The sequence below is a fragment of the Amblyomma maculatum genome, chromosome 6 (assembly GCF_055883805.1).
Source record: "Amblyomma maculatum isolate TAMU_Amacu chromosome 6, ASM5588380v1, whole genome shotgun sequence".
Lineage (NCBI taxonomy): Eukaryota > Metazoa > Arthropoda > Arachnida > Ixodida > Ixodidae > Amblyomma > Amblyomma maculatum.
Genome location: NC_139349.1, coordinates 70,413,335 through 70,557,513, shown reverse-complemented (window position 1 = coordinate 70,557,513; position 144,179 = coordinate 70,413,335). Strand labels below are relative to the sequence as shown.

Genomic DNA, 144,179 nt, shown 5'->3' with positions numbered 1-144,179 from the left:
GTGGTTAATGGTAGTCACTGGATGGTCAATGCGTGGACTTCTGTGTCCAGACTTTAGTATGTTATGCACGTTAGCATGTCATGTATGATATCCTATTTTCTTATGTAATAGAAGGCTGGTGATTCTAACTTCCAAGGCCTGTTCGCGCTAGTCTTCTAGCTGGAATGGGAGCCAAACACTCCCCCATACGCTTGCTTGCATACTGTGTGTTTGAGCTAATAGTTAAAAATTCCGGCCAACAGAGAACTCAAAATAAAAAACAATATGTATACATAATTTTCTCGTAATATGCTGTGGCTGAATTTGCCCAGAGAGGCGGTTGAATTTGTCCATGACTATCTTTGGACACATCGCCAAAGGGTACTGAGCCATCTCTTCGCCTCAGATATCACGGGCGCTCCAGCCCCTTATGATGGGAGGGGCATTGTTTCTTGACCTTAACTTGTTATCCGTTGCAGATTTTTAAAAACTGCCACAGGGCTTAATCCGGTGCAGGTATAGTATTAACATGACCTTCTAGGTTGCGGGCCGTGACGCACCGTTTCCCCCCCTTCTTTACCGATAATTCGCACAAGTCATCCATGGCGTGCAGAGATAACGAAGAATTGCTTGCTTCATTTCCGTAAACACACATAAAAAAATTGCGTCCGTCGAGCCGGATTCGAACCAGCGACCTATGGATGCCAGCGTTGCCCTCTACAGTCCACCGCTCTACCAACTGAGCTATCGACGGCACGAGGTATACCGTCTTGCAAGACTCCTTTCATAAGCAGGGCAGGCACCGGCTCGAAAGAGGCGCGACCTAGTTTTTGCTGACGTGTCCAGTTCCCGACCGCCACGCCTTGCGGCGTACGCTAGCATTGGCTTTCCTTCCGCAGCGTTCGCAACTCGCTATCGCAGCAGTAGCAGTCGTTGCATCGCAGCAGCAGCATTCGTTGTGCGCGTCTGGCTTACTAGTTCTCTTGAGTATGTCTTGCCGCTAAGGGGAATCTTGAAATCAAGGAAGATAACCGCTGGCTTATTCTTTCTTTTTACCACTGGAAAGAAAAAAGTCCTAAAAACTTGGTCAGGAGAGGCGAGAAAAACCAATGGCGAAGCAAAATACTCAATGCCAAACAGGGAGCTCTCAATTCGGGGAAAGACATGCGGGAACCTGCATGATCAAAGGTAAAGTTACGCAAATGCACTTTTTGTAGGAAACGTATGCCGTATACGTAGTTTACCTGCTTGCTTTTTTAGCGATAGCTTATACAGCTCGTTTTATCGAAAAGCCGTTGGCTCTGTCGGCAGCGCGTGTCGGAAATAATCCGGGGCTGCGTAAAAAAGCCGTATTATGGTACTTTGTGGTTATAGTGACTGATGATTAATTGGTGTGTGTGATAGGCAATGACGAGTTAAAGAATTAATTGCAATAATTGATGACTAAAGAAATTATGAAGTTTGAAAACATAGGATTCAAAGGTGTCAAAATGTTCAGAACGAAAAGATAGTGCGCAACGATGATGCGTAGGAAGATTTATTATGCGTATTAATTAAATAATTGAAGTAAACAAAAAATGAAAAAAAAAACAAAAAGTGGGGTTCAAAAATGTCAAACTGCGAAGAACGGAAAGCAATGTTTGCTGACGCTAAGCATCGGTGTGAAAAATGCAAAGTTTTAAAACAAAGAAATCAAATTGCAAAAATTAAAAAAACATCGTCCGTGTGTGTGAATGCTATCGCATCATACCTTTAGCAGGGAAGCTTAAGCACCCCTCAAATGTTTTTATACATGTTTCTAACCTACAGGCAGCAGCACTTGCGTTGCAGTGGCGATCCTTTTGTGGCGCATCATGCACGACGAAAGCCTGCACAAAAAATTAGAGGGTCTCAGATGTCTCTTAAGAGGAGAAGGGCGAAAACCTACCCATCCTTTCCTATTACTTGCCTCTCATCGTTTTCCTATTATCGGCGTTCGTTGCAGTGCTACATATAATTATAATTGGTTTACAGTAAAGGAAAGGCTTAGTATCTATCACACTTTCTCTGTCAAATGTGTTTGGACGGTACACCATCGCGCCTGTCGCGTGCCTTGTGCGCGTTCAAGTGTGGGATTGCAAATAGAAGGAAGATAGGCAAGGACACATCTTGCAGAATCTCGCGGAATATGACACATCTGGGCCCCGCCGGGGTGGTGCAGTGGTAAGACGCCCTGTGCCGGAGTACCCGGGTTCGAACCCGACCGCGGCGGCTGCGTTTCGATGGAGGCGAAACGAAGAGGCGTCCGTGTGCTGTGCGATGTCAGCGCATATTAAAGATCCCCAGGTGGTCGAAATGACTCAGAAGCCCTCCACTACTGCTCCTCTTTCTTCTATCCACCTTCACTCCCACTTCCTTTCCTTACGGCGCGGTTCAGGTGTCCACAGAAACAAGTGTGACAGATACTGCGCCTTTCCCTTCCCTTCCTGTGAACCATGGATGGATGGATGGATGGATGGATGGATGGATGGATGGATGGATGGATGGATGGATGGATGGATGGATGGATGGATGGATGGATGGATGGATGGATGGACGGACGGACGGACGGACGGACGGACGGACGGACGGACGGACGGACGGACGGACGGACGGACGGACGGACGGACGGACGGACGGACGGACGGACGGACGGACGGACGGACGGACGGACGGACGGACGGACGGATGGATGGATGGATGGATGGATGGATGGACGGACGGACGGACGGACGGACGGAAAAACTTTATTTTCGTCAGAGAGCATGTGTGGACGATTCCGTGTTAGATGGCCATCAACCCATGGCTGACGGCGACCTGGGTGGCCCACTCCACGGCCCTGGTCTGGACGACCGGGTCTTAGCTGGACAACACGGCCTCCCACTGCTCGAGGGAAGGATCACGCATAATATCCGCCGGTGGCGTTGCTATGCTACAGCTCCATAATATGTGGTCATAGGTTGCCAATTCCTGACACCATTTGCACTCCGGCTGAATGTCCGGGTAGATTTTGCTCAACACGTATGGGTTGAAGAAACATCTAGCCTGCAATCGTCGCCAGACGCATTCCTGCGCCTTCACCAATTGCTTGTCCGGGGGTGGGTAAATCCTCCGCTCAAGTTTGAAATGATTAGTAATGTCATGAAAGGATACCAGCCCATCTCTCGTGGACCTTCCCGGAACGTCCGGCTCACCTACTCGGCTGACGAAACCTCGAGCATTCATGTGAGCCGTCTCGTTCCCAGGATTCCCAGAGTGTGCTGGTACCCATACCATTTCCGCCTCCGTAGTCCCTCGCCCCGTGACCCGTTTAGCAATCGCGCCGCTGTGACAGATATTCTGCCCCTCGCCATATTTCGGATGACTGTTTTGGAATCGCTGAAGATCAAGTCAGCATTACTACTAGTAATAGCTAGTGCTATCGCCGCTTCCTCTGCAGTTTCTGGGGAGCGGGTTTTGACTGATCCGGGGGCGATCAAGCGCCCCCGCCCGTCCACCACCGCAATTGCAAATGCGTTCTTGTCCTTATACTCGGCGACATCTACATAGACTGCCTCGTTGTACTTCCCGTACTTAGCATGCAAAGCTTTGGCTCTTGCCTTCCTGCGGTCCTCGTGATGTATTGGATGCATGTTCTTGGGCAAAGGTTTTATATAGAAGCCCTTGTGAATTTCCCGCCTAATCTGAATTTGTGTCACCAGCTGGAGCGTCAACTCCAATGCCGATCCTTTCCAATATGTTCCTTCCTGCTTTTGTTTTTGAAAGCCTACCGAGCTGCATCACCAAGTGCGCCTCCCGTAGTTCTTCTAGGGTGTTGTGCACCCCTAATCCCAGCAGCCTTTCGGTAGACGCATTGTGAGGCAACCCAAGGGCCGCTTTATACGCCTGCCTAATCATAGCCTCCACCTTGCCTTTTTCCGTTGCGTCCAACTTCAAATAAGGCGTCGCATACACTATTCTACTGAGCACAAACGCCTGCACCAGCTTACACAAGTCCTTTTCCTCAACACCTCTCTTACGATTGGCGATTCTCCTGATTAGCCTCACGGTAGCATTGACCGTATTTTTAAGCCTTTTCAAGGACTCGCTATTCTTCCTGTTAGTCTGCAGATACATACCCAGGATCCTGATCGTTTGGACCTCAGCGACCGGTACGCCCCCCACTTTGACCTCTAAAGGCGGTGGCGGCACATAGTGCCTCTCCTGTATCCCTCTTGGTTTGTCCCTCAGCACAAAAAGCTCGGACTTGGGCTGAGATCACGAGAGTCCTGCTTCCTCTGCTAGCTCCTCAACAATATCCACCGCGTGCTGTAGAGTTTCTTCCAAATGTGCGTCACTGCCTCTTGTTACCCAAAGAGTAATGTCATCCGCATAAAATCTATGTTTAAGTCCCGATATCCGTTGCAGCCTGGGCGGTATCTTGATCAAGGCGAGATTAAATAGGAATAACGATAATACCGACCCTTGCTGTGTCCCCCTGCCCCCCAATGGGAAGGGATCTGATTTCATTTCTCTGACTATAATCTCCGCAGTCCTACCCTCCAGAAACGATCCGATGTACCGGAAGGTTCTACCCCCCGGTCTTATGTCCTATAGGTTCCTCAATATTGCCTCATGGGTAACATTGTCAAAGGCCTTAGTTAGGTCGAGCCGCAAGATATTATGGACACATCTCGCGTACAGATCTTTCCACTTTCACTCCCACCTTCCCTTCTCCTTCAGTGACGCGGTTCAGGTGTCCACAGAACAAATGTGACAGATACTGCGCCTTAGAGTTCCTGTGGACCAATTATTTTGTAACGAGAGCTACATTGGCCGCAAAGTCGCAGTTCCGCTGTGAAAGGGTGGCTTATCCTGTTCCTGATGGGGCTGGGACAGGTAGGTCAACGCCACTTGCGGCGGGGGCTAGCCTGCCACCGAATTTTATCTGTTGTAGGCCGTCATTGCACCCGCCACCGCTTCGGTGGTGGACGACGGCTGTTGTTGCGGCGCGCGTCTTTCTCTCTCCTCTTTTTTTTCTTTCTTCCCTATTTTCTCTTCTGTCCGCACGAGACAGCGGAGATGGCTCAGCTACAGAGCCAGTAGCAGGCCCGTGCATTTTCTTTTCCTTCTTTCTACAGCCACAACAACATTTCCGCTGTGGCGGTGGCCGCGCCGTGGTCGCACCGCTCCTTGCACCGTTGCCTAACAACCGCTGTTTTCTGTTTAGGTATCCACAGGTGTCCATGGTATGCCCATGTTTGGAATGCGTGCGAAAGTGTGACACCTGCGAACGACAGTATGAGCCATTAAAGGCTTTCGCCTTGGTATGCAATCGACTTACCGTTGTCTGGTGCACTGCTGACGATGTGTTCTGCACCGCAAATTTGTGCCTGCGACGTCATTTCAATTCCCCCTCTTGCTGAATTCCAGTCGGTGATCCGGAGCAAGTTTTCGGGCTTCACGAGGTTGAAGCGTGGTTTCAACAGGCGATGTGCATTTTGATCCTTAGTTCTGATTGGATCGCGGCGATATGGTTCATAAACACCATGCTCTCCCGAGGACTCGTAAAGCCACACGAAGTCGCCGATTAGAATTTGTTATAATAGGACAAGGCACGAGAATTTTTCTTTGTCACGTCGTTCGTTAATTTCTTTTTTAGCTTGAACAGGAGGAGAGGAGAGTAAACATTTATTATTTTATGAAGTCAGGCTGGCAGGAGCGTCCGCGCTATAGATGGCCAGGAGCCCTTTAGCTCTGGCGCCTTGGGTTGCACGCTCGATGGCCCGCAATGGGATTACCGGGTCCGAGCTTAGCATAGCGGCCTCCCACTGCTCGCAGGTGGAGAGCTGCAGATCTCGCGGAGGGGGGTCTCGTGGGCATTCCCATAGTATATGTGGTGTAAGTTGGCCCTCTGGTGGCATAAGTTACAGTACGGTGTGTATAATGCAGGGTATGCATGGGCTTGACTGGATTTGGGAAAGAATGCGTCTGTAAATTTCGCCAGGTGAGCTCCTGTGCCTTTGTAAGAGATTTGTGTCCCAGAGGGTACGTGTTTGACGGAAGTGTAATTTCTTGATAGGAAACCATACAGTCCCTCGCCGACCTCATGAGGAGTTGCCCCGTTGCCCGGCTGACGAGTCCTCGGGCGAAATTGGGGGCAGCCTCATTACCAGGAAGGGAGGAATGTGCTGGTGTCCAGATTAGCTATATTGAATGGTGAGTTGTTTGAGAGGCAAGCAGCAATTTGAGTGCTATAGGGGATATCCTGCCTTTGCTGTAATTTCTTATTGCGATTTTCGAGTGGTTAATTATACGAAGGGCTGAGGTTGAGCTTGTCGCGAGGGCGATCGCAGCCTCCTCCGTTTCCTCCGGGTCGTTGGTAATGTCCGAACCAGCCGTTAGTTGTTGACTCTGATAATTTAGTCACAATTGTGAATGCATTATGGTCCGCGTGTTCGGCTGCATCGACATAGAACGTCTTGATTTAACTGGTATTGCTTGTGTAGGGCTTTGGCTCTTTCTACTCGCCTGTCTGAATGAAATTCGGGGTGCATATTCTTCGGGAGAGGTAGGGTTTTCAAGCGAGTTCGCAGGCTTATTGGAAGTTACAGTTTGTCCTGTCTTGTTGCGGGGTAACCGATTGAGAGAGCGTCAAGGATAAAGCGTCCGGTCGGTGTGTGGGTTATCCGTTCGTATTGAGAGGTGAGGTGGGCCTCTACCAGCTTGCTAAGTGTGTTGTGGACTCCGAGGGCACTGAAGCGCTCCGTGGAGGTGTTTATGGAGAGACCAAGGGCGGACTTGAACGCCCGTCTGATCAGGCAATCAACACGTGTTTCTGCAACGTTAAGCTTGAACAGATCCTGTACTGGCTTTCTTTCAAACAATGGTGAGAAATGCACATAAACTTCATGAGAAAATTCCAATGTTGTGTATTTTGATAAATTGTAGACCTACTGCTCCTCGTATATTCCGCCACACAGTTGCAAAATATTTGCTCCTGTGGTGAGAGAGAATAACGCTTTATTTTAGTTATTTATGCTTTGTGTAAAGAATCTGTATGGCCACATCGGTCTGAGCAAACGCATAGGCCTGTAGACACCGCCGCGGTGGCTCAGTGGCGAGGGGGTTCGACTGTTGAACCCAACAATGTGGGATCAAATCACGGCCTCGGCGGCAGCGTTTCGGTGGAGGCTAAAGCAAGGCGCGCGCCGTGCGCTGTACGCTGTACGACCTCAGTGCACGTAAAGATCCCCAGATGGTCAAAAAATGTCCGGAGACCTGGCCTACGGCCTCTGTTATAGCCCGAGTCGCTTTAGGGCGTTAAACCTCATAAACCATACCAAACTATATACCTGCAGCGTTTTGAAATGAAAATATTTTCTCTAGAGAGATCGAACGTTTTTGGAATTGCGCTTACTACGATTGGCGTCTACGGTTTAGAACTGGTCAGCCGACTGCTTAACACCGGTCGAGAGCTCCGCTCCCTGTTGTGAACAGTTGCCAAGCCCGCCGTCAATGCACGCTGCAGAAAGTTGTCACAGAGGTGTCCCCGGGCCGGTGCTAATGAATTCCTTGCTCTTCTCGGCTTGTTTAAGACGCACTGTACTGGAAGCCATTTTGTCAGTAGGCTGCCTGTCCATAAGCACAGTAAAGGAGATGGAAACTCTGGATAAAAATAAAAGGAAGAAAAATTTAACCGTATGTTAAGAAGTGGGACGCGACTTCCGGCTTCTGTTGTTAGGGGCGCTGATAATGTGTAAGGGGTGGGGGTCTTGTTGTCGTGTTGCTGTCATGGCTTGCGCACAACGTTTAATGTGTGAAGCGGTTCATGACGCACTGCCAAATTGTGGGTCATGCGACTGATTGGTCATATGTCCTACAGCGCTGAGTAGTGTCTCCTTGCGATGGTCTTCTTCTCCCGTTTCTTTAGTCAGGAGCAAACGAGTGGTTTAAAAACATGACGATATTGCTTTCGACCAACCAGCTCAAACTGAATAATAATAAAACCACATATATGATATTTTCTGTGGTTAACACAGTTGGCTTCGTCATGCGGATAAATGATTGGTAAATATCCGATGCCTTATATAGCAAGCCTGAAATATTTTGTCTATTATAATAGTAAATCATCCTTCTTCTTCACCGTCACGGACAAAGAACGAGTATGTGTTTTATGAAACATATGTGAACATTGATTTGATGAAGACGCGAAACGCAAGACGCGTCCACGTATCCTGCGACATCAGTGCACGTTAAAGAGCCCCAGGTGGTCAACCTTTCCGGAGCCTGCAATACGTCGTCCCTCATGGCCGTTGTCACATTGCTACATGAAACTCCTATAAACCAAATCATTGACTTATAACGTTTACAGCGCTAGAATTGTGCTGAGGGGTTACGCAGATGGTCGCATTCATGAGCTGCTTCTTCTGATTAAGAAATGTGTATCTATCACATCCTTGATTCCTAAACCTTAATTCATGAGATTACGTGGGACTTGTGTTGCACGCTTCATCTGCGGCTGCGCCGTTGAAGCACCTCGCATATAACCTTTTGCCTAACTTCTTCGGCAAAACTGTGCATCCGCCTGAAACCCTAATAACCAGAACTCTCCTAACTGGTGCCGTCATTTCATGTAGGTGGTGACCATATGACCTCGGACGGGTGTGGACGTAACATCTGGCGCATTAAAAGCAGTGTCACTATCTTCTGCTTCTCGAAACGTGTTTCACATATATTTGCCATAAGAAGCGCCATAAGATAAAAATACACACTGCACCTAATTCGTTTGCGTTAACACAGTGTTCTCATGGAGCGTATTGCTGACGCCGTCTACCTTCTGGGCTTAAGCCCTACCGGCAGGTGGAAAGCGCTCGACGGGTTTAATTGCGCGGGGAGTTTGGCAGCGGACTATACTTTTACGACTTCCTACAGATTGCTGTAGCTGCGTCCATTATACCCTATAGCATTTGCGTGTGAACCCAACACTCAAAGCGTGACACGGCGGCGCTCATCAAGAGCAATAAAACCCCTTCCGTTCTACCTACCTTGGTGCATACTCCCGCCCCTGTGATCAGTGGGGTGTGTGGGTGGGAAAATGTCTTAATTTTCGAAACACGAGAAGCCACACGCAACCGCGGCCATGTTCGCATGCACGGACGCGCATAAGTGTAACGGCGAAAGGAAACACTGCATCAGTAAAAAAAGTGCAGCGTTCTCGGTGGTACACATGGCAGGAAATTGTCGGGGCCGGTCCGTACAAAGCCTTTGACGTCTTCGGACGGTTTGTAATTGGCCGGCGCCTTGTTGTGCATATTATTGTTATGCGTTGCAGCGGGGCGCGCGATGATGCTCACATGCATGGGGCGTTAGATTTGCATTCGTAATGTCACTTCTTGGTCTCGTTTTGGCTCGTGGTGAGAAAAGGATTGTTCCTTCAAGTACTTCCAGAGGAGGCCAATGTGCTTTAGAGATATCACAAGCAGTAGGGCTACCATGCTACAGGGCGATCTTCTTACAGCAGTAGCAGAATGTGTGCATTCTGTGGTATTAACGGCTTGACCATTCAAATAAAGTCCTCATACTCAGCATCCATCTTCTCCACTTGGTGTCCAGTGTGATGGTCATCCGTGTGCGTTTAGGTCTGGAGGGCAATGCATATAGCTGATGAACGAGTGTTTTCGATAGCCACGTATCGACGGGAGTGTCCAAACACCTCACTGCCTCTATTCCGATGCATCCAAAAATTAGCTTGGGCCGCTGCCGAAAAATTATCCTGGCTCAATGTCTGCTTTATAAAAGTGATTTTAATGTGAACGTGTGTGTTATACAACCATTCGAAAATGCACTCTTTGTTTGTAACGGTTTTGTTCACCCGATCAAGAAGCAGTTTTCTGCATTCGGGGCGCCATTGTGACGTCATATTGAAGAACTGCACACAGCACTGGAAGATGCGCATCGAGACTCTGTAATGCCCGGACAGCATTATGTTTTGACGTAACCACGGTAACGATGTCACAGGTGGTCGCTTTCTTTGCCATCAGTATACAAATTCGTAATTTGTTGTCAATGGCGCCAAAGTCGGCGTATTCTTTTTAACCTTGTTGTATACAGCTGCCTTAGAAGTTGCTCGATCAGTCTGCGTTGTTACAAATTGTGCTTTCTAGTATTCATTGCTTATCGCAAATCAGCTTGATTTGGTATACTATACAGTATGGATGTGAAGTTGAAAGGACATTGAGGACATCGATATCCAGTTATATATGTATCATAAAAATTGATCCTCTGGACCTTCCTGGCATGGTTGACGTTTTTATGAAAGAAAAACGCGCATTTATGGCGAATAATTTCAAAATGCGGCGATGATTTCGAGACTCGTATTTTGTTTCTCAGCGTTTTATCTAGCTCATAAGAATTCGGCTTTCGGCGATAGTATAGCACATTTTATATTATAGTGGTGTATCCTGTAGATAAAGGCCAACTTCTGGTTGTCCTCGATGTGCCTTCGAGTGAGGTTCTTCTAATAATTTTGAACATGCAAATGGAAAATCCGACGGCTGAAGAAGATTCGGCTCGCCAATCAAGTGCACGAGTGCGCGGCAGCACTGGAACGTTACAAGGAGCATCGCATAGCTGCTTCTCAGCCCTCAACGTCAGCGGCGTCATCTTCTACACACGTTTCTTGCGCTAGCTTGATTCTATTGCATTCTATCAAGGGAAGTAATTTTCTGGGCGTGAAAAGTATCAAGGAAACTGAGTCAATGTGATTTTGTTTTTGGTTTGCTATTCTGGGTGATATTTCTTATTCCGTGATTCTCACATAGCAAGACAGGTAAAGATAAGATAAGATAAGTAAAGGCTGATTCTTTCGTGTCCTGTTTTTTGCTCGTGCGTCCTGCTTAATTAGCCCTCTTTGATTTATCCTCAAAGTACACATGCACGTTTCTCCGCACCAGAACCCCTAACTGCTACACCAAAACAGCAGTCGCTGGTAACCGCCTATGGGCATATACTTCGCAGAAATGTTCGGCTTTTCCTGCCTCAACCAGCACTTCACTTGTGCGCGTGCTTCGTATCTCCAAGCGGACATATCTTTATGCTTTGTTAACTTTCCATCCTTATATTAGAGTGTAGCTCTACTCTTCCCACTGCAACTCTCAAGTTCATTCACTTGCGTGTTTGACCTTGAGTTGCCGGAGCGGGCTTAGCGCGAGCGCTCCTTCACAAGCCACTGCCCGCTCTTTGTCTTTCTCGTACGAAGTACTACCTCAGGCCATCGAGCGTTCGACCCGATCGCAGAAACGGAGGCTCTACGCTGTGATACGACTTGACCAGGCGGGAGATTTAACTAACTTCTTCGCTGGCTATTGGTTGCTCAGTCTTGCTATGGATGAAGAGCATGCCGGTCTGAGTATATCAACGCTTCAGCGTATAGGGTGCCAGGCTGCGTCTAATCATATGTTGTATAGCCCATCGAGAAGCAGTTGCGAAGAGCGATTGGTTGTTCTGTCTCACCATGGATGAGGTGCATGCCGGATCGAGCGCATCAATGCTTCAGCGCCGGCGTCAAGCTGAGTCACGGACGAGGAGCGAGAAACTCGCATAGAGGAGAAACGCCAGTATGACCGTGTAGCCATGCTTAATCAAGATTACGCTTTGATAACTAGGTTTAACCGAGATAAACCTCCATAGTGTTTTCTCATTTTTTCTCCTTTCCCATTTGTGTGTCCAGGGTAGCTACTGAGAAACTTTAACACACCTTTCTTCATCTAACGCTTCAAATCTTCGTCATTCTCACCCAGTTACCGGCGAACGACGTTGGTCTCGTAAGGGTGTCGCCCACTGACCTCGTAATAAGGCCGTGATGCTAACATTTACTTGCTAGTGACATCGAGACGATACAGGTTCAGTATCTAGGCGTAAGAGTGCATACCAATGTGGAAGCAAGTATAACTGCACTTGGGAACTCAGGACAGGCGAAGTTCGATATTTTTAATTGATGATAGCGGTACGTGCAAGAGGAGCAGCGTTAATTGATATCACATGGTCCATTGCCTAGGGTCTAGGCTTTATCGGTGGAAAGCGCTAACAAATGTAAACTCACACGAGAAGGCAAGTCAATTTTCCACAAGTGCAAGATGATGCCTGATGATGAGAATAATAATACTCCCAATTTCTGCGAGTTGTTTCCTCACATAGTCATTACTGAGCAATTACGGATGATACCAAAATGTTTGCCAAAGTCGTTATAGAACATAGCCGCATGGTTATCACCGTGGCCGGTGATTCTGTTGTGATTTATTCCCCAACCCTACCCCCTCTCCAGAAGCCCCGCCATTTTGCACCGTACAAGTCCGCGAAATGTCTTTCTTACCGTGTACGAAAACCTTTTTGTTTTTATAAACCTCACGCTGAGGTTTTGCCTGCTGGAGCTTCGCTCCTGAAACAGGACATTTTTCTGGTGTCTGCAAATTATCGTGTTGTGTTTTTTTTTTTTTTTTTATAAAACGGGCGATCTTTGCTTTATCAGCTCAAAAGATCGGATAATATTTTGAAATATGTCCCACGTGACGTTGAAGCTGCGCATCATTTTTAATTGCTTCACAGTGTCCTACCTGCCGCTCCACACTCCGCTGACGCACCGCTCGATTCTAAGCTGTCTTGGAGTCCACAGCCTTTTCTAACCCCGTCACCAACCGCCAATGTTAGTTCACTACATTTTGCCTAGTAAATATTTATTCACAGTGGAAACCAGAAAAGCCGCCTGTTTGCCACATGGTTGCTTTCTATATTTTCGCTGGAATAAGAGCAAGACTCAAAAATAAATATAGCCGTTGTCCAAGTGATCGAAGGCGTCTGTCAAACTGCTGCTCGTGGCCGCTAGCTGCTAATTAATGGGCTCCTAACGTCCGGGGCGTCTCGGTTTTGTTTGCTAGGATGTTCCAGGTAGAGTTGGAAGAACAGGAAGGTGATAAACTATATGTTCGGCAGGTTTAAGCATTTTTAAACCAATGGTCTACAAAGCGATACGACTTTGTCGTTGAACGGCGCGTTTAACACGCTTTCGATTACGGTGAGCAAGTGACGCGCAAGAGAAGAATGACCGCTTCAGCGGCTCGACAACGGTTGGCGTCAAAGTTGCTATGCAACGGCTCCGCTAGTGAGCGCCCATCGCACATGGCATGGCCTTAAGGAGAAGCGTAGATGGATAAGTTCTTTCGCACTAAAAGAAGTAGTATATACAGAGGGAAGTGTTCCATCCAGTGTTTTGCATATGTATAATCTTTTCCCGTGTTTTGCAAGTACTCAAAGTAGGCACGTATCTCGCGTACGTGTACGCACATCTCCGCTTCTAACTTGCGCACGCGCTCATGGTTTGCATCATTAGGAAAAAGCGCGTGATCAGGTATGCAATCTGGTGGTACACACCACAGGTCCTTGGCTTCTTTGTAAATCGCTGTTTTGAAATGCATGGTGTCTTTCTACAATAAATGAAAACGATCGTCGAAATTGAACAAAGCAAGCCAATGCGCAGTGCCATGATGTGTTTGTGGATGCTTGTTTTGTAGCACTCCTCGTAATCTTTCGGGAGCGGGTGACAGCGAGGACAAGACAATTTTAAAATATGAAAAATATCCACCTTCGCATGGACGCCGACTAGGGACTACTGTCAGTTCTAAGGCAAGAAATTAGCTCAAAACTGGTCTACCTTTCTGCGTTGTTCTCTACTATACTGTGAATGACAACGCAGAGAGCGATAGAACGGAAAATTGTAGGTGTACGTTGCGAGGTAGGATAGATGGATGGATGGATGGATGGATGGATGGATGGATGGATGGATGGATGGATGGATGGATGGATGGATGGATGGATGGATGGATGGATGGATGGATGGATGGATGGATGGATGGATGGATGGATGGATGGATGGATGGATGGATGGATGGATGGATGGATGGATGGATGGATGGATGGATGGATGGATGGATGGATGGATGGATGGATGGATGGATGGATGGATGGATGGATGGATGGATGGATGGATGGATGGATGGATGGATGGATGGATGGATGGATGGATGGATGGATGGATGGATGGATGGATGGATGGATGGATGGATGGATGGATGGATGGATGGATGGATGGATGGATGGATGGATGGATGGATGGATGGATGGATGGATGGATGGATGGATGGATGGATGGATGGATGGATGGATGGATGGATGGATGGATGGATGGATGGATGGATGGATGGATTTATTGAAAGGAAAAGGCAGAGAGGTTGGCCGGAATAATTCAAATCTGGCCTGCTACTCTGCACTGGGGAAGGGGAAGGAGAGAAGAAAGAAGATCGTGATGGGTGACGATGTGGGAGGAGACATATGAAATACATATCTGCAGGTACAGTGGCTTGCTTTACAAGCGTGAATCAAGTCCGCTGGCGCAAAAAAAAAAAAACGGCAAAGAGCACGCACTGCCTGGACAACCTTCCCCTTGTCCTGCCAAGCGCCCAACAGCAGTTCTTCCGACAGAGGCCTCTTGTCCAAACGCTTCAAGGAAGCGGCTAGCACACTTCTTTTGCACGCATATGCTGGGTACACCACTAATATATGGTCCACAGTCTGTGGGATGCCACAAGTTGAGTATTCCGGCGAGTCCACCTGTCCAATTAAATGTAAGTACTTGCGCGTGAAAGCGTGCGAGGTAGGAAACATGCAGAGTGGGTCACAGATACAACTTGAGTTACTGACATTCTAGTCGAAATCAAGGAGAAGAAATAGGCATGGGCAGGACATATAGTGCAAAGAGAGGATAACCGTTGGTCCCTAAAGGTAACAAATTGGATTACAAGGGGAAAAAAAGCGTATCACCGGGCGGCAGACAATTAAGGGGGAGGATAAGGTTGAGATGTTTGCAGGAGTCAAAATAAATGCAGCTAGCACATAACCAGGTTAACTGGAGGAATATTGGAGGAGCCCTCGCCCTGTGGCGAGTATAGTCCGGTTGATAATGATGATGATGGTGGTGGTGATGGTGGTGGTCGACCACTTTTCCTGGACGTATTCGTTTTTTGAAGACGATCTCTTTGAAGACGATCTGCAACGGCTAACAAACGTCTGCCGCTGCCGGTTTCTGTCTGCTTCATTTCGTAGTCGAAGCGGATCAGCCACCGTTAACTACATTGGCAAAATTCCTGACGAAGACAAAGCACCCGTGTCGGCTGTCACCACAATTGGTGACCGCACCACGAAAAAGAAATGGGGGATGTAATTATCTGCGTGCTGAGCCATCCGCTGTCCTCACAGCAAATTTCGGGTTCTGTTCTTTATCATTTGTTCCACTGTTTACTCTTATGTTCATGTTCTGTGTGCTCATTTACGCAGTTGACACTTACAGAGACACGGTTATTCATTTATATGGGTCGCCACAGTTTTCTGTGTGAGCGTGACAACATTGACCGCAGCTGCCGTAAACCGCGCATTCTGACGCCCAAGGAATTCCCACAAGAACAGGCCAGGGACCTCTCTTGAATGCTTCTGCTTCTCATTGGCGCGAATTTTACTTGACCGGGCGATGCTGCGCTGGAAGTGGTCACGATCAACGTAGCGTACGAGTGGCAGTTTTATTCCGTGTTATTTTTGCTTTCCATCATTAGCGTAGGTGCACAAGCACGTACGCGGCTGCAGGAAGTAAGGCGGAGCGGCATCCGAAAGCCAAGCATTTTGACAGCATTGCCTGTCTGGGTTTGACAACTATAAGTATTTTAAAGAACCCCCCCCTCCTCGCCGCCTCCTCCCTCCTGTACATATAATAGCGTACAGTGTCAATCACACTTAGCGGGAACATGGCTCTGCGTGGCTGCGCATGTAATGAGCATCGATCATTGCGCCCAAGCTAATAGCAAACTCACGAAAAATGGCGGATTGCATGAAGCACTAGCCCCGCAGCGGTGGTGCAGTGGTAAGAAGCCCGACTACTGTGCCGGAGTACCCGGGTTTGATCCCGACCGCGGCGGCTGCGTTTCGATGGAGGCGAAACGAAGAGGCGTCCGTGTGCTGTGCGATGTCAGCGCACGTTAAAGATCCCCAGGTGGTCGAAATTACTCCGTAGCCCTCCACTACGGCTCCCCTATCTCACTTTCCGCTTTCACTCCCATCTTCCTCCTTTCCCTTACGGCGCGGTTCAGGTGTCCACAGAATCAAATGTGACAGATACTGCGCCTTCCTTTTCCTGTTAACCAATTGTTGTTGTTATTATTATTATTATTATTATTATAATTATTATTATTATTATAATTATTATTATTATTATTATTATTATTATTATTATTATTATTATTATTATTATTATTATTATTATTATTATTATTATTATTATTATTATTATTATTATTATTATTTATTATTATGAAGCACTACTTCAAGGTCTTCTTAATCGTGTGCCACTCTTTATTGATTCGTAACCGGGATATGTGTAATCGTGCAAATTATTTGCGTGGCCACGCGATGCCGTGATTGATCCTGTACGTGCTTCTCGGTTGTCCGCGTGGGCAGCCACGCCATTTCATAAGCGTCCCGCTTTGAAGACGCTACGCATTTGGCTGCAGACAGGTGGGCACTTCGAGCTTGCAATGACCGAAAAGTACTGTGTTTCATGTCGTGACAGGTGTTAGTGCGTGCTGCGACTAATTAGGATCAGTTTGTCTTCGGAGCGCTTTGGGTGGCGCGCCTGAGCTCAGCCAAGGCACAGCTCACGAAGCGGCTGCTAGCGAGACAATTTATTTGCCTGAAACGTCTTGCTCGTTTAGATAAGGCACAAATAATTATCCGGCCCCGTGAAAGAAGCGTGGAGAGTAAAACGTGAGGAAGCGGGCAGCGGGTGCGTATCCGTGTGTGCGAGGTAATCCTTAATGCTGGCAGCGGGGAGACACGCGTATTCGATTTAAGTATAATAGCAATTCTTTCTTACCCCACCCGACCTTCAGAACCCGCAGCACTGGATATTCAACAAGCTTCTGTAGCAGGGCCTATTAGTTTCAGACGGCTTCGAAATCATTAAACAAGCTTTAAATAATCAACAAATGTAATTTTTTTAGGTGTCATTGCGCAAGATAAGAGCAAGCAGTAGTAGTAATAGTAGCAGTACATTAAAAATGATTCCATGATGGGCGAACCTCGTGTAGCGTCCTTATTTATTGTATAATTGGCCGCGGGAAAAGTGTGCGTGCGTGCGTGTGTGTGTGTGTGTGTGTGTGTGTGTGTGTGCGTGTGTGCGTGTGCGCGTGCGCGTGTGCGTGTGCGCGTGCGCGTGCGCGTGTGCGCGTGCGCGTGCGCGTGTGCGTGTGCGTGCGCGTGTGCGTGTGCGCGTGTGCGCGTGTGCGCGTGCGCGTGTGTGTGCGTGTGCGTGTGCGTGTGCGTGTGCGTGTGCGTGTGCGTGTGTGTGTGTGTGTGTGTGTGTGTGTGTGTGTGTGTGTGTGTGTGTGTGTGTGTGTGTGTGTGTGTGTGTGTGTGTGTGTGTGTGTGTGTGTGTGTGTGTGTGTGTGTGTGTGTGTGTGTGTGTGTGTGTGTGTGTGTGTGTGTGTGTGTGTGTGTGTGTGTGTGTGTGTGTGTGTGTGTGTGTGTGTGTGCGTGCGTGCGTGCGTGCGTGAGTGCTCGTAGGCTTTAGGCTTTTTTAGCAACTAAGAAGAAGCGCCACAGTAAGACGAAACCTTGTGCGTGGCGGCGTTGGTATGATGTCGAGCGATGGAAGCTGCTGCCCTCACATAGAATAAGCGCAGCCGTTACTGATGCCAATAATCGATTCCGGGCGTAGTAAGGATCTTACAGCATTACATGCATTCCTTGAGGAATCTACGACATTCAGCGCGCACAGCGCCACGAATTGTGCGCGGCACCATAACGAGCCCGTTGAGGCGTTTTGCGGCCAGTGGGTGACACTTCACAACTAGCAGCGGAATTCATACACTCACCAGTGTGAAGAGATTCGCCTCTGTGGCTGCTGTTTTAGAGCACTGCTCAACTGTGGTTGTTGCTGTTGTTGTTTTTTTTTTTTGTCTTTGTTGTCATTATTCAACTGCTGCAGCAAAATACACCGCGTGTTAAACAGCTAGTATTTCGCACTGTGATCTGGCATTATTAGAGAGTGGCTGTCCAATTTTTTCTTACCTCGTCGAAGCGTTTTCTTCTAAAAAGTGTTCTACGTTTCGAATCTGTGTTTATTGCAAGAAAACTTTTTATACCTCATAATATCTAAGACATTCTTGCAACGTTCCGATAGCCTCGACGATAGTAACTATAGCTATTAAGGGAGACGGTGTGGCGGTTATCTCAGACTACTCTCAACAAGCACGCGGGGCTGTTGCTGTTGTTAAGAAGGCGAGAGGTTCCCAGGCGTTCAAAAGGCAATTCTGTCTTAGGCGGGCGGAGACCAGACGCCAAATTTATGGGCTCAGATTTGATTCAAGCTGCGGAACTTCTCGCTCCTGGGCGTGGTAGCCAACCAGCCGTGCGGTTATCACACATCGGTCCGAACGCACTCTTTGTTCTCTTTTCTCTGACGCGCCATAGTTCCGGGAACGGAGATCATGCCCGAGAATCTGAGACATGAGGGCAGTGAACCTTCCGCCGGTGACTAGCGCTATAGGATCGCGTTGGAAAAATTGTTGCAATTAAAATTAGCCTCGTCACAACATTAAAGTTGACAATGAGCCAGAAAGGGCTTGAGGTTTCTTATGGTGCAAGACTGTGCTATCAAAACATGTCTGATTAGTGCATGCGCATTTGAAGATAAATTATTTCGTTGCTTTCTTTCCGTTTACTCTATAGAGCTAGTATTTTACAGCCTAACTGCACCACTTGACGCGCTGGCTTCGATCTGTAGTACCTATAGCACAATAGCAAAATAAACAAGCTTTTTCTACCGAGTTGTAGTCAGTTCCGCATAGTTTTGTTCATAGCAAGCTACCTACAGTGTCTTGCCAGGGAGTAATTAGTTTTATTTTATTTCTTCACTATACTTATTTTCCAAATTCTTCAGAGGGTATTAGCTTTCCAATTCGGTAATGAATTAGTATCTCTGGCGTCAGTTGGCCGATGGCGCTCTCAAATTCACCAAATATGTAGCTCTGAATGAGAAAGCTATGCAGATGAGTCCCCGATTTACACAGACAGGCACGCAAAACTGCGTGCTTCCAAGCGATCGCAGCTGCTGGCGTCACTAGAATAATGCACGCAGCGTTTCAGCGCACGCTCTGCATGCAGTTCGAAACTGCACAGATTTCTACATTCCGTCGTGCCTGCTTAAAAGTCTGCCGCTGCAGTAGCGATAATTGCCATCACAAAAACTGACTCAAAGGAGCATCTAGCCGGTCGTGGAACTGTCATATATAATCCTTAAGCGCGTTTTGTTCCTAAAAGGCAAATAAACAGAGTTATGAAGTAACCCAAGATAGGTAAATAGTTTTTCAGACTCATCAAGTATGGTACTTGTTTTTATTCAGCACTTGCACCATCCCAGAAGGCACTACAGCAGTAGGAGGAGGAGGAGGAGAGGTGGATGCTCCATACGTTAAGTATGGCTTTACGTATTAAATCAGTGCATGGTAGAAAACATTATTTGATGGAACATACGCAGTGCATCATGGCGTAATGTTCTCAGACAGTAACAACATCCACACACACACACACACAAAAAAGAAAAGTGTCACCCCTGCAAGAAAGTTTCCTGACCATCAAGTAGTGCACATGGTCCAGGCGTTTCGATATATAGTTTGGTACGAGGCTGTACTTTTGCGGTTTATGCCAGTTGTGTAATAATAAATGTTCTGAAAAAAAAGAAAGAAAACTTAACATACCATTTCATCTGCGGTCCTTCAGCTCATGCCATTTAACTTCATATTTATGTCCTATCATACTAAGTTTCTGTGTGCAATTTCCTTGAATGAATATAACTCCACTGTTCTGTATTTCTTCCAATTTTCGTATATATGTTCAACTCTGTGAAAATCCAAGTAAACACATCCATATTGAAATATTCTTCTAACATGAATAAATATACCTGGGTTTATAATTTGCTTGGTAGATGACTTTTTCTCCTCAAGAAACACAAAACTGATGCTGCCTTACTGCACATGTAATAAACGTGCTTTTTAATCCTAAATCGGATATAACAAGCCGGCCTGGATATCTAAATACCTTGGTAATGCTTAAGGTAATGCGATTTATTCTACACCTAAAAGGATAGGTACTGCGTTTTCTTGCCAGGCCAGGAAACCGGTTGTGCGAATTATTCTCCAAAACCGGTTCCTTGGATGGGTAAATGTAACCCCCCCCCCCCCCTCGTTATTTATTGGTTTACTTCAAGACTCGTGAAATAAATTTCTATTCTACATTACTTTCCTTTTTCCTTCTGTTTGGCTTTGTTCGAAACACAAGTTTGTTTTCTTTTTTCTTCATATTTCCTGGTATAATAAAGCTGGTGGCATTTCAATAACTGACACTTTGTCTGATGGATTTGAAGAGTTCGCGGCACTACGTTCTACACAGAATGTTAACGCATTGGTAAACTATTTCGAATCCTTATTTAAAAATAAAAGATTTGTTTTAGCCCTCTCTGTATAAAGAATAAAATATAAAAATATTCTGGATGATAGGAGATATATTTTACCTTACACGGCGCGTACGTGTTTCATGAAAGCAAAAAATCAGCTCCAATTGAAAATTAATTCCGCTAAGAAATTTTTTTCTTCCAAGTGCAGCTACAGGGTCTAGTAATGACTAAGCTGCGGAATATTTTTTTCTGCTATTTTACCACGTGATGCGATAGCTAGTTTAGGTGGTGATTTACAGCGAATCTACCAATTATCCACTTATTATAATGCATTGAAAGAGCACTTCCAAACATATTGTCTTGTGACAACATCATTATACAGCCAATCACTATTTATTGCAGTGCCGAGCCACTCAAGGATGTTATTATTAAGGAGGGGCTTTAAACGTAATGGTAAAACTAACTAAGAAGCCTGCTGGGCCTGATGGTATCCCGAACTCGTTTTTGGTGCGCCTTTCGTTATGGACCTGTCGCTATCTGACTGTCATATTTCGTATGTCTCTTTCTTACTTTATATATAGTTCCCTCATTCTGGGAAAATGGCCTCCAAGTTTTCTCCTGAATCAAAACCGGTGACAAGAAAAATATATACAATTACAGACCAATTTCTTTAAGCCCATAATTCGTGTTAAATTTTAGAACACATTGTTTACAAACACTTTACGGAATGCCTTGAGTCACATAATTTACTAGCAAATGTTCAGCACAGCCACTCCGTGGTGGCTCAGTCGTTAGGGCGTTCGACTAATGAACCCAATTAAGGACGAGGGTTCGAATCCCGGCCGCGGCGATCGCTTTTCGATGGTGGCGAAAAGCGAGGCGCCCGTGTGCTGTGCGATGTCAATGCACGTTAAAAGCCCCAGGTGGTCGCGGCGATCGCTTTTCGATGGAGGCGAAAAGCAAGGCCCCCGTGTGCTGTGCGATGTCAATGCACGTTAAAAGCCCCAGGTGTTCGCGGCGATCGCTTTTCGATGGAGGCGAAAAGCGAGGCGCCCGTGTGCTGTGCGATGTCAATGCACGTTAAAAGCCCCAGGTGGTCAAAATTTCCGGAGCCCTCTACTACGGCGTCCTTCATAGCCTTAGTCGCTTCGGGACGTTGAACCCCTGAAACCAAAATAAAATGTTCAACATGGTTTCAGACGTGGTTTCAGCACCTCGACACATCTTAATGAATTCAGTCATGACATTTGCTATAACCTCGACGCGGGCGATCAGATAGATGCAATATTCATTGATTTTTTGGGGGCATTAGATACCATTCGCAATAACCTCGACGCGGGCGATCAAATCGATGCAATATTCATTGATTTTTGGGGGGCATTAGATACCATTCGCTCAAAGCTGATGTATAAACTCGACGCCATCCTCAACAGTCCCCGTCTTCGTAAATTCATTTGTAGTGTTCTCACTAATCGTGCTCAAGGTCTACCTTTAAACAGAGCCAATCATGGCGTACCAGAAGTGCTCTTAGGAGTCCCACGGGGCTGAGTGTTGGGTTCGTTGTTTTCCTCGATTTTTGGAAGTTACTTGCCTTGAATTATCACCTCTACGATACGTTTGTATGCTAACGCCTGCGTCCTATATAACAAAATTTCCTGCTTTGAAGACCATTCACCGCTTCAAAAGTGATTCTCTAGATTTAGCTTCTGGCGCGTCACATGGCAAGTGACACTAACGTCGGCAAAACCGTTGTTATGACCATCGCTAATAGAACGGCATCTTACGTGTTTAATTAAGAAATTATCAGTATCACATCTAGGGCATCAGTGCGTACAAATAGCATTACCTAGTTTTCACACCCAGCATGCCATTGTGCGAACGCATAGATTTAATAATCTCAAGGGTACTTGAAAAGTTAGGATACCTGCGTCGCAACCATGCCGGCAGCTCCTAGGATTAGTGCACATATCATTGATCCCTCCACTACTTGATTACGCTTGTCCTTTTGAAACCCACGTAAACGACATGAAATCAACAAAATCGAGGCAGTCAAGCAGAATGTCATTCGTTTCATATGCCACAGGTTCGGCGGTGATTTTTCGCCTTCCATAACGCTCTCATCACTGAACATTGCATTGTTGACTTACCTTTCCGGACCTCTTGAAATGGTTACCTAATACCTGCGATAACATCTAAAACGAGCAATTAGCACAGTCTAAACATAACGCTTTTTTATTTTGCCCGCAGAGACCGTTTCCTTCCGCGCATAATCGAACGCTGGAATTATTTGCTTGGTCATACTCGTTCTCTCCCTTCAAGCTTGTGTTTTGCGCTTATTGAATAGTTCTGCCTTTTTTACTTGTGTTTCGTTCTTTTTACTGATATTCTCTCTGCTATGTGCTATTGTTCTGTTCGTTGTGCTTTTGCTTACTTACGTTTCGTTCATTGTGCTGATATTGTCTCTGCTATTTGCGATTATTCTGTTTCTTAAATTTCTAGCTGTGCTTTTCACATTCACTCCCGCAATAGCTCAGTAGCACTGCAGCATGTACAAATACATAAATAAATAATTGACGTCAGGCTTGACGACACAGTTCTAGCAGCCATGAAATACCAATTTATTCATCTGGTCGCGTATTTCTCGGTAAGGAAAACAAACAAACATAGGTGCATGTCATTCAAGAGTAATTTCAACGCTTTGGACGCACATCCACGCACGAACACGCGCGCAAATGATTATAATAAGAGCGTTTTCGCAAGACTAGTATAGGCGCATGATAGAAACCCTATGCCCAGTCTCCCGGCCTCCCTCGGTACTAGTCTGAAAGTGTCACCTTGTGACCATAAAGTCCGGGTTCACTAGAAGAAAGCGATAACTATCTTCCTCTTTTCTGATGTACGGACATCACTTTATAGCACTTCGCTCGAATCAGCGGCCTTAAAAGGAAAAATGAGCTGATTACAAATGGGAGAAACACCTTGGGACCATTTTACCGGTTAACCTCCCTGCCTTTCCTCCTCATCTTCCTCCTCCTCCTTGGGACCATTCGTTCGGCCTCACGAGGAACTCTGAGTCGGACACCTTATATGAAAAATGCTTTGGCTATTTGTTTAACAAATAGGTGAATTGGTTGGCTTTATGGTTGAATATTGCGCTGATTGGTGCTTGAGATAGATTTTAAGGCTACCATGCATGTTTCGTCATTAATGATTAAATGAGATCCCCTTTTAAGGCTGAAGTTTGCTTAGTGTTTCAAGCATATAGTGGTGTATTTAAGATGCTCAGGTCTGTTGAGAAATTGGAAACCAGATAGTGTTTTCCATGTGTCCTCCGTTCAATAGGCGTGTGTTAACCGTGGCATATGCTATGCGCCTATTGCTAAAGGTCTTACGAAGCGGTCTACAACGTAGGAAATTACAGCGCGAGGTCGTTTGCCTTTCTGTGCTGGCGCGTGCATTCGCCTTCACACATTAGTGTGTGTGCTTTGGGAGCCAACAGGCAACCTAGAAGACGAGCTATTAATAATTAATTACTTGAGGCTAGAAGCGAGACCTCGTGTGCTGCAGTGTGCAAGAAAACTGTTCTATCAGTCTCCTCTTCAAGCGAATTACGACTTTCTCGGGGCAGTCGAATGCCGCTGCGACATGCGATCTATTGAGTGTTCTTGAGGGCAGCTGGGCACTTGTTAACGTGAACCATCTGTTAATACTTACGTGCCAATCGGTATGTACGATAAAGAATAGCAGTATCACTCTACAGCACTTACGCTCCTTTTAAGAGTGTTGTTGATGCCTACGATCTGCACGAGACATCTGGAGCGCACATCTAGGTCTCAACGGCTTCGGGAATGGCACCGAAAAAAACAAGTCAATGAAGCTTCCAATATGGTTCCCAGCGCACCGGATTCAGGTGTGGCCTGTGCATATTTGAAGACGGCTGCAATGGTAATCGCGCAAGCATTAACAACTGACCAACATATGCAGTAGTCAAGGTCGCTGTGCTATTTGCGCCCGGTACAGGTGTTTCACTCGTTTCTCGCTGATAAAGAAGAGATAAAGAAATGAAGACACTCGAGCCTCGCCATCTGCGTGGACTGGAGTGGAAGCAAGCCAATTCGGCACTCCCGCACGCAATTCTTGGTCGCTGCTTCGAGACAAGCAGCTGATTTGACTACGCCGACCACGTTTGGCGAAGCAAACACAGCCGCTTGCAGATCATGATTTAATCAAAGCGTGCGTGGAAACGAACTAAATGCAAATTTACAATACAAAAATACAAATGCAAGGCTGTAGTGGCAAGGTGGTCTTTCTTTTTTATTCCACACTACAAAATAATACAAATCTCCTTCAACTAAAGCGGCCGTTATCGCCATTGTTATGCGAACTATGTTTCTGCACATGCATTCTAGTAACGGAGCTAGTAACGATGTCAAATCACGCACATATATGACCTGAAAATTCGTCTTTTTATTTATAAAGGCAACTATCATACTTAGTTTTGAGGCTACCGTCCAACTCTGCAGCCATTCTTCCAGTCATCACCCAATATGTCAAATGCTTTTTGTTGACTGACAGTGACGTTAGATGGCTGGAGTCTCTATGATACTTTGTAGGTGGCACAACTCAGTTCTCCGAAGAGTTTTGGGAATGGCTGTGAAAGGTACTGATAATGGTGCTCTGGAGTGCGGGCATTATGTATTTGTGAAACAAGCAGCTGTGAGGATAGTAGGCATATCTGGTCAACTTGTGAGTAAATATGCAGGTTCTCATTCGGTCTCCTCAGACCTGCAAGATCAGGAAGACTTAGGACAGGATGAGTTTAAAAAGTTTGGTTTGGTTTGTGGGGTTTAACGTGCTAAAGTGACTCAGGCTGTGAGAAACACCGTAGTGGAGGGCTCTGGAAATTTTTACTACTTGGGGTCCTTTAACGTGTACTGACATCGCACAGTGGCGCCCGAGATTCGATCTCGCATCCTTTGTAACAGTAGTCGAGCGCAGTAACCACTGCGCTACCGCGGCGGGAGAGTTAACAACATTTACATGAAATCATTTTCTACAATGAACACAAACCATTGGCAGAAAAAATCTGATATGTTTATGGGCGCACCCAGAAGGATAATTTTCTCTGTGGCTTGGGTGTCTACAGATGCTCGCTTGACTTCCCTAAAATTATTCATCGTGTCGACTGCGCCAGTTAATAAAGTTACGATTTCATCATCTTCTCTTCGGACATGCAGGATGGCAGATACTCCGAAGAGGATGAAATGAAATAAAAATTATGTCTAGTGAATGTCTATAATAGTATTTGCAATAACTAAAGAACACATGTTCATTACGTGTATGTAGAGTGGTTGTCTCAGAGGGGGTTACGTTAAGCGATTGTCATGGACCTTACATCGCGTGGACCAAGCAAGCAGGCCGGAACCGGCACCGACGAGGTAGCCTACCTCGTGAACCCAACAGTGAATTTCCGGCACCCTACAGTGTTTTTGCACGAGTAGCACCGCATATCAGGACGGTGGACGACCGACGTCCTGCATTGCGGGGTGCCGATTGAAAATCAGCCGGCCACGACGAGAGATAAGGTGGGCTACAAAGCGACCATGCGTAGAGTATGTGTGAAGTATTAATGGTGCAGACAAGCAGCTGCTCTGTTAAGCCATGCAGCTTTTTTACCAATGACGCCCAGGTTGTCGTGAACCTCAGACACATAATAAATTAGGCAGAGATAAGGCCGTAACGCATGTAGTGCGTCTGGTTTCGCCTTCGTCTCCTTCGTATTATTGCCCCGCTGGGGTGGCGGAGTGGTTACGGCGCTCGACTACTGTTCCCAAGGACGCGGGATCGGATCCCGGCCTCGGCGGCCACTTTTCGATGGAGGCGAAAAGCAAGGCGCCCGTGTGCTGTGCGATGTCAGTGCACGTTAAAGAACCCCAGGCGGTCGAAATTTCCGGAGTCCTCGACTACGGCGTCTCTTATAGCCTGAGTCGCTTTGGGACGTCAAACCCCACAAACCAAACCAAACCAACCTTCATATTATTACATTAACGTCTTAACGCCTTGTCCAGCGCATGAAAAAAATGTCATATTTATTACTGTTGGATATTAGTATTCTACTTACACCTTCCACAAAATTTGCGATCTAGCCATGGAGATGGCCGCCGCTCACGCTAAAGTCTAGCACCCGCTTGCGACGAAGTTTGCACAGGCCACGCTCACACGCGACGCTAAATCGTCGCTTGGTGCCGCACAAAGGAAAAGAATGTGCTTGCCTGGGAGGAGGTTTGGCCTTCTCTAGCTGCCTTTTCAGGAGCTATTCACACTGGAAATGTTGGTGCCTTTATGAAGAACCGTTGCAGTCGCTGATGTGAGACGTAGAAAATGGACGCAAACACAGTAGATACGCCCACCTGGGGACCTTAAACGTACAATGACGGGCGCCTCTTACTGTAGCCTTCGTCGAAACGCGATGTCCGCGGCCAGGTTCAAACTCTGGTTCTCCCGGTTGGTAGCCTAGAGCTGTAATCTCTAAGACACCGCGGCGAGTATAATAATGAAAAATTTTGGGAGTTTGGGGAGGAGGGAGCTAAGCTACGCATTTAAGGATATGACCCGGCAGCGTTAATGGCTCCGTTTGCCAGTTCCTCTTACGGGTCCCTGTTCAAGTACATGCCCTCGCTAAGTAATTCCTTAATTTGTGCATCTATCTATTATCTCGCACATACTCATTAACATTCAGTTGTAAGTTATCACAGTACGTGAAAGATCACCCGACATATATCAAAAGCCCCTTTTCAACTAAGCAGCACTAGCATGCCTTTCTTTCCTAGAAGTAAAGTTTCTGATTAGGGGTGCAAAGGTACCGGCGGGTTATATTGCCATGCCTTCCTCCCGTTTGAAAGGAGAAACTGGAATTGGCACCTCTTGCCTACTCGGTCATTTGAGGGGGGTAGCGTGACGTCACACAACCTACCGGCCAATCAGTGCCCGGCCATGCCACCTGTCAATAACCACCGGTCGGAACCTTGCCCATGAGGTTTTGTGGGGGCTTTATCGCCGTGCTTCAAATGCGTTCCATGTCTGAAGCCTCGCTGTGAAGGCGCCAGCTCTCGCTACATGGCGGCGAGCTGTACGCGCGCCAGCCGCGTCAAGACCAATCAGCGCGTGCGCACTGGCTGCGCCCGGTACGGTAGCGGTACGCGCAATCTTGAAAATGGTATGGTTTCGCAAACTCTAACGTCCTCGCTTCATTCGCTGCTTATACCTCAACCCATGTTTAACGGTATCGTTCCTTATCCCTCCACCACATGTTATGCTCCTCGTGACACTCGATTCGTGATCTGCACCTGTCCTGTCTGCTAGCTGCACGTGATGAGCTCTGTAGCCTTTTGTACATGGACTTGACAGCACTGGGTCGAGTCAGCTTCGTTGAGTGAGGTCGCCTCTGCTCAATCCGCCCCTACTTCTAGGTAAAATGTACGATATTACAACCGGTATAACGGACATCAAAAAACGCCTTTCAAAGGTTGAGGCAACCCGAGAAGACCTCGAGATTAGCTCCGAAACTACCTCAAATGTTAAGGACGCAGTCGACGACATGAAAACAGATGTCTAGGACGTAAAGGGCGCAGTAGACGACGTGACAAATGATGTAGTGGCCCTTGCACGCTCTCGTGACGATCAAAGCAGCATGATCAACCTTGTGGACGACATGAATAACTGTATGCGCCGTAAGATCTTGATATTCAAGGGCTTACTAAAAAAGGATAAAGAAACACGAAGCCTCACAGTCACTAATCGTCGACGTTTGCAGTAAGAATCTGGGTGCAGAATTTACTGATACCGAGCGAACTCACCGCATGGGTTCTCCAAAGAAGGACCAGCATCGCCCCATAATTGTTAAGCTTCTCAGCTACAGAACTAAATGCATAATACCTGATAATGCATATAAGCTTAAAGACCTTACGAATCCTAAAGTGCATGTACATCGAAGAAGACTTCTCACCTCGGATTCAATTTTCCCGGGACAAACTCCGAGATTTTGCTTGTGCATACCGTGTTCCAAATGAAAAACCAAGATATTCTTTTGACAAACTTATTCTTTGGAAGAAACAATATAGATATGATCCTGTGAACGACAAGGTTTACTTATGCACTCCGCAAAGCCATCAACCATGACGAGCAGCAGTTCGGCAAACGCCTACTACAGCAACTTCTTTTTCATTATTCCTAGCCAATTTTCGTAGCATAATCAATAAACAAGGTCAGCTTGTGTCCTTCATTCATTTCTGCACTGCTGACGCCATCGTTGGAACAGAAACGTGGCTAACTCCAGAAATTCGCAGTTCAGAACTTCAGATATCAAATTTGTTTTCTATCTTTCGTAAAGACAGAACAGATAAAAGAGGTGGTGATGTCATGATTGCAGTTCGCAAAGGTATTCACACAAGGCCTACCACCATTGAAAGCCCACTAGGAGTTTTGTAGGTCACTTGGTCTCTGCTTAACACTACCGTAGTTCTTGGTGCATGTTAACGGCCGCCAGAGCTTTCCGCTGATTTTGTTGTAGAGTTAAACGACGTATAAACACGAGTCCAGAACAAGTACTTTAATTCCCCTGCCATCTTCGCCGGATACTTTAACTTCCCACATATCAACTGTTCATCGGCTTTGTTTGCTGATTCCTGTCAGCCTCGTAGTTGTACTGATTTTCTTGATTTGCTGCATTTATTTCACCTCACATAGCACGTTCGTTCTCCGTCTTACTTTACTACGCACCATGAACGAGCTTCTGTAAAAGTACTTGAATGTATCAGTGAAAACCGTGTTGCCTACTGCATGTTCCAGTCAGTTACCCCGAAAACATCTGTGTCAAAAACAATTAATTCATCATTTTTCTAAAGCAGACGTAAATGGTAATAATTGTCACCATGAACGCTACTATTATTCATTTTGCGTCTATATATTGCAATCGGAGCGTTTCTGAAAACTGGCTGCATTTCCGTGACCTGTTAGAGTTTGCAGGAGAAATACGTTCCTAAAAAGTGTCTTCCAACAGCCTGAAATGGGGAATGGTTTACAACAGATATCAGACGATGTTTGAACAAAAAGAAACGCCTCTATGCAAAAGCTATTCGAAGTCAAGTGCAGTCAGACCGGATCGCATACATAAACTTTGCAAAGACCTGCGAGCAAAAAATTGAAGAAGCAAAAGATAATTTCTTTAATTTTGACTTGCCAAACATTTTGAAAACCAACCCTAAAAAAATTTGGAAATTCATTTCTCCTGCTCAAAACAAGAACTTACCGTGCTTGATAACTGAAGATGGTACCCCAATTTATCCAGTCGACATGTGTAATTGGTTTGACTGGTTTTCCTGCCGCATGTTTGAAGAAGAAAAGCCTCTATATGTTTCAGAGCCTGAGTCGATCACTGAATGCATAATTCCTAGTATTGAAATACATTCTGAGGATATAATGAGGGCTATTGATCGCCTGCCTACATTTTCGAGTCCCCGGCCCTGATGAAATTACAACGAAACTAGTAAAAATTACAAAACATTATACATCGTGCATCTTGGCACTCATCTTTCAACAATCGATTGACAGGGCTAAGATTGCTGATGGATGGAAGCTTGCTGACGTTTTACCTATATTTAAAGGAGGAGATAGAGATAATATTGTACACGGGGTGGTCTTTTGTACAAAAAAAGGACTATTCTGCCGCTGGTCTCCGCTACCTTCTGGTGGTGCCCGTCAGCCTATGCTCCTCTGGTTTGTGCGTTATGCACGACGACTCCACTTCGGGACACCTGGGATCTGCGCGGACGCTCTATCGCATCCAAGAACGTTTCTACTGGCCACGGATGCGTGAAACCACGGAGAAGTATGCGGCTAGCTGTGCTCAGTGTGCGAGTCACAAACGCCCCACCGGCACTCTTCCTGGTCTCCTTCATCCTGTGACGCCTCCAAGATCCCCTTTTGAGAAGGTCGGGGTAGACCTCTTGGGACCCTTTCCGAAATCTCATTCTTGCAACCGCTGGATCGTCATCTGCACTGATTACCACACTGTTTACTGTGAGAGGGCAGCTCTTCCATCGGCTACTGCACACCAAGTCTCCCTCTTCTTGCTGCACTCTGTTATACTGCGCCATGCGCCTCCACGAGTGTTGATCAGCGAACGAGGTCGTCAGCTCACCGCTGATGTTGTCGAAGAACTCCTTTGTTTGTGCCAAACGCATTTCCGACATTGTACCCCTTATCATTCGCAAACAAATGGGTTGACTGAGCGAGCCAACCGGACACTCACCAACATGCTTTCAATGTACGTCGCCGCCGACCACAAGGACTGGGACTCTGTGCTACCATTTATAACATACGCATACAATACCGTCCAAGAGGAAGCAACAAATTACAGTACCAGACTCGTTACTGTGAGACGGCAGCTCTTCCATCGGCTAATGTACACCAAGTCTCTCTCTTCTTGCTGCACTCTGTTATACTGCGCCATGCGCCTCCACGAGTGTTGATCAGCGACCGAGGTCGTCAGTTCACCGCTGATGTTGTCGAAGAACTTCTTTATTTGTGCCAAACGCATTTCTGACATTCTACCACCTATCATCCGCAGACAAATGGGTTGACCGAGCGAGCCAACCGCACACTCACCAACATTCTTTCAATGTGCGTCGCCGCCGACCACAAGGACTGGGACTCTGTGCTACCATTTTAACATACGCATACAATACCGTCCAAGAGGAAACAACAAGTTAAAGTCCATTCTTTCTCTTCTACGTCCGGCTTCCTCCCGTTCTCCACAGACGACGATCCTGGGATTGCTGAGATTCTCTGCCGGGCTGAAGAAGCCCGCTGGATAGCCCGCCTGAGAACTCTCGCCTCACAAAAGCGCTAGAAATCCCGCTACGACGACCACCATCTCCACGTTACCTACCTCCCTGGCGAGATGATCTGGCTTTAGCGTTCACTAAGGAAGCGTGGCTTAAGTCAGAAACTGCTCGCGCACTATATCGGTCCCTATGTTATCCTCGAGAAAAATAGTGACCTCACCTATCGGATTAAGCGCCTCACTAAAAGTGGCCGACGTTCTTCACGAACTGAGCTTGCTCATGTAGCGCGTCTGAAACCCTGTCATCCTCGTGCTTACGATTGACTCGCCCGGAGGGCTTCGCCTGCGACGGGGCAAGTGTTACGGACTTGGTCTCAAGCAGAGAACGGAGGAGGGAAGAAGGAAGAGGAAGAAGCGTTGGTTTCTGTGGCTAGCAGGCTTCACCTGGTCCGGCTGCCACAGCACTGTAAATAAAACCCCCTTTCTTATTTCACCGTAACAATATGACCAACTACACGCCCATATCTTTGACATCAGTTGTCTTCAAATTACTAGAACATGTTATATCATCTCATATAAGGAAATATATCACTGATAATCATATCTTGCTTCCCAGCCAGCATGAATTTCAGCGTAGTGGTTTCGTTCGTGTGAAACTCAGCTGTTTGAGCTAACTACGGACCTTCATCAAAACTTAGAAAAGTTAATTCAAACTGATGCCATTTCTATTGATTTTGCAAAGGCGTTTGATAATGCACATAATCGCTTGATACGTAAAATGAACAGTATTAACATACATAATAAAGTTGTCAGATTGGTGGAGCAGTACTTGCACAACAGATTGCAATTGGTAATTACTAATGATGTTAAACCTTCTCCTGTAAAATCTGGTGTACCTCAAGGATCCGCCCTTGGACCCCCCCCCCCCCCCCTTATTTTTAATTTACAAAAATGATATTGCTTCCTCTATTACATCATCAATTCGTTTATTCGCAGATGACTGCATCCTTTACTGTCCAATTTACAATCTTACCGACTGTGTTATTTTACAGGATGATAGGCTTATGTACTACACGGCGTTTCTTGCGAGGGCACTTGGGATACGTAATGTCGTGATCGTTTGTTTTACAAAACGGACACTTGAAGGAGGGGAGGCCGTCCGCTGATTGTTTTGGTAAAGTGTCCTCGGATGCAGGGCATACTTTTTTGATGTGGCCTTGTCGTAGGCATCGGTAGCAAAACACTGGGGCAGGACGGAAAGGCTTCGGATGAACGACCAGCCCGTTGTAGAACATATGGGTAGGGAGTTCTAAAGGACCCTTCAAAAGTAGAAGAAATGTGCCTCGGTTACCTAGTTGGCGGGCATTTAGCACAGAGTGCGTGTCTGATAAAAGATCCCCCATAACCTCATTTGGAGGTTCTTTAGGATCCAGGTTATAAATGACACATCTTTGCAAGCCGGGTCCAGATGCTAGGTATGCGTGCACAGGTACATATTGAGAGTCACTGATATATATTTTATCAATATGACAGATTTTCTCTGCATCGTCAAGGGAGGCTACTTGCATTGTGATTGAATTAGAGGGACGGTGGTAAATAAATCCTCGGTAGCCTGTTGTACCCAGTGCGCGGTCAATAAGCTGTTGCACTGAGTCTTGAAGAAATGGACGTTATGTCATATTGAAATGTAGGCTTAATGTGTACTCGGAAGGAGCAGTCTGCGTCAGGGAGCCCGCATTTCGATGGTGTTCTTGACAAATTATGATCGTCTGGAGAGGGTTTTACCTTCTTTGTAGCTGGTTCTGTTGAATCGGAAAGGGGCCGCATGGGAATGGTCACAGGAGTAGGCAAGATGTTGGAAGCTGAAGTCGGTTGATCCCCTGGAGCTGGACGCGGCGACTTTAGTAGCGATGAAGTATGTGCCGAGTTGCTTAAGGGACATCCTTGAGGGGGAAGGTTAGGCGAAGCAGTAGAGGTGGTGACAACTGCATGCGATCTTTCCATGTCATTGTTATTGTTATTGTTAATGTCCATTGGCCAAGTTGAGATAGGCCTGTGCGCCTCACGAAGTGAATGTTGGCATTTTGATGGGTCTTGAGGCTTTCTAGAGCTCCTGGGATCTTTAGGCAGCGTTACCAGCTGACATTGTAGACGGCGAAGTGAAGGCAGCTCAAAAAGAACAAAAATTACCAACCGGTGGAGACAGGTCGACGGCCCAATTTCTTCTTCATCGTCGTTCTCCTACAGGATGATTTGTATAAATTAAACAGTTGGTGCTCTGAACGGCAAATGACTATAAACACTACAAAAACTAAATTAATGCGATTCAGTACCCGCAGCCAGGTATTGTCAAACACCTTCTATATTGGCAACATTGAAATAGAGTCTGTGAATTTTTTCAAATATCTAGGAGTGTATTTAACCCCTAATTTTTCATGGAGCATGCATATCAATCATCTTCTGACTGACACATATATAAAATTCTGGGTTTCATCCGCTGGTCCCTATGCAAAGCTAATACAGATACTCGACTAATTGCTTTTACCACACTGGTGAGACCGAAGCTTGAATACGCGTCATTCATTTGAAATCCTCATCAACTGCTCCTTATTAACGAATTGGAGTCACTTCAAAACAAAGCCAGTCGATTTATCACACGTCAGTACTCACGTTATTCAAGCATTTCTGCAATAAACGAGAATCTTCAACTCCCAACGCTAGAAAGCAGACATAAGCAATCACGTCTTGCGTTTTTTTTTTTTTTTTTTTTTCAGAAACTATTCTATAGCCTCAAATCCTTCTCCATGCCGTTAATTAGGCCTGCTGCACGTACATTTCATCGATTTGATCACGATAAAAAAGTCGAGCCCCCATTTGCACAAACCGACACAGTCAGATTTTCCTTTCTGCACTTAGCGATAAGAGAACTGAATGTCCTCCCCTATCCTGTAGTTAACACTATCGATCATGATCAGTTTGTCGCAATATTGAAAGAATGTCTAACACCGAAGGTTGGATTTATTCATATTTTGTTTGGTTTGTACTAGCTTTGTTTTTCATTGTGTACTTCGATTTACCTATTGGGTGTTATATGCATCACCTCTCCATATTTTAGTGTCCTTATACTGTAGTAAAACTTTTATTATGCGCTTGCTTCGATGTATTTCCTAAGTGCTCTTTATTTACGCCGCCACATTACTGTTGTATTTTGTCCATCGCTTTTATTGTATGATGCATCTCCCCCTCCTTATGTAATGCCTATTTGGGCCTTTAGAGTAAATAAATGAAATAAATGAAAAAAAAAATGAAAAATAGGACGAGCGACTTGTGACGATGTCCCTGACTTAATTGTACTCTGAATGGATGAACAATTTGAGGAGTGCGTTCCAGCTCTCTCTCTCTCTCTCTCTCTCTCTCTCTCTCTCTCTCTCTCTCTCTCTCTCTCTCTCTCTCTCTCTTTATCATTATTTTTTGTATGCCTTATTTTTTTTTTTTTTGTATGCGTTAATTCATATTCGCGAATGCGAAGCACGTAATTCCTCATCACACCGAAATTTTGGTCAAGGAAAGCCGCCGATTACGTTAATTTTGTCTACCACAGGAGAGTAAGACAGACGTAGTTTGATGGACGGAAACAGGATTTACATTGTCGGCTGCCTCATGTACTTGATGCAAGCCGTCCACGCAGAGGTCTAGGGCCTCTCGCTCAAACCCGATGGCCCACTTTGGGGAATATAAAGACGGCGCCCACAGGTGAGTCATCTTCACGTTTTCCCTTCTTTGTGCTGCTGTCGTAAAGGGATTTTGGTGGTGCCGGCCTTAGGTATGATGGGAATTGATTAAAAATTATTGACACGGGATACTTTTACAGCATTGTCCTTCACGAAAATCACTTTGCTGGAAATGTAAGCTGTAAACTACAGAATAACTCCATATAGTGTTTTGACTGCCAGTTTCTTCTTCGGATTATCTTCAGCCATCTTTTCCGGAGGTCTAGCCCGGTAGGACTTCATGAAATGAAACGCCGCGGTCTTCATCGCTGACAGGACGTCCGAAACGGAACGCAACAGCCACGCCTTTATTATTGGCTCGGTATTCGCTCTAGCAAGTTCACTCAACCACGCGCCAATAGTTCGACGAGTACGATAAACACACCACACAAACAATATCAAAAACAGTGCACCACAAGGGTTACTTTTTGGTGCAACTACAGTCACAAGAGCATTTTGCGCCACCAGCGTATCGTCTGGTAGATGGTCATCTGACAGCGCCGCCACACGGCGGACACGAGCTTTACGACGGACAGAAAAAACCCTGACGCAGCAGACATTTTCTTCAGGAGGCATTGGCCTAGCCCAACAGCAGCGCCACCGCATCTTGCTTGCGTCACAGATCGCTGCTAGTCTATGCAGCGGCACCTAGCGTCGATATTTCTACTTGTTGTGCAAGCTCATTGTTCGTGCATGTCTGATTCGGTTGCCTTTTACTATCGAGAACTTCGCGTATTATTTTCTATCGTTATGAGGGCATTCAGTTTCGCCGACGCTGTTAGCCATGTTGGGCGCCTTTTGATCAGAGAGTTCCCCATAACTGTCGTCCTTGACTCGACATGCAACGTCTACTTGCTTTTAGACAAGCGGACCGAGTGAGTTAATCTACCCCTTGCAAGCGAGTTAACTCGGCCCGCTCCACCGCCTACTTCACTCGATCCGGCTTCTTATACATGAACCCGACAACTGATTTTTTATTCGACAGGTCGACAGGCTAAGTCGACTTGCCTTAGCCGCTCACGTTGCCCACATTGCCATTTGTCGAAACTGCTCCAGCTTTCACCCCCCACTCGAGATGGAAAAGCCGTTTTGTCGCGCCAAAATATCTTACATCAAAACTGTGTTTACACGATGGTATGACCGGCGTTCTCCATTAAGGTTCTCCGTTACTTTATGGGAGAGCTTCTTACGCTGCACAAAACGGCCGCGCGGAGGCACCATGGCGTTCACTGAGGAGCATATTCTGTCGACAGGCGGAATGGGCGGCTGCCTAAGGCCTTAAGCTATAGTCACTGGATATCTTATCTAGTGATTATATTGCCTAATTGGGTAAAAACGATGTTATATGACGTGTCGTTTCCTTGTCCTCGTATTATATCACGCGCAGGTGCCGCTACAGGGAAAACGAAAAAAAAAAAAAAAAAAGAAAGGTGTCACATTTTCATTTCATATTTTGCGCCAAACTGCGCGAGAAGTACAGACGCGTCATCCTTAGAAAATTGATGGTTGGTTTCTGTTTGTATGCTCCAAATGTGCGTGTTTGTCAGAAGCGCTGCTACCCCACGGACATCGTTCGGCACGACAAATTCGTTGTTAATTAGAATACACTGGCCGTGGGACGTGAGTTTCCCTGTGTGGAGCCTGACGCTCTACGTAAATCTGAAACGCTCCTATGATACTTCACCAAATTCAAACTCGTTTCGTTTCACTGCAAACACAAACCGTTTTGTTTTCCTATAAACTTGATAACATTCCAATAAAGCTCATACAACTATACAAATACCTGGGTATCACTTTGATTGATTTGGTTTGCGGGGTTTAACGTCCAATTGCGACTCAGGCTTTAAGAGACGCCGTAGTGAAGGACTCTGGAAATTTCGACCACATGGGGTTCTTTAACGTGCACTGACAACGCACAGCACACGGGCGCCTTGCTTTTCGCATCGAAAAGCGGCCGCCGAGGCCGGATTCGATCCCGCATCCTTGGCGTGTTGACGCTCCTTTTAGCACGAGAACACATTACTTCACGTGGTCTCAGGATTCCTTGCATCGCCAACTCAGGTCACCTACCAACTCGGACTCTGCCACTGAGATGTGGGTGAGATCGCAATCCGGCCTCCGAAGACCCTTGAATCCCAAGTCAGAGACAGTAAAGTCATATGCCACGTAGGCATATTCGTACGGAGTGGTTAAGGCGAAAGTTTTTCTATGTTGCTCCCGACAACTTGGGCAGCATACCTCACTGTCTTCTTCACGAGTGTGCCCCTGGCAAGTGGTAGTTGAAAGGTGACATAATGAATGACTGATTGGTCGGCGGTTTCTGTGACGTCATCCGTATTACTTACTTGTGTTTGTGTTTGCATACATTGGACATGTTTGTGACGTTAGCGGGGACATCTGGGTCGCATTACTTAGCCGTTATAAACTAGCATAATGAGTCGGACGAATGTAGTCAGCTTTGAAATGGATAGCAAACTTTGTACTTTAATTGTGGCAGTTGTAGGCTGAGATACGCTGAGCCAATCGGCGTGAAAAACAGCATCTACGCCGGCTATCCACCGAATCATGTCAAACAAATACAAGTTTAGCTGCGTTACTATGTTTACCCGCGTTAAACATCTGTAACTTTCTGCACTCTTCACAATATACTCGAATAAATTGTTCATTCCATACAAGACGCTCGCGTTTTTTCTTTTCAGCATAAAAAATGCCGAATACGACGATCGTTAACTGGTAGAATAATTTCCAGAGAAATGAATTCAAAACGATATTATTCTATCGGGACCGATGCAGTCAGCATCGCCGTGCCGTAGCATCGCTATTTTAGAGGTGGCCGCACCCGGCTGGCAAATCAGTGGTGCATTAATACACCACTTACAATGGTCAATTTTAAAAGATGAGCGACTGAGAGGACCTTCTGCTATGCTAGTATCTCGAGCTGAATCGAATGCGTTTCGCTATCGAAAGATGAACGCCCTGATGCCGCACATAGCATAGGATGGGGGCCTGCTAGAGGGCAAAGCTGGGTGAATAGTGGCAGGTTTAGACTCTGTAGCTTGTTAAAGTGGAGGTGAGAGGACGGTGGATGGAGACTCGGATGGTGGGAGGTGCACCGAAGAAAAGGTGCGTGCTTCCTCCGCGGAGCCCGTAATTTCTTTTGTGGAGAGGAGGCTATACTGGAAGCAAAAAAGCAGTTGTAGCGGCAATAGCTGTAGTAGCAGTTCCAGTCGTACCGATATCAGTAGCAGTTGGACCGGCATCGATCGTCCACTGGCTTTGTTGTTCGGCTGTTCATGCCGAACAGCCGAACAGCTTACCGGTATCGCTCAAGAGGAAAGTATACAACAGTTGCATATTGCCTGTACCCACCTATGGGGCTGAAACGTGGAGGCTAACCAAGCGAGTTCTACTTAAGTTGAGGGCAACCCAGAGGGTTATGGAACGAAAAATGGTAGGGGTAACATTAAAAGATAGGAAGCGTGCACAGTGGGTCAGAGAAATAACTCAAGTTACCGACATTCTAGTGGAAATTAAGATGAAGAAATGGACATGGGCAGGACATGTAGTGCGAAGAGAGGATAACCGATGGTCGCTGAGGGTAACAAACTGGATTCCAAGGGAAGGAAAGCGTAGCAGGGGGTGGCAGAAAGTTAGGTGGGCGGATGAGATTAAGAAGTTCGCAGGGGTCAAGTGGATGCAGCTAGCACAGAACCGGGTTAAGTGGAGAAATATGGGAGAGGCCTTCGCCCTGCAGTGGGTATAATCAGGCCGATGATGATGATGATGATGATGATGATGATGATGATGATGATGATGATGATCGTGCCTATAAGTCACGTGATCGAATCTCTGTCTATGAGGCGGCACTTCGATGCAGGTGAAATAATAGTAGTAGCTTAATTAAAGACAAAAACGACACGAAAATATTGCTACCGACAAACGTAAGAGAAGCAGAACAGCACTGCCGTTTTAGCGGGGCCACGTTCGCAGGACCGCCGAGTTCATCAGAAAGAGGAAGACGACGCTCGGCAACACGCTGGGATATATGGTTCGGCAGCACGGTGGCGCCAGAAGAGTGCCAGCAATGTGGCCGTGACATCTGGTATCTGATATATTAAAGATCCGAGCTGTGGCAGGAAGAAATCAATAGGGGGCAGAGAAAGGGCAACGAAATGAAGTCCAAGGAGAGCGATAGCGAGAAAAGATAGTGTAGAGCTGTGTACGTTGTTTACAAACTACGAAGACTAAACAGGTACTCACCGTTCGCTGGTTATCAAACACTGTAGCTAGATATAATTTCTTGGGAGCGACGACTGCACATCTGCACACTGTGTATATACACAAACAGACGCCCGTAATGCCCCGTGAATAAATGAGCGCGCGTGAGGGAAACTGCAGAAGCAAGGGTGGAGTGCCCGGAAATGACATTGCAGTCTGCCATCAAGTGCATATGAAAGACTGATAAGACAAAAACACTGTCGCACAGCTCAGGAGACGCGCAAAACAGGATGGAACGCGCAAAAAAAAAAAAAAATGATGGCATCGGCCTTGGCGATGCAGGCTGACCTGCTTTCGTAAACAAGCACCTTTGTCCCTCAATCAAGAAACAGCTCGAGATGGCTGTCAAATATAAACATCAACATGAATGGAAATCGGTCTGGTCATATAACGGCCAAATGTTTGCTAATCAAGCGGTTGGCAGCGCAGCCGTATTGATAGCACGTGAAAGTTAGCTCTCAAACATATTTTCTGAGCTTATGTGGGGCATCTTGTGCTGATAACAACGCAGAGTGACTAACGCATCGTGCATTCTACTATGAATTAACAAAATTACTTTTCCGAAAATACCCGAAACTCCTTCGAAGCCATTCGAATCCGTTCTGCATATCATTGCACAGATTGTAAGCGAAAGAGAGGACATCCTTACTTCACTTCTCTATGATTTCAGATTTAAATTTAGAATTGCGATGTCAGAAAAAAATGGCATCGGTATGAGTGCAAAACGTTAAAATTTCTGGGTTGTAATAACTTGTTTCTAAATTGTACTGGCAGACAAGGCTATGGTGTTGGTGCGCATGTGACGGTGCGTATAAGGACTGAAATCGCGTCTGAGTTTAGCAAAATGACGTTCGTCTATGAGATAATCGTCTCGTAATAAAAAAAAAAAAAAAAGAAAGGAACAGTCATTTTTTGTTTTTGCACCGTCCGCCATGAGGTAACCTATTCTTTTAGGCAGTTTTAAGAGCGTTAGCTCTTGCCACTTACATTTGCCGCGTTATCTTCCGTTTTTCCGTCGCTCTCAAATTCAAGATGGCGGCCAAGTCACGTGATGGGAAAGAGTCTCTCTCTTCCCTCCCTTTCTATCACTCAGAACAGGCTGAAATCGGTCGAATCGGTCAAATGAGATGTGATGGCTTGTGATATGCCTCAGGTCGTCAGCAAAACAGATACGAATGATACGTATACAATGAATTTATTAAAGCATTTGTAAATAAAAATACAGAATATTTTTCATTGGTAACACTAAATCCGTCCGGGAAACCAAGAAAACTGTGGGCTAACCGAAAATAATTAAAATCGATCTTAAAGGAAATCATCCTTTTTCAGTATTTTCGCAGTCATACTGCGGAGTCACACTGAAAGAATTTAAAAATCAGCGATCAAGTAAATGCGAAGCTCAAGCGAGGGAAGGCTGCATGTTAACGAAACCTGTTTCCAAATAACGACAGGCAATGACAACGCATCTCATAGCTTGAGTTGCCTTGGGATGTTAAACCTCCATAAACCTAATTGGCAATGACATAACATGGAAAATCACATCCAAGTAATGACCTTGGATATGATGGCTGCCTTTAAATTTCAATAGCAATTGCCTTAAGTTGGAATGAAGGGAAATGTCGCGACTTAGCCGAACACTTCAACCGCTGCTTTGCAAACGTTTAAACGCCGCCTTCAAGTGCTCCATCAATACAGTTGCCGTAACTTACACCATTCTTGAAAACATATTTCTTCGTACTGAAGATTAAAATAAAGTATACAGCGTAATAATGGCTATAGATAACAGTAGGTCGCTAGATACTAACGACTGTCAAAATAAGTCCATTCAAAATGTAGTGGATATACTGGCATCTCGTCTATGTTGTGTTTTTAATGTAGCACTTCACTCAGGTATATTTGCAGCGGCTATGGAGTTCAGTAATATTTATATTATATAAAGTTGGCGCCCAAAGAGGCGTCCAATTCCCAACACAGTTTTTCTGCTTACATTTTTTTTTCAAAGGGACAAGAGAAGCTATTCTCTTCTGATATTACTGATATTACTAAGAAAAGTATTTTAGTAATTACGACTCATGAAATGGTTTTAGGAAGGTTCAGTCGTCTGAGGCGCCTTGCTACACTTGAGGAGGAGGAGAAGAACATTTATTTCCGCCGAATATGACACGGCAGCTACCTCCGGGTCCGCACGCAGGCGTCCGGGGAGGCAGTCTGTCGCACCGCGGCCAGAGGACACCCGGCCCCGTCTAGGAGAAGAGGTCTTCAGCCTCGGCCGCCAGGCGGACGGCGAATCGCTGAGTTTTTTCGTCGGAGCTTCTTAGCGTGGTCTCCCATTCATCGCTAGTTTTAATCGAGTTGCGCCCTGGGGCACGAAATTGAAGTTGAAAATGTGGAAAATGTTGATAAGTCTATTGACAGAAAGAGTATACCGCGTCTCCATGCTAAATTTAACAAGGATTAAAAATTTACATATTTCAGGCAGGCGATGGGAACCATTTGCATACCGCTCCCAGCCGTCTTCCGCGTAATCGACATTTTTTGCTTTTCAATTGATTAAGTTGTAATTCAAATTTTTCGGAATTACTAAATGTTGAAATATAACAATAAGTGGGATTTAGAATGTTGGAAGGCACCTGGAGAAATGCCCATTTCATTATTCACGATCAGGAAAACCTCACATGTATTTTTTTCCGAGATCTATAAAAAGCCCACACACACAAAAAAAAAAAAAAAAAAAAGAAGAAAATCGCGTGACGTAGTGTGCTGCTTTCAACTGTGATTTCAGGAAACGAAATCAACTGCAGCCGTGGCTCTGAGGCCTCGTTTCAGAGGCCAGCCGATATTCCAGCGATGGTTTCTTTGCCCACGTAATCCGGTCGGTGCACGTGACGATGGTGCAACCATCGCCCAAATATCGGCCTTTAACTACATCGATCCTGATATTCTGGTTATAAAGTTTGATCGTATGTTATTTGTGGAACAGATTTTTATGCACTTAATCCTACCTGGAGAATAAGCACCAGAGTGCATGCATTAGCAAACCAAAGATCGCCCCTCTGACCAGTAATATGCATTGTAGCGCAAGGAAGTATTTTGAACCCTCCCTTATTTCATATTAATATTAATAGTAACATTGTCAACAACTACACATTTTGTGATCCATACTGATGATAGTACCTTATTTATTTCTGGGAATAATATCAGCGAACTATTATTCAGATGCAGAATATTCTGAATAAAATCTCAGCGTGGACCATAGAAAATCGAATCAAGGTAAATCCAGTTATATTCAAGAGAACTTATTACTTGTAAGAATAAAGTAGTTCTTCCTTTAGATTTCACCGCCGTGGTGGTGCAATGGTTAGGGCGCTCGAATACTGTTTTCAAGGATGCAGGATCGTATCCCGACAGCGGCAGCCGCTTTTCGATGGACGCGAAAAGCAAGGCGCCCGTGTGCTGTACGATTTCAACGCACGTTTAAGAACCCCAGGTGGTAGAAATTAGGGAGTTTTAGAATAGGGGGACCAAAGGCTTGGGGCCCCCAAGGAAATAGCGCCCGGCAGTGCAACGTGCTAGCCGAGCGGCAAGTTTTAGAATAGGGGTTTTCCAGACGCAGCGGAGCCTGGCTTGCGTTCGTCGATTGCAGCGCCACGACGGTAGCCAAGGAAAAGCATTTTTATATATAAATGCCAAAAACGCTATCTTATTCGTCAAAAAGTACTATTACTGTGCAAACACTATCTTAAGACTACAGGTTATATAAACCGTTTTCGTCAGACAAGACGAAATCGGCCAATTGTCAATCCAGGTCGAGACCCGCTTGCCGCCGTCTGGTCCCCATGGCAACCAAAGGAGCCGAACTCGCTAAGTCTAGCAGCTCGGTAAATCCGGAAGCAATCTGAAAATATAGTGCGTTTTATCGCTAAAATTTGGTTGTGCTAGCATCATGAGACATAGCATAAGCTTCGTTGGCCTTTGGTTTTCCATGAACGCGTGACACCATGGAGCGGTGACGACGAACGTGTACCGAGGCGAACGCCGCCATGTTGCCGTAACCCAAGCTACCCACGGCGGCTTGGGGCGAACGCTATTTCCGAAAAATAGGGGCCGCCCCTTGCGTTAACCCAAGGCCCCAAGCGCACCTTACGTTCTGCGCATGCGCATTTCGACGCCCCAAGTTCCTTGGGGGCCCCAAAGCTTGGGGCCCCCTATTCTAAAGCTCTCTATTTCCAGACCCTCGACTGCGACGTCTCTCATAGCCTAAGTAGATTTGGGACGTTAAACACCGTAAACAAAACCAAATCATCTTCCTCTAGATTCCCTCATTTTTGAAGACCTTTATTAACAAATAGTTAGCGAACACGAGGTTCTTTCAGTACATAAGCTTTTCTTCCCAACTTAAATTGGATACTCGTATATCCATTTCATGTTTATAAGAGGTGGTGTAATCTTGAGCTGCCGCACGTGTCTCTCCTACGAATATGTATTTTTCTATTCCTTTCTCACATTATCTACTTTACACCAGTATTTACTCTGGTGGGTGGTATATATACTAGGTCACATGACTGTTGACTGATAGGCTGGAGGGTTGTGACACCACGATACCATATGACTTTGTCCAGTTTCCAGGAACTGCTAACACGGGCACCTCCCATATATGATAAAAGATTTAAAATGAAGCCTCAGTGGTTTTGCACTACCATTTAAAAATATGACGTAATAGATTATTCAAATCGCGACAGTCTTCACGCTTCTTCTCAAGACAACGCAGCAGTGCGAAAAAATGTTGGGAGATAACGTCATCATTGGTGACGTTTAATATTTCAACTGCTTCGCACAATCCCTTATGGCAATGGCCCAATATGCCGCCATACAACGCTTCGCTACCTTTACCTTGGTTGGCGTTGGTTTTCTTCCCCAGTACAAATGTTTACGCGGTGGAAAATCAGCACCTCTACAGCTGACGTCATCACTGGTGTCCGTGCATGTGACCAAGTACATCAGTTTTCCTTTAAAGGGATCGGTGATTAAGCGATCGGCAAAATGCGTGCAAGCTAACGAGGATCAGCAAAGGGAACCGCTAACAGGACCTGCTAACGCTGTAACCTCATACACTGACCTCGATTTCTTGCCCAGAGCATGGCGCGATCTGTGGTAGGTTTTCTGTCCTCGGAGTGGCTTTAACAAGGGTGAAAGACACACGCAGTTCACCCTAGCCCGCATGAAAAAAAAAAAAAAAGAAAAAGAAAAGTGATTTTACGGCTCATTTCGCACATCCTTTCTCAGCACGTGAACAATGACGTGAGTAGCAATAGCGTTCTGAATTCATCCATCACCATATTTTGCGGCGAATTACATCAATTCACGGGGAAAAGTCGTCCACCAGGCCCTGTTCAGTAGTGCACGTTCTTTTCCTCCGCAGTGCTGGTGGTATGCACCCGTCGCTCCGACCTTGTCCGGCGCTCCGCCCGCATCCTCCTCGTCTGGCCACGTGCAGCCGTCAGCCGTCGCCGCGGCGCGCCCGCGCGTACGACGGCATTGTGTGCGTGCGTGTGAGCGCGCCGGTACACCGCCCGCTCGCTCTCTGTCCCTCTCCCACTGCGGCCGCGCCGACACTCGTCGTCCTTGAATGAGCGCAGTGGCGGAGAAACAAATAAACAAAAAGTAATAAAAGAGCACTAAGCGACAAAGACCTCTGCGAGTATGGATGTCTATGTGTGCAGAGAACGGCGAAGTGGGAGGGAAAGGATCGGCGAGAGAGGGAAAAAGAAAAAAGTGGTCAAAAAGTTCGCGCGTAATCCATGTGCCCATTGCAGACTTGCATCACGCACGTGTAATGCTCGCGCCCGGCAGCCCTCGTGCCACGATGCACGAGGCGGGGAGTGCGTACACGCCGTCCGTCTCCCCGCCGTCTGGCTCGGAGCGCATGTGCGCGCTCCGTCGCCGCAGTGCATCGCCGCGAGTGCAACGAACGTGTCGGCCACTGGATTCAGGGAAAGCCGTCGCCGCCTCTTCTCGTTAACCATCCGCGGTTTTCGTGTCTGAAAGCCAACGCTCGGCCCGCAGCACGAGGTGTGCAGGGCGTAAAGGCCAAGCGACCGCCTCCCCCTCACCCGACCGAGATGCCGGGCCAGACTGGAGATCGCTCACACCACGTGTTGCAAGCTTTTTCAAGCGGTGTGGTTACTTATATTCCATATAAGTAACCTGCGTGGGTTTTGACACTGACTTGTAAAGTCGAGCTGTTCGCCATGCCAGCCAGCGCGATAGCCACCAACAGAACGCTCTGTCAGATTGGGCACGAGGCTGCCTTTGCCGCAGTCTGTGTCGTATTGACGTACACTGTAACACGCTCAGCAGCCAGACCGCGCGTCGCACCTGCGCTAGAAAGATTGCTCGCCATGCTGTAAGTTACTAGTATACTGAGCTCGGCGGGCACGGAACCCGAACTCTGAAAGCATGTCGCGTGTTTTCCTGTCTTCCCTGGAAAGCAGCAGTGGTACGACACACAGTGCTTGCCACGTGGTCGCTGTCACGATGTAAGAAGAATATGACCTCTGCTCCTATCAAGTAGCATAGTTGCGAGAGCAGCCAAGACGCGTAAGAGATTAGTGAGCAAGATAAGGCATTAAGCCAAGATCAGATGGCGCCATGCATTTCAATATACGCTCTCATGAAACCGCGCGAGGTGCACCTTTATTTAGTAAGATCAGAATAGTGGCGTAAAGGTAAAGGTGCACAGGGGGCGTTCGACAAGTTTATAATCTTTGAGTATACATAACTTCTTTTCTTAGCGATGAAACTGGACTGCGTAGTGGAATATAACGGTTGAAGTTTAGAATATCTTTTTGTAAAATAGCGCATCACTTTAAAGTAGCCCTTCAGAACTGTGAAGCATTTGCACCACCGGTGGCTGGCTTTCCTTTGCATGCCTTTGGTGCTGCGTTGGAATCTGGAAGCATGTAACAACAACAGCACAATGTACTTGTGTCTGCAGTGGCTTATACGTTAGGCATTCGTAGACATGATAGGTAAGTTGAAATACAGTCGTTCGTCCCCGCCGGTTGATGGCCGCGACTGAGGTATGTCGTTTGACCACTGAGAATGCACCTTTTGTCCGAATGTAATCGAGATAGGCCACGTCTGCAGGCCACGTGGGTTAAGGAACGATGTGCTTGGCGGAATATATGTCGGCGCAGAAGCTGAGGACGGCACAATGAATAAATAAATTAAATATCGGATCGGCTGCGTCATTACCATTGATTTAAGCGAGCTGACCACAGCGTTTTGGCGGCTGACTGTGCGCAAGGTGATATTTTATATCTTTGGGGACCGCAGGCGCCAAAAAATGGGCTTGGAAATAACGGGCTCTAGTCAGGTTTACTATCCCTAAAATGTAGACTGGGCGTCAGAACTCACAACATAGAATGACACGTCATGGACACAATGAAAGTCAGTTCCTCCTTTTATTATTACCGTTGGTTTTCTTTCCGAACAGAGTCGTGTTGACTGAGCTCTTGTCAGCCGCACACTCATATACAAAAGTGCGATCGATCCCTCTCTTTTATTAACATGTGACACAGCATAATAAAAAATGCCCCGCCGGGGTGGTGCAGTGGCAAGACGACCGACTACTGTGCCGGAGTACCCGGGTTCGAACCCGACCTCGGCGGCTGCGTATCGATGGAGGCGAAACGAAGAGGCGTCCGTGTGCTGTGTGATGTCAGCGCACGTTAAAGGTCCCCAGGTAGTCGAAATTACTCCGTAGCCCTCCACTACGGCTCCTCTTTCGCTCTTTGCACTTTCACTCCCACCTTCCTCCCTTCCCTTACGGCGCGGTTAAGGTGACAACAGAAAACAAGTGAGACAGTTACCGTGCCTTTCCCTTCCTATAAACCAATTCATCGCTCAATGCGGTAACATTACAACGCGACAGAATACAAGGGAATACAGCACAACGCTTAACCGGTTCGTACAGTAAGCAGGAAAGACAATAGAGGAATGAGCAGGGAAGACAATACAGTCGCGTCCAGTCCGTGGTGAATGCGATCATCGCTGGACGTCGGTGGAGAGCATCTCCGCGGCGTCCGAGAGAAGAAGCGGCAGTCCTTGTCGACGGCCGGGAGAGGCGGTCAAGTGGGGGCAAGCTCATTACACAAGGACCATGGTGATAATGAAACGTACTCGCTGCAAGGTTGTGATAGGCGGCGCGGCCGCCTGGCTGTCGACGTGCTGAGGAGTCGGGGGTGAGGGTGGAGATCTCGTGCGTGCATCGCCTCCGACACGTGACTGCTTGAAAAGAGCCCAGCCGACGTTTCCTCTGAGGCTGAAAGGCCGTGCGTCGTAGAACAGGCATTACGCATTTATATTGTTACGCACTCGGTACGTAACGAGGGAGTTTCTTTATAGTGTAGGGACTGCGAGTTCCCAAGGCACGCCAGCTTCTGCTTCCTCTCTAACTCTTCAGCTTCTTCCATCATTTCACAACGCCCCAAAGCACATGACAATATCAAAGTTAGTGCCACCATAGCGGTAGCCTAGCGACTATAGTATCCAACTATGATGCGGGGAGGTTAGCGGCTTGATCCCCATGCAGTGCCGCCGGGCATCCAAAGGACGCGGGATCGAATCCCGGCCTCGGCGGCAGCTTTTCGATGGAGGCGAAAAGCAAGGCGCCCGTGTGCTGTGCGATGTCAGTGCACGTTAAAGAACCCCAGGTGGTAGAAATTTCCGGAGTCCTCCACTACGGCATCTCTCATAGCCTGAGTTGCTTCGGGACGTTAAACCCCACAAACCAGCCAACCAACCTATTAAGGTTACACTTGTCATTCATAAGAAATCTGGACCTCACGATAGCAAATGCGCACATACTTTATACCAATCGTAATATCCGAAGACTTTCGGACACGGTAGCATTCTTTTATTATTGACCTTTGTTATCTTTCTGTCAGACTGTCGGCAATACGCACGGCCTTATATTCTTCCCATCTGTGCTTCTATGGAATGGCACTGTGGCCGTATTTATCATCTGTGGCGTAAACAATTCCCTCAAGGACATCCTTCGTGGTGGCTGTTTTCAAGGCCCTGCCACAACTCCATTTTACAGAGAGCAAGTAGGAGAGGAGGAAAATACTCTCTAATCAGATTCATTGCGCCGGCCCATTGTTGCCAGTACCGAGTGGACTGTGCATTCGCACGCTTCTTGCATAGCAGAGCAGCTTTACATCTCGGTATATATTGGCGTTTGAGAGCCGTAAATACCTTTATTAGCGCCCCTTTTAGTAGTAATGTCATCTGGACAGCAATGAGTGTTTGTGGACTGTACAGACAATCAAAGAAATCGCAAGATGATTTCCGAAAGCGTATATGCGGGAAGCATGCAACGACAGTCTGAGTGCGGCTGTGATCTTTTTCTGCTTCACCGCTTTCCAGTCCATCGTAAGCCAGGCAGACTTAGTACCAGTCATGCACTCACGAATATGATGCCCATTTTACTTCCTCTGCTATAGTAAACACGCGCGCCGAATAGGCCGTAACTCCCGCAAGCCCTCCGCGCCAACGGTACGGTGGATCTCTTCCGCTAGCACCAGATGAGCGTGCTAAAATCTGTTATTTGCTTAAACAATAAGCGGATAGCAAAATATATATATATATTTCTCGCGGATTTCTCAAGTTTCTCAGCACAGCCAGCTGCCACTGGTGCGGCGCGCGGCTCATCGTTTACGCTAGCTCCGCTGCTAAGGCGTCACCGAAATTTACATCTTTGTTTTACTGATACAATGGGATCGGCAGTAAGGCAGTTCCACGACAGACAATTTACTCTAGCGCTGACCAATTGCAAAGCGCCGTCGGATATGCCTTCGATGCGAAACAATTAAGGTTTAGCGACGACTAGGGAGTAGCGCTCAGCGAAAGTGCCGTCGTCCGCCGCGCCAGCATGTGGCACCGCTTTCGTAAGCGCTGCTGTATGCGCTGCGAATTTGTCTTCTTTCGTGGCGTAGCTAAGAGCGCTCGTTTTTCGACGTTTTGCTCAACAATACGTCGTGCAAACGATGCTGCAACGACGGGACGGGAATACGATGGTGCTGCGCCGCCGGACGTATGTCAAGGCTGCATAAAAACGTCAACGGATGGTACTTTAGACACTACTTATTTTATGTGCTGTTCTTAAACCGTGGTTTAACTTGAAAGTATACATTGTTGAAGCAGGACAGCTCGATCGTATGCTTTTCGCACTCGGTCGCCGGCGCACCACAGACACGCATGCATTCGCCAAGCTGGGTGCGCGATAGCAGCAGTTAGCTGCCCGCGGTGAACTCTGCCCGTGCCTTTAATGCGAAATGAAAGCAGCGCAACATCGAATATAAACATGCATTGCCGAGAGGAAATACACAAAATGAAATGGGCTGCACTTCACGTTAAATCAATGCGGCGATGACTGGAAAGCATCTTTCGTAGTATCAGTATTCCGCGTTCGGTAGCTGCACAGTTCATTCGCTGTGTTTGGGTGTGCAGTTACCACTGCGATTATAAAATATAATTGAAAATACATGTACTGTGAAATATATAACAGATACATCCTCACAGTTAACTTTGACAAGTTCGGCCTGTGGAAGCGGAGCGCAGTCCTTCGCAGTCGCCCCGGCCGCTAGCGCTGTTTCCAACAGCTGCCGCCATACCAAACGGATGGTATACGGTTTGCTGGCACGCTCAAACAAAACGCAAAATAGCACCAAGGTGTCGGGCAGCACAGCTCAAGATGGCGTCAAGAGGAGCCGGAGCGAACTTTCACAGTTTAGCTCATACGGGGCGCCACCATCAAACTAAGATGGCTGCGCCCACGCATCGAAACTAAAATCGTCTATAGTCGCCCAGAGCAATATGGGAGATAATGATATTGTGACATTTGTCGAAAATCTGCTTCATATAAACCCAATATTGCAGGTTGTTGTTCCATTTTCCTGACTTCTTGCAGCTTTATAACACGGGATCAGCCAGGCTTTCTGCATCTGCTGCCAAATTAAATGGCTTTGCAAAGCCTGATGACTGCGTGACTTAGGTCGGTTGTGGTGCTCCACCGCAGTTTCCAACTAACTCTCACATTCCTGAAAACAATTGATTGCTTAATTTGCACGCAGTGTTTAATGCCTTTTATGGCTTGCCTTGTGCAACTATTTGCTACAAAATGGCGTCGGTTCACTTTGAAAATGCGCGGCACCTGTATTTTGGAGACGATGAATACCGCGTATTTCCCCTTGAATGTGTACTGGATAAGGAGACCTGTTAATGTGTTCCCATCATCTATTCATTACTCAGTAGGTAACATATGGATGCAATTGTCAATGTACATTCAGTCAATTATTTAACAGTATCGTAACAAGATACTAGTGTACAATAGACCATATGCACACTAAATACCGGGTGATAGATAAATGCTTCAAATATAACCAACCCTTATATATATATATATATATATATATATATATATATATATATATATATATATATATATATATATATATATATTGTAGGGGTGTGTTTATTCGGTGAACCCAGGTGATTCCAGCCGCTCAGGGGAGACTCGCAGCGAAGCGTCAGGCGTGGCGAAAGAGCAAGGCAGCGAACAACTTCTTCGTCCTTGAGAGCGGCAGCACGCGACGCATGTCAGTGGTTATATCGATGAAGATTACCACACTACAGTTTCCCCCCGGGCAGAGAAGGAGCCATCCTGGCGACTCATGGTGCCGAAAGGACAGACGGATCGTAGTAAGGCTTGATTCGGTCCACATGAACTATTTCGCGTCCACGGCGACGCAAGTCCGCAGATGGCGTAACCGGCTCAACTACGTAGTTCACAGGAGATGTTTTTTGAAGGACTCGGTATGGACCGTGATACCGAGCAAGAAGCTTCTTTGACAGGCCGGCGGTTGTGGCAGGAACCCAGAGCCACACCAGGGAGTTGGGCGCATATGAAGGCGCCTCACCAGTGTCACGATGGTGTTTTTGTTGCCACTGATTTTCCTTTGTAAGCGAACGAGCGAGCTGACGGCATTCTTCTGCGTACTGGGCGGCGTCCGAGAGTGGCGTCGATTCAGAAACATCAGGGCGGTAGGGAAAAAGCGCGTCCATTGTGCAGGTTGGCTCGCGCCCGTAAAGAAGAAAAAAGGGAGAAAATCCGGTGGTGGTCTGTATCGCAGTGTTGTACGCGTAGGTTACGAAGGGAAGAACATGGTCCCAGTTGGAATGAGCGTCGTTGACGTACATGGCCAGCATGTCACTCAGAGTACGGTTGAAGCGTTCTGTCAGGCCATTCGTCTGAGGGTGGTAAGAAGTAGCGGTGCGATGAATGATGCGACATTCTTTCAGTAGGGCCTCGAGAGCGTCGCACAAGAAAACGCGTCCGCGGTCACTGAGCAGTTCCTTCGGAGTCCCGTGGCGAAGAATCAAGTTGTGGAGAATGAACAAAGCAACGTCTCTTGCAGAGGCAGAGGGTAACGGTGATGTTTCAGTGTAGCGAGTCAGATGGTCTACTGCCACAATAATCCACCGGTTTCCAGCAGGAGTAGTCGGAAGAGGGCCATAGAGATCTATGCCAACGCGGTCAAACGGACGAGCAGGGCAGGGTAACGGCTGCAACGAAACAGAGGACTTCTGAGGAGTTTTTCGGCGTTGACAAGATTCGCAAGCGCGCACGAAATGTCTTACGAAGCGGTACATTCCACGCCAGTAAAATCGCAGACGTAGGCGCGTGTAGGTTTTCAATACGCCACCGTGAGCACATTGTGGGTCACCATGGTACGCAGCACAAATGTCGGCACGGAGATGACGCGGGATGACTAGAAGCCACTTCCGTCCATCAAGCAAATAATTGCGGCGATAGAGAAGACCGTCACGAATGGAGAAGTGGTGGGCTTGGCGGACGAGCGCTTTGGATGAATGACCGGGAGTAGGACTTGAGAGAAAATCCAAAAGTGCATTGATCCAAGGGTCATTCCGCTGCTCGGTAGCCATGTCGATAGTTGTAAGAGTCGACAAATCGTAGGCACAGACGTGGTCAGACGAATTATCTCTAGGCAATGGCGAGCGGGAAAGAGCATCCGCGTCCGTATGCTTTAGGCCTGATCGATAAATGACATGAATGTCAAACTCCTGGAGACGAAGAGCCCAGCGAGCAAGGCGACCGGATGGGTCTTTCAGAGAGGCAAGCCAGCACAAAGCGTGGTGATCGGTCACAACGTAAAACGGTCGACCATACACATAAGGACGAAATTTTCCGATAGCCCAAATAATGGCCAAACATTCCCTTTCTGTGACTGAATAATTAGATTCTGCCTTTGTCAATGTTCGGCTGGCGTATGCCACAACATACTCGCTGTAACCAGGCTTACGTTGGGTAAGGACGGCACCAAGCCCAATACCGCTGGCATCAGTGTGGATCTCCGTAGGCGCAGCCGGATCAAAGTGGCGTAGAATGGGCGGCGAAACCAAAAGGCGGCGTAAAGTGTCGAAGGCTTTATCGCAGGCTGGAGTCCAGGCGGAAAGGTCGGAGCTGCCGGCAAGGAGCTGGGTCAGAGGAGCGATGATAGAGGCGAAGTTCAAGATGAAACGTCGAAAGTAGGAGCAGAGGCCGATAAAGCTCCGAAGCTGCTTCAGGGAGGTTGGCTTCGGGAACTCTGCAACTGCGCGAAGTTTGGTGGGGTCGGGAAGAATGCCGTCCTTAGAAACTACGTGGCCTAAAATTGTGAGTTTTCGGGCGGCAAAGTGGCACTTCTTCAAATTCAACTGAAGCCCAGCGCCGGCGAGACACGTGAGGACATCCTTTAGGCGGAGAAGGTGAGAAGAAAAGTCGGCAGAAAAAACTACGATGTCGTCCAGATAACAAAGACAGGTCTGCCACTTGAGTCCACGAAGAACAGTGTCCATCAGGCGCTCGAAAGTAGCCGGGGCATTGCAGAGGCCAAAGGGCATAACGTTGAACTCGTATAATCCATCCGGTGTTATAAAGGCAGTTTTCGAGCGGTCATTATCAGCCATCGGTACTTGCCAGTAGCCGGAGCGCAAATCCAAAGAGGAGAAATACTCGGCTCCCTGTAAACAGTCCAAGGCGTCGTCGATTCGCGGCAAAGGATAGACATCTTTGCGCGTGATTTTGTTAAGCCTACGGTAATCGACGCAAAACCGGATGGAACCATCTTTCTTGGTGACCAAAACAACCGGAGAAGCCCATGGACTGTTAGATGGCTGTATGACGCCCCGGCGAAGCATGTCGTCCACGTTGTCAGCAATGACTTGGCGCTCAGAGGCCGACACGCGATAAGGACGTTGTCGTAAAGGTGCGTTTGTACCAGTGTCGATTGCGTGCGTAACGACAGACGTGCGACCCAGAGCAGTGTGAGGAAGGTCGAAGGCAGAAGTGAAGTTCTGTAGAAGAGCAGCGAGTTGATCGCGTTGTGCGGGTGGGAGATCTGCGTCAATAGCTTGTTGAAGAACATCGGGTGGTGTCGAAGCGGTCGCTGTATCGCAAGAGCTGAGCACATTAACGTCTAATGAAGTAGGCGTTGCAGGAAGAGTATTTACAAGCTCGGGATCAAGTTCTTCAATACGACCGAGACACTCGCCGCGTAGCAGGACGGACGGGCACGAAGATGGATTTGAGACGTACATTGCACTAAGGCCATCTTCGAACTTGAGGACAGCAAATGGAAGCAGGAGGCAGGGATGGCGTGAAGCGGCGTCGGAAGGTGTGAAGAAGACAGTCGAACTAATAACGCTTTCACAGGAGAGTGGAATGAGGGCAGCAGAAAATGGAGGAATGTCTGTGTCACTGGCGACGAGGAGTTTTGCAGGCCGGGTAGGGACGTCACACAAGACGGTATCACAAAGAGGTAAAAAGGAAACTTCCGCGCGGGCGCAGTCAATAACGGCATGATGAGCGGAAAGGAAATCGTAGCCCAGGATGATGTCGTGTGAGCAGTGAGCCAGTACAATAAACTCGATGGTGTATAAGACGTCTTCGATGAGAACACGGGCCGTGCACGCTGCTGAGGGATGAATGCGCTGGGATGAAGCGGTGCGAAGCGAAAAGTCGGGTAGTGCGGTGGTCACCTTGCGAAGACGACGGCAAAGAGATTCACTGATGACGGATACGGCAGCGCCCGTGTCAACAAGAGCGAGTATTGCGACACCGTCGACGAACACTTGTATTACGTTTGCGGGAGAAGAAGGAGGACTTGAAGAGTTCGAACCAAGCGCAGTTCTTGCCCCGGGAACTGCGATTGTTAGTTTCCCTCAACAGCGCCGGTAGAACGTCGGGGAAGCGGTGATGGTGAACGGCGACGAGGGGAAGATGATCGGCGAGAGGTATACGTTTGATTGTCCCGAGGAACGAACTCGGAACCGGGTTGAGTTCTCGGCGAGGGCTGGTCGGCATCGTACGTGTAGTTCCAGGGGTCAGGGCAAGAAGGTGGAAGGCGTTGGCGGCAAAGACGGGCTACATGGCCCGGCAGCCCACAAGAGTAGCAAATTGGCCGGTTGTCTGCGGTGCGCCAAGGGTTCGTAGGGCGTTGGCGTACCCTTGGAATACGGACATGGAACGCCGACCCAGGCGATGGTGAAGGATGGTTGGAAGGGGCGGCCTGGTAGGAAACAGGTGCGGTTGGCATTAGCGGCCTGGCCGCAACTTGGGCGTACGTTAGTGGTGCCGTTACTTGCGGTGGCACGGGGCTGGTCGGAAGCACTGGGCTGGGCGAGAGCACGGAACTGGGCGAAAGGACATCAGCGATATGGTCTTGCACGGCACGCCGTATGGTAGGGGCCAAAGACGGAGCCATGTCAGGAACAAGGCGACCAGTGTCTTGTAATTGAGGGACCAGGGATAGCTGGCGGGCGACCTCTTCGCGAACGAAGGCTTTTATCTGTTGAATCAAAGGGCTGTCCTCAGATGAAGTAGAACCACCCAGTGCTAGTGTAGAAATGGTGTCGTCTCTAAAACCGGACCGCCGGGTAGAAGCGCGCTGCTTTCGAAGCTCGTCGTAGCTCTGGCAAAGTTTAATCACTTCACTGACGGAGGCAGGATTTTTCAGCCAGAGCATCTGACACGCGTCCTCGGAGATACCTTTCAAGATGTGTCCGATCTTAGCCGCTTCGGACATTACTGGGTCGACACGTTTGCACAGGTCAACGATGTCCTCTATGTAACTTGTGAATGACTCTTCGGCATGCTGTGTGCGCTCACGCAAGCGTTGTTCTGCTCGGAGTTTGCGAACTGCAGGACGGCCAAACACTTCCGAAAAATTCTTCTTAAATGCAGACCAAGATGGCAGGTCTGCCTCATGGTTGCGAAACCAGAGGTTCGCCACGTCGGTCAGGTAAAAGATTACGTTACCTAGCTTAATAGTGTCGTCCCATCTGTTATAACTGCTGACACGTTCATACGCCGACAACCAGTCGTCGACGTCTTGGTCAGCCGTGCCACTGAAGAGGCATGGATCACGCTGCCGTAGAACGCCAGAACACAGTACCGTGGTTGGTAGGGGCGCCGATGTCGAGGTGGTCTCGTCTGGCATGGTGGAAGCAGTGGTCAACGTGCGGCTTCTAAGTTCCAGGGTGGATGGGAACGTACCCAGCAGCACCTGCACCAATTGTAGGGGTGTGTTTATTCGGTGAACCCAGGTGATTCCAGCCGCTCAGGGGAGACTCGCAGCGAAGCGTCAGGCGTGGCGAAAGAGCAAGGCAGCGAACAACTTCTTCGTCCTTGAGAGCGGCAGCACGCGACGCATGTCAGTGGTTATATCGATGAAGATTACCACACTACATATATATATATATATATATATATATATATATATATAGCATTTCTAGATAACGAAAAGCTATACGACCATGCAGAAAGAAACATGGGCATTCATGCGGAAACTCCGAAATCATGGTGCAGATCGGCCATATGTGAAACTACTGGAATAAATCTATAGTGCTCACACAGGGACCATAGTATTCAATAAAGAAAGTAACGAAATTCCCATAACGAAAGGTGTTAAGCAAAGAAACACGATCTCCTCAGTGCTATTCGCCGCTTGCTTAGAGGAAGTACTCAGAGTTATGTAATGGGATCAGATAGGGATAATTGTCATCAGCGAATTGCAGCTTCGCTGATGACTTCGCTTGGCTAAGCAACTCAGGTGACAAAGTGCTAAGAATAATTAGTGATCTAGACAGACAAAGTAGAACTATTTACGCCGAAAAACAATATGCAGGTCTAATGTTCAACAGCCTCGAACGGGAACAGCAGTTTGCAACAGGTAGCGAGGCGATGGAAGAGGAAAGGGAATAGGACTACTTAAGACAGGTAATAGCCGCAGATGCAGACCATAAAAAGGAAGTAACAGGAATAATCAGATTTGAATGGGGCGCATTTAGCAAGTACTCGCGGATCATGACTAGCAGCTTATCGGTATGCCTCAAGAGGGAAGTATACGACAGCTGTATATTACCTGTACTCCCCTATGGGGCAGAAAGGGGGAGGCTAATGAAAAGGGTTCAGCTTAAATTGAAGACTACGCAGAGACCTGCGGAATGGAAAATGGTAGGTGTAACGCTAAGAGTGCAGAGTGGATCAGGAAACAAACTCTACTTGATGACGTTCTAGTCGAAATGAAGGTGAAATTGGCAGGGCATTTAATGCGAAGGGAGGATAACCGATAGAAAATTGGATTGCAAGGCAGGTAAGCGCAGCAAGAGGCGGGAGAATGGTAAGTGGGTTTATGAGACAAAGTTTGAAAGAGTCAAGTGGATGCTACTAGCACAGGACCGGATTGATTGGAAAGATGTGGGAGAGACCTCTGACCTACAGTGGATACAGTTCAGCAGCTTCTGCTGCCGCCACTAACGAAGACGATGACGACGATGGAAGGCGCCTCCTTACGCCTTCATGCGTTCATTTCATGGAGTTATCATAATAAGTGGCGTTGTTTAAATGACATATTCCAATGTGCTTATAGAATCGTGGCTTAAATTTTGCGTCGGTTACCATTTATGGCCGCAAGGGGCTAAGCGGTCACACCTTTCTGGAACGCTATCGGTTTTTACATATGCTCCACAATCCGTCACGATTGAAAAAACTGTTTCAATAGCGATATTAAAAACAAAATATATACGCGATATTAAACTTTCCTTACTGCACTGTGGCTTCTTTATAGGCCTTCTCAAATCCTTAAGGTGTTTACAGCGTCATCAGTTTCAGAAGTGGCTTGGGCAGGATGCCAGCAAAAGTGCACCGTCGTGCGGCAGAGTTGACCTTGACTGCCGAAAGTACATGTGAGTCAAACTGTTGCAGCTCATTAATCACACGAGATATTAACCTTTTTTGCTGCGGTAGAATGAAACCTTGTATCACGCTCTGAAAGAGAGCCTTCTAGCAGCTCACCTTCTATAGAGTGCCACAGTTGTTCGGTCCGCGTCTCCAGATTTAGAGATAGTATATGGCTGCTGGCACTTATTTTTCCCATCGCAACTAATTCTGCAGAGCAGCTCGTTCTGCCTTCACAGCGCCTTTATATCAGGCAATACTCAGAGAGTGAAAAAACGTGCAACCGGTTGCACGTTTTTGCACGTCCGCCTGTTTACTTTTATAAGGGATGAGAAAGTTCCGTTGGAAAGAAGCCGCTTTTGAACAGTTGCCGCAAACGTTTGCGCTTCTTGAGCTCGTAACACTGGAAAGCAGGAGTCTATGTATTCTTCACAGACGTTCAAACTGCGGTATTCAAAAATGTTTTAATGCGATAGCCCAGTTCACCGATTTAACCAAGTCATACGAGTCATATATTTAACCAAACCATACGAACGTGCCTGTGTGGCCTAAAAGCAGTGTGTCTAAATCGAAGTGCAACGGTCATGCTGGGATCGATTCCGAGTTCGCCCTCCTCCCAATCAAAAAAAAAAAAAAAAAAAAAAAGCCAAGTTGGCAGCTCGTACCCCAATCGGACATGTCACGTGGCCTCATGACGTCACACAATCCGTCGACCAATCAGAGCACGGCCATGTCACCTGCCAACTAGCACCTGCAGTGTGCATCCCAGTCAAGAAGACTACAGAACCGTGTCAAAAATACGACAGAATTTTCTGTAGTTCTGTTGTAAACATCAAATTTTTTTTGTAGTTCTGTTGTACATTTTTGTAGTTCTGCAGTTTTTCTGTAGTATACTTCTGTTGTCTGTAGTTCTGTAGCATTTTCTCTTGTAACTAAAGAAATTTCTGACATTGCTACAGAACCTTGTTGTTACAACAGGTTTCCCGTCAAAAACCACACAGAAATTCTGTCGTAACAACAGAAACTTTTCTGTACTTGTTTCCGAGTGGGATGCTAAGGATTTTTTGATGGTGCGAAGGTTGTAACGGTAAAGGCTGACGACGCCGTCAACGCCATGTACGCAACCGAACATTTTTAACTCGATTACGTCAAAGGCCCAGACGTTCTGCAGAAAACCCGGCGTCGATGTTGTCGTGTCAGCGCTGTGAAAGAAAGATTACGAGGTCGTTAAGGATACCTCTTAAGAGGTGAATGGCGAAAGCCTTCTGGTAGTAATAGTAATAGTCATTAGTAGTCATTTTAGTCATTACTACTCACTGCTAAGCGTTTAGGTATTTCTAATGAATTGTAGTTGCTACAAGTCGACGTTATAATATATTGGTCATTACTTGTTATTAGTAGTCACTGCAAGTCATTAGTAGTCATTACAAGTCATTAGCCGGTCATTTCTTGCGTTACTACTCAACATTTGAGTAATTTCTAATCATTTGTAGTCGGTACAAGTCGTCGTTAGACATATGAGTCATTACATGTTATTAGTAGTAATTACCAGTCATTTTAACATCTACCCATCTGTATGGTAACCTCTATTGATCACTAACTATCATTATCAATCATTTCTCCTTTTTAGTGTGCTTTAGTTGTCTTCATACGGCAGGCATTTCCTAGCGAAGCATCGGACGGTCACGTCTGGTGGTCACTTTCTGCCGACGCACCATGAGCCTAGACAGGCCTTCGCCTTAAGCCTGGCGATCTCACACTGGTGAGATCGCGCGGCTCGATTCGTCACGGAGGGGGAGACCCGCGACAATCGCCGAGCGACAGGGAGTGTTCACACCGGCGTGCGACTTCGCTTCCCGACAACCCCTCTCCGAACGAGATTTGAACGTAGAGCCAACTTTCGCGCCTTTACTGCCTCTGCTACCGCGCTCGGGTTAGATCAATTCGAACTCATTTCGGGTATGAATATGTGCAATTATTAGCGAGGAAGAAGATCTTATGGTTATCTCCATGTATGCAACTAGGCGGCAACGATGCGTTCAGGAAACAGAAGAACGGCAACAACGGCTTGAAAAGGATCGTATTGGTCGTGCTGCTCGACAAGTAAAGTAATCGTACGGTCAACATGGCACAATTGGCTACACTACGAGCTGAACTATAGCGTAGCCATGCTATTATTACTTTCGCAACCTACCAGGCTTAACTAAAGCTAAGCCCCAGCTAATTTAATAGGCGCACAAAATAAGGGATTGATAAATAAGCAGGAAGAAACTACATGCACGAGGGCACGGAAATGCAAGAGGAAATCCAAGGAAATGCGATAGCTTTACAAATACCGCTTCATAACCTTTAAACGGAGCATAAGTGCCCTCTAATTATTTTTTTTTCTGCGTGCGGCTACACATAACGTTCATGCGTTAAACACCCTGTGTCATTGTGCTCTCTGGTAAAGTTGCTCTTAAAGCGTAAAATATTCATCATCAGCCTCTAATTGTCTACAAGGAACACTGCATTCGCGTACCGCCATGAAAGGGCGTCTGTCATTGGTCTCTCAATTGCCGTTATGCTGCGGCAGTATTCGGAGCACGTGGTGAGAAAACTGGCGTGGTAATGCTTCACTGGTCTTCGTGTTGAACTTCGCGCTGAAATTGCTCATTTGAAGGGATGCGTTACAAGAGTGCGCACTTCAGTGAGAGAAGGACCCACGTACATTGTCACTCTGTTCCTCAAAACAAGTCAGAAGGCCTAAGTTAATTATTTCACAGAATTACTAACAAACAGAAAATTCACGCGAGTTTGGCTGCTGGATTCATTTGTTGTGGGATATTCTGCGCAGCTAAGCAAAATCAGCCGCGTTGATAGAAAGTGGAATGACAAATCAGGCAAGTCAGCCCTATAAGTACAGGTAACTGCGAAGCTGGATCATGAGCGTGCGTGTAGATGGCAGCAAGTAGACTAGATGCCGAATGGCGAACTAGAAAGCAGAGAGAGAGCAGGATGGAGGCGTACGGTAACAACATCCGGTGCGAAGGATTCATTTGGCCGTTGGATGACGTGCGACAGGAGGTGTCGGAAAGAAGTGAGACAAAGGTTTCGTCTAGCAGTAGTCATCAAACGGCTGCCGCCTAGGACGGTTGCGACAACGGGGCCACACAAGCTATAACCGAGACCGGCATGGAGCGACACGTCTTCTGCATAAAGAAAGTACAACGCTCAAGGGTGTCAGTTCGAATGGTTAAAATTATTTTGCCGAAGTTCAACTCCGCTTAAAGCGATTAAGACGTGCAAAAGGGAAGCCCTGTTCGGCGTGGTTTTCCTTGGCGGTTCAGCATTGAGAGAGGCAGAGGTGGCAAAGTGAGCCTGCCCCGAAGTGAAGATTGGTTGGTTTTGAGGGAATGATAGACGAATTGTCTGTCTCACATCTTGGTTCAGACCCCTTACAATTAACGGCACGCAGCTAGACGAACATGCGTCGTCGGTTAGGATCTCTATTTTAAACTAGTCTGCAACTTGACTAGCAGATGGGAGCGAAATGGTATGAAACCACCCTGAACGCTCCGCAAAAAAGAACAGTTACACTCCCACTTTCCTCCCTCCCCTTACGGCGCGGTTCAGGTGTCCACAGAAACAAGTGTGACAGATACGACGCCTTTCCCTTCCTGTGAACCAATTATTATATTATTATTACTATCACAAGTTTAATCCGAAATGAGTTTAAATTTTGGTGCCGTTTCCGTCACTCATGAGGGAGGAACGGCTTTCGTCTTAAATAATTACAGGGGACACTTACGCCACGCCTTTAAGGCCATCATAAGACAGCGTTAATGGCTGCCGTCAGAAGCTGTTCTTACAGATCCTTGTTCACGTACATGTACTTTGTTACTCGCTTAACCACGTGATTGGTGCACCGACTATTTCACGTATACTAGTCGGAGTACAATCCTAACCTCCCATGTTGTTTTAAAGACTAAGACCACCTGTGAGGTGTTCAACACCCCTTTAACCAAACCGCACGGGCGCGCCAGCGTAGCGCGCCTGTCTCAAGATGCAAGGGTCCCACTACAAATAATGTACGCGAGTTGGAAGCTCCATCCAACTTTATCCAGCACGCTATTCTCTGCTCGAACTAGTGCGCAAATTTACGCCGATCGCTCTACGGATACGACCGCAAAGACAAACCTGCCTTCAAAGTCACAGGGTAAGCTAGATATTTGAGATGTCAGTTTTTGATTTCTTGCTCGTCTCGAACGCCGGGAGCGCCCGTCTCGGCTGCGGGAGGTGGTCAGTTCGAAACCCACCGCCGGACACCCACCGGTAAAAATGGGTACAAGCGTCCCCCGGCCTGGTGCTCGGCTTTTACAGGGGTGTGCGTTTGGGAGAAGCTCCGTAAACCCCGCTGCGCGCCCCTCCTCCGCAGTGGGCCCAAACCCAGTTTCGAACCTCGCAGCCTGCAAAGGTGGTTCTGTTTGTCTTGCAAAGGTACTTCCTTTGACCCTCACCTGAAGTGCTCCCTTAGAGCCTCAGCTGCAGCAGTCCTAAAAAAAAAAAAAAAAAACAAAACAAAACAAAAAAGAAAAAAAAAAGGGCCACATAATGGGCTGTTGCCGCGCAAGGCGGACTTATTGTTGTCCGATGGCGGAACGAATCACTGCCACATCGGCGCAACTATTTGGGCCGTGACCCCTTTTCCCAAGCATTTCACCCCAGAAGAGCCGAGCACCAGGCCGGGGGAAAGCTTGTACCCATTTAAAAACCGGTGGGTACCCGGCGGCACCAGGGATCGAACCCGGTACCTCCCGATTGCGAGGCGGATGCTCTACCACAAGGCCACCGCTTAAACATTGCTCCGTAACTCATAATTTTTCCGTCAGTTAGTACATCCAGAACAGGCATGTTTTCAAAACCAACCAGCAAGTGGCGCGTCCGGTTTCCTTCAGGTGCTCTGCTTGCATTTGAAGCACAAAAAATGTGTGTGGCACTTTGGTTCACTGCAGTGCGATGAGGCGATAGCCTTGTTTGAAACGCTGCTGACTCCTGCTTTACTACGTTTTCTTTTGAATGCTGCGGCGTTCGAGGAAGTGCTAAATGAAAGGCGTCCGATCCGCCTGAATCGGACGCCCGGCGTGGTTAGCATCGGTCATGACAGGACGTGGCGTCATAATAACGTCGTTCTGGTGTTAAACGTGACCCGATGTACGTCATGATGCAGTCTCATCCGGTCTTGGTTGATGACGTCACCAGGTGCTGACGTTACAATCTCGCAGTATCCCGCTGAATCTCGCGAAGTTTGACACATCTCGCGAACGGACACTCATGAGCCTATTAAGGCTTTCGCCTTAAAATGATGTTGAATGCAGAAATAGGGAATCTACCTCAGCTCAACCTATTCTTCTCCAGAAATAAAGGAAATAAAATAGGCACATATTGTGTTTCATTGAAACGCTGGCACAATTTAGCCTGCTTATTTAGCTTGCGCAAATCACGCCCTTGCTCGACTGCTTTGTAGTAATCGTACCTTCTCTGTTGCCTTTGCATCGTTACTCTGAAACCTTGTGGTAGACTTCCAGAGTGACATATTTCTACATGCTGGCGACACAAATGGATGACTGTCGCGTTCGAAATAAATATTCACTGTACTTTCAGGTAGGTTAGACGAAGAACGAACCTGTCGTGCACGAACAAAAAATTGTTTCCCATTTCCATGGAAGATGCTTGCGTGTACTTATGAGTGGCGATTCAAATAAATTTATTTGGAAACCAGCGCCCTATTACATCCTTGTTTTCTTATTGTTGTGCTGTTTCACCGAAAAGGATGTCTTCATTTTGCGGCTGTCATGGTGATAGGTAAGAGCACGACAGTGGCTTGCATTTTCCGGTATCGTTCACCCATATCGTTATGTTGAACGTGCCGTGAAAAATAGGTGCCAAGGAAACTTTGCGTGTTCGGCGAGAGTCACGGGCATCTGTGTAAACTATGCAGCGACGGCGCTCTTTTTCCGCATCTAGAAAAAGAATGAGCCGTGACGAGTAACCATGAAGGCGAAGTCATTTAGCATGCAGAGATTAAACGAGCTGCTAATTTAAATTTTAGCTTTTGAGGTGCAATACCCAACCGCAAGAGTAATCATTTCCAAGTTCGTCGGCTCACGCTCAAGCACCAACCACCGCAGCAGAGACACAGACAGCATATGTTACGTCGGCTGTATGGAGAGGAGGACATGCTGTTGTTACGACTGTAGGAAAAAGGAAAAGGAAATGCACGGGCCTGCTACTGGCTGTGAAGCTGAGCCACCTACACTGCCTCGCACGGGCAGAGCAGAAAATATAGAAAAAAGAAAGAAGAAAAAGAAGAGGGAGAGAGAAGGACGCGCGTCTCAACAGCTGTCGTCCGCTACCAAAGCGGTGGCGGTTGCAATGACGGCCTACAACGGATGCAACCGCCAGTGGCAGGCGGGAAGTGGTGGCCTACCACTTCCAGCCCCGGAAGACCAGGAGTAGCAACCCCCACCCGAGGACGTGAGCAGGCCTTGTGTGCAGGTCTGGGCAGTGGCTGTAATTACCTGGGAGGACATGAGCAGGCCTTGTGTGCAGGTGTAGGTGACAGTGGCTGCAGTTACCTACGGTATTCTTTGAATACCAATTCGTAGGCGTGGACAAGTGTTTATTTTTTATTCACTGCAAGATACGCAATGCATCCCTATCACAGAGTCAAAGTTGTATTTGTATTACGCAGAACAATAAATATTCGAATGAAAGTGCATCATAGACTAGGAGTAGTGTGTCTCACTGGCGACCCAGTTGTGTCTAATTGGCTTTTCATGTAATTACCTGAATTTTTTTTTTTCAGCGCATTTTATTTACTTTATATTCTCTCATGTACTGAAGTTTGAGCCACGTTTCTACCTTACAACCACCAGTTAAGCTGCGGCCGCAGCTTTTAGCCTCGTCTCCCTCCATCTTTGATGGAAAATAAAGCTTATCGTATCGTACTAGGTGGAGCCCCTATTCCGGGGCCCCATTGGCAAGCAACGCCACCCGAGTCCGTTGAACCAAGGCCTTTTGAGCCTGGAGGTCTTGACAGCCGAGCAGGGCCGCCTCCCAGTCCTCTCTCGTTGGAGTGGGGTTGGGAGGAATATATGGGTTGGACTGGCACGCCCAGACCATGTGGAAAGTGTCAGCCACTTCCCCAGTACTGCCTGCCTACCGAAATCCGCCCAGTGCGATCGCCGTTTGGCTCATTGGTCAAGACACTTGGGTCTTGAATATAATGCACGGGTTTGAATACAACCTCGGCGGCTTCGTTTCTATAGGGTAGCGAAACGCAAAGGCCGTTCGTGTGCTGCGTGATATCAGTGCACGTTAAGGATTTCCAGGTTGTAGAAATCAGTCCGCAGCCTCCACTACACCACTTTTTTTCTTCTTTCACTGAAGCCTTCATGTCCCTACGGTGCGGTCCCACTGTCTATAGTGTGACAGATATTACGCCTTTCCTTTCCTGTAAACCAATTTTACCGAACCTGTAGCGTAGCGATTTAGCGTCATTTAATATGGAATTTTTGCTTGCGTACAGCAAGTTTTTCGGTCAGTGAGAAAAGAATGTATACGGAGGAGACTAGCAACTGGCTTTCCGGCTAGTCTGATGGTGTGCCGTGTCACGTTATAAATTTCATCCGTGATAATTTTTGTTAACAAAATGGTGCGAAGTTAGCTCCGCGCCGGAAATGGCTCGAGTATGGCATTTCAAGTCTTGTTGGTATATCCACTCATTAAGTGCGTTCACTGAGTGATCACTTCTTCGAGGCGCAGGGGGATCCGCCGGCATTTTCAGACTTTGTTGTCGCAGCTTTGCGGAAAAATATATCTAAAACGTGCTTTGAGTGAATTTATGCATGCTGATAAAATAGAAGAGCCGCTAACTCCATCTAGTGACTTTTCCTGTGGCAGCAGAAAAAAAGGCGGGATTGGGATCTTTCTAGACTTCAGTGGAACGCTCGCACTATGCCATGACTGTGCAGCCTTTTTTTACAGCCCTATCTTTATAAAAGCATGATTTGCATGAGCTGGAAATGCATTGGTTTATACGCGGCACTGTTTCCTGTGAAACACCTGCAAGCGCACATGACTTGCCGGCACATATTTCAGTCGCGAAGAGTTGTGTGACTGGCAGTTCTGGACCATATTACGCCATGTGTGTGTGGTGATATGGTGTTCTGATGTCCACGGAGAGTGCGGAAGGATGATATGATGATTTCGCTCTGATTCTTTTTATTTCAGTGACCCGTGCACCTGCTGGAATCAAACAGGCAGTCGAATTGCAAGAGTATAGAACCAAATCAAGCGAAAATAATTGCACAGAGTCGATCTTACATTCATACGAACAAACCGACCACAAGGCGCGGCTGAGAGTAAAAGATGACCTCATTGTGCTCGAATTACACGTTTCACCACAATTACATTCCTGTGTTCTTATTTAAATAACCACATAGTTCACAAAACTTGTGAACATCAAAAAGTGAAAAAAAAAAAAAGAAAGAAGAGAAGCTTTATAAGTTAAAACTAACTCATGTGACAGAGCTTGGATAATATATCTATAGCTTGTTTTCTTCGCAGTAGGGTGACAAATTTGACGATCAAGCCCTTGGTTGCCTGACCTCCTCGTTTTGTTATTCAATCTTTGCATACTGTCATTCATTGACGTCATCCTCAATGACGTCGCCTATAAATTTATGTCCAAATAGCGGTTTTAACCGCCTACCGCTTCGCTTTCGGCCGTTTTGAAACGCTACAGCTTGATTCTTGCCCCTTATTCTTCCTTTATCCCCACCCTTGTATGAAGTGTCCACCAGCAGCAAACCTGAGCGAATTAACCTACAAACTTCAAAACAAGCGCATTTATACCTGTTTCCACCCAGGGCGCACTTCTCAGTAACGCCGCAGAATGGGATCAATTGATGCAGGTTTTAGACTATCCCTAGATGGGTATGTTCAACGTCATGCATGGCGACCCGCTGCCGTTTTAATGCGATAGTACTGAAGGTCCCGTTCCCCAGAATATCATGCGTCGGCGTTGCCGAAAAGTCACTGCCATGTCTCTGACAGGTGGTAATTGGCGGCTGGCATGACCGAATAATGATTGAACGTACGGTTGCCTCACGTCACGTGGCATCGACAGGAGCTGCCAACTTGGATCTCTCTTTTCATATGGGAGGGTGATATCAGAATCAGCATTCCAAGACCCTTGCATTCTGACTCACCCAACTTTTCTCCTCTCTCTTGTAAGGGCTTGATGGCTGCAGCTCGTGCTATCCAATCTCACGCTCTCCCCACTGACCTCACGATGAACTCTTTGGCACCCTCCTCGCACTGAGACTCGTCATAGTAATCGTTAGATGGATACCCGACTATTCTGGGATTACAGGTAATGAGCTGGTACACCAGCTCGCCCGCCATACTCTACAACAGGCGCTTGCAATCCCCTTGGTCAAGTCCATCTTCCGATGACGAAACCTTCATCTACAAGAAGCTAATCACGCAGCACTACTCTCACTAGCACGAATCTCTGCAGGCGCTTCCTTCTTTCGATCCGGATCTCTCCACTGCTCACACCAAAGTCGTGCTAAAGGTTCAGCTGAACACACACTGCCCTCCACTGCGATTACTACTCTTTTGGGCGCATTCCGACCCCTCCTGTCCAAACTGCCCTCAACCATACGCAAACCTAAAACACTGTCTTAGAATGCCCCATCGTTTTTCAAACCCTACTTCCCCCATCCTTCTCCTGGCGTGCTCGGCTGGGGTCGCCACAGCTCACCGACCAACTAGCCCTGGTGCGACATGCCGAAGACTTGCCAGGCGCCTAATTTGCCGCCATATAAAGTGTTTACCTCTCTCTCCCTCTCGTCTTACTGACATTGAAGAGCAGCATTAATCGGTAGAAAACAGTACGTTCATCTGTTTACTCCCTCAGGTGGTCGAAGTCATCCGGAGCCTTCCACTAAGGCGCCCCTCACGTAGCGCGAGTCGGTTGAAGATGTTAAACCATGCTAAACAACAAACAAGGCGAAGGAACAATGCACGAAGGCTAGTTTATATACTTGACTTCAGGCTAGACAGGGTAACACATTAGTAGCCTTGCTAGATGTCCGTATTTGTTCACATTTCGTCAGACTGCCTGCGAGCAACTCACCTTTTCTTCTTCACTTCTGTCGAGTAGGTCACGTCAGCGATGTCTCTCGTCTCTGCTCTTTTTGGTACAGCTACACGCGTGATTACCTGAGCCTGGCGAGACATGGCCAACAGGAATCTCGCACTAATCGTAGAGTGTGCTGTGCGAGATGGCGGTCCAGTGGAATCTCCAGCGCCGTATCGAGTGAAGCGCGAACGCTCTGGAGGCGTTCAACGAGATCGACGTAAGCGAATGCCAAAGAACCGCGCGGGAATGTATTTAAATTTAATAAGCGCAAATAAGCAGCAGGGGAAAGAATTAATAAGCTTGTGTGGTCTTTGTCCTGCGATAATTTTGGCCTGTGCGCAGTCCACGTGGTCGAGCGGTCGATTCCCCTCCACTTGAACAGCCGTACGACTCGTGAGCCAGCTGAAAAAAGTCCGCGACTACTAATCAAGTGCTTGAAAAACACGCTCGAGAGTTATTTGAAACGAATCCTTTATTTAGCGGCGATTATTAGTAGCCAGCATTTCAGTGACTTCGTTGAAAGTCGTATTATAACCACGATAATAACCTAAGAAAATTGTGCAGCATCTGACGAAGCAAAAATTCAAGAAACCGCAGAGGTGGTGATGTCATTTATTCCAAGACAATGTGCGTGCAACGGGGAAACGATGAGTTCGAGGAAGGGGAAAGAATGACGTGATACTCACCTGCACTGAGTGCCTCTGCGCTGGCTGCTCGTCGCTGGCCGATTGTCCGGTTTCTACGTCTTCAGTGATGTCTCGTCGTATTCGCGCCACTTATCATTTGCACTCCAAAAGATGCCTGGTTGTTCAATATGCACTCCAGAGCACCTGATGAAGTACAATTAACCGGTGGCTGGGCCGCACACAGCTCGACGTTACCGTAGTATTCTACGGTAAGTTTTCTTTCCCGCACATTTTTCGCTTTTGAAAGCTACTCAAGCCTGCATCAGTCCCTTCAATCTAGCGCTTGGTGCAAGTACCATTCCTATAACGAATTCTAGTTCAACCTTTTAGCAGCGAACAAAACAATTTAGATATTTGCACTCATGTTCCGAGACAGTGGCTTCACCTGATAGGCTTTCGATGTTATTCTCACACGCCTTTTTTTTTTTTTTGCCTATAAATAGCTCAAACGTCCCCAAACATAGCTGCTGTAACACTCCTCGTGCTGCATGCATGTAACAGTCCAGATAGCGAGAAAGCTTAACCTGCGACGTAGTCTCAGATCCAGCAGCGGTCGCATTCGCCTTGCGCGCAATAAACAACAGAAGGCGAGCGAAAAAAAAAAAAGATTAAGATGAAAAAAAAAAAAAAAAAGAAGCCGGCGCGAGGGCACTCAACAACAAGGCTCGATGAACTGTGCGGCGTGTTTGTGTGTGCGGCGCCGTCGTTTCTTGTAAGGGTTGAAGGTCACTCCACTGGGCTCGCCGGGCGTGTTCCGTCCACCCGGGCCTACCTAGAAGAGAAGCCACTCACGTGCGATGCTTCTCCTCCGCTCAGCGTCCACTATGAAGGGAGAGGAGGAGCGAACTGACAGAGAGAGGGTGAAGATAGGTGGGGGCAATGAGGGGGTAGAGCCAGCGTCGCGCCGAGCGACCTTGACGGGGCACCTGGCATCACACGCTGTCGGCACTCCGCTGCCTCACCTGTTCGTGGAGCTTGGCTCACCTGCGCACTTGGGAAAAGACTGTAGCAGCAAACGCCAACAACTTAGTAAGCACTCCTTTCGCAGCGCATAGTACGTGATACGCAACACAGTCGGCACTTAAGGAATAGTATGCGACCGCATCCGTCAAGTCAGCTGCGCGTAGCAACAGCCAGCGACCCAGTCCTTACCTCGACTTTTTTTATCGTTGGTTATCGCGATTATCCAGCACAAGCACACAGACTGATCCTTAATCACATTTTCGTGAAAACACGTTGTGTGCACTCCGTATCCCGAACAACAGCACAGCACGACCGCCGGCGATACTGATGCCCGTTGAATCCTAAAAAGACACCTGGTCTTGGGAGCTCAAGGATGACGCCACTCCGGCACATAAACAATGTCTAGTGGATGATATAATGCAGCTATGTTCACCCAATTGCAAAGCCCTAAGGGCGCGGGGTGCTTGGCCAGTTTTCATTAGCGAAACACGTATTTACCCATGCAGGTATGCAGAGAAAGCCGCTCACACCGACGCGGTTTGAAACTGCCATGGGAAGCACCTTGCCACATGACCGAAAACGACCCGTGAATGTGGACGGTTAAGGCATCGTCCTGCTAGGGTCTAATCCTAATTTAATAGCGCAATACATTACCAGTAAGCGGCCAGACTGAGCTCACGAAAAAATAAACAAATATGAACTAATGTAGATACCACAAAACCTAACTAGGTTTTGAGACAACTAATATGTCCAATATTTGAGGGAGCTCAACACTGGCACGGGGACAACTCGAACTAAGCTGGCGACAAAGCAACTAGTCAAATAAAAACCCAGTTCGACACGTGGATAGAGAAAACAAGCCTAGCGCTTCGCCGGAGCACCTGCGACCTTGTAGGAGTCGATTGGCCGGATCAGTGCAAACTAAAGCAGCGCGTACAGATAGCGGTAAACCTCCATTTCCCTGAACGTGAAGAACGGCTGGAAACACCATCCGACGCCAGCGCGGCGTGGAGCGACGGGGTTCGAAGCGAAGGGCGAGCGTCACAGTCACAACTGTTCCGCGCATTCCGTGAAAGAACTCAAGCCGACAGAGAGAAGAAACTGCAAAATCAAGAAATGTCGGAAGATAGAGAGACGGCCAAATGAAAGGTGTTCTATTGCGATATAACATATAAGGCTGTTTGAAAACAGTTCGAAAAGTTCCGCCATACTGGGCACTGGACAGTGATCCGAGAACACGAAAGGGTTGATGGTTATCTCATCCGCCTTCGCTCCGCAGTCGACAAGAAGAAAACGGCGCTGCTCTGAGAGTCGTGAATCGCTCAAAAGGCAGGCAGAGTCAATGTTTAGTTGCCAGGAACTCGCCCAATGGAACGGAGTGAAGATTCAGCGAGTCAACAGAGGTTTTTCCCTGCTGCAGTCTCTATCGCCATGTGCCTTTCCCTTCTAGCCGTCCTGAACTTTTCAATATAGGAATAAACGAGTACCCACTTTAAAATAGTCAGAGGCGATTTCGCCGGTCTTGGCACTCAATATCGCCACTGCATACAATTCGAATGATATCGGTCCGAGACTCCGAGCAAATGCGGAACTCGGGGACAAGCCTTATCTCAGAAGAGCTTACCGCGGCGATAAGTAACTTCTGGGAACGCGTTGCAATAACAGCTACGAGCAATGGAGACAGTCAGGTAGCGCGATATTTCATGTATGACGGTACTTTATACAAGATAGAACCTAAAGTGGAATTAGCCCTTATCTCACAACGGAATGATAAAGGAGAACGAACACTGCACCTGGGAAAGTGCGGTTGCGCTGCTCAATGGTTTCAGTGTATACCGAATGTGCATCTGCAAGAGCCAGAATGGAAAATTAGGAAATTGAAGCAAAACTGACAAGGGCTCACAGGCTTAGAGAGTGAGTCATAATAGCGTTGACTAGACTTGGCATTCTGCTTAAATTCATAACCGACAACAACGAAGCTGAGAGCCCAGAAAATAGGCGTAATGGGACAGTTAACGGGAATAAATTGTCAATAACGAAGGCGTATATGCTATAGGCGGGAAAAGATTCAAACGCGGCGCGAATACGTACCGAAGGCGGCACAGTGACTGCAAAGGCTCCAGAGAAGCGACTGGAAAATGACACGCACTCGCATAAAACACACAAAAGCACGGCGGCAACCTCTGACGCCGACCGCACTTCTCAGCGCAGCAAACACCGCCGCCTGGTGTCCCGCAGCGAAAACCTCGGGCACACCCTTCCCCCATCGCAAATGAACGGAGTCCATACGAACAGAATAATATATATATATATATATATATATATATATATATATATATATATATATATATATATATATATATATATATATATATATATATATATATATATATATATATATATATATATATATAAGCAGGGGTATGGCGGGGATACACATAACGAAAAGAGAGGAAAAAAGAATGCCGTTGCGGACTAAACAGCGAGTTCTGCCCCGAGGAGGGTATAAGAGAGGGAAGCGAGTACATCCGTGTGATGTCGACGATGGATGAGCGATCACCTGTCGCTTACGCAATGGCGTCGCCGCTACGGCGTGAGCGTCGCGGTCACAGATGGCGGCGGTAGAAGGGGCAGCATCCGACTGTCCCCGCTAGCGCCATACCTGTCTTCTCCCCGCCTTTTCTTTTCACCAACGGAGGATTCCAGAAGAGAGAGAGAAGCTCACACTGACACCCGCCGCCACTTCGACTTCCGCATTTCGCACTCACTTTGGGCTACCTAAAATGGTTACCACGATCGCGGAGAGCCAGAAAGAGGGTCGGCAGGCACGTCTGACAGTTAAGTAGTGGTGTTGGCGGTGATAGTTTTTTGCATGCAGTGCCGGCCGTGGACGTAGGTCCGCGCGTCGTGGCCCGCCTTTTGTCCGCGCCGCTAGCTCCTGAAGAGGAAGATTAGGGGCCAACGGCCGCCCGCAGCATACCCCCCCCCCCTCCCCCCCCCTCTCTCTCTCTCTTTGCTCCGCGATGCCGCGACGACGTTACGCTGCTGCGCGCCTTAGTTATGACGATGAACGCTGGGAAGCTTCATATTTTGTCTTTTCGTAGAGAAGAAAGGTAAGCGAGAAATTTTGCTTGCTTAATTATACTCGAACACTCTTTCATTAGCACACAATTATTAGTTTGTCTACTGTTTTACGCTTAGACAGCACGGTCTGCTGATAACCCAGTACCCGTTTACCCAACGACCGAGACGCCAACGGGCCGCTGACTACTTCAGCTGCTTTGCCTGAGTAGAATGCATAAAATTAATGTGCCTAGGAGAAGGCACCTCTCCATGATTTGTCCGGTTCAAAAATAAAGGGACAACGCCTCGCGCGTCTTCCAAGGATAAGTGCGGCATGCGCCAGGAGGTGCCCCTGCCTCTAGCGTCCGTCCCTGGTGCAGCACGAGTGCGGCGCTGCACACGCGCAAGGGACCGGCTACTGGCGCCCACCCGACCGCATTAGCACACAATGCCGTCGCGATCAGCGGTGCGTGGTTAGCGCCGTCACGGACGCCCGATCCCCCAATATGGATTTCGGCATCGGCGAGCGACGCTTGTTCCTACATGCCCCCGGACAAGCAAGCACACCGTACCGTGAAAGCCTCCGCTCGGTGAGACCCTCTGGGCCACGGAACCGTGCACCGCGGTAGAAGTTGCAGCTCGTGCGAGCCAATCAGCGGTTGATTTCGTGGTGTTTCCACACGCAAGAACGGCTAGTGATTGGGCAAAGAGCCAAATGAACTCGTCTTCTAATTGGTTGGTGCCAGTTGTACGTCCGTCGCGCTGCAAGGTACTAAATACCGCCACGGCGGCTGCTACGACATTGCGGTACGCGCGACACGTGTTGAACACGATATGTACAAGCCGATGGAAGGGAAGGAGAGGAAGGGAATTTTCCACGCGAAAAATGAGGTTGGCGGCGCCTGTGGGAGATCGTTAGTGGAAGGATGTTGCGCGGCGAACGCTGTCCTCCGGGTTTTAGATGCGCATTGTTGCATCACAAGTAGCTATAATACAACTGCTACATACGAGCGACCGTCCGTCTCGTTTCGGTCATCGAACGAACACGTGCCGGGGGGACAACTGGTCGGCAACATCCGACTGCGCGTAGAATCAACTTTTCTTTCTAACTCGACATTATTACGCACGAGCCACGATTTCAAGTAACGAACCGATCAGATAAAGTAAAAATAAGACATCTGGGCCAGGGAAGAAGTGTTGCGCCCGGTGTTTAGTTTATAACAGTTACTGATGAGAATATTGAACCAACACACATGGCAGAAAATGACTTTACGAACAAAGCACACCTTTCCCGATCTATGAAATTATAGCACTATCAGTTAACGGGGATCACAGCGCACCATTCATTGAAAAGCGACAGACAGGAACGTTGAACAAGCGAATTTGTATGACGGTGACTCTACCGTATAGGCACGTGAGCAGAGCTGTAGTATAATGTCACCATCACTGCGCGAAATGTCATGCTTATTATTATTATTATTATTATTATTATTATTATTACTATTATTATTATTATGAGCGCTTCCTGACTGTAAAACCCAAACTGCCGCCAATGACTGGGAAAGCGATGGTGATGGCGCCCATCATTTAACACCATCCTCACGACACTCTGCAATGCAGAAGTTTTAAGCGGAATACCTTCGAAAACAGAATAAATTTCACTCCGGAAACGGAAATGCAAAAAAAAAAAATGTAATAAAAGGAAGAATATTGACGACACTTAAGCTCGGTCGGCTTTTAAGGGTACAACGAGCCAGTGTATATATATGGCTCCAGTTTGCTGACTCTCCTTGCAGATCTTTTTTCTCGTAGGTGTACTTCGCTACTCACCAAATTACTAATCCCATAATTTGACCCCTCTCAAGCGTAATCTCTGTCACAGTGTCCAACGTGTAATCCTATCCTATACCCAAGCCATATACTATCGTGGCTCAGAGGTAGCCTGTCTGACTCGGAATGCAAGCGTCTTGGAAGGAAGGTTGGATTCAAAGCTCCCCCTCCCATGTGAGAGGAGAGGCCCGAGTTGGCAGCCCCTGCCAAACGGCCACGTCTTGTGGTCGCGTGATGTCAGACAGCCTTATTATCAGTCGGTGCCTGGGCCACGCCAATCACCAAACTGCCACCTGCCAGAGCCACGCGCGAATTTTTTCGCTCGCTCTTTTTAGTTTTTTAATGTATTTAATTTAAACGATGTAAGCAGCCATTTAATGGGGTCACGTTAAATGACCCGAGGCGACAACGGTGGCGCCGTGAAGTTGCGAAAAGAACACGGCATCGTAAGTCCTTCTTCCATGGCTTAAACAGTGTGCAATCAACAAAAAAAGCACACACAAGACAAAGGCGCACAGGCCAATTACAATCCCGCTTCGCTACCGCGGAATACCTGGCGCCAGCGACCGAGTGCCAGGGGCGCTCACGCGATCTGGCAATTCATTATGGGCTAGTTGCACACCGTAGATGGATGGAGCTGTTATTAAGAGAGGAGCTGCGTGAAACAAAACGGCGGCACCAAGCGTGGAGGCCACCGTGCGGCGTCGGATCCGTGAGGCGTTCGGGATTTTGAGAGGGTTGTTAGTTCAACTCCAGAGATATCTTGCGCCGGCAGCATGGGACGATCAAGATGGATGAGCAGGCACCGAATGTGCCATCGCTGGTGGCAAGCTGGTGTCATTCTTTACCTCAGTCGTGCTCCTGCTATGACGGAAGGAGCCGCAGAAAAGGCCTCAAATAGGCCTGTCACGACGAGGGAGGAAACCTAACCGTTTCATATGCTTAAGTAGAGAACGCCAGTATACAGCCAGCGTCCGCCCTTGCATATCAACATTTCAGATGGCCAAAAGCTGATGGACAGCCTCACTAAGCAGGGGCAAATAGAGGAAAATATGGCAAGGGCGGATCTGTAAAGTATATAACCGGGAGAGCCGCGGGGATCTTTGAGCCTGAAGTACTTCAAGCATCCCCAACTTGCTGAAAACGGCTGGTTTCATCGACTTTAGCACATGACTGAAAGGCAGGAGGGAGAGCGGGTACCAACGGGGAAGCAGTCAGGTGGAGCGGCGGCCGTGGACGGAGTTTTGTGCCGCGTGTTTCTTTCTGGATGGCGCAGCCACGCCGTCTCGACCGCGCCGCCGTTGAAGAAGAAGAGAAAGCCGCCCCTGGTGTTGCCAGCACAAAGGGAGTCGGGCGAACGGAAAAAGCGACCAGCAGCAGCCAGGACTGCGCAAGAAAGATCCAGACAGCGAGGAGGAGGAGGGCAGGCGAGACGGGCTGGGCCGGTCTGGCACCTCTGGGCGGCGCGTGTGCACGGCGACGGGGCTAGCAGCCCAGACGGCCTGACCTCGGCGCCTTGGACGCCTTCCCAGAAAGAAGCCGCCGGCACGAACGGGTTAAAATAGGCTCGACCGGAGCCCACGGCGAAGCAGAGAACAGACAAGTAGCGACGACAAGCGCACGGAAGAAGGAGCCCCGGCTGGCCACTGCTTGCGCGACGGATGCACGTCACCATACGTGCGCGGTGATGTCTGGCCACGTTCTCTCTCTCGATGGCGGATGGCACTAACGTCTATGCGGATAGCGCACCGTAAGATATCGCAGGTGCGTTGACCGACCCACCACCAAGGGCTCGCGAGCGCTTCCCCTCAATGCAGAAGCAACTACCAAGGAGCGAAGTAGATGGACCATTAGTTCAGCAGTCAGGTGGTGGTCCTGTATCAGCAGCGGTCAAGAGTCGGGCACAGAAAGACGTCCATTATCCCTAACAAAAAGCACCAGGTCTCCTAGAATCCTCTTGAAATCTTTATTCGAGAACTGAAGCCAGGCCTCGAATGGTCCGTAGTTCAGAGGCATGCACTATGAGCAGTATTAAAACGGGAAGTATGCACTTCAGCAGAAGCGCGAGAGGGCGACAAATCTCAGCGTTACAAACGACACGACTGCTCCCAAGAAATTCTTCGCGCCTAATGGACGAGCGACATCGTAACGGACCCGAAAAAAAAAACGGGACTTCCGAGCAGGACATGCCAAGCAAACGCGCGTCTAGCGAAGCGACGGCGTCAACTATCGAATTAGAACACAGTACAACTCTTACCCCAGAGAGAAAGGCACCCATCGTCCCATTGAACATACCACGCAGCAAGCCCGGTCCCCTTCCTCTCTTCGCTCCAGCCAGCGCTGGCCCATTTTCCGCAGTTCTTTGAGGGACAGATCGGACAGCTCGCCTAGAGGCAGGAAACACGCAGGTCCGGTCGTACGCAGCAAAGACGACGAAGAAGAACGCCCAGTTCCAAACAATGCGGCCAGTCACAGAAGCGAAGGCGGCGGCAGCAGAAGCAGCAAAAGCCTATCGGCTTCTCTCGTTCTCATTCATGCATGCACGAACACACGAAGCGATCCCGGCGGCTCGAAGACCCTGAACGCAAAGCACGTGGCCTCCTCTTGGGCAGCGCCGGTGCCCTACATATTTGGACGAGCACGCGCTGTTCTAGTTTGCGGCTGGTTACCGCAAAGAACCGACCCTTCCTCGGCATGGGCAACGAAGCAAGTGCAGTGCTGCCACAATGTGGACGCGAAGCGTCGGAAAGCCTGCTGCATCCTCCTAGCGATTCTCATTTAGACCGCCACTTTCCGTTCCTTCAACGGCCCTCCGCATGCTGACTGGCAAGCCTTATGGCCTTGCTTCTTTACATGCCTACCACGCAGACTTCGATCCTGTCCTTTCACTTTCATCTGAATTCCTGCGATCCCGGAAAGCAATCAGAGGGGGCTTTGAACAATTTATGCCAATTTTTCTTTCTATATTTCGATTTCTAAAGCCGCCTTATTTTAACATGAACTAAAAGGCTAAAATAAAATAATTCGATATTTTTTCATTATTTTTGGCCACTTCAGTCCCAATTATTTTTCTTCTGATTGTCCTGGTAACTATAATCTCCATTTCGCCCACCATGATCGGCTGTGGGTGCGCACTGATATCGTTTGCGACTTCACATTTCAACGGACCTCGTGCACGTGAGCGCCAGCACACGCATTCCACAACTGTCAGTGACATTCGAAGGTACGTGGGCAGAGCATCAGATCGCTCGGACGTAGGATAATGCAGCGGAAATAAGAAAGAAAATTATACACTCCCAAGTATCCGCGGAGTTCCTCCTTCACACTTCGCCTCCCACAGCAAACAGTCCACGGCCCTGCACTTGCCGACTTAAAGGGAAAGAAAGAAGATGGAACGATAGGTGGGTGTTGCCTCGCTTGAACTCGAATCCAGCGTGTGTATGTACGCCGACGTAACGGGAGGTATACGCGCGCGCACGCACACAGACACACCTGCATATAAGCGTCGCGGCGGCCTCGTCCCATAAATAAACCCGGGCGATACACCTTCGTTCAGGGGGAGCTCAAGCAACGGAAGTGCAAACGCAAGCCTTTCCACTGGGTCCGTTTTGTTACGTGTTCTCTTTTTATGCCTTTCGCCGCACTTCTGGGGCTCCCACAACCGTTCTATTCTCCCTCACACTCGTACAGACAGCTCGAACGGGACGCCGTCCGGTGTCTGCCGGCTACGGCGTTGCGCAAGACAGCGCTCTATGCCTGCCTCCTTCACGCCCTGGCAACCTGCGCCGCTGGCTGAAGAGACGAATGATGTATAGTGCGTCCTGCATCTGCGAGTCAAATGAATCGCCGCCGCGGACGACGGCAGCCAGGAGGCGCCGCGAACAGCAGACGGCCGCACGGCGGCGGTAGACGCGCGAGAGGGTCGACCGCCATTTGCAGCCAGTGCGGGCGGCGTAACGCCAGCCTCGCTCCATAGCCGCCGGCGTCCACGTCGAGGTTGCGTTCGCGTCAAGGTCAGCGCGGGCATCATCGCTTTCGCCACCGCGATGCCTCTTGTCAGCGGCGGCGCTTTTGAAACCGCATCGTTCGCAGCTCACATACGGCACCGTTGCGGGTACCTCACAGTAGTTTTATCGGACACGTCTCGAAAAGCGCTGGTCACTGAGGATGTCCAGAGATCCAAAGGGTGTCCTTGCAGGTCTAACTGACGAGCTGACTGGATGGGAGACACTATCGTGACACAGTTGCCGCTCGCAATGTGGACCCTTGTTTGGTTGTGGATGCTGTACAAGGTGTCTTAGGCATTCGTTTACTGTAGAGCAGTCAGCGCGATGGGAAACTGCAATACGCCAAAGATAACAAAAAGAGGTGACAGATGAACTCCAATCCTTTCATGGTGCAACGGGCTTACAAGATTTATTACCCCGAAGAGCACTGTCACTCTTCGTCATTCCGCGCTCCCCTACAAGTTGTCATCCAGCCCTTGCCGCTACACCGCACGGATCCCATATCGTCCTTACTGTGTCTCATTCGGACAGGGACGACCTTGTCGCGTAACACTGAAATGACTAAATCACGAGCGGAGCGCCCTCACGTAGCCGCACCAGTACTGTGTCTCGAACCGCAGACGCGGACTGTGCAGAGAGCGTCACGGCGACAAGCATCGAGGCCACTGGCGATAACTTACTTCATATGCTGGCACGTGCGAGGAAAAGCCCAGTGTGACCACGGCGACAGCCGGACAGCCACTGCTCGATTAGAACGTAACATGCGCCGTCTCTTTTGGGCATGCCTGCGTGCAGGACATGCGGCGCCTTTTCCGCAGTGGAGTATGGGCCATTCAACGCTGAAGAAGGGGCTGTCGTGTCGGGCCGTCAAAGCGACTCACGACTAGCGCCGACGCTCAGCGATGCTTGTCAGGCGCCAGTCTCGCGCGGCGACAAGTACACTTCATCCGATCAATGGGGTCGCGCGCGCTTGGCATTCTTAAATGACCAGAAGTAGTCGGTGGCTCTTGGACGCCGAAATCTTGGTGATGCCAGATGAGTTAAACCGTGCACGATACATCAAACTAGCGCGAAAGTGACGCGTTTGGAGGCACCGGCCAGTTACGCAGCTGACTCGCCTACTTCAGTGATATCACACGAGGTGTACTAACTGTAACGAACTGCCGTTTTGTCGCCGCCATATTACAAATGCGACCGCCAAACCATATATATATATTAACCAGTCTTATATCGCGCTCGAGATGCCATTGCCAAGAAACAATGCGTCAAATAACGAATCGAGGGCTGACACTTCGTCTGGCGACCTCCCTGCCTTTTAATGGGTTCCTTGGCAACCAAGCGTTATATGAAATAAAATGTTTGAAAGCGAGCTTACGGAAAAAGCAAAGATCGACGACACGACCGCACACGTCGCAACGATGCGCGAAATGCATAATGCAGGCAAGAAAGACAGCCTTCGGACACCACTGGACACAGGGGAGCAGCAGCGCTCGCGACGCGGCGACGAAGAAGAAAAGGAAGGTGAACGGCCCGACAGTCGCTGCCCTCGGCGGCCGCAGAGCACGTATGCGCGGCCGCGTCGCGCGCGCAGCGCCGGAGAGAGGCAGCTAATGGAGCCGTCACGAACGTGCCCGGTTCGCGAGACTGCGCTAGGGTGGCTAACCGCGCTGCCGAGACGTGGGTCGTGCTCGGCACCGCCGCAGCCCGACAGCCAAGAAGAGCAGCCCAAGCGGTGACCCCGGCTCTTCAGCGCCAGGTCGGGCTGCGTGGACAATGCGCGCCTGTGCCCGACACGCGGAGACGACGTCGAATGCGTGATATACGGGCTCGCGTATATAATGAATACGAAGGCGGGCTCGCGAGCACACGGTTTGTGACCGGTCGCCAGCGACGAGAGGGGCAGAACGGCGACGAATTTTATTTCTCTGAGGCGAAGAATGGAAGAGGGGGATGACAAATGGACGGTGCGTGCGCTGCCCTTGCGGGTCATCCCCTCACTGGGCATATTTAAACACTTTGGGTTCTTCCCGCTCAAGTCATGAAGAAGTGAAACCGGGGACTGTGCCCCTCGGACGCACCCATGCAGCGACATAAAGGCCGCGAGCGAGATGAGATCAAGCTTGTTTTGTTATCAACTGGGTGAACGAAGGAAAGGTCCCGCTCAAGTTTCCGCCTGTCCGCTGGAAGGAAAACATCGCCAGCAGTGCCATCCTCCGTGTAAAGCTCATTTCAAATATATTGAAATAATTCTCCAAGGAAGAGATTGTGAGCGCCGACGACGATTGGAGTGGCCGAATTCATGAACCACAAAGACGTCGCGGAAGACTATTTGGCTTGCCCTTCCAATACAAACACTAACCGAGTGCCTGAGCGCAAAACGATTTCTTTATAGCCGATGTTCAAAGCTCGGCATTCTATACCGCGCTCTGGCCCCAGAGGGACGACCCGTCGCCCTGACAACGGTCGATACGCGTCCCTCGCTCCCAGCGACCGCGCGGTGGTGCCCTCTCCCCAGCACAGGCTAAAATGCGACGCTCGCCGAGCACGAACATCGACGCACACACACCTAACTGCGTCGCGGATTCTGGGAACCCGGGTCGCAAATAAAGCCCGCCACGAGACAGACGACGACGTCGCCGCGTGACCCTGCGCACGTCCCATGGGCGAGGGCCGCTCGTAACGCCGCAATGGAGTGACGAAAGGCGCCGACCCTGTTGCGTCACGAGCACCGACGCGATCTCGTTCTCTCTCTTATTGCAGTGTGCGTGGCCGGCATACAGAGACTACACTGATTAGCTTCCTTGAAATGTGCTTCCCTACAACGAACTGAGGCAGCCCTCTCGTTACGTGGTGAAAATGCCCGCACATTCGTTTCTCAAGATTTATGCGTAATTCGGTGCGTTAATTTCCAGCTACTGCTTTGAAAATGGTGACTGATTACTGGAGGGAGCAAACCTCTGCACAGATAAACTGCGATTGACGCTAAGTGTCCCAATTAACAAAGTGTACTAGCCTCCTAAATCATATAAATGGGTGCAGTGCTAGTTGCCACAGTGGTAACTAGCAGCGTGCTAGTTACTAACTGCTTTTCTTTGGAAGGACTACCGTTTTCCTGTGGGAATCTAACGAGGAAAGAACTAAACAGCACTTAAAATGAGCGCAGCGCAATCTTGCGTTAGACAAGCGAATATAGCTGAAGGCCTCGACTGACGGCATCTTCGCAGATACAGCTCTCTCCGCCACCCTCCTCCGCCGCTTGGGCGCGGGAGAATGAAGAAACGGTGGTTGCGGTGGGAAAGAGATGCGACTACGCGCATTGCGCAAAAAAAGCCCCGGCAGCAGCGCGAGAGGAGAGCGTCAGCGCGCGTCTATCGACTTTTCTGCTCACTTCGGCGGAAAAGAAAAGGCCCGTCACGACGGCGCAGCTGCGGTAGGTGCAAGTGGCCCGGAGCTCCGCTGAACAGACTCGCCGCGCCGAGGAAGACTGTGCGAAGTGCTCGGGCTCTCCTCCTCCTACGCATAGGAAGTGAGAGGACGGCCTCTTTCTTTTGGCCGCCTCCAGCCTCTCCGATGCCGCAGAGAAGCGTGACGCCGATTAAGCGCTTATGACGACCGAAAAGCATTATCTCCGCGTTCTGAAAAACGCAAAGGAGGAGACTTATCGCGTCTTATCCCTCTTTTAGTAATAATTCGATAAGCTTTATTTACTCACTGGAGAAAGCTGCACGCTGACGACACGGGTCTTTAATTAAAAACCAGATTTTCAGTGTTTTTGGTTTTTTTTCTCTAAGGCTAACAAAATAGCAGCAAAGCGTCAAGTTTGAAGTCAGTCTGTGGACCATTAAAACTCACCATTATCCAATATTTCTTTTTATCAGTTAATAATTACATTACCTCTGTTGAATAGAGTTTCTTTTTATTTTTAAGCGCCAGGGGTAGTAGTGGGTGCTAAATGAAAAGTATACAGAATGCTGGTTGGCTCCAATGCATGGAGGTTCCAAGCTAGCTGCAGATGATGTTACGAAAGCTGTTGTAATAGATGAACCAAGATATTCAAGTTAGCGAGCAGCATCTGTAGCTGAGGTATAAAATATACAAAGGATTCAAAAAAGCGCGAAGGCTTCCTACTGCTTTCACAGTTAGGCGATTCCACCCCAAACTAGCAGTGCGGCATCCGGTATAATTTGCGACCGGCCAGAAAACAGAAAGGTCACAGCGCCTGCGCGCAAGGAATGGGAGAAAACGAGATGCGGCGAATGGTGAGAAGAGGATCAAGATGCGGTAGCTCGTTGCCCGGGGCAACGGTGGAGCCGACGGATGCTGTTGCCAGGCAACGCCGGCTGTGTGTGCGCGGCCTGCTCGGCGCGCAGATGGTCTTCGATCGCTTGAGAGAGACGTTTCTTGCTTTTCTTTTTCAGCGCGCTTTGCTTCGCGAGTGTTTGCCGATGGCAGATAAATACCATCATTGAAACCACCCAGGAAAACCACCTAAAACTCTCTGGTCATTCTTACAATCTCCCTTCCGCCCTTTGGGGCAGTAAATTCCAATTACGGGACCGTGCAGAGAGGGATCCATGCGTAAGACATGCATCCACCGCACATACAGTGACGCTACTCTAGAGCCAAAGTGACGATACCCTGAAAGGAAAACACGGCGCCGATAGGCCACCCAACGCCATTATGGAGTATGCGAGTGTTGAATTCGATTGTTGAATTGATCTAGTCTTCCACATTAACTTGGTATTTTACTTTTATTTCAACTTCTTACCTAGTTACAAGCAATTTTGTTTTTTTGTTGCATGTCACACTTCTGTCGATACCGGAATGCTTTATTGAAGAACAACTAGTCCATTGGGGGAAATGTCTGGCCAAAGACAGGCTTAATACTAACGACTACAGATGGGTGTCTCGCGCGAATCGTCCGATTAATCTAGACCTAAATAACAAAGTTACTCCTACGCGGACGCAAAAACGCGACGAGCCCGCACAGTGTAGCGCGGTCAAGTCTGGTGCATGCGACGAACTCCAAGAAGCGTTTAAGAGAACCGCCGCCATGTCATCCGCTTGGCTCTCCAAGTGCGGAATCGGGAGGAAGGGAAAGCACAAGCGCGCTAGGTGTTCCTTCGCCTAGCTAGCGGGAGCAAATTCGCTACGCCACGCCCCTGAACCTGGGCGCGCGCAGGCGCGCGGCGATTTCGGCTCCTGCCGCATCCGTATCCGCATCGAGAGGAGGAACCATCCTCCCTCCCACCTTCCGGCTGCCTTCGTCACAGCCACCGCTCCGCAGCATCTCCAGCATCTCCCTCCTCGTCTTGCTACCCCACCCTCCCTTTCGTCTCATCTCGACTTCTCCTCAGCCTCTGAACGTGCGCCCACGCTAGATGGTCTCTTCCTCTCTTCCCTGCTTGTTACCTTCTCTTTTACTCCCTCTACGTCTCTTTCGCTCCCTTTCTCAAAGGCTCGGTCGGCGAACGCGATTCTGCGGAGGTGCAGCGGGCGGCTCGACTTCTGACATTTCCGATAGCTACTCTCGTCCGCCACTGCTCCCCTTCAAACAGCGGGTTCGCTTCGCCACTGTACGATCTGGTGCAGCGTGAAAGCCGAACTGCGCCGCGAACCGGCTCTTAGCTCTCGTGTTGTCGACGTAGCAGCGAAAACAAATGAGCCCAATTACTGAGGAAAGACAGGGGTTGATGAATATAAACGTTCAGTATGGCGGTCGAAAGGCTGCTTCTTTTTTTGTGTGTGTACTAGGCTTTTACTTAGTTTTAGTCAATTAGGGTTTGCAGAAATTAGGTGTAAATTAGCAAAAATTAGTGTACACTTCGAAATTCCTTGCGTTTTCAGGTACCACGGTCCGTGAAACTGACAATATTGAACCTTTTGGTGCTACATGTATGGAAACATGCTTCGCCAGAAGATTTGATCCCACAGCTGATATAGACTGTTAGGTGTTGGAAACAGCCGATTGCCTACATCAGAAGAAACTGTTTATGACAAACAAGAGAAGGCACAGGCCTTCAACACCAGTGAATATTTAATATGCTGCTTCCAGCGACCATGAAAGAAATGCGAAGCTTCGCAAGGCAAAGAGTGCACTTCAGGCCGAAAATGGTGTGGCGTAGTGGCATGGCATCCCGGGACCCATTCAAACATGGCGCCTGCGCGGACCTCGTTTTAACGTTCTTTTCACTGAATTCTATGGTTGAAAGTTGACGCTAAAAGCTGCAAGACGGCCAGAGATAACATGAAATGCTATGCCAACTACGAACTGCGAGCGAAAGTGCAGGGTAGCGGCCATCACTGAAGGGTCCCGGTACCTTGACAGCGGCTGCAATCGATCGCGCGCGAGAGGAGCGAAGGGAAAAAGAGAGAAGAAGCAGGGTGAGCAGTAAGGCTCGACTCACGGCTATGGAAGGCGCTCGCCGTTTCGCCTCCTTCGGTCCGAGCGGCCGGTGTCGTCATGATGTGCGGTTCAGGCGACAGGGGAGGCCGAAGTGGCAGTAGCGGTTCAGCGCTGGGCTCTCCTCTTGCGCTGCGGTCGATGGACTCCTAGGCGGGATGGGCCAAGAAGGGGTCTCTGCGGCGATGGTCGCTCGAAGAATGGAGGCCCAAGGTTCGAGCCTTCCGCGCGCTACTTCAGGTACCTGACTTTCGAACGCGTAGTCACAAGCACCTGATGCAGCACGTAGAGGCCAGGGGCAGACTGGTCGAGTGCGGAGGAGGCGACCATGGCGACCGGCGGGAGACGAAGAGAGTCGGAGAAGGAGGCGCGCTCTCAAAATCTCGGATGCAGGAGGCAAGCGGGCGGTGTTGGATCGGCAGGCAGAGGAACAAGGGTCAGGGACGACAGAGACCGAACATCAGGGACTCGGGAGGGATACGACCACGACGGCGAAGGAGGCTCGAGGGTTGCGCGGATCTCCCGAAGTCCGCGGCCGGCCGGCTGCCAAGAGCGAACGGGTTGCGGAGGAAGACGACGACGAGGGCTCGATGGATCCGACGAACCGCCTCGGCGCGCGTCCAGCCGCGACTACGCCCGGGCAGCGGCTGCGCCGCGGCAAAGTCCCCGCGCCGATCGATAATTCCGTTGCGGCGGAATGCAGAGGTGGACCCCGGAGCTTCGCGGCACCCAGCACAGAGCAGTAGCGGAGGGAAGGGAAATACCGGGGGCTGACGCATGCGCCAACCGGAGGCCACCGCTGCACAGCGCGACCACGCAGCGTCGCCAAGCGGCGGCGCCGCCGACGGCGCGCCGACGACGAGTGCACGCACCTTGGCGATTGCCGTCGCCGCCGCAGACGCAAAAGAGAAAGAGGGGGAACACGGGAAGGGGGGGGGGGGGGGGGGGGGTCCTCTCCGCCAATGCTGCGTTTGCGCAGGCGCGCCAGACGGCTTCATCATTGTGCTCGCCGCCAAAAAAGAAAGGGTGAACGAGACAAAAGAGGAGGAGGAGAGAAACACGCCAGAGAGAAGGCGCTCGAACTGGAAGGAGAGGAGAGACAATAAAAACGAAACGCGCACCACCGCCATCGCCGCATGGAAAAGCAGCGCGAGCGCAGCGCTTCGCAACAAAACGCGAGACACCCAGGCCGGCCGCCAGGGGCCTTGGCCGGCGGGAGGACCGTCCTCGGCCGCCATTTTAGTTCTGTCGTCTAGGGACTGCCTTGGCCGGCGGTGACCTGGCTCCGGGGCTCTTCACTCCCGGTCGATACGAGCCCTCTTTGATTTGCGCAACAGTTCGCTAATTTATCGATTTGCACGTGTTCCTAAGGCAAACCCAAAAGCCACTCATAATATGATGGAACACGATAAGTAAGGGTGCTTCGTATTCGAGATGGCACTTTCATTAATCACCACCAGCCAATCACAAAACTGTGCGGCTTCGAGAGCCGTAAAGCGCCCTGTGCTGCACTAGCAATTGATGAAAAGAGTGCGAGCGAACAAAGCAAAGCGGCAGGATTATTAGGCACAGAATGATCACGGAACGCCTCATGCACAATGGTCAATTACAGAGTGCGGCTCTGTCTTGATCTTCATTGCCTCTTCCAGGGACAAAAGAATAAATCTAAATGAAAAATTAAGGAGCGCATCTCTAGCAAAAAAAAAAATTAACCGCGCCGCTTGCTCTTCTTCCTCCCGGAGGAAGCGCAACGAACAGCAGTGCTCAGGAAGGAGGCCGGACTTGGAGATGCCGCGATCCTTCCCATTCTCAAAGGGAACGCAACAAGTTGTCCCGGCGGCTGGGAGACAGGGTCGGCTCCTTTCCCCCATGCACCCTTCCCTCGCGCCGCTACGCACCCATGGCGCGCACGTTGGGCGCCCGTTCCCGCGCCACAGTCTACCCGTGAGGTTGCGCGAGATAGCAATGTCAGCGTTCTCCTGAACTTCGGATCTGACCGCGTGAGAATGCGCAAATGTCCACCCCAAATGAATTTAATGGTTCCCAGCGTACTAATTTATGTTCAATATGTTTAACAGGGTAATGCCCCAGTACAATCGTCTATCTACGCTCGTCCAGGAAAGAGGAGCAACTAATGGGGCGAAGAGCGAGTGTTAAAGGTTTTGAAATGGCTAGAATGATATCAAGGCAATCAAAGCCGCATGTGCTTGCTCAGATATTGTAGGCCAAGTAAGCGTTTTTTCCCCGTTTTTCACGATGAATTCTACGAAGAATGTCTTCGAGTTCCTGGCGGTGCTGCAGTACCGTCATCAGCGTCCGGCTTCGCCCGCCAAGATCATCTTCAGCAAGGCCGCCATTCGATGCTCGACATCTTCTGCGCCAGGCCACGGCCGCAGCAGATGGATGGCTTTTCAAAAGCAGACACACCTGGACAGGACTGGACGGACGGTGAACCTCCCTGGAACGAGAAAAAAGCAAACGGCGATTCAGAGAGCGACGCTATCCATCTACTCCACAGGCGCGGATTTTGGCTATCATTAGGTCCGCCGCGGAGCCCGCGTGATGAACTCGGCGAGTCCGCGTGGCGCCGCGACGATCCCGACTCGCTCTCTCCAGACGGTCACGAACCTCAAAGTATGCAAGGACCGCGACCAACCGTCCTCTCTCTCCACGTGGGAAAGGATGCCCTCGGGCCAGAAAGGGTGGGATAACTCGTCTCCACCGCGTTCTGTGCTGGCGGCTGTACTGGTGGTTGCGAAGTATCGTCGCTCTAACGGCACTAACCCGGTTCTTTCCTTGCTAGTGTAGACAGAGTTACGCGTACTACGGCCCTCGGGCTATACGTGTCCCCTCACTGAGAGGGCATGGAGATCGTGCTAGTTTCACACGCGGTGAGCCAGAATGGATTCACTTAGCCTTCGAGCAGTACGTGCATGATGTACAGGGGCAAGCGATTGCACGAGAATGCGACGCTAGCGTGATCTTAGCTTTGAAGGTGAATACACTGTCGGTAATCCTACAGTCTCACAGAATATATGAATTACAGAAAACTGGCAAGCCTTCAGTGTAAACGCCTCACGACGCGTTAATTTGGTGATTAGAACGGGAGCCGTTGGCTCAAACTTTGCCGAAATAAAGATAGGAACGGCAATGCGCCATGCTAGCCTGCATACGCTTTCAGGAGAAGTCTTACTCCAGCTTCATTCACGCAATGGCTGTCCACTGAAGGTGCTCTCCAGATAGGGGCAAATTCTGAAAGCGATATTTCGCGGTGTTTATGACAGCCCACAAAAACGTTAAATGTTCAAAGTGGACACATTCAGAGCGAAAGTAATTCGGAGAATTTGGTGAAGTTTCCTCAACATATGATAAAGCTCTCCTTTTTCCTCTCAACAGCTCGCCGTCAGACTTACAGGAAACATAGCTAAAATCGGATTCGCAAGCTTAATGCACGTCAACCTATATAGGTAGACGGAACCGAGTAGCATCGTAACGGAGCCGAGACGAAATCCGATGTTCGTGTTCGCAAAGGCAGCGGGCTAACGCACGTGCGTCATAGAACGCAGAGTAGGAATCAGGCAAAAAAAGCGGCCGCAGCCAATGGCCCTTTCGACTAAAGCGGTCGCCGGAATCGTCAGCAAAGGACGCCGGTCGCGAACGGACCTCACACCGCTCCCAATGCTTGAACGAACTGTGCTGCGGCTGTGAACACCACAGCGACCAAGGGCTTCGTCATGGGCATCGTCACGGGGAAAAACCGATGAGAAAGAGAGAGTGAAGACGAATGGCGAGGAAGTGGGCTTCCTGGCGCCATCTGTGCGGCCGGAAGGGAAGCCGGAATCAGCGGGTGCACTCGATTCATCGCACAGAGGAGAAACCCGGAGATGACGTCATGAGGGAACGGCAGCGACGACCGCCACAAAGTGGCGCTGGTCGATATTCTCCTCGGCGACACTCTGGAATACCCCCGCCATACGGATCGTTATCGAGCGGCGCCAGTACAGCCATCGTCGCGCAGGAAAACCCACATGGAATCATTGCGCGTCAACTTTTAGGCCTAGTCGCGCTACGGTTTTCTCCCACGTGGCTGCCTGCAGTAAAATAAAAAAAGAATAATAAAAAAATGTTCAGCTAGTTGGTGCTTCAGAGGGAATGGGTGTGATATTGTGATTAGCGTGGCAGTAAAAAGACAACGGGCAGCGAAAAGGGGGAACATAAGGAATGGACTTAGACCTCAGCGATGGGTTACTTAATGTATAACGTCTTGTAGCGTTGGTACCCATTTTTGTTATCGTCTTATCGCCCTAATTTCAACGCCTCGGCCATTGCCACAGTAAACACGACTGAACTTACATCTAGTAAAACCTCTTCATACGATGCCCGAATGTAAGCGTGTTTGAAATTAAGTTACATGAAATGCTTGAACAGGAGCTTGCTAGTCACGAATTGACGTGTAATGGCATGCTTTCGTGCACCCTCCGTCTTCCGTGGTCCGGACAATGACTCAAAGAGTGTGATACACTCTGGAATGCGGAAGATGGACAGCAGATTGTGATGCCAGGTAAGATGATCCAGAGCCGCAATAGTAGCGTGGTGCACACTAAGATAGTAGGCAAGCGCATGTCCACTGCGTCCATTAGCATTAACTAACGTAGGTAGTAGCGAGTACTAACGCAGGAGGAGTTTTCTATCTGAGAGAGATTGTGCAATTGCAGGCTGACAGCAGGCGAACTTTCATTTACCTCATGGACCACCAGAAGCTTGATCGAATGAAGATATAAGACGCATTTACTAAGTGTAGCAACTGATATTATCGAACACGATGGCGAGGATGGATTTGTTACCTGAGAGGACATGGCTGTGGGAATGAATGTGTACAAAAAGAACAGTAGACAGTGACCACCCCTTAAAATAAGTCAAAACTGTGAACCACCATGCATCTGGCTTGGTTTGGGCTATGGGATTTAACGTCATAAGAGGCTCAGGCTATTAGGCTCCGGAAATTTCGACCACGTGAAGTTCTTAACGTGTACTGACATCGCACCGTATACGGGTGCCTTGCTTTACGTACGTCTCCATCGAATAACGGCCGCCGCGGCCGGGATTCGATCCCGCATCCTTGAGCAGGCCAGTCGAGCGCCCTAACCACGTCACTATAATAATAGCCAACGGTCGGCGAGACCAAGGTACACTTTGGGAATTTATTAACTTTAAGGTTCTTCGTTGACCTGATAAGTGCAGCAGTCATTGTAGGAAGAAGGAATTATTACATTTAAAGTAGAAGAAAAGAACCAAGCAGCTGGTGGGAGCTAAATCCACGACCTCTCAATACCGTGTCCGGCGCTTTTACCAACTGAGCTACAGGAGCGGCAGTCCAACCTTCTACCTTTTTGGATCACGTTGTCCTTAACCGAACCTTGAGAGAGTGTTCACCAGTGCCACTAACATACACAGCGGTGTCTTTTTCCCTAAAATTATTAGGGCACCGTTCAGGGAAAAATTAAAATAACCCCCTACGTTTACATTGGCCTCGCTGACTGTGTGTGCATATATTTACATGTGCTGAAGAACACATCTTCGCTACACCCACTGATGAATCAGTTCAGTTCAGGCGTTCAGTCGTGTCCGACTCTTCGTGACCCTATGGACCATGTCACGCCACGCTTTCCGGTATCTCACTATCTTCTTAACATCACATAGCTTCATCTGCAATGCCTCGAGAATGCCATATCTAACCATCGCGTTCGCTGCCTACCCCTTCTCCGGCGACCCTCAACCTTTCCCAACATCAAATCTTTCTCCAGCGACTCCTCTCTTCTCAGCAGATGACCAAAGTAGCTGAGCTTTAACTTTAGAATTTGACCCTCCAATGAGCAGTCAGGGTTTATGGTCGACAATATCGACTGATTTGATCTGTCAGTCAGCTGATCTGTGGAGACAGCTGATGAATATCACCTGTCTAGCTAGCGAGGCAAAGCAGAAACTTTTTTTCTCGCAAATCCGTATCCCACAGTATCATGATTGTTCACACGTTTCGGTGTTTCTGTTCTGTGTGCTTTCTTTTATGGCGCTGTGTAGTCACCGCCCGGCCCGAAGTCTTCGAGCGCGGAATCGCGCAAGAAAACAGATCACAATGGGCCATCTACCCCCCTTCATGCTCAGCAGCTACGCACAGCCGCCGCGACTGGTGCGCGGAGCATATACGGGGCCGCCCATTCATCAGACACGTGGGCCTACGACGCTGACTTCACGGCGGAGCCAGACCCCGGGGCCCGAGCGGCGGCGGCGACCGACCCAGGACGATGACCTCCCAGCGGCAGCCCGCGCCGGCTACGCGCGCTCTTCTCTGGCAACGGGCCATTCAGACCCGGCGCCCGCGTTGGCGCAGTCGTCGTGACTTGACGCACGAGACCACCGAACAGCAGTCCGCTTCCGCCGCACCCACCGGCGCCACGTGGGTGTCACGAGGGACCCTTAACTCCCGCTGTTCGCTTTGTTTTTCTGCCGTACGGAAAAGTACTGGTTCCAACCTTCGTCTTCCGTAGTATATCGCTTCCTCTCGTCAAGGTACTCGAAATTCTCTGGGTGATGGCTTTCTGACAGCTCGAACGCAAGCTTGAAGCGCGACCGGAAAGCTACGGATGTCGGTACCTAGCGAGACATACCTCCGAAACAGTCAGAATAATAGAGTAAATTAAGTTCTTGGAGTAGAGCACTTTTTATCGCTCAGTAACTGTCTCGCACTACTTGGCTGGTTCTAGAATACGTCTCTTTGCGCTCCTTGATAGACAAAGCTGTCTTATCAAGAGAACAGGAAATTTATTTACATATAAACGCTGGCAGTGCGGTTTCCAATATAGAGATTTCGCTTCGGTGTAGGCTGATATTCCGAAAAATAATATTGTAAATTTCCTTTTAAGCAATGCTGCAAATTAAAACTTTCGCGTCCCGTCGTTGAAGACTGACAGGTGCAGTAGGCAATGAGAAACCACTGCGTCGTGTGAAATTTTGGCAGTAGGAGGGATCTGAATTACCCCACCACACGGCCAATCGCGGGAGCCTCAGACAAGGAAGTTTTTCTGGCTCATCGGACAATGGCACCGAGAAGCGCAGAGGAAATACGTCGAATCTGCCACTATGGTTAGGTTTTGTAGCAAACACCATCACGGACAAAGAAAGCTTTGGAATAGAAGGGTGAACTCGAGAATATGATGCTTATGGAACATCACGCTGTCATTTGGATGCACCAACAAGTCGCTAGCTGCATGTTATCACTGCTGAGCCGTCAGACGCAAGTCTCAATCCTTTTGTGAACTCCCACACAAGCCATGACCTTGGGTCAAACACTCCAGTACTATATAAGGAATGTTGCGAGCGAGAGTTAATTAGTGCATCAACTTTGCCAAATTTAAAACGATGAACAGGCGGCTATGATATTGTCATACGTCAGATAAAATACTCGGCCTGCGAGCTGCAGCTAAACCCTGCGGAAAACTGTCCGCAGCCAGCTGAAGCCATAACCGCTCAACTGCTTATCTTATACATGCGTTCGCAGTGTTGCTGCACAATTGTTTTTTTTTCTCTCTCTCGCCATCGCCGCCCATCAAATTCCACTAGCAAGCGACCTGATTGCAAGGGCACCAACCCGAATATATTGTAGAGAAAGCCGCCATCTTCTCGTGCCAACAGCATTTGCGCACCAATCTCAATACCGAGATGCAACGCGCGACGCCACCAACGATGCAAGCAAAGGGGAAAGGAGGTTAGAGAGGCCAGAGGAGAGCAGGCAAAGATCATGGGGAGAAGCGGCGGCGATGCTGGACTTTCCTTCCCTCGCGTCTCCCGTCGACCTCTCCGCCACCGCCATAAAGGTCAACAAGAGGAATCCTAATCGATATGCGGACGTCTCAAAAAAAGAGAGCGTGCCGCAGCGCGCGCTCATGGCGACCCTTCGCTCTCGAATCCCGCTCTCGCCAATGACTCCTGCTTTGCGCCATGTTCCAACTGCGCCGGCATCACTCTCTTTTTCCCTTGATTCGTAGAAAGAGTCGGTGGCAGTCGCTTCCCTTTGTTCCTACGTACCTTGTGCGTTTTCTTTTCTTTCTTTCGTTTTTCTTTTTTTTTTTTTTTTTTCGTGGCCAACGAATATGCTGCTTGCGACATCGCCATAGCGGCGGCAGCAGACCTGACAGCATGCATGCACAGTCAAACAAAGCAGTCCGACTGCAAGCGCCAACAGAGAGCGCTTGCGACATGTCTTGTCTGGCTTCATTGCGGTTTTGTGTTGGCTACCTTTCTTTCTGACATCCTTCCTCGCTTTATACGTCACATAAGAGAGCATGGGCGTTTTTAATTTTTTTTTTTTTTCACGGTCAAGCAGCTCTAACGATAGCTAGCAACGACGTCTCGTCTGATAAACGGTCGATATTGCACTTTCGCTGTGGAGCGCATGAGTCCGCTCCATGTGGCCTTGTCAACGCTGCCAAGGCCACGATGCAGCGACAGCGAGTTACTGTAAGTTATCCTTGCACTTTGTGCAAATGAAAAAAAAAAATAATAAATATTTGAGATTAAGGCTTGCCGGTTTTAACCAGAAACACGTCCGGCACGCAACAGCGGACATTTTACACAATTAAAAAGAAGCAGCAACAGGAATGCAAATCAATGTAACAGGGAGATCCTGAACAAAGGAATGTTAATATAATATGCGATATTCCAGGGCACCGGGTCTCTGGCAACGCAGGAACTGCTCTCAGCATTCGCTGCGAGAAACTAAGCGGATTGTGGTGACGGTCGGAGCTGGAAGTTGAAAGAAAGCTAAATCTCAATTCACAAGAAATAACCCTGCGAGCCTGTAGCTGTGTGAAGTACACAAGTTATGGTGCGAATTTACGAAGAAGTGAGGCTTTCAGTAAATTATAGAAAGCCATGGCAAGGCGGGTATTTTTGAGGTAGCGACGACCTCGATTGCACTATCCAACCGCTTAAGAATGCGCCAATCTCTATCATAACACTAGGGAAGCTTACGCTAACGAACGTAAACCAAGTAATGCGCGTCTCCCACGTACCCGCTAGATCATACAAATCCGGGTGACCCGGGTTCGATAGTGGCCGCGGCGGTCGCTTTTCCAAGGGGCGAAACACCAGGCGCCCATGTTTACTGCGCGATGTCGATCATCATCATCATCATCATCATCATCATCAGCCTGACTATACCCACTGCAGGGCGAAGGCCTCTCCCATATTTCTCCACTTAACCCGGTTCTGTGCTAGCTGCATCCACTTGACCCCTGCGAACTTCTTAACCTCAACCGCCCACCTAACTTTCTGCCGCCCCCTGCTACGCTTTCCTTCCCTTGAAATCCAGTTTGTTACCCTAATCGGCCATCGGTTATCCATCGCGAGTGTGACAGCGTACACTTTCATTGCGATGTCGATAAGGGTTCAAAATCCCCAGGTGGTCGAAATTATCAGAAGCCTTCCACTGCAGCGTGTCTGACGTCTTGAGCCTCTCCGGGACGCTAAATCTCACAACCCAGACCTATAGGTTTCATATTTCTCATGACTTCTGTCATTCATAACCACCTAATATGTCCTAGTCGCTTCACATGACTATATGAATAGCAATTATATTCAAGGTTAGACTAGCTATGCCGCAAGCTTTGAAAAGGCACGAGTTCCTGAAATCTCCTGCTGAAAATGGCGTTTCATTATATATAGTTATGAACAGTAAAGTAGAATGTTAGTTATATATAGGCCAGTCACGTAAAAATACTCCGGAATATGCTTGAACAAGATACGTAACTGGTGATATAAATTACAATGCTATCATTCAGCGATAAAAAAGATTTCATCGATAATTTGCTCGTTAAATCCGATACAGTACGTTACGCTACAAAGCTTCACCTATGTGCCTACAGCTTAATCGGTGCAGAAAGCACTGCGCACTTATTTGAGCTGGTGCTCAACTGGTACAGAGTGCCCGCTTATCCTGTTCTAGATGCGCTGCCGTTTAACGGCTGGAGAATATTCTCAGCCCTTTCAACACCCACATCGAAGGCAATATATATACATATATGGTAAAATAAATGAAAAAATGTATTGCCATCAGTGAGGAACCTATCCTTCAGCCCATTTCACAAAAGCTTACGATCGGTTTTTTTTCTTTACCTCGAACGAAACAAAACGCACACCACTATCGCTTCAACACACACACACACACACACACACACACACACACACACACACACACACACACACACACACACACACACACACACACACACACACACACACACACACACACACACACACACACACACACACACACACACACACACACACACACACACACACACACACACACACACACACACAGTGTGTGTGCCTGGTATAGCGTAGTGCATTTAGGATCAGGCGCGCTTTTAAAATGCCTAAGCTACTACATAATGCCCCTTAATTTTGTGAATGTATACGAATGCTACACATTCAGGTTCCACCTCATTCAGCCCAGTGTTGCCTCGTCTTCGCTGAGGGCAGACAAATAAAGAACGGACACCGTGAAAGCAGATTCCCGCCGCCAGTTATGCCACTCGGATCAGCACAATGTTAATCCGTGCCCAACATCCTACCCTTCGCGCACTGAAACTGCACTAGTAGCACGTTTCCGGCACAGTTTCGATTTCCCTAATGACAGCCCTGACCAGACTTGAGGAGCGATCACGCACGAAGCACGTTGTCTACTTGTGCAACGCGCTGTTGCAGTATGCGTGCTGCGCCGAACAGAGATCCTTATCAACTTGCGCTTTACGTTCAGTCTGCTTCTGGCTGCCCCATTCACACACAGTCCGGAGGCACGCGCGTATCCTGCGGTGAGCAATTTAGCGACCAGCAGGGAGTCTCAGTTGCGTATGGAGAGCATGTGCGTTTCGTCTTCTTCCTTTCTATTTCTCGTTCCCTTTTTTCTCTTTACTCCGATCTCTCTATGGCATCACGCACGGCCGCGAGTGTGACAGCGCACACTTTCATTCATACTTTCAATCGAGTGGGACGAGGAGTGTGTGTGTGCGCGTGAGGGGAAGGGGGGGGGGGGGGGGGCATTCTGTACGTGCCGCACAGCCAACTTTTACACAGCCTGCGCCCTGGCTGCCGTGAGTGTGTGCTCTCCCCATGCTACGTGCGTGCATGTGAATGACCCTCCGTATACGGTTCACTCGGAAACAGGCGTGCAAACGCCGTGTCCCACCAGCTGCGACTGTTCTACTGCAACCAGGCAGCGCGAAGCGTACAATGGCAAAAAATATATATATAAAAACAATCACTTGTGTATCGTTAATATGGACACTTTGGTTTCCGAGCAAAACTGTCTATAACGCGAGGGTCGACCGTAAAAACGAATCGTGAAGAAAACCATTTCTTTAACAGCGCGTTGTAACTATTAAAGGGCGATTTTATGTGTATACTGATGACCAGTGAAGTTGAAATTGGACATGGTGTTTAATAACGTGGTGAAACTTGAGGCGTCTAGCAGTCTATGATACGCTTGATACGTGTCAAGGATGAATGTTAATTTCTACTCCAGCTGTTAGCATCCCACAAACCACTGCTCCACAGCATCACTCTATCGGCTGTATGCTGTTTTCCATGTGGAGCAAGCTGCAATGTTTTCCTCAGCCATTCAGGCAATAAGGACATTAGTTGGATTAATTGACTGGACGACTTTGCACTATAAAACATGAACGCATGAAATAAAAGAGTAAACACTCAGTAATTCACAATTTTTTACCGCTTTCTGCTAGTGTTCTGCACTCGAAAGGCAGGAAATGAACTATCTGGTTGGGGAATTACAGCGTTGTACTCATACCTATTCATATTAGGGCGAAAAACAAAAAGAAAAACATGCATGGGCCTCGATACCATACATGCATTTGCCCACTTGTCCATTGTACGGACAGCAAGTTTCCATATTAATGAGGATTAAACACGCAGAAAAAGTTTGGTCTCCGGAAAAACTGTCCATAATTCGAGTCGCCAATATTAATGCGCGGCGTATTAACAAGGCACGACTGTATAACTGCGCGGCTGCCGTTTTACGTTATCTCATATCCGAATTATAGTTTACCAGCTGCACGTTATACGGCTTGTGGCCTTGGCTATACACGGCTTTACGCGATCACTAGCACTAAGACGGCCAAGGGATGCTGGAGCTTTAATAATATTATGATCGTAAATAGTTGCGTGACACGTAGCGCGATATCTCATGTCTCTGTGCACCCAGTTAAGAACGAAGAAAACAGAAGAAACATTGTGACGGCTACTGGCTTGCACAAAGCTGATTTGGACAAAGCAACCGACTTCGAAGGCTACTCGAAGCCGCCCTCTTAGATACGCATTTCCCAAAAAGGTGCCTGCTCCATGCCTGGGCTGCGAAGCTGATACATTTCAAGCAATGCTGCTGCGGCGCGCAATGCACAGCTGAAGGTAGCAACAGAGTTCCTCGCGGCGTTTCACAACGCAAGGACAACCTTAGACCTTCTGATACGGCATCCACGTACTGCTTACCGAGCATGTGGACGTCGAAGGTAGGTACCGCACAAAGCGCCCGTCGCGATAAGCCCACCCAGTATATCGAAGGGCAAGTCATCCGTGAGCCAATTCCAAAAAACAAAGAAAGAAAACAGCGCACTACGCGCTGCGTACGCGGTGTAGCGACAAAGCGACAAAATACTTCACTCCTCTACAGGCTCTACGTCCCCATACAGATCAAGTCATCTGTGAGCCACTTTAGAATAGTGAGCGATACCGTCGTGTACACTGCAGATAGCACGCGCAGTGACGGACTAAACGCTTGCCGCTTCGTTCACGCCGCCGCGCCACGACACAAAGACTTCTCGACGGAGGAACGCGCGGTGACGTACTTCACTACTCGCGCACCCGGGGCCGACGACGGCGCGTTTCGAAGCAGTGACGCAACGAGGCCGCAGAATCGCAGCAGTCCGCGCGTTATCCTCCGCACGCTGTTGATAGGGGGCTATCGGCGTTCAACGCACGCCAAGAGTTGAACCGGGAGCACTCGACGCGCCTTGGGAAGTCCCCCCTACGGCAGAAGCGGCTGCTTCGGGGAAATCTCGCAAAGTGGGCTGATAAGAGGCGTCCGTTTATGCACCTGATATCGCACTCCATGGCTCATTCCCGCCCTGAGTTGCACGAGGCGCGGACTGGTGGTTACGGCGTTTTGGATGCTGGGCCTGACGGCAGGCGACAGCTCGCACCTGTAACGTCCGCATTTAAATGGTGCCACAGGGCTGACACCCTAGTGTGCCGAGATTTTTATGGACGGTGAAAAGTTCCCGGGTGTCGCGTATCTAGATCGTCACCCCCACTGCTGCGATGCTCACCGCAGTCGCACAGTACTCGGTACGAAACATTAATTGACCATCAGTTTAGGGCGGAGAGGCAGACTCGACTTCCACAAGCCCTCTTTCTGACTGACAACAAAAGCATAGAAGGGCAGTAACTGCGTTTGCACGTTTTCCCCCAACTGCAGCTTCCACCGACCGTGCGCATGAGCAATACGTTTTAATCCATTTCTGCCGTAGCTGGAGGTACAGTGTCCCTTCTAGAACATTGCACTTGAGAACACTGCACATCCCTTTCGCCACATCGACACCTCGGCTTATGTGCGGCTACTGTGGAACACGAGTTAAAGTAGACGGTGCAAACCGACCAACAAGCACCACTGTGGGCCACGGCAAAGTCACGGAGGTCACAAAGGACAGGACTAAGCCGCACAGAGAGGCGGCAACAAAGACAATATGAGAGCAGCAGCACGAGAGAGAAAGCGGAAAAGCAGCGGGATAAAAGAGAAATACAAACTACAAACACGTCGCTGCGCGCGCAGCTCATAAGGACGACTCCGGACGCGCGCTCGCTCTCGTATTTGGCTGAGAGGGATGAAGTGTTAGTTAACGGGCGCTAGTTGGACACGCGCCAGCAGAAACGGCGGCACGCGCCGGCTTGGCAGACCGTTAATCGAGACCTGCGCGAGACACAAGGTTTCACTTTCCTCGCACAGGCGCGTACACCTAACCAGTTAGCCAAGAACCAGCGTGGGCACTGTGAAGGGAGAAAGAGATGCGCAGGGGTGCCGCAATACTTCCTGGGCGTGCCTCGGGCGCTATAGCGCGTTAACGGTTCCGGGAATGCGTAATGACTCTGGCGTCCTTACACGCTACCCTCACTGTGCGAAGACGGGCCTCCATATATGGAACGTCCTCGCGGAGTTACATATGGGCGAAACACTGTGCTGGAACGATGAGCTACATCTAAACCCGAGAATGATAACCACTGTTTAGCGACGACCCGATTCCCATTCTGATAAAGGACACTCTGCGGAAGAGAAGACGCAAATAAAGAGTTCAATAAACTCACGGATGGAAATTCGGTGCGACAGGTGCGTGTGTGCCGCAGTTCGGGGAAGGCAGGACCATAGGCGATGATGAGCGTCGCGTCATCAGCACCACATTTGCGACCTGATTAGGAGAGAGATAATGAAAAATAAAAGAATGGTTAGCTATAAAGTCTCACAACATTACGGCAGAATTTAGACAGATAAATGTGTCATTTTTCAAGCAACTTGGAAACTACAATACCCAAGCGATTGAGAGAAACAAGTTCAAGTAATTCTGCGTTTTAAAGCGCCGAGTGCCTAGGAAACTGTGCCTCATGTAATGCGCGTGAGGTAGCGCTCTCATCCATTGTGAAAGCATCGCGAGCACAGAGACATGACAGACTTTTCTTTTAAAGCTTTCGGTCGAAATGTCTACACTGTGCCCACGTTCATTATACAGGCTACTGATATAAAGTAAAGGTTTTGTTTGGATTGATGTCAGTGTGCACGTTACAAATGTTTTACCCCAGACTACGTCACTATCATGACAGCAGCCTGTCTATCATTAATGGGTGTGAACGTAATAAATCCCCGGAAATCAAGATCATTAAGAAGCTTCGGAGAAATGCACGGACAGCAATGACACTTTAGGACATTGTCTACCCGAGTGGAAACCAGACATGCAGAAGGGAGGCTTCACACCTTCTTTTACAATTTCTGCAGGACACTGATCTTGACTCCAGGTGGTGACAGCTGGAATGGACTATGTTCTACTGGGAATGAATGTGTGCATAGATGGTGACTTCTGGCGTGGAATATGTACTGTTATAAGTGACTGCGTGCATAGTGGGCCAGACTGCACAGATATTAGGATTTTTTTAACACTTAAGTGACGCTACTGTGGAGCAATTGCCGGCAGAATAAGCAAGGCTAATCCCACCTGTAGCATACAACGACTCAACTCAATTCAACAATGACCAGAAGGTAAAGGATATATATTGTACTATGTGCCGAATACCGGACAACTGCTCGTTATTAATATTCTTTTCCTTTGTGTTTCCACTGACGCGAAAATGATGTAAGTACTGCTCGAGCAGTTTTTCTCCGTGAACAAGCGATGTCGCGCTTAGCTCGGGTAAGAGACTTCGCAGCAGCGTTTCGCTCTATAATGACTGCCACTATCATTTCTCACGGAGCTGCCACGACGCAGACTTAATTGAGTTGTAACGATAGCCGAGACTATCAAGTGCCGCCAGAGCAAAGCGAGCGACTGGCAGGAAAACTAAACAAACGCCGAAGGGGGAAACAATTGAGACGCTTCGCGCAGCATGAGGCAGAGAAATGAGCCACCTGCTGCCATATATGCCTCCGGCGCGACCCCGCACTAATTACACTCCCCGACGACGGCTTCGCCCGGAGCCCCCATTAATTGGCAGACGAACAATCGCGGCGGCATTATGTACAACTTCGCTGTTCCACCCTTAGACCGTTACGCACGGCCGGAGAGAGTCAGCGGCCGGCTGTTTACACGAGTTATTTTAATCTCGTTTATGGCCAAGCAGATCGCGCGGACAAGTGATACTGGAAAGAGAGCAGTCCCTATAGCATCGGACAGGCGCTGAAACGATGTCGACAGACAACGTAATCGCTAACCTCCTGGACCTCCATATTCAAACTCCCCTCATCTTGCCGCCGCAGTGGCCGCACTCTAAAGTAGGCGCGATGGAAGTGTTCATTCGTCAGTTCCGAATGAACCAAGGTCACAAGATAAGTCACAGCACGCACAGCGATTCGCCGACGCCTGAGAACGACAGCTGTGCAGAGAAGGGAACCGCGCCACGTGTCTCGGGGCACGGACGTGTGCGCGTCACTTGTTTCTCTCTTGCAGGACACAGAAGAGGGTAGAAAAAGTGAGACTAGACGCGGAGGTCCGTTGACTGTGCCTGTTTCACCGCCACAGTTAGCCCTCGCCTTATCGCCGGCGGACGGCGTGCAAATGAGGAAAGGCGATAAGGAATGTGACCAGCTGGTTTATCGGCAGCGCGCGAAGGGCGAGGACAAGAAGAAAGCATGGCAGCGAGCGCGAGACTGCTCGCACAGATCTCCACGGAGAACGGCTTAGGCATCGCAGGATATCAGTTAAATGGCCTAAGTGAAAGGACACTTCTGGTGTTTCACTATATCTGCGTGATATGTACAGTGAGATAAAATTATCACTTTGCTCGGGGCAAAAGAATGCGGCTCTCACAAGCGATCAATTCCTCCATGAATTGACTCCATTTCCAGCGCAACAATTTGTTCGGACCTTTCAGAACGCAGACCCCTTGGGCGTATTGGAAGTGCCATGCGAGCAACAGTGCAGCCCTTAAGCCATATTCCAAATCTCGTGCTTGAAATGTACAGATACAGAAAGACAGGCACGGTACTTTACATTAATTTCATCGAAGTTGTTTAAATGCAAGGAGCATCTCTGGCTGTCAGATCATGCTTCTATAACTAAGCTAATGCCTTAGAAGTGGCGAAGATTTTTCTGTATAAGTTGGGCTATATATGGAAGCTGGGGACGCCGGTCTCCCGAAACATAACGCACACAGCCTGCGTAACTTTATGCATGCATGCAGTGCCCTCCAAAGCAAACGAGTATTTCGTGAAAGGGACTGCATATGCGCTTAGACACGTCTTGAGAGAAGTGCATACCGCGCGACCGCCTTGGGACAGACCGGCGCGACCTTTTCCCTTCGGCGCTGTCTTAGTTCCAAACCAGCTGCCCGGCATGGGTTCAAGTGACAGAGCGGCGATACGTGCTCGGCATTCGGGACCGAAAAGGACTTTCGTAACAAGAGCTCAGCTACGGGCTCAAAAGGCGACGCTGGTCTCCATCACACCGTCCCTGCAACGTCGCCAGCGTCCAACTTTCCTTGAGCTCTTTGCATGCTACGAATTCGTAGGCCTCGCTCTCCCTCCGGTCAGCGTTAGCGGCTCCATCTGTGTCGCGGGCATGGACTGCGTGCAGCGAAGCACGTCCCCAGCAACATCGCTGCTCAAGGATCCTAACCTTCTACGAAGCCTTGCATACCTTGCACTTGCCCCGCGGAGCGCTCCCCTGTGTAAACTATCCACGCGTTGAAGAGGATCATTACTTCAACGGGCCGGAAATTAAGCACCGCTTGACGGATCATCGCGATCCATCTTGTAGCATCATCCGCGGACCTCGCTCTCCATCACCCAGAAGAATAGCACGTCCGACCTTGTGCTCACAGCGACGAGGAGGCGGTAGGCTGCGCGAGGTAATTAACGTAGGCGATGCATCCTGCTTTGTCCCGTACGCAGCCATCGAATGTTTCTAACCAGCCCTCGCCACATCGAGGGAACTACTAACGCGGTGATTTTGGCAGCGTTCATGGCGTGGATTAAGAGGAAGGAAACGGGTGTCGCGCATAACCACTTCGAAAACTGCACCAAGAAGAACCTTTCTCATCGGTATGATACTGCTGCAGGAGTGGCTACCGCTCACAAGGAGCTTAACATTTTAGCTACATAACGCTATTTATTTTATTTTTGTATTAAGTCGCTTGTTTTAATAGCTAGCAGTTATTGTGGTTAAAAGCTCGTACTCTAGGACTTCGCCCCCTATGCTAGTTCACCGTGTAACCCAACATTTCCAGGTCAATAAAGCGCACCCAAACAGATGAGAAGCAATGTAAACCGTTATCGAGACCAAATTAAGAGGAGCACCGATGCAAAGTTGTGATTTTCGTATCTTTGCCACAAAACAGGAATAACGGAAGAGGGTTTTCTTTTTTTCTTCCACGGGAATTGAGGGGAAGAGTAGCTTAACATTGAAGTGATTCAACAGTAACCTAATCTTTCAGTACACGGCCCAGCCGTCTCGCCCAATTGCGGTGGAATTGTTCAATCCATGCACTAGAACGAACAACTGTTGCCGACATTGTTACGTAAGTATAAATGCGCTGCGGATGCAAGAGCAAGCCGCTTTCATGCCGCATTGACCGGCACGACATGACGCCACACGTTCATGGCGCACCATGCCGGTTCCGGCGTCCGTCATCGAACAAAGACTTCGGAACGGCCGGAAACTCGGCCGCTCACACAAGAGGGGGGGGGGGGGGGGGGGCTTAAGCCGCAAGCCCTGGTAAGTCCAGCATCTGCATAGAAGCTGACAGACGCTTGCAAGCCGAAATCAACCTCGAAAGGCGGCAAAAAGCACGGTTGAAAGCATACACCCATCAGCACCTGCCATCTCCTGGGTCCCAAAGGATTGATTGCCGGCGCTTCCTCGCTCCGGTGGCCGAGTGTTTGACGCCTAATACACGCAGGCACACACCAGCCCCATCCCCAACACATCTGGCTACTGTTCTTCGAACCGTGACGCCACTGGGGGCGGGTGTGTGTGAGTCAGTCACCGCACGAGGCCGGGGCAGCAGCAGCCGCTAGGCAAACATGGCGGAACAATGGCCGGCTTAAATTAGCTGAGGGTTCGCTAACCGACCGCCGCCACACGAGTCATTTATACGCCGATGATGGAAGCAAGAGAAAAAAGAGCGCAGGGCTTTGCCGCGCAAGCCACAGGGTGAAGAACCGATATCAACAAGTTTCGCAGGTGAAAAATGGAGTCGCTATCTTACCAGTACTGTCGACCTGTGGTCAGCCAGACTCTGCGCGGCAGGTTGTGTGCCATGAGAAATAAAATAAGCACCATAAAACACTAGCCGCGCTTTATCCGAAGTAAAGGAAACCCGTGATTGCAACCCTCCAGTGTCTTCCGAGAGTCCTTCCAATCTAAGAGGGGTCACATCGTGATCGGCGAGCAGGCGGACACTAGTATGGAGGCGTTTACATGGATCCGACAGGAGCGGTTGAGTCCAAGTTATCGGGTCGGAAACCGGTTACGGGGTTCATGTAAACGCTGCCGGGTTGGTACGAGAAGTCGAGGGGTCGAGTCGAGTCAACTCCGGTGCGGGGGTTGACTGTACTTGACCCCGCTGCAGGAGGCATGTAAACGCGGTCGAGTTGAGTTGGGCCCCGTGGGAGAGGAGAACAGTATGGAAAACGCTAAAAATGTACGGGGAAAACATCGAATAGGTTGCCGTTTGCTAGTTCTTCACCTCGATACGAGGTGCCGCCGTAACCACTGCTCGCCGGGTCGAGTTCAAGTAAATTCGGTAGAATCAAGTTCACTCAACTCAATCCTCAACTCGATCCCCGCCGTCGGGTCCATGTAAAGAGGGTTTATGATTACTGATGGCTCTATTGGACGATGAAGAAGACTCTCTAAAATTGAGTTTAAGGTCACTCACGAAATTAGCAATACAAAAACGAATTTTCTTGCTGCTAGCCGCCATTCTGCGAGATATGCGTTTGGTGACGAGCTTTCCAGGCAAAATGTGTTAAGCGCGCTTTCGCACCGGCCGCGGCACCTTTCATAATTTCGCAGTGCCTGTGGAAGAGATCCACTCTGTCTTTCCATGCCTTGAAGAACTGCGCACTACGCAAGCCGAGGCGTGGCGTTCCAGGCGCCTAACCGCACACTTCTCAGAGAATCTGTAACGGCTTGTGACCCATCAGGCACACAACACGCTTCCGCTGCGGTCGCGCACCGCATAAGCGCGCGGCAGCCGATGTAAGCAATCGGCAGCTGCGGGAAAGGACACCATGAGCCAAGGGGGACCCGATCCTTGGTTGAGCCGAGCACGAGTTTGACGTACGACGAGTCAGCACGAGAGTGAGTGAACAATGGTAGTTCGAACATTGCACAAAGTATCGAGCGGCTAGACCGAGGAAAGAGGGCACGAGCCAGGTAACGTTGAAGAGGAGAGGAGTGAAGGAGGGGGAGGAAGTAAGAGAGAGAGAGAGAGAGATGTAGCAACTGGCGCCATGCCGCGACACGGCAACAGATGCTTCGGCGCCAGGTGCCCGCAGCCGTAGACGGGAGAGTAACACGCAAAGCATCCGTATCCCTCACCTGTCTCCGACGCCGCCGTCGCTGCTGCTACGGAGGCGGTATGCCCGTATACTGACGTCACGGAAAAGCCTCCGCCGGCTTCTTAAACGGCACGTGCACCGCTCTGGCTCTGACGCCTGCACTGACGTGCATGCGCGCGTCGCCATTTTGCATGCTGTTTGCACGTTCTTACACACGTTCTACAGTGACGTCTACTGTGGCTTACTCTTTGCTCTTCCTTTTTTTTATTTTCTGGGGAGTGGGGTGGGGGTTGCTTTCCTCTGAATGTGCTGTAGGCTATGACGACTACCGACGAGATAAACCGGAAAAATTGAAAAATTATTTCAGTCCTTGCCTCAAGAAAAAAAAAAAAGAAAAGAAAAAAGGAAAGGCGCATCGATTAGTACGGGAGACGTGTTTTTCGATTCAATTAGATGTCTTGTAATGATAATTACCTCTGACTAAGAGGCTATGCAAAGTGTCTAACTGCTACGGATTTTGACCGGACGTTGACCGCACTTGGTTCCTACATTTTTTTCGCTGTTTCATGGACTCTTATCGTTTTCTCTCTCTTCTGGGCACGAAACAATAGCCGCGGGAAAGTTCAGCCTCTACTGCATATCTTCGGGACAATAAATCAGCCCAATCTGCGTATTGGGCCACTAAATCATATGCGAGAGTACAGTCAAGTTGCGTTCCACACGACGAGGACTAACCTCCGTCAGAGCCTGCGAGCAGCGATATGAAGTCGTAGCAGTGTGCATCCATCCCGGAAAAGTGTACACCTCGCGGCGTGAGCTTCTCCTGTGGCGAAAAAGCTTGCGCAATCTAACCCGTTGCGTCGCGCAAAGCATGAAACCGCAAGTGCCTGACCGACGATTAAGGAACCCTGCTTGCCTCACGTGCGGGCTGAGATGTTACCAGGACTGGCCGTGCAGAATATATATGACTTCCGGCGACTCAACCCAGCCCCACACACGGAACGAACTTGCCGGATCCATGAGAAAAAGAAATGTTGAACATAGGACAATGCAATCGGGGTGCAGTTCACGCGCAGTCACGTCGACGTGTGCCGCTTCGCACGGCGTCGCAACGCGCGAGGACACAACCCGACGCGCATTCACATGCCCAGCAGCGGCGACCCGGGCAAAATGAATGGGGGAACGGCCACGCTTAGGCATGGTTCGGGCTTTGCGCCGGCCGCCATAAATCAAAGCGCAGGCATCGGTGGCTGTCGTCGGGCGCAGAGGGCGCTGCGCACGCGAGAACACAGCCGGTAGCGCGTCACGCGACGAAACTAGCGCGAACGGAGCGACAGAAGAAGAGTCTGCAGCGGGGCCACCTTCAGGGCAAGATACAAGGAAAAAGACGGAGGGAAAAAGATCGTTATGCAAATGGAAGCCAGTGTACCGGGTTGATGAATGGGTGAATGGGCCCACACAAAAGGCAACCGAAAGTGAGCAATCAAACGCATCCCTAGCTCCTTGGAAACTGAAGAGATTTTAGAATTCAACTAAATAAAGAAGTCGGATGTGTGAAGGGTAAGGTTAATTCACGCCAAGCCGTTTTGCTCTAGCATTGAAATTCACGAGGAAATCGCTAAATAAATCTATTTCGGCATTCAGGCTTCTCCGCAGTATACGGTGACAAGTGGGGAGACCAGTGATGACGTCATCTCTAGAGATGATGCATTTCCAACACGGAAACGTTTGCTATGAGGAAGAAGAGCACTGCCAACGAATTTAAAGGTTGTGAGGTGTCGTTTGGCGGCATCGGGTGACTCGCAGAAAGAATTGGGTGAAAGATGTTGAAACTAAATGTCATCCATAATGACGTTATTGTCTAGTTTCACCACATTGCTCCAATGCTGTGAGGAGAAGCTTGAGAATTGTCGCAAATTTAATATAGTAGATTAAGTAATAACTTGATATGGTAGCGAGAAACCATTTCGTGAGCTTAATCTACACCCTTCATATATTCTAATGCGCGCATCTCGTAAAAATGTCAAAGAATTATTTCAGCTTCCCTTTACCCTCCTAAGCAATTGAGCTTGCCTTTATAATGGTTGATGCAACGGTGACGTTTAAAGGCTGATTCCGTTTTGGCGGATAAGCCAAGCTATTTTGAGCTTCAAGACACATCCTCTATGGATTCCGATGCATCTTGTAGCCAACAAAAAAGTTTTTGTATGTCTGCCTGTGGCGAAGGCCTGATTAGATAAGCGCAGTTGAATATATCATTGATGAAAACACAACTGCCCTTAGGTCTCTCTCTGGCCTATCAATGTCGCCTAATTAAAATGCTCTGGGACAATGACTCGAGGCTGCTGCGACCGTGAAAAGTGGCTCGTTGAGAAGACTCCTTTCATCAGTATCGTCACTGGAGACATCCACGAAGCTGGCGCAGCACGAGGAGACACGACGCCTAAAGAACTTCTATTCTTGTTCACACTTGACACAGCGCTGCACCAAACAAGCACGGAACACAGTCCCAGCCGCGTCTACCTAAATCATCTAAGCACAGAGTACACTCGCGGTGGAGAAACAAAGTGCTCGGAAAGCGGCAAATCATATGCGTGGTAGCCCATTCTAGCAGCCAGACTGTTTAAAGAGCACCGTCACGTGCACATATAGTGACAATTTTTTTTCATCCTGAGCAAAAGTTAAGTAAGACGGAATAGAATGAGGCGAAATGTGGTGGGAGGGGGGGGGGGGGGAGAGAGTCTAATCGAAGAAGTAGCCGGGTGTGTGTGTGTGTGCCGCCGGCTCTCCTCGACCGTGAAGCTCGCAGCGATGTGCAAACGAGCGCTGCTCACGCGATACAAGCACGCGAAGCCTGAGCGACGGCGAAGTGGCGCCACTGGTAGCGAGCTGCGGCTGGCTCCGTGTCGCGGCTGCTGCTCCTGTGGTCTGTTAGGGCTCATAGACGCACAGGAACGCGTACACTGGATAAACGACAACAATATAATGCTGCACATCTCTATCCAGATGTGTACTACCGTGCATCCAGCCCTGAACTTTTGTTTCCCAGTTAGTTAGCCCACCTGCGGAGTTCCAAAATGTCGCAAATGCTTGAGTCAGTAGGCAAGGCACATTGACCCAGCCGTAGAAAAAAAAAAGCTTCCTAAGGAGTCCTTAATTAACGCCTAACGGCTGCGCCCGCCTGGTTTGCTTCGCGGCTAAGCCGGAATCCAATTACTACTTTTTGAGAATCCCACGAATTTCAAGGATTGAAATTTGTACAGGTATGTAATGCATGAAAGTTTTTTTCTTATTGCGCTAGTATTCAAAGTGATAACGTAATCGACGATTAAAGTTACGCTTCTCCTCACACCATCAAAGCGTTGTGGAGAAGCTCGGTGTTCTCGTCATGGACGGTAATATTTCTAATTTACGTTGTCTTCGCCTATACCATGTGTTGCGTTATCGGATGCAATGCATTCCTGCTTCTCTATCATAGAGACGAACTTATCTAATTCCATACTTATGCATATGCGAATTATCGACATTATTAACCCTTTCGGGATCCCGTCTTAATTCGAAATATCCCGGTTCGACTGTACTGGCGACTTCGTAGGCCTAGCCCAGCTTCGCTAAGGCTAGGCCTAACACGGATTTCGAAACCTTTTAAGGTACAAAATTAACACAGCAAAGCAGGAAACAATACAAAAGTAAAAAAAAAAAAAAAACCCGCAGACTCTCAGAAACAAAAGATACGCAAAAGATAGTTATCGATATAGACACTGCTAACCCGATTTAATGAACTATACAGCAACTTATCACATTTTTACAGCTCGAATGATTTCTGCCATGCATCGACTTCACATCTACGGAACTGCAAGAGGTCGCGTTCTGAATTTTATTACCAGTTGTTTGAGACCCGTAAGCCTTTGGTGCTTGCATATATTCACTACAGGCATATAGACTTCAAGGTTAAGAAAATTATTTAGTTCCTCACTTCCGAACCACCACGTTAGGCAGGCCTAACCGTATCCGCTGTCAAAGCAAAGAAGCCTTGTGAACAAGAACCATAGTAAAATCAGAAATATTCGTTCAGAGAGAAGTGGAAAATTTGAAATCATCGCAAGGGTGGTGTATGGCCAACAGCCAATGTCGCAAAATTATTTGCGGAAATGCTGCTTAAGTTCAAGTCAGTTTACTTACTTTTGCCTCCCGTGGACGTCAATTTAATGAGATTTCACCGAAACGCACAGTGGCCGACGGATGCGCGCTATGAGTTCATGGCAATTTTTTTTTTTCACCGCCTACAATCAGGAACCTGCTCAGCACCACTGGCGCGACAAAGGCTAAGTGGCATTGAAAAGTGGGCGGAATCTCTAATCCGACACGCAAGTTGTGCGAGTGAACAAACAAGCGGAAAAGTTCGAACGCGTCCCGACGACGGACGTTCCTCTACAGGAAGTAGCACGGGAGGGCGCCTTTCACTATGACTTACGGAAAGCGTGAGCGAATCCGGATGGGCTCGCGCGCAATCCGCTATCCGTTGACGTTGTAGTTCTCGGTACTAGACGGAAAAGTAAGGAGAGGGGGGGGGGGGGGGGGGGGGTACGCATGATGGCATATCAAAACGAAAAAAATAAAAATCTAAACCTACACTTGCCTGCTACTTCCTGCCCTACAAAAAAAAAAAAAAAAAGCAGAACAAACGAGCGGCGGCGCCAGTGGTTATAATAACAGCTATGCCTTGACGGAAGGTCCTCAGAACTCAGAACATATGCGCAGCCGTGGTATATAGGCTCACTCAGGTTTTAACGACGTCGACTGACGCAGAGTGGCTCTCGATGGCGCTGCTAGCAGCGGCCGTTGCTCGATTGCGAATGACGTCGAAGGACGCGTCGGCTCAATGCGGTGACGTCAGGAGTTGCTTTCTCCGGCGAGATGCACTGCGCCCGGTTTGCGGTGTAGTCTTTGATAATAGAGGTATTACACATTTCCTACACTGCCCCCACCTCTCGAAGATCAGGCACGAGAAAGATTTCATCGCGATCGCCGCCGGAATTTCCATTGGTACGCCCTTCGAATTCGCTATAATTCAATAATTTGGCGGTCTGACCAATATCAAGGAAATAAGCGCGTGGCTTAGGTACCGTCTTTGCCGGAAGTAACCAAGCTGCATGTTTTGCTTCTCTCTTGTGTTATAAAGCCAATAATAATTTTCGTATGGTAACAACTAGTCGAAAATTGAGGACAGGTATCGCCTTTACATTGCAAATATTTAGAGCACCACAAAGGGCGTGAATTTGCTGCCACTTGGCTAAGAAGCGGATCCTGAAATCTGGTTACTATTGACAAAGACGGTACATATGCTGGGATGTGCTAAAGTCATGACACGAGTTTCGCAAAGCGACTGGCAAGAGAAAGGCTGCACTTTATCGAAGAAGAATGGCAAGTTACACTATGGACCACAAGAGTATCTGACTAGAAAAGACGAGCGAAAGGAGAGCGGTGCAAGATTACCGTCGCTACGAAAAGTACTGATATACACTGGACACCAGAAAAGCTTGACTGAAACTCAATAAGCTCTAGATTCAAGGTTACTCCAACACGTGCAACTCCAAGTGAACGGAACAACAATTCGTAGATTCTCCAAGGAATGAACCTTTGCTGATTTACCCAATTCTTGAGTACTAAGACGATGCCAATCTGCGCCAAGTTGGTGTCGTCCTATGTGACCGAAAGCATGAAAGGGCGGCACGAGGTTAGGGCTTACAGTATTACAAAGTTCAAACACTCCAATACTTAGCTTACAAGAATCAGCAAGGGACGCACATTTGTGGCCCAATAAGTAACGCTATCACATCTAATTCGCCGAGAAATCAGCCCTGATCGCGTATGTATTCCAGACTACGCACGTTGGCTAGCCAAGACGACTCTGTGGAAAAAAACAGTAGCTCCGGGAAAACCCCACGGGCCTAGAATGTCACCAGCAATGTAGCGTTTAGTGACCAAAGTGAGAAGACAGTTTTGAATATTCTCACAGACAACGTGATTCATACCAAGTAGCGTCGGCGGTCGTCCAGGACCAGAAAGGACAGGAATGCGAAGGAAATGGCCCGGGTAGAGTCCACAGTAAATGTTCGGCACACGAGAGCCAGTTCATCGAGGGCATCCAATGTCCATGCGCGCAGGAGGGAACGTGCTGAGGGACAAGCCTCGGTGCGGCGAAGTCGGCGCCAACGGCGATGAAGAGGGCGACGGCACCGAACGGCAGGAGCCGCACACGTGCGGCGTGGCGCCGACGGGACGGACGACTCCGACGCCAGTGGCGTGCCGGCGACACTAGCGCGCCTTCCCGTAACCTATGGGGTGGGGGCAGATGCGAACAGCTCGAGAACGCGTAGGCGGCAGCGGCGCCGGCAGCGCGGAGAGCTTTGGCGGAGCAGCAGCCGCCATGACGTCACCGAGCGCGAGTCACTGTTTGCGCAAGGAGACTGAAATCGAGCAGCGCCGTGACGTCAGCGCTTCCTGCGGCCGGAGTTTCTCGCTTTGCCGCGCGCCGCTAGCGTCGCTAGCGCCGGCTTCGCCGAAGTTGCGCTACTGTAGTTGCGCTGTTGCCAATCGCATCCGCGCGTTGTCTGCTCTAAGCGAGGACGCGAGGAGTCCGCTGGTGCCGAGAAAAAAACAACCAAATAACAAACAAACAACAACAACAAAAAAAAAGACACCCGTTTCAGGACATAGTACCACAGACAGTGCGGTGAAAGTTCCGCATAACTTGGACCCTGACTGAAGGCGATAAAAGCTGGGTGCTCCTTTACTTTGTGATTTGCTCAGTACACTGAAACAACGGTCAGCGTTCTTTGTATTAACGACACCGATGTAATATTACTGATTATGTGTATCACATCTTCAACTCTAAAAAGGAACCTGTTCTAAGAGGGAAGTTATGACAGCACAAGGCTTTCATACAAGCAACACTCTTCCTGGTTATTCAACCCGGGACAAATCGGATGTTGCACAAGTTGCACCTTTTTGACGAAACTGAGCGGAATCGAAGCACTGTCGCGCCCAAGACAAAAAAAAGTACCTACTCGATAACGGCTGCGACAGAAGATTATCATGGAGGATGTGGCACGAAGCCACGCTCATTATCATGGTAGGGACGATGTGATTGAGGCCTGGACTGCAGAACTAGTCATGGATAGAATGACTCATGTGGCCTATCGACTCACGAAAAGCCGGCTTCGTTTCTCCGAAAACGTGAGCTCATCGTCACGCGGATCCCGTGGACGGAGCCGTGACTCACATTCCAGGTTCTACTCCGAGAGCAGGGAGCAATGATAACCAGCACGCCACTATGCATTATGCAAACTGTGCGAGACGCGTTCATACAAAAGGTTTTCTTGCAGGTGTATTTGCGGTCGGTGCTTTTCTGTAATTCTCTACACGACAACTTTGATTCCAGCAAGCTGGTTGTCCAGTCACGGTGGTCTCTGTCGCGACATGCGATAATCACGCAAATCTGCTGCCGTTCAACCATTGATGAATGGCCAGAAGCAACGTCCAAACAATGCGTCATCGAATGACTCCTTGAAGCTCACATCAAGCGCCGGCAAGACGGACGTGACTCCATCAGAATGGTCATTCAAGCAGCTGCCCGCCGTTGACGTCACCGACCATTAATAGCACAGATACCGCGGAAAGATTTCGAGCGGGCCGCTTTCTCGCGCGCTGTACCACGCACGGCCGACGCCGGGGTTCTCTGAAACAAGCCTGTTTACTATCTTTTACACACAGCCTTGCCTTTCCTCGAAAGGTTTCGTGGGCTTTGAGTGTTGCATCCTGGGCAAGAAGCCCTGTTTCCGGCTGCTTTGTCAAAGTACATCTTGGAGAACGTAGAAACGTGTCCGTGCCGAGAGCTCATCTTATAATTTTACAAACTTTGCGGTATATCAGTAAGTTAGGAGAATTCCCAAGAGAGAGATGTCTAGTGGAGCTGGATCTCGACGAAGTGTTGCCGCGTTATGGCTGGCTTAAAATAATCTGAGAAAGTAAATTACTATAGCTTTATGGGGAAAAAAAGAATAGTAGGAAAGGTCTAGAGATTTTTCTGATTCGAAAACACCACGCTTTTAAGGGCAGAAAAATAACAAACTAAACTGTCTTTCACTTGCTAAAGCTTCTCACGAATTTTAGAAACTGACAGCGACTTGGCAGTTGACAGCGTTTCAGGGTAAAAGTTTCGCTATGCAAGATGTGATCGGACACACATTTTTCTTTCCGCAGACCGCAAATTATGCGCGTGGCATAGCAAATGGGGTGCTATATCAATATTTTAGTCGCCAGAAATCCACGCCTGTCTCTTATAATTGCAGAATTGTTGCCCATAATAGCACAGCAGCCGAGAAATTATTGTATCCAGACGTTGCCCTTTGGGAAATGACTGAATCGGCTCACACCAAACTGCCTGTTTCTTTAACAGGTCGACGACGTACAACGTTCCGAAAATATTACTGCTGCATTGTAAGGGCTCAGAGAACATTTTACCTTCAGACGAAATGGGATTGGAAGACAAAGAAAAAAAACGGTATATGTAAGCTTTATTAGGTGCACCCAATGCCGACTGTGGCTGGACGCCATCATCTGTACCATCGAGTTTCGTTGCGTCTATTGTGTCAAACTGATCTTCATGATATTCCCAGCTTATTTCGCAGAGCTTGTTTTCCAAGTCATGTGTTTAAAAATAGCTTGTACCTAGGTACGCAACTGTACATTTTACAGCACCTGAGCGTCCCTAGGGTCTCCAATACAAGACGTGCGGCGACAATATATGCCACCGGTCTGTTGGAAACGAACTTACAAACCATTAAATTTAGCGAGCACCGTGGCTGCAAGCGCAGTGAATTGTTTTTGTTTGCTCTTTTCTGAGATTGCACAAAAATGTGATAATGGCAGGATCTTACTCAGGGAACCGATGAAACATGAACATCCCTAGTGAAAATCCCTATGAGTCACAATAACCTCATAAACATTTCTCATACTAAACTCGTAAAATCTCATATCTCGTACAAATATCATTCAACGTATGAGAAATATATGTGATTGTATGAGATTTATATCAGCTTAGTATGAGAAATTTGTATGAGGTTATTATGACTCATTCGTTTTTTTTTTTTTTTTTGCTAGCGATTTGCGAGAAAATACGACAAGAAATTAATTTCGATTTTATTTATTTACTACGGCACTCGAGGGTGGCTGTATATCGGTGACATGTTATTCGATACACTCACTCTCCTTCCAATCTAACCCTAGTCCCGCTACCTTTCTTGTGCTTATGTTTGTTCTCGAGCCTTTTCCCCAAGATTAACCACAGTGTTCTGCCAGTAGAATACATGACTCTCTAAGTGCAGTCATGGCTGCTTGTACGGTTCACGGTAATGGCATAACCATCCGTGAATCTCGCGGCCGCAGTGAGGGTGGTCGGGGACGCATCAGAAGCGGATTCCGCGGCTCAAGCACACGCACGTATGGAGGCACTGTTATCAGAAACAGAGAGCGAGATCGCCACCTGACTTTGCGTCGGCACTCGCAAGCACTCCGCCCTCGATCCGGACTGCCGAGTGTGACTCAACGTCAAAGCACCGTGCGTGGGCGAATCCGTGTTCATAATGACCGCCACGCAGCCTCGGCACGCGCGATAAGCAGTGCACCAACACAGTGGGGGGCGCTGCCCACACTTGATGTATGTACGACGCCATGGTGGCAGTGCACTGACGGCAGTAATTGGGCCTACTGGTTGCACTTGTACGGCACTACACCTCACCCAGCCACATGGGTTGGACTATACTATAAGGTTGCTGCATTCATGCCTGTTTTCACAGGCGCGCTGCGAGGGGACGATAGCTTAGCGTAGTCCAGCAAGCGTACCCTGAAGCGATAGTTTCTCAGGAATCACGACTTTTGGTCAGTAATCCGAGAATTGAAGAGAACTGATGTTCTCTCAGAGTATTGTAATGGATTTATGCAAATGCAGACAGACGTATAGCATTGGACGGCCGGGGCTAGGTAGGCGGATAACGTGAAGTTTAAGGGAGAAGGGTTTATTGGAGGTGAGTGTCACCTCTGGCCTGTAGTAGATATGTAATTGGGCTGATTATAATGGTCAGCCGAGATAAATATGCGTTATAATGCTAGGAGGCTACGAAGATAGGTCGCTACGCACAGCGTCCAATTCCTCCCGAAGGTATCTTCCTGCGTTGAACTCTAGTGGACTCAGTGAAAACGATGCATGCATCTCAGTGTCTGGCTCTCGCGGTCAATTACACCAGCGTCAGTGGGCGCAGCTGCTGTGCAGGTGGTACTGCTGTGGCGACATGCGAGAGGTCAGATAGTACGCGGCCGAGCGACATGCAGCTCCCTGAGCCTTCCTATGCATGTTATACAATAACCGCAGTGAGTAGTCTAGTCGTCATGGCTGGAGCACCTGTGACGTAAAACACTTATGTCTCATTGCTGACGGTCTGTACTAACAGCCAACACCTACTCGGCGATACCCGCTTACGCCTAGGTCATGATCAGTCGCTGACAACTGAATATCCTGTGCTCGCCTTACAGGCGACGAGAACAAGAGCATGTAGGTGTCGCCGAGACCGATCGCTCAAGCTAGACTGCAGCAAGACGTTTCTGAGAGCTCCGACCCAAGCTGGCACCAATACGTTCTAGAGGAGAGTAGTTGTCTCCACTATGTTGTCATTAACTACACTTTGGCTACAGCGCGTGTGCGAGGTGGCTCACATCTGCAGAGTATACGTATCACCATCAGCCCGTTTTGAACCATTTTGAATAGCCTTCACGTTTCTGCCCTGTAGATGAGTACGCCGGTAAGATACAGCTGCTTTATACTTTCATCCTGATGAATGCTGGTAAGCTGCTATTCATGAATTGAGAGTACTTGCATATATGAGCTCCACCTCTTATTTTATCCTTCTAGTTTTATCCTTCTATCCTTATTTTATCCTAACTGTAGTGGTCCAGAATGCAGCCATTATCTGCCATAAGTAGATGTGCCCTCTAACAACTTCCAGCGCCTCGCTACGTACCGTGATACCGCTGTTCCCTTTCTAGGCCGTTGAACGTTTGTAGCCTTCTGCAAAGACACACACACACACGCACGCACGCACGCACGCACGCACACACACACACACACACACACACACACACACACACACACACACACACACACACACACACACACACACACACACACACACACACACACACACACACACACACACACACACACACACACACACACACACACACACACACACACACACAAATCGACCTACTGTTCCGTTTTGCCTGTCTAGATCATCTATTAACCTTAACAATTCGTCCCCTGATCAGTTACTTCGCAAGGCAATGTGGTCAGTGGATCGCAGATTACTGACATATTTTCCATCAGCTCTTATCCCTGGCTGTTCGCAATCCAGGTTGCTGAATACTTCCTGTAAGCGAGCGCTTATCTACTTGCCGATGAAACTTGCGTATTATAGAATACGATTTATGTCTTCTCCTAGGCGAACAAAAGCCACGCTCAGGCCGTTGTAAAGGGATGCCACGCAATCAACAGCATGTGCATGCAAGCAAAACAGAAGGCCTTGTATCTTTCACAGCCCATGTTTGAGCTTTCTGCCTCCCACTCGCAGCACACACATGTCTAAGACACGAGTGCGTTCCTAGCGTCACGGGCACCTCGCCCGGGTCTGTTGTTTCGCGTAGATTTCGTAGTTGTTGCTACGCCGTCGGTGAGATCAAAGGGGTCGCACAGCTACGTCGGAAGGAGCAGCTCACGCTAACGAAGCTCGGCACGGCACTGTGCCTCTTCCGAGGCTCGCTCGTCGAGCTCGGAAGTGCTCGGAGCTATAAGTGCGAAGTAGCAGCGCGGGGACGATAGCGGACGGACTGTACCGTGGTCGCGCGTCATCAGAGTCCTCGTCGTCTTCCAGCTGGTTTCTCGCTCCTGTTTACTCTGATCCCTATCTGAGCTACGCCGCACTTCCTCTCGCACTGTTTCCACGGCGTTCACGTGCGAGATTGCGACGCAGCACGCCCTCCGCGGCATCCGCGATACCGCAGTTGGGGCGCCCACGTGAGCGTCGCGGCACAAACAGAATTTCAACGGGTGGCTGGCGATCGGCCACCTCAGCGCATCTGCGTACATCGTCGCTATTCTGGGAACATGGAGAGGCAAGCCGAGATGAAGCAGGTTCAAGGCCGGTTATGGGTTGGCAGAAAAAAGTTCACACGTTCTCGCCCTCTTTCCGTACATCAATACCCGTTTGATGTGTGGTTGCGAATCGCAGCGTATGCTATAGCTAACATCGTGGTCATTCAGGTCTGGGGCTTGTCTGCTTTCTTCGAGGAGGGCATGCAATTTTAGGTAAAGCAAATTATTTCAGCAAGAACCACGCGGCTTTCATGGCTGTGGGATCCTCCGTAATGCTACGAGGGTGACTCGCGGAGAAAAGAAGGCGCAAAGAAGTCAGAGCTTAGGGGGAATATTCTGAGAGAATACCAAGAGCCACCGAGCACTATTTACCGTTTTCGTGAGATTTTTAAAGCGGGATACTTCGGTAAAGATCGCAACAATCACGATGATCGCAAGGGTGGCACCGCTGTTACTTCGCATTTTCTACTCATGACAAGCTGACACGCTTGAAACACAGGATCACGTGAAGGTAGGTCCCTGCCAGGAGAGAGACAAACAGGAAGAATAAATTTCTTAGCGGAGACTTAGCTCCCAGGCTGATTTCCCTGCGTTAGTTAGCACAATACAATTTCACTTTTCGTGAATACTTTTTCAATCATGGTTCCAGGTGCACGGCAAAGATAACGCTGCCCTGACATCGAACACGTAGAGCCCATATATCCTTATGCATACTTGCAAAGCATACTTCCTTGTTCGCATTACACTTGCGATGAATTCGTTCTCACTGAATCGCGCAGTAAACCGTGACCGCGGCTGCTTTTGGGAGTTTCGCTGGATACTAGAAGCCACTCATGATAGTTGAGAGGGGCGAAGGAGGGATTTTAATTCGCGACACACACACACACACACACACACACACACACACACACACACACACACACACACACACACACACACACACACACACACACACACACACACACACACACACACACACACACACACACACACACACACACACACACACACACACACACACACACACACAAAAAAAAAAAAAAAAACAAAGAACAGATACAATAAACATTCGCTTAAGTGTACGCGAGTAATCTCGGCAAGAACAAAAGACCAGAAGCAGCCACCTTTCGTTGGCACGTGCTTCCCGAGATAGCGCCCTCACCGCGGGTGCGTCCATGCCAGTTCGGGGATCAACGACCAGATCCGGACAATTAGGCGGCCCCTAAAACAATGAGCGGCGTGGAAAACAAACGCTGTGCGCAGCGGGCTGTGCTATGTTACAGTGGCGGCGCCCCGACGGGCGGACGATCTAAAGCGGGCTCGGCAACGGATGCGTAATGAAGGCCGAGCAAGGCAAAGCGGCGGCGCCTCAGGTCGTGACGACAAAGCACCGCGGAGCCTCGTGGATGTCGTCACCGAGTGTGCGATGACAAATGACAGTCATCAGCACCAGGCCTACAGCTGGGCGAAATCCGTCTGCCGCCTTGCCTTACCCTCCACACTGTCAAATGCCCGCCCGCATTCTCCTTACGCGAGGTTAGACAAAGCTAAAATACTCTGAGGCGGAAGCAAGGCGTTCGTGTGCGGGGCAATATCAGTGTACTTTAAAGGAGCCCAGGTGGTCCAAATATCTGGAGCCGTCCGCAACGGCGTACTTCATAGCTGAATTCGCCTTGGAACGTTAAAACCATATGAACCGTGCCACCTTTAGTTTGCATGCGCGGAAGAATGAGTGAACTTGGGTGGCACGAGATGGTAATAGCAACGCTACGCCGAAATCTAGAGTGCGCACACGGAACGTTAATGCAGTACGATGACAAAACGTGATAGCGAAGTGATAATGAAAGCACGGAATAATTTGGATGCTTCCAAATGTGAGCGATTCGGCACCAGAAGGCAGGCAGAGGAGGGTAAGGCACAGGCAGGGTCACCTTTACATTGATCATGTCGTCAATTGCTCCGCCTGTGCCAGGTGTGTGAACGCGTTATACCTGTTTTGCCAACCTCCAAGAAAGTTCCCACAAAATATTTGCAAAGAGCCATCCTGCCGAAAGCGAACGATTGGGTTGCGAAAAGAAAAAAAAAAAAAACTGAATGTAACCATTCTCTGTCTATAGGGTTTCGTGATATACACGGCAGCTGTTCGGGCTTTGACTATCTTGGTACACACAGAGCCAGTCATAAAGACGGCGATCAGAAAGAGGCTAGGGTTGAACCGTCATTTCATTCCGAAGCTCCAGGCAGTTCGCAAGGATTGATACCAGATACAGGGCCTGATTACGTGCCGCTTTCAATACAATACCAGCCACAAAACCTGCAATATGCCCTTCCAATACTGCTCGACCCTATTCTGTGGACAGGGTGACATATAGGCGAGGGGCATTTTGAGCGTTTTGATACTGGTTTTGTATCGATGGCGGTGAGTAATCTAGCGACAGTACGCTAAGTTGTGCAGAAAATGCTGACGCGGGCCGTCGCTACTCCGTGGCTCAAAACGATCGCTGTTGAAGCCTTGCTTTCGAAGTTACAAGGAACAGCACCTGGAACGTGCCTAAAAGCGGCCGCGACGTAATACGCCATCAATCGCTACCGATATGACCAGGTAGCTCGGCTCGAAAGGAACCTTAGGGACGCAATGTACAATTACGGTCACAGTAATTCGAGTCGCTCTATATAAGCTTCATGCTGTAGGCTATACTGACTGACTGTCACCCTCCTCGGTGGGGCAGTGGTTAAGTCGCAGTGGTTAAGGGTGCGGGAGTTTAGATTTAGGCGAAAAACGACGCACCTGCATGCTGTGCGATGTCAGTGAATGTTAAAGAACTCTAGGTGGTCGAAATTTATGGAGCCCTCCACTATACGGCGTCTCCATAGCCTGGGTCGCTTTGGGACCTTAAAGTCCATAAACAAACAAAGCAATGTAGTGACTGCCAAGGGAATGCAGTGACTATGCCTGAACCCTACATAACTCTAACACGTGTACAGTAACACAAAAGGAAATTCACTATAGAAAGTTTAAGCTGACGGTGATCAATGAAGTCTGCGGCGTCGTAGTGCATAACAGCGCCTGTCTGCGAGAATTTCATTCGAAGGCTTTTTGGTTTGTTGGCAAACATTTATTTTTTGACATTTGGGGAGCCCTCAGTCGGAGCCTGAGGATTGCGCGGCATGCTATAGAAATATAATGGAAGATTTAATAGAGAGGGAGAAATCGGAGTTGGAAGGAGCCTTCCACGAGGCTTTTCGACAGCATTGTTTTTATAGCTAATTTCGTATTAGTCCATGATGCACTGCTCTGGCCATTCAAGTACAAACTTGCCCAAATCTTGACACACGTTTATACTCCTCATGACACAGGCCGTTTTCCGCCCAGCGGTTCACGATGTGCCCATAGAGATTTCCATCGCAGCGAAAACGTAATATAGCGTAGACGTATACCGGGTTACCGGGCCCCTCATACGCACGCGCAGTGACCCCACCTTTCCCCACCCTTGCCACTGCGCCTCCGCTCCGCTACAAAATGCATAATGTCGCATCGACAGTGATAATGAATTGAATACCGGAACGTGTGTTCAAGCTCACTAGCCTCCGATCTTCCCTGACGCCGTTCGGAGGCATATGCATCGGCAGCCACTTATACATCAGCACATCAAGGCACGTCGATGGGTTCCCAAGCGACGCCAGACCCTTTCAGAGCCAACCTTGCTGCCGCGATGTAGATGAGTGAATGGAGCGAGCATTGCGACGTGAAGAAGCCCGTGGACGGAAGGGCAGAATTAGCTACCTGTGGGCTGAATGGAGCGAAAGCCACGAAGCACGGCTTACACACACAGGGCAGTCGAAGTATGATCGCCGGCATCAAAAGTCGCTTAACCACAGACTGAATGTCCGATGCTAACATTTCGCTTCGTATTAGATGGTATTAGTACAGGAGAACGCCGTGTACGTTAAGTAGACAAGGACGATAGAAATTGCCCACTATATCACTCATCAAGCGCACATCAGCTACACTGGCTGGCGAGCCAATGTGATTAAGTACATGGGGCATTGTTTCGCTGTTAAACCTGACCATACGCTAGAGGTGAGAATTAATTTTATACACACCCCATCCGTTCCTCTGTTGCTCATCCGAAGTGGATCGTGTCGGAAGCCATGCTGTTGCCGGGTGTCTGGGCAAAGGAAAGAGGCCAGCGTTCGCCGTCTGCACAGAAAACAAAGAAAACGAATAAGAATACGAATAGTGAAGACGATATCGCCTGTCATCGAAGCGCTGCTGCCCCAAAAGAAAAGCAAAGGCGCGAAATAAAGCGCATGCAGCGACAAGGTTGGCTTGTGTGCGCAATTAACTGGCAATCTGTGCTTTGGGGAACGATTGTCGACGCCGAAAAGTATAGAGACCGCAGCCAAACGCTTGACATTACTTATGCGTCTCAGAGGAGCACGCACTGTGGCTGGCGTTCTCATATGATGTACGCAGTCTAGTTTGCAGCGTGTTTTCAACGTCCACACTTTGACTGTCCAGTGAGAAAAACAGTGCGACACAAATCGGCACGGTACGCACGAGACGAAGAGACACTCACTGAAATCGGAGGAAATGTGCGAGTAAAAAGCCTGCGACCTTTCGCACGAGTACACATGTCGACTGTTCGCTAGCCAAACATGGAAGTGAAGTAATCAGCTGTTTTCACTAAATGTGTTCTAAACAGAACTGATATATACAGAGCTGCCGCTCCGACGTAAACTGTAAGTTAAGGATTGACAAACACGACATCTTACGCTTATTTCGCATTATCATTGAGCGCGTGCCGAGTGAGAGAGCGTGTCTAGAATGCCATAGCGAGGAAGCAATAGCACGTGCGCTTTATTTCACCCCATGCCCCAGCGGTAGTCTAGAAGTGAGTCGCCCCGCTAAGAGAAGTTGCTAAGTTTAATTCCGCCCCCTACTATCACGAAATTTCTCTTTCGGGCCAATACACCGAGACCACTTCCAACAATGAAAATCCACTGCGAAAATGCAAAGGCTTGTGCACATGAGTGTCGAGAATTTGAAATGAAATCTTCAATAACACTCCTGTTTACGTCGGAAATGACGAAAAAAAGCAGCTTTTCGCGAGCATGTTCAGTGATCCTGCTATGTTTTCGTTTGATGCTGTGTGGTGTTTATACATGTAATGCACTGTCCAGCCTCAGACTTATGTAGCTGCTGGAAGCGAAAATCAAACTGAGCCGGAAGACTTGCATTCGCAAGCACTTGATATTCCAAGCATTTTGGACAGCTTTCGTTACGAGTGCGCGGCAAGAACGTTACACGTCTCATGTTTCTACCGCGTTTCTTCGAAACAGTTATTATTCCCCCGCCGCTGGCATGTTTGGAGCATTTTATTTCAGGAAACGATGTACTGTGTTGTTTGTTGCATTCAAAATAAACCTTCTAGTACCTTATTCCTCCCTGCAGAAACCTCTCCACTCTTTCATTCAATCCATTTCTCTATATCCTCCCCCTTCTAGAGCAGGCAGGTGCTGTTCCACATAATATGCCTGTTACCATACTGTTCCCTTGCCGCAATTTCCCTTTCTAAGGCATCTGCTCTCGTGATTTGTACGTTGGTTGGTGGGGTTTAGCTTCCCAAAGCGACTCAGGCTATGCGAGACGCCGTAGTGGAGGACTCCGGAAATTTCGACCATCTGGGGTTCTTTAACGTGCACTGAATCTGACATCGCACAGCACACGGGCATCTCGCTTTTCGCCTCCACGGAAAAGCGGCTGTCGAGGCCGGGATTCGACCTCGTATTCTTGCGAACAGTAGTCAGGCGCCGCAACCACTGAGCCACCCCGTCCAAAAACATCTCGCCGTTCTTGGTATAGAGTGCGGACAGAATGAAACGGAGCCCGCTATTTCCTTCTAATATTTTTCACAGGTTCTCTATTTGAAACTGGCAGTCATGTCATGTGCACATCCAGTAGTAGACGCCAGTACGCTTTCACTAGAAGAAATAAAATTTTCTTATCTCCAGTGCAGAAGGCATGATGGCAATTTGAACTAAGAAGCGTGCTCCGTTTACTTATGTCCGCCCCTTTACTGTATACGCATGCATTAATTGGAGAGAAGGAGTGCCTCGCTCGATGGCGTCTCATTTCCCTAATGGCGTCCCTACTGGCGGGGAGGGCGTCTCATTTCCCTACTGAGTTGAGTTTGATGTTTTCACCGGGAAGTTTGATAGTTTTCCGCCTTTCCAGTTTTGCTCCTTGTTGGAGTATGCGCTGCTGCAGCGGCAGCGCAGTATGCAAACATCCGGAGTTGGTCAAAAAAGCTTCGTTCGGGTTCCCCATCACATTCTTTTTTAGGTTCCCCTCCTTGTTCTCTTCCAATTGTGCTCGGCGTCCTTACTGTCAAAGCGCCGACAACGGGCGGTAAACGGATTTCATGCTGAATGAAACTTACAAACAGGAGTAAATATAGGTATCCATTTTCGCATAAAAGCACCAGTTTTTACCTTGCTCATTTTCGGTGCAAGCGAATCAGTCAGACGGTGAACACAAGCACGAGCTAGATTATTATTGCCCCCAACTTTATTTTCTGCGTCCGCTGCTAAACGAAGCCAAGCGCCCGAATGCTTCAGCGAATTCCCTCATACCCAGATTTCAAGACATATCGACAACTAGCTCCACCTCTCAACACTAGCGAACATCATGTAACTCAGTGAGAATGTATTGTCTGCAATTGAAATAATGGTAAAATATGCGGTGGTATGGTGCCACATGTTGCTGCTGACGGCCTACTTTTCTTAAGCGCTGCACCGCGTAAGTTACAATGTGCTTTCGGCACTCGCACCAACAAGTCCTGGCGGTCGTGGCAATCAGTAGTGAGCACCAAACCTCCAAATTTCCCGCAGTAATTGCTTACCGATTTTCGGAGCTATGCAGCACACCGTGGCTGCCCAGCAAGTGTCTGTCGAAATTTTCAGGGGCTGTTAAGTTTCCGCAATTTCAGCCATTTTCCTTCTTTCATTTCGTACGTCACAGGAGTGCTCACGAGCCCCACGGCAACAAGATGCCCAGACGACCAGCCGTCAGCGGTCACCCAATGAGACGAGGTGTCCGCGCCGACGCCCGTGCTGCCCAGAATGCTAATGCTGCCTGTCCGCTTAGCGCTAACGGCAGGGTTCCACATGTGAAGCGGGACGGAGGCCGCAGGCCTTGAGTCCGTGAGGAGCGCGGTCAGCGCCGGTAATAGGCTGGACACTCGCCAGCCTGTCGCAACGCGCGCACCTCGTGACACCGGGGCTTCTTTCCTTGCCGTGTCGCCATAGGCCCGCGGCTATGGGGCCGCCACGATATATATGCGTGGCGACGGAGAGCATCATCTCAATCGCGCCCCAGGCGGCGGTGGTGAAGAGTTGCCCGTACGTGGCGTCACAGGCGCGGTAGCCCGTTATGTGCAGCTTCTATTTCCGGGATGCCGAAGAAGAAAGGTACTGCTCCGAGGGAAAGCGAGCTGTCCGGTACAGCGGCTGCTGGAGACGATGTAAAGGCGCGGATATGCGCGCGCAGCAAGCTCGCGACTTCCTGGCGTGCGTTCCCGCTTCTGCTGTTGGCAGGCGTAGTCAGCGTCACGGCGGGACCGGCCGCTACCTTATCGACCAAGACTATACTTGTATGAACACCTCTTTCCTACATGTGTCAGGTAGAAGCCTCGCAGGAGGCGTTCGAAATCCTCAGCTTGGTCTGTCAGCACCTGGTGTGCGACTTCCCTGGGCACTTCAGCATGCTTGTCGTATACAAGGAAATAATTATACTCTCTGCACCGAGTGCGACCATTAACACGAAGAAGCTACCTGCTAATTTACAGTTTGCTGATTATTCAGCCTTGTGCTGCGATCTTCAGTCTGAACGCAGAAATAAAGGCAGCAGTGGCTCTTCAATGACACACAAGTTCCGCCAAGTCCTATATCCCGGACGAGCAGGGATGAACCCGAAACATCGCGAACGCGCACGTGTGTAGTCTTTCTGGTGCATTCACGTACTATAGACACCATTTCTACTGCTGCACGAACCAAAAACTGCTTTCTCCAGTTCTTATTCTTCAATCCTTCAACGCCAGCGACTGTGGAACTCATACAGCCCATGGACTGTCATGCAGTGTCTCCAACGTCCACCGCTCCAAGCATACGCGACCATAACGAGCCTTTCAGTACATACTCTGTTGGCTCCGCACCCCGCCGCCTTGGGCCAGCGGTTTGGACGCTCGACTGTTGAACCCAAAGCAGCGGCACCAAATCCCGACCGCGGCGGCCTTTTTACGGTGCAGTATTTCAATGCCCATTGAAATGCCCCAGGTGGTCGAAATGCGCGAGCCCTCCACTACGGCGTCTCTCATAGCATGAGTCGCGTTGGGACGTTAAACTCGACCAACCAAGCAAAATCTACTGGTTCCGTATTATGTGGTTTGTGGGGCTATGAGAGACGCCGTAGTGGAGGACTCCAGAAATTTCGACCACCTGGGGTTCTTTAACGTGCACTGACATCGCACAGCACACGGGCGCCTTGCTTTTCGCCTCCATCGAAAAGCGGCCGCCGAGGCCGGGATTCGATCCCGCGTCCTTGGGAACAGTTGTCGAGCGCCGTAACCACTTCGCCACCCCGGCGGGGTGGTTCCGTATTAGAAAATGCGTTCTCTTCTTCAGTGATCGTGGCGAAAAGTGGAATCTTACTCTGAGGGGTTGAGCAAACGGTATCTTTAAGCAACAGAACTCATCAAGGACATGGAGTCTTCTTGTGTAGTTAAGAATATCTTACGCAGCAAAAAACACTGGGTACATTTAGAGTCACGCGTCATTGCAACTTTTCTTCACTCCGCTTCAGTTCAACCATGTCATCAGAACGAGACAAGAACCTAAAAACGTGAATATCGATGCATCCAGGTTCACCGATTTTTACACAGTTATTCGCTGAAACCACTAAGAAAACTAAGTAGGGCATCGCAGGCTGTTGGAGAAACAGAAGAAAAAAAAAATAATCACTAGTCCGTTCTGTTTCCCAGTTGGGCATTTTTACTGCTATTTTTGCGCGCAGAGCGGAACAGACTGATTCCCAGAGCTAGCCAGACATTAGCATTCACTCCCACCGTCACATTTGTTCCTTCTTTCTTGCCTTCACTTCTTCTGTATTCTTTTTACTCGCTCTCTCTCATCCCCCCCTTGCATTTCCTCTGCCCCAGAGTTTGCCGCGTCCGTGCTAGGCTGTTCGCTCTGCGTGGGCGGCCGGAAATGCCGGCGCACTGCTTTCACCCCTGTCCTCTCCATTCCTTTCCTCTTACTCTCCGTGCGGCGGCTTCGTCGGGTGAATAGCACGACAAGACGGTTGCAACGGCTGCCGCAAGCGCCCTGCAACAGCCACCGCCGCCGCACGACGCCCCCCAGTGAAACCTTAGAGAAATATCCTGTCTACCTGGACGAAGCTAGGGGAGCCATCAGCCAAACACCAAAAGGAGCACCGGAGGAAATAAATACTGACAGAAGAATAAAACGAGCACGTAGACGAGGGAAAATAAAAGGGGAACGAGATAACTTCACTAACGTTAACGAGAGCAGAAGAGTTAACGACCGTGGCGAGCGGATGTCTTGGAGAGCTTAGGTGATTTTTAGAGACTTTGGATGTGTTTTTGTGAGAATCCTTTCCCTTCTTATTATTCATTACTTCCTGCCATTAATTTCACTGGCAAGCCGCCTTTCCCTCTCCTTTCAGTTATACAAAAGCCGCAAGCGGGAGTTATACCACTTTGCGTGATCGATCATGACGTCACAGGTTCACGACGCCAGTGCTAAGTCAGCGAGGAAATTAGTTGGGAAATGAATCGATCGTAACAAAACAACTGTAACCAGGAAATGACGTGTCGCGCTTCCGTGGTTCTAAAACGCATGGCATCCAAACGCGTCTTGGCCGACAGCGGCTCCGGGCAAACATCCATTTAATCAAACCTGTATAGCAGCACTTACGAGGCCAAGGATGGCACAAATCAATCACAGACGGAACAAAACCTGTTCGCAACTGAAAGGCGATCATATCTGCGCGGCGTTCATTATGAGCTGAGGCATTCCTGGAATCGTTCTCAGGTGTCTATCGCATTATGAATTCGGTTTCGGTTCAGCTGAACTTTTGCCTCGTAATTTTTTTGCTATTGAAATACTAGAACCGTTTTTACAACGTTAAAGAATTAAGAGTCGAATGGTCAAGGTATATCGGACGGAAGAAACAGTTAATGAGTGACTCGCGCCCACGGCCTGCTAATCATGTTAGCCAAACCGGTGATGAACAAGACTCGCGTAAATCACGCACGGTTCTAACGTGTGAACAGTTTTCAAAATTATGCGCCAATAGGTTGTCGCTCGTAGGACATCTCACAATGTTGCCAGATATCACCGAGGCAGATTTCTGAACTCAAACCGGTCTTATAAAGACCTAGTTTCGTCTTTCATTTCATTTTACTCGAAACATTGGAGAGACGACCACCTCCTGATGTCTGTCCCGCAATCGCCCACCTATTCCGCTGGCAATGCATTCCTTTTGTTGTGAAAAGCCCATCCATGATGACACATGCGTCGTTAATTTTATGCTAAGCGCATTTCCTTCATGTAGCGTTACCCTTTAGCTGTCAATAACATCGTAGACGTTTATGAAGTAACAAAAACGCCTCGAGTCATCCGCTGCTAGCACTGTTGTGTGGTAAGTGGGTGTGAACGATGATCCCGAAGCAACCGGGAGTGAAGGCTAGACGCTATGGTGGCAACAATAAGCAGTTCAGGAAAAGAGATACCTTCTGTGGTAGCTCAGCTATTAAAGCTATGTGGTGTAAAAATATGACTACAATAAATAATACCGTAAAAAAAAACAACAACGTTCCCTGCTGATTTTCTGTAGCAGTGCGATGCCATGGACACACAAACAGGCAAACAAACAACAAACAAACAAGCACACACACAGAATTTTGCTGTAGATCGGAAGTTGGTACAATTTCGTTCCAATAGTTTCATAACATCTTAAAATATTCCCCAGTGGCCTCCCAATTGAAATTCATGTCTAAGAAAGGCGGACTTGTTCCAGTCAATTATTATCGAATTATAGCTGGCTACACTACAATTTCGGAAGAAAATACTGATATGCTAATACAAAGAAGAAATAGGCGACAGTACTGTTCGAGACGCAACAAACAAAGCACGCAACAACCGTAAATAATGTGTCTCCCGCAAAAGAAACAAACAAAGCACCGCGAAACGACACCTTTTCGTAGCGCGCAGCTATGCACACAAAGCTACAGGGTACATCACACAAACCCCAGTATATACTACATCAGCATCTGCATAAATTGGTATTTAACTGAGGTGCCAATTAATAAGGATAAAGTGGACATCATAACGGTGTGGTTTTTATAAGCTTGGTTGAGTCTACAGGGTACATCATTTTATTCCACGCAAGGAAATAAGCTCACCGGGACACGTTGCGTACTTTTTCTTTGATTACAATTCGCAAATATGAACACAACATGTAACCACCTCGTCTAATAAGTAGGCCACTAACAGGCGCTGCGCTCGTATAAATAAATATGTACTCATAAAAACGAACCTTTATGCAAAGGCAACTGGGGAAACATGGCGCTGCAAGCCTATAGCGGAACACTTTTTGCTGCATGCGATGTCCATCTATACCACGAAGTCACTCCAAACGGCATCGCAGCCGCCGTTGCCGTAGCCAGCAATCAGAGAAACGTGTCGAAAAAAGGATTTATATATATAAAAAAAACACAACCATTAATCATGTCCCGTTCCGGATGGTGCCATACCAGTTCGCTTCCTATTTAACAACCGTCTGTTAGTCGAGTTGGAAGTCAGTTTTCGATAGTAATTCGAAACGACGTGTGTACCTCCAATTGTGTACTGTTAATTTCGTGCTGTTAATAACAAGCAAGCCATCTAAAGACGTTTAACAATTTCTCAAAACTTTGTGCCAGAGTCTCTCAATGTCGAAAATTGGCGGAATGAAAAGGTGGTGTTAAAGAAGTTACCGCGTCTGTTCTTAGGACATTACGCGTCCTTCTAACGTTTTGTTTCACGTACCGCTCAGTGACACCGGAGAACGAAGTTTATTTAGGAAAACGACGGGTATTCTACGCGTCTGACACAGGGGGCGTCTTTGAGTAGCGCAAAAATGCGCCCAGCGCTACTTGAGAAAAACGCGCAGAGATCAAAGAACTGCAAGATCGCCGGGAGGCTGCGGTCGGGCAGATACGCGCAGACAGGCTGCACGAACTCTCCAGAGCGCCGACAGTAAAAGTGTGTTTCTTCTTTTGCGTCTGTTCGAGAAAGCGATGCATCATAGCGTGGGGCACGCCTGAATGGGCGCTGTGGCTGCGACAGGGCACACCCGCCCGCACCGCGCGGAAAGACGCAAGTGCGTGTACCACAGTCGTTCACGCGCAGAATCAAACGTAGCGAAAGGATGATGAATGCGCGCGCCTGCCGCATCGGGGCGCGCGAGGACAAAGACGAAGTGCTCGCACGCGGACCGATAGACCTGCGAGAGCATTTGAACGCCATCAAAAAAAGGATTCGAACAAGCCAGCGCGATCCTCCCGCACACACAAAAGCACGAGTGCAGGCTTAAATACCTTCCACGTACGTGACCTGATTCATTGGAACGTGTCTTATTGCAAGATCGCAGCAACTGCCTCACTTCGATAGTCGGATACAATACAAGAACGAAGCCGCAAATGCAGCTCTGTTAAACGTTTCATCTATGGTTTTCGTTTCCTCACACGCTCTCTTTCTTCCCCTCTCAGAAGCTACTTTAGCCTGCATGCTTCCGGCCCATAGATGAGTACTGACAATATACAATTCTCATATATGCCTTCTTGAGGGATACTGGCAAGCTGCCATTCATGGCATGGGCGTTGCTAAGAAATGCATTCCACTGAATTCTTATTCTTCTAGATATTTCCACTTAATGGTCCAGCTGTTATGCCACATGCTTGGTATATATGGATCACATTACGACTTGCAAAGCCATGTCGCCTTTCTTTAAGTCTTGATCCTTCCGAAGACGTTAGTTATCTGTATTTTATTCCCTGTACCAATAATTCGTTAGAATTCCTCACCAAGTTACTTCCCGCAGTATATGCAATATCTTTTTCAGTACTTATAGAGTCGTTTTTTGTTGGCAGGGTTTATGATAGCTTAACATATGAATTTTTTTTTCTTGTTGTGAGGTACGATGTTATTCAATCGAATTCTTAATTATATCATTGCATTTGTCGCTTATGAGAAAACTAGCCATGATATATATTCAAGTCGAGTTTTCGAATGTTCACTTATGTGCTATCGTAAGCAAAAGTTCTGCGACTGATAGCTTTAAAGGAATTATATATTTATTTTTAACAGCGGCACGAATGAGCCCAGATGGTGAGCATTCTTGTCGTGATTTGTGGGGGCTATCTAACGCAGAGAAAAGGCGTGGCAACATAAAGTGAACCCGCCATCCACCTAACCGGCAAAACCTCGGTTCGCGAGTCTTGCTTGATGCTTTGCAGGTTAGTTGGACGGGGGGCAAGTATTCGCGTAAACCAAGCCTACAGATAGAGCGTCACTGTGCGTCAGATATCGATTTCTAGAGCGACCGCCAGGCTAGACACGCCGTCGCCGTGCTGACGGAATTCAATAGGAAAATGACGCAATAAAAATCTGTTTCGTGTGGCCTCCTTTTGTCGACGTGTCGTTAGCTGTCTCCAAACAAGGAAAATACGTCGAAGTATAGCGCTTCGGCCAGCTAGATCTCTGCAGTAAAGCTTTTCGTGCGATGGCTGCGGACCTCGTGAGCATTATCTTAGCGTGGCCTCTAGCTCACTGCGGATAAGCGAATTCCATGCCAAGATTTTTTTTTTTTTCGTGCCTTCGTTCAGCCAGGACTGCGTGCATAGGCATAAAGCTCGGGCTGTGACAGAGGGAAGCAGGAAGGTAGCGAGTGACGCAAGAGTCATTCTTGCCTCTGCATATTAAAATAGAATAGATGAAGGACCGCATGGTAACATAAGCGCTATATTTACGTATATATACCACTAAGTTTGGGCACACCATTTTGTATCACACGCCAAGTCCATTACAATTGCATGACTGCCAGCGTATCAGTAGATGGAACTGGGCATGAATTTATAGAGATCATGAGGAGTCAGAATTTCTAGCTACAGAGCATTCAAATAATACAATTCGTTCATTCGCTTCGCGAACGGTTGAGCCCGGGAAGCTTATTTATTGCGGAACGGAATGTTGCCAAATGGCAAGGGCTTTTGAAACGGACATGCTTGGCAATAAAATAATTTTAATTAAGAAAGCAGAAACGCTAACGATACGCCTGTAGTAACGTCGTCAATAATCGCATATTATAAGCAGGAAGAATTGTTAAGGATATTACCACCGCTTAACCTAGCCAAGCATCGGTGCCCATAGCTGAAATCGCTACCACGGCCTGCTGCTGCTGTTCGAAGCAACTTCACGCGCCAGGGTATTGCAGTAGAGAGTCGAGTTTACTGCTCGGATTAGTCACAGGCTGCGACACCGTCATGTGCGCTTTCTTCATAGGGCGAGAGCATCGGCTTCCGCTTGGCTTCAGTATACAGTGCTTTCTTCGATTTCATTTAACAGAGCCCGTGCTTTTTTGAATGCTGCCTATAGTGACACTAGTGTCTTTCGCATGACACTGTACTAGTTCATCGCCGTGCAAGCATTTTTCTTACGTTCACCTATACCCATCGCCACTGCCACCAAACGCCAAATAGTTGGGTCGTGCCATGGCGAAGGCGACGCAGGGAACATCGATTAACTATCGCGAGAGTTACTGGCAAGAAATGACGCAAACTTTGCCTTGTGACAGGCGCATTTATAATTCACGTAAGCATTGCACAGGCAGCCAGTGCCTCCGCTGTTTCCCACGAGCGCTTCCGCTAGGGTGGTTGCTGAAGGCAAAAAAGAAACAACGCCGGCAGACAGCGCTAGAATGCGATGGCGAAACAGACAAAAAAAAAGAGACCCAAATGCTGCAAGCCTGGTACCGGGTGCGATATACAAAAACGATCAGGCACTGTCAGAGCAAATCATGGAAGAAGGAAACAACTTAGGAGAGGCCCTTGCCATTCCCAATGCATTGAAGAAAGTGTGGCGGAAGTGACGTCAAAATTTAGGGTTAGCCAAGTCGGGCCATTAGCAACGGCGACGCTGTTGCTATGAAAACTCGGGCCACTAGCAACAGCGTTGCTAAGGGCCCTAGGTACGTGAGCATCGCGGAAAAGAAAATGCGGAGGGTAAAGGAGGAGGAGAGACATTGAGTGTCCGGCAGCGGCGCGGCCGCGCCGTCTCAAGCCGGCTTCAAAAAAATGACGTCAGGACCTCTCCTAAGTTATTTTCTTCCTCCATGGAGCGAACGCATCCTTAAGGCTTCGCGAAATTCTGCCTTAAATGCAGAGTTCGGTCGCCCAACTCCAGATACTGAACATTCACGGTAGTAAAGAAAAAAGAAGAAAGACCAGATCGGACTAGCGTGCCCATGACAGCAGCGTCGGTAGACACAAGATCGCGAAACAAACGAAAAATTTTCAAGCAGTGTCCTCGTTAATTGTGGCGGCTGCGTGTCGTTGCCCAACGCGAGAATCGCAGCTATAGTGCATCACGCGCACCTGTGACACAACGTTGGACTTGAGACGCACGAGCTCTGGCGGCCTGCCCGATCGAGGACCGCAAAGGTCCTCGATCGGGCAGGCCGCCAGCACAACGACACTAGGCCGTCTTCCAAACGACGTCACGTGTTGTCAGCGAGCGATGGAGTCCTAGTGTTCTCCTATAGCTTCGACTGCACTATTTAGCCTAGTCGTAACTGCAGTAAACCTGATGACATCGTAACGAGGTTTCCTGTTTCTAAAAATAATGTTCGTTTTTTTCCCCTTTTTGAATGACGTCCACTGTTGCTTGGGGCCTTACTCGCTCGACCGAACCCTGATCTGCTAGCCATTGTCTTCACGGCCCACACGTGTACAGATGATGACGGCATGGTGCGCGAGTATTACGTCACTAGCAGCATATTTTCCGCGAATGGCGAGGAAGCGCGCCCCATAGCAACATAACGTATATAGGAAGGCGACTGGATGAAGGCCCTAGATACATGTAATTCCTGAACAAGAGAAATGAGCCCAATTAGCCACACACTAGCTTTCAAGTGGTCGATAGTGAGTGTATATATGTTGTGATAGAGGTACGGCAAACTTTGAATGAGGACTTAGTGACAAGAATGCTTAGCTTGCATGACACAACATGCACGTAAAGTACTTTCTATTGGCCGGCGTGAATTCATGCACTCAGCACATTTATTTTTTTGTTTCCTGTTAGTAGAAATTTGAACCTACTTAGAGCTGACCTCAGCAAACTCACAGTTTCCATTTCTGCGGTTGCAAAGTATGGAGCGGATTAGCCTAAACCTGTGCGTTTCACTTAACGTGATATGTATAGTCTATATCGCTGTGAATTCTCCCACAATGTCCATACATACATATCAGGCGGCACATATTTTACGCAAACACAGCGGCACAAGGGACTGTTAAGTTTGGCCACCATCATTGCGACCTGAAATAGAGAAACTAGAATAATAGTGCACTTCCCTATGTTTTGTGACGCACAGCCGTAAGCTACGCACGCATGTCATGGCGCTGAATTATTATTTTTTCACTGCAGCTAGCTGCAGCTCACAGCACTGATGTTGGCAACTTTGGAGCATATTGGCTAGCTTGCCTCAAGGCAGGTGTGTCACAGTGAACAAAGAAACAAACAAGTGTCACTGCGCCATGAACGACAGCAGACGGATAGCAACAGCTGTCATTGGTGACGCGAAAGAGGGTATTGATCGGAAAATCGAACGATGAGTCTCCGACTGGTCACTTCTGGGAAGCCCCACCGTTCATCGATCTGTCGAGCACAAAAAGTTCCCGCTCTTGTTTTTCATCTATCTCTCGTCTCTCCCTCTCTCTATACGCCTCAATTTCTGAGAGCCGAGCCAGGAGCCCGACCCTCAGAAAAAAGTGCAGGCTCCCGTACAGACGCTGTCGGCAGCGCAGACGCCAATAGCTGGATTTGATCACCAATGCCCGGTTGCGAAAACAGCTCCCTTGCTTCTCTTGAGCATTGTTTCGTGAACTGGAACGATCCGGTGTGTAATTCAGGCTTCGCACGCAGCTCCGTGCGCGGCGGCTCTGACCATATAACTGGAGCAGCGATAAAAATCAAAATGGTTGTTCTATGCATACATGGCAGTAATTGAATTACAGTAATGAAATTACTGTAACGTAATTACTTTTTTGGTAATTTGTAATGTAATGAATTACTTTTTCCGTATGGTAATTTAGTAATGTAGTGAATTACTTTTTAGTAGTAATTTCGCAGCAGAGTAATTAATTCCACTCAAAATTACTTTTACTAAAGTGGGCCATCACTCCTTCAATAGACAACAAAGTAGAGTGCGCGAAAGCAGGAACGACGTGCTGCAATCCGAAGCCAGCGTAACGGATTGGCAAAAGGAGACAGAATTGAACAGAACTATAGTCAACTAGAATACTCTGGAGAACACGTTGCTTTTTTTTAATAGCTTTACTTAGTTTTTGCATTTATCGAAAACAGAAAGTAATTTCAAAGTAACTAAATTACTCAGTAGAAGTAATTGTAATGTAATTTCCATACTTTTGGGGAGCAGTAATGAGTAATGTAATTAATTACTTTTCTGCGATTTTCAGCAAAGTATTTAGTAATGTAATTTAATTCCTTTTCAAAAGTAATTTTGCCGTGTATGGTTCTATGCCGACGCTTTGTCACAACATCACAACACAATTTAAGACGTTCCACAGTAAACTAGATTTTCATTTGGGGACAGCTGGACACAAGTAAACAAAGAAAGTACAGAAAGGAACTCCCATCTACTTCGGTACAGTTTGGAGTTTTATGAAACATTAAACAACGCTAAACGACAATGAGAAAGAGATCACTTCGCACTGCATGAGCTGTAATTGAACGTTCGGGACTCGAATGCGGGCTAAAGTGGGAAAAATTAAATGTTGCATTTCTCCGCGCTGCTTAAACGCCTTTTGAACGCTCGCCATTCGGAGCGCCCCCGGGGTTCCGCTTTCACAAGCACGGCAAGCGAGACGGCGGAGTGCGAGCGGTGGCCCACGTTCGCTCACCCAACCCTTTAGCGCTGATACCGGGCAGACTACTATAAACATGAGAGAGAGGGGGAGAGCGTAGAAATGTAGAGAGGGAGGAAAATACAGAGAGCTCGCACTAGCTGCTACAGGGGAAGGGGGTAGAACGGAACATTCCAGCCGAGTCAGCAGATCGCAGGCCGAGAACCAGTTTTTGGCTTTGAATCCGCACCATCAGCAGCCCAGCTATGCTGGGAAGAGGTCGGCAGACCTCTGGCGACTAAGCCCAGGAATTTCGCCATCGGACCAGCTTCACATGGATGCACGACCTCCTTCCTACCCGTTCCCAGGCTGTGCGCGCTGAAACGTGGGGACGCCTGTTTACAACGCGATGACATGTTAAGCTCCAAATTGCTTACTAAGGTGTCCTCGTAAAGAATACGGGGCAACGATGGCGGCCAATGAACGCCATTATACCAGTACAGGTAGAGATGGGCACTGCACATCAGGAATAATAAACATCAACGCAAAATCGCGAAGACTAGGCACAAAGAAGGGAAGAAGCTTCTAGATAAGCTGCTTCTCGTAAGGCTAACTATACAGTAACCAGGATGTGCACCCTGATGGCGCTGTTACTAAAGGCAACATGCCACAGAAAGCACTGCGCTGCCAGAGCGCTCACACAGAGCAGCTAAACGAATATCAGTGGGCAAAACCTGCATTAAATGTATTTTTCTCCACGCCCACCCTTTACCAGTGAGCTGCTGGAGGAACTCCAGCAACTCTGACTACCGCTAACGGCAGCACATGTGCATGAAGAGGTGATGATAAGAGCATCAAAATCGGATAATATTACGCGCTTTGCACTGTCCTTGATTAGCAGTATGCCCGCAGTGATGGGCATTTCAAGTATTCGACAAGGCATTTCGTGTTCACCGTTCGCGCAGAAAAGCCGCCCAAGGACGAACGTGTAATAAAGCCGCACCAGCGCGATGCGACGAATGTTAAGAATATAAAATGATGAGCACGCGTCGAGAACGGACTGGGTGCGCATAAAAAAGAAAAGAAAAAAAAGCCTCAAGACTAATCCAGGCGCTTTGCATGTTTTCTTTCTCTTTCTTGAAATGGTACGCGACAAACAGAAACGCACCATAGCCCCAATTTATCACCACGCGTGCGAAATTCTTCTAGCAGGACATGGTGGGATAATCGAAAAAAAAAAAAAAAAAGGAAAAGTCTGCGATCATTTTATGTTCTTTGTTACTATAGCGAATTTTCCCAAAGCGCTGCATATATTACTACACTTTGATGCTGTTTTTCTAGATCGCAAATCCTCCCTGAAGTAAAAAATGTGAGAACATAAGAAAAGTTAAGACTCACGGTTCGCATTCGGGGCCAGGTAGTACCGCTGTGCGGTCTCAGACTCGTCCGGACGCGCCGAATGAAAAAGGCCCAGGACGCGGAGAGGGGGGCATCCCCGATACGCCAGCGCCACCGCCGCCATCTTTCTTTCCACTGCTCTTTTTTGTGTGTGTGTTCGTGCGCTTTTCGTTCTTTCCAGACTGCGCACAAGTTTAGGCCAAGCTGTGTGTGTGCGCGCGCGGGCACACGGCACTGACTCTCTTGCGTCGCCCACCACCCTTTCCCGCGGACCAAGATGGCGGCCCAACAACACCAAACAAACTCGTCGCCGTCCCGAACAAAGAACGCACTGCTGCCACCGCTGCTGGGACCGGGCTAGGCCTCGACACCGCGCGACGATTACCTCTTTGAGGCAAAGCCGACAACATATCGGTCCGAGGGAATAAAAAAAAAAAAAAAAAACCGATAACTGGTCTCCGCGTCTTTTACTCGAAACTTCACTGTTCGCAGGGATGAAATTTCTCCGCTCGTCGCAAGCCACTAGAATGCACCGCTTGACCAGTCGTTAGAGGAAAAGCAGCGTGATCGCGAAAGAGAAAACGTCCTTGGTTTTCTTTGTTGTTCGTCGGCATTGAGGGCACGCCTTAAGAGTCACGTAAGCGCCTGTGCTTATCGAAGCGATGAGCTTAACTAATGCTCGATAAGTAAGCTGAAGGTCATTCCAAGTGAGCACACAGATGCGGCATGTGAACAGCAAACATCTGAAAGTTTACTGCGCGTATCACAATGGAAGAACCCGCGTGCAGGATAGCTGGCGCAAGCACAGAAGCCAGCTACGCATTTTCTTTGTCTGACACTTCGGCCGGGCCGGAGGTTGCTGCCCGGAGCACTCCTTTCACAGCGCCTTAACGGAAATATTCAAAATTGGCAAAGCCGCCTTTCGGCCAAGAGGAGGTATTGCGCCTACCTCGGCACTCGTGCGGCTTCGTGCGAATTTGTTGCGTCGAAGAAGAAAAAAAGCTTTCATGGGAACGACGTCACGTGAGCCTGGCTCGGAAAAGAGAAATCAAATGTCAGCGCCCCGAATGTTGCACACTGAATTCTCTTGCGTCTGACTCAGTGGCTTGTTGCGAAGGAATCAGAAATGCCTTATCGAATTATCGCGAGCTCACGAGACGCGCGTATCCACTCGCCGCTGCAGTTTCCGTGCCTTAAGCGCCAGCGGTGACAGTTACCCCAAATGTTGAAACGAAAGCTTTCTCAAAAACAGAATGTGAGTAACAAACAAATAAAATATTATGCAAGAGAGAAGTTGAGAAGATCAGTAATTTCGCCTTGAGTTGACATTGCAGAGATAATCGCAGACCAATAAAAAGAGGCCGCCAAAGCTCTTGCCGACAGCGCAGGAAACATCTCGTCAGCGTCCGGACCACTGTAAGGGGGATTGCTTTGGATATCATCCTGAAGTGTTGGCAGACCTCTAACAACCCTTTAAGAAATACGACCACTAATTATCATCCATCCGGGTCGGGATGCTGAAGAGCATTTGGGATGCGTACTAGGCTCGAACAGCTAATAGCGCAAATAAGTTTAGTAGACGCGTTACCGGTAATGATTAAGGATTTTGAGCTTACCTTGGAGCTCGCATTGTCCAAGCCGTGCACGGCAGCAGTGACCGTTCCAGAACGGCCCCCTTGTCGCTACTGCGTCGCGTCCTTTCGTCGCACTCGATATATATACACAGTCACGTTTTTTTCCCCGAAGTGAAGCACGATCGATGTCGTCCGCTTCACAGCACCGGTACAGTGCGACGGGTAAAACAAAACGAAAACCAAGTTTTAGGAGAAAATTTTTGGAGCGATGACGAAGGAAGGAGTTGGAACGGCGCACTCCATACTGAAGTGGAGGGAGGGTTGAAGGGAAGGTTAACGCAGTGGCGACGGCGCATACGAAACCACGGCTAGGAGCAGACGACGGCGCCGCTACACAAGGGAGGCGTTGCGCTGACAATAAAACCATGCCGACGGCGTCGGCGGCGACTCAACGGGCCGCCCGCGGCCGACGCAACACACGCAGCACGCACTGACGCTGCGGCCGCTTGGCAACTCACTTTTTATGCGGCTCGCTCCAAGTTCTGCGTATCGACATCACCCCTGAGAGAGCGCGGCGCGGCCGGAAGTTACGAAAAACAAAAATGGCGGTGGGGTTGCCGGCTGCTGCTGCTGCTGCTGCTGCTGCTGCTGCTGAGCCCATCGTTCGCGCTGGCATGGTTATGGTACCGTAGCGCGCGGTTGCGGAGAGACCGGCCGGCGGCGGCGGCGAGAAATGTTCCTTCTTGATCTCTTGCTCGATTTTGTTTATCTTCAACTTTTTCCCCCTCCTTCCTTTAGCTAGGAGCGGAAGAGTTGGCCGCCCTGTTTGTTGCCGTGAGGCGAGAACCGAGGCATCTCTTGCTGCTCCGCTCATTCATGCATTTTGACTGGCGCGGTTTATTTGCGCGTGTTTCTTTCTTTACCATTGCGAAGGGGAGGGCGTGGGAGGATCTGTCTGCGCGCGTTAGAACCGTGGTGCGTTTTTGTCTCGCCGGCTGACGCGCCACTCCTGGTCGTTGTTGCCGTTGTTGCTGCCATGCGCGCGCATTGTTGAGGCCAGTTGCTGACTCCGGTGTGAGTACCCATTAATCGGCAGCGAGCTGTAAATAAGCGCAAAGCTTGCGAGGGATTACATCAGATTATCTTCAGCTATTGGCCTTTCCGACAAATGAAATGACTGGGAAAATATGGGAAAATGGAGTACACACCTTGGAGACGTGGACTGTACAGTGACTCCAGATGAGTCAACACGAACATTTTGACAGCGAAGACAAATTTTGTCAGGCCTTGGTGCCTTCGTTAAGCAGTTTCTGTACCCATACTGACACAACTCGCACCCATGCTTCTACACTGACATACAGCCGAAATGTTCTGTACAAGAAAACATACCAAAAGTACAAATTCCTTATCGTTCGCGCACCAACTCGTGATTACCGACCTCGGATCGCACCTGGGAGCTGATTCCAGCACTGGGTGCAAACCTGGGTCAGGGCAAAATATCTTCAATAACATTATTTGGGAAAGCTGCTCGCTTTTATTCCTTGTTCATAACGTTCATGTGCATGCAGCCAAATGCGTGGGTTGATTGTAATTCCTATTAGAAAATACATTCCAATCTGGAAGGCTAATTGCACCATTAAAACAATTATCATATAAATGATGCAGGGCCTAATAAATCTCCTCGCATGCAGCAAAAGCACCAGCCTCCCAGCACGGCATGGTGAATGGGAGGAGCTTAGAAGGGGCTTTTCCATTGGTCGATCTCTTAAACCCCCGCCTCCGTATTGCCGCCACGTTGGCGACGTCTTGAGTATCGACTTCCCTTGCCGGGACCCCGCAGACATTGTTTTTCGTCTAGGTACGCCGACCCTCGCAGGCCGGGAGTGTGATTCAGCGGTGTCAACTGTTGTTCGGAGAAGGGACTTCACGATCGGCGGCTGACCCCTCTAAACTCCCTGCCGTCGTAGCGCCTCCTTCGCTTATGAATCCGCTTTTGGAATCAGGGGAAATTTTGAGGCGCGTTTCGGATGTGCCACGCGTGTTTTTATTCCGCCTAACATGTCACGACTATGTCCTTAGCTCCGTATTTTCTTTTAGCGTTCATTTTCGTTTGTTCGCTGACGGCCTATGCCTCTTCCTCGCCGAGTCCGTCGCGTTTTGTCCGCTGACAAGCACAATAGGCGAGGCTTACATTCAGAACCACCAGGAATACGAGACCGTAGAGACTATATTTGAAAAAAAAAAAAAAAAAAAAAAAAAAAAACATTGAGAAAAAAATTATTTCCAGTAATATACAATAAATGGGCCTCGGGAGAAAAGCTACAACGATAGCTTGAGAGATGTCCCAGGCCCAGTAACGGCAGAGTAACAGGACGTGTGACATTAAGGCGAATATATACATATATAACATGAAAATTATGAAGCACAGAAAGAGCACATATATACAAATGAAACAGAAAGTTAAAAACCAGCACAGCAAATTAACGGCCCACAATAATGTAACAGTATGCACGAAATATGGCAAAACGTAATGAAAATAAAGTGATTATTCGTGTAATAATGCTTAAGGCAAGGAACGGAAAGTACAGAGGGACAGTGAGGAAATGATAACATATAGCTTAAAGTCCTTAATTGACGCGGTAAAGATGTTTGGGTTGTGTATGCTATAATGATTTTATATGCATGGTAAAGTAAAACGAAGGCTCTGGTTACCGTATACCGTCCTCGTTCGAGCAACGTCCCATATTTGTTTACATCTGGTGTGAAAGGGTTTTTCGTAAGGCTTAAGCCCAGATATATTCTTCAAGAAGTCAGTTAGGCATTGAGGTGACAATTTAAGGCAGTGAAGTAGACGATACTCAAACATCGTATGCACACGCTTAGACACCCGCAACTTGGCTGAAATCCTGAATTTCTAAACGTTTTCAGCGTAAATGCCTCCCAGAGCTCTGCGTCGGTTCACGTAAGCATCATCAACGAAGTATAACTGGCAAAGAGATGCCGTTAAGGCTCGTAGTTTTTGGCTGTCTCAAGAACCTTCCGAATTCCGGAGACTCAAAAGTGCTCCAGACGTGCTAGGCAGACCGCAAAGGCGCGAAGACGATAGAAGCCCAGTTGAAGAGACAATGGGCACACGGAAGAACTTGCACCTTTTTTCCTTTGTGTGTACTTGGTAGCTGGCGTCTATGCTTTAAGCAAACGAGCTAGACAAGTACACATATAATACAGGCAACAAAACGAACATAAGGGGCAGGTCGTGTGATGTGAAAGTGCACTGCTTCCAGGATAGTATATATATTAACACACAATGTACAGGCGAAAATGCAATGATGCGAGAAGTTTTATTTCTTGATTTCGTTTTCTTTGCAATGGATAAATCACGGTGTCACCTTGGCGCGTTGAGAATTAGAAACTTGTTTAAGTTTCTGGTCATGGGCGTGGTGCAGATTGAATTTTTTCGGTGAAGAAAGACTGTTGGGCCGTCTGGATGGGGACAGCTCGAGAGCGTTGGTTGATAAGATCATTTTGGTTTTGGAAATGACAAAAATTGTCGCTAGTGTACCCTTTTCTGCTTGCATGTCTTAACCTTCATCGCAATGACATGACAACAGACCTTCTACCTAACTCGTCGGGGAAAAGAAAAAAAACAAAACATAGGCGCCTGCTCCTAGCACATGTAAAAGTATGAACATGTTTCCAGTCAGATTAAAGAGACAAAAGAAGAAAGAACAGCTTCAAGAGCTCCAAAATGACGCCAAGGCTAGGGAACACGGCTGCGCTGCAGTGTACCCAACGTGAGAAACATCGAGCGGCATCGACTGCTCGTGCATTAAAACGGAAGAACTGCTGACCCCCGAATGCGTTCTGCAAGTCTTTTACTACGGTCCGTGGTTTCATAGCACTTTCTCCAGTACATGCAAGATTTCCGCGCTTAACCGGCAAGGTGCAGAAACAATAGAAAAAAAAAAAAGGTAGATAGATTAATCGGCATAATCCTCTATTCAATTATCTGCAGATGAGGAGTGCTATGAAGGCAGCCAAAGAGACAATGAAAGGAATCAAATGTTCCGTCCCTCGTATCGGCGCTAACGGTTCTTAGCATGTTGAGTACAAAATAGACCCGCAGAAAAAGCCATGAACAAGATGCAAATTGTGTGTTCACGTACAAATGTTGTAGTAGACAGTTCAGATAAAACATAATGAACGAGATGATATTTTAAATTGACAGCTAATGTAAACAACTCAGCATATGCAATAATGCAATGCACTGTTGACTGATTTAATGCCGCAGACATTTACCTTAATGCTGGAAGTATCCAAGTAAATATATTGTATTGTCTTCCTCTTAAATAATGAACCTTAAGTAATTGTTAATGCTGCCGAAAAAAATGTTAGTGGATATCACTTCTTTCAGCTAGTTCGTTCACGGCTTTCAGTCTCCAGAACTTGTCTGAACAGCCACACGTTTTTGTTGATACATGAGGCGTTTGGCAACTCCAAGCCCGTGCTGACCCACTAATCGTTGCAAAGGGCACACCTTTTCAGATTGGATGACGGTAAACTAGGCAGCACTAAAATGAAGTGTATCACTCACGTCTTGAGAGTGTCAACCTCGTGTCACAATTTTCGGGCGTTACAAAATGTCAGCAAATTAGATCGCCCTATTTTCCGTACACTTTACTCGACGCACTATAAGTAGCTGTGGTCCGAATTAGTTACGAATACTTTCGTAAAGCATATACCTATAAACGCCTGGATGCAACTCTGATATCGACTGTATCGCTTTTAAGTCATCTTCACCCTTTTAAGTCATCTTCACCCTTTGAGCGTGCCACACGAACGTGTGGCACACTCACCCCCCCCCCCCCCCCCCCTTTTTTTTTTTTTTATCTTCTTTCTATTAGGGGCTGCCTTCTGTCAGACGACAGCAAAACATAATTTTCGGTTCCTTTAATTGTTCAATAATTCATAGTTTTCGTTCCATGCTATCAGCATTATCAGTACCGATGCATTTGATCTCTTTTTGTCGCTCTCCTTTTTTCTTTCGTTTCTACAGAGACGGACGGTAACGTGGCTTTCATTTCGTGTTGAATTAATGCATGTTTTCCGTAGCCTCCAATATTAAAGTGCTTAACAGTTGTTCGTTTGCTCATTCAAGAATCTATTTTCCAGGGACTCTTTTTGCCAGCCGGCAGCACGTCACGAGGAGCATATTCATAAAGGTCTTGTGTGTGGTAGTTGTGTCCTCTGTGCTCGTTTCGCTACTCTGATAGCTCAGTAGCTCCACACGAACAATCACAAGTACTTGAGTTGCAGCGCACGTCACATCTTGCGTCCGGTTAATGTACGGCTTTAAGCTACACCGACCTTATCGCGTATCTATTGCCTCGCCGGCGGCTTCTCCTGCGTTTATAGTATAGTTCCCACTTACACGACAAGGAGCCAGGCTATGGACGTCCTCTTGAGTATTGTGGCATTTATCGGTAAGCGTCAGTGGCGTGTTGTGTTTTCTGCTTGTAAGCGCCGCTGCCTGTTCTACACTTCCGAGATCAATTCTCCACTTCCCTACATTAAAGACGTTCCGATCAAATACTGGCTAAC

The 144,179-nt window shown here is 48.5% G+C and overlaps 1 protein-coding gene and 1 non-coding gene across 3 annotated transcripts; both read right to left on the bottom strand.

The window, feature by feature from the left end:
• Nucleotides 1–646: 646 nt before the first annotated feature.
• TRNAY-GUA (transfer RNA tyrosine (anticodon GUA)) lies at nt 647–733 on the bottom strand. The gene is given in 2 exon segments: nt 647–682; nt 697–733. It is a non-coding gene; the product is annotated as a tRNA-Tyr (tRNA).
• An 85,090-nt stretch (nt 734–85,823) lies between these two features.
• Nucleotides 85,824–139,055, bottom strand: LOC146185993 (uncharacterized). Of its 2 annotated transcripts, XM_084606933.1 has the most exons (4): nt 138,621–139,055; nt 121,508–121,604; nt 99,294–99,394; nt 85,824–87,321 (listed from the first exon to the last, which is right to left on the bottom strand). In XM_084606933.1, the coding sequence occupies exons 1-4, from the start codon at nt 138,632–138,634 to the stop codon at nt 87,075–87,077; spliced, it is 459 nt and encodes a 152-aa protein (XP_084463059.1). In that variant the 5' UTR covers nt 138,635–139,055; the 3' UTR covers nt 85,824–87,074. The 2 variants fall into 2 exon arrangements, 1 of the variants encoding a protein (XP_084463059.1); XR_014708062.1 differs by lacking the exons at nt 121,508–121,604; nt 138,621–139,055 and adding an exon at nt 111,231–111,794.
• Nucleotides 139,056–144,179: the final 5,124 nt, after the last annotated feature.

Excerpts from the sequence above, each read along its gene's own strand:
- LOC146185993 (XM_084606933.1), bottom strand. Across the intron at positions 99,395-121,507 it reads GCAACAGAGGAACGGATGGG|GTCGCAAATGTGGTGCTGAT; the intron begins GTGTGTATAAAA and ends TCTCCTAATCAG. Across the intron at positions 87,322-99,293 it reads GTCGCACCGAATTTCCATCC|GGAGGTTCACCGTCCGTCCA; the intron begins GTGAGTTTATTG and ends TTCTCGTTCCAG.